At 41.1% G+C, this 137,036-nt stretch overlaps 5 protein-coding genes and 1 long non-coding RNA gene across 14 annotated transcripts; 2 read left to right on the forward strand and 4 right to left on the reverse strand.

Moving 5' to 3' along the window:
• Positions 1-3,456: 3,456 nt before the first annotated feature.
• Positions 3,457-17,635, forward strand: mapk13 (mitogen-activated protein kinase 13). Its single transcript, XM_012861903.3, has 12 exons — positions 3,457-3,702; positions 5,853-5,982; positions 6,111-6,169; positions 7,836-7,941; positions 8,052-8,081; positions 10,244-10,291; positions 12,439-12,553; positions 13,180-13,251; positions 13,693-13,772; positions 15,852-15,930; positions 16,347-16,520; positions 17,264-17,635. Exons 1-12 carry the CDS (start codon positions 3,590-3,592, stop codon positions 17,347-17,349), a joined length of 1,092 nt encoding a protein of 363 aa, XP_012717357.2. The 5' UTR covers positions 3,457-3,589; the 3' UTR covers positions 17,350-17,635.
• A 2,070-nt stretch (positions 17,636-19,705) lies between these two features.
• On the forward strand, positions 19,706-38,843 carry brpf3b (bromodomain and PHD finger containing, 3b). 2 transcript variants are annotated; one of them, XM_012861897.3, is made up of 13 exons: positions 19,706-20,066; positions 21,842-23,400; positions 24,961-25,117; positions 25,225-25,356; positions 25,913-26,041; positions 29,016-29,328; positions 30,787-31,071; positions 32,526-33,107; positions 34,800-34,857; positions 34,944-35,032; positions 35,132-35,226; positions 35,304-35,458; positions 37,697-38,843. In XM_012861897.3, exons 2-13 carry the CDS (start codon positions 21,866-21,868, stop codon positions 37,878-37,880), a joined length of 3,714 nt encoding a protein of 1,237 aa, XP_012717351.2. In that variant the 5' UTR covers positions 19,706-20,066; positions 21,842-21,865; the 3' UTR covers positions 37,881-38,843. The 2 variants fall into 2 exon arrangements, 1 of the variants encoding a protein (XP_012717351.2); XR_002428130.2 differs by lacking the exons at positions 35,304-35,458; positions 37,697-38,843 and having other exon boundaries at positions 34,800-34,868; positions 35,132-35,148.
• A 2,075-nt stretch (positions 38,844-40,918) lies between these two features.
• On the reverse strand, positions 40,919-57,585 carry nr1h5 (nuclear receptor subfamily 1, group H, member 5). 2 transcript variants are annotated; one of them, XM_012861902.3, is made up of 10 exons: positions 57,069-57,400; positions 47,217-47,615; positions 46,996-47,136; positions 45,870-45,994; positions 44,424-44,522; positions 44,258-44,354; positions 43,047-43,163; positions 42,852-42,941; positions 42,657-42,770; positions 40,922-41,333 (listed from the first exon to the last, which is right to left on the reverse strand). In XM_012861902.3, the coding sequence occupies exons 1-10, from the start codon at positions 57,163-57,165 to the stop codon at positions 41,128-41,130; spliced, it is 1,485 nt and encodes a 494-aa protein (XP_012717356.2). In that variant the 5' UTR covers positions 57,166-57,400; the 3' UTR covers positions 40,922-41,127. The 2 variants fall into 2 exon arrangements, with proteins under 2 accessions (XP_012717354.2, XP_012717356.2); XM_012861900.3 differs by having other exon boundaries at positions 40,919-41,333; positions 44,258-44,522; positions 57,069-57,585.
• Positions 57,586-68,303: 10,718 nt separating this feature from the next.
• Positions 68,304-77,503, reverse strand: slc66a1 (solute carrier family 66 member 1). The gene is made up of 8 exons (XM_012861904.3): positions 77,372-77,503; positions 74,827-75,020; positions 74,619-74,748; positions 74,210-74,297; positions 72,901-73,055; positions 72,696-72,788; positions 71,386-71,571; positions 68,304-69,150 (listed from the first exon to the last, which is right to left on the reverse strand). The coding sequence occupies exons 2-8, from the start codon at positions 75,015-75,017 to the stop codon at positions 69,055-69,057; spliced, it is 939 nt and encodes a 312-aa protein (XP_012717358.2). The 5' UTR covers positions 75,018-75,020; positions 77,372-77,503; the 3' UTR covers positions 68,304-69,054.
• A 1,160-nt stretch (positions 77,504-78,663) lies between these two features.
• On the reverse strand, positions 78,664-118,512 carry trim33 (tripartite motif containing 33). Of its 7 annotated transcripts, none has more exons than XM_036129590.1 (21): positions 117,839-118,512; positions 112,121-112,239; positions 111,660-111,813; positions 110,466-110,598; positions 108,010-108,126; positions 107,773-107,887; positions 104,206-104,352; positions 103,702-103,819; positions 103,162-103,472; positions 96,981-97,172; positions 95,462-95,518; positions 94,999-95,199; positions 94,314-94,443; positions 94,146-94,209; positions 91,190-91,343; positions 90,596-90,978; positions 90,314-90,425; positions 90,159-90,233; positions 88,040-88,192; positions 81,576-81,626; positions 78,664-79,400 (listed from the first exon to the last, which is right to left on the reverse strand). In XM_036129590.1, exons 1-21 carry the CDS (start codon positions 118,467-118,469, stop codon positions 79,179-79,181), a joined length of 3,639 nt encoding a protein of 1,212 aa, XP_035985483.1. In that variant the 5' UTR covers positions 118,470-118,512; the 3' UTR covers positions 78,664-79,178. The 7 variants fall into 7 exon arrangements, with proteins under 7 accessions (XP_035985483.1, XP_035985531.1, XP_012717398.2 ...); XM_036129638.1 differs by having other exon boundaries at positions 91,190-91,337; positions 110,466-110,601; XM_012861944.3 differs by having other exon boundaries at positions 110,466-110,601.
• Positions 118,513-130,531: 12,019 nt separating this feature from the next.
• LOC118562897 lies at positions 130,532-131,741 on the reverse strand. The gene is made up of 3 exons (XR_004930871.1): positions 131,690-131,741; positions 131,259-131,527; positions 130,532-130,969 (listed from the first exon to the last, which is right to left on the reverse strand). It is a non-coding gene; the product is annotated as an uncharacterized LOC118562897 (long non-coding RNA).
• Between the last annotated feature and the right edge of the window lie 5,295 nt (positions 131,742-137,036).

Genomic DNA, 137,036 nt, shown 5'->3' on the forward strand with positions numbered 1-137,036 from the left:
TACTCTGTTTGCCTGAGGGAAATGTATAACCTTATTACGTTTTTCTCATTGCAATATTAGTTAGGTGAAAATAAACATGTCAACAGATCAAATAAAAATATTACAATCTAAATGTTTGCTTAAGAATGTGTACAATAGTTTTTACTACAGAACTTTGAGCTCACTGCTGCTGTAATCACAAAATTAGTATTCGCTAATTTAGCATGAAAGAACAAAGCGTGAATGGGCTGTGTCTTGTGCGAGGATCATCACTTCCACTGCTTATAGCAGGCGTGGCCAGCTCCTGTCCTCCAGGATAAATAAAATGAATTTCAGCCACGTAGGACACCAGCTTTTCAGGACTGACTTTGGACGCCACTGGTTTAAACAAACACAGAACCAAGCTCCAGAGGAGCCGCTGTCTACCATGAGTACGAGCAACAGCCTTAGCTCTGTCAGTGTAGTGATACCAGATCATTTCTTTACAAACACAATGATATGCACGGGGGAATCACTAGTCTTATTATATATATTTCAATGGCAGGAAATCAAAAGCAGAACATTATTTTAGACGATGGGTGACTCGTGACACTCTGGTATGACTAAATCTCGTTGTTGCCCAGGCAACACCTTGTCAAAGCTGAGTCTGATTAGCATAACGAGAGTATAACTATAAACTGATATATTCAAAATTAAATATTGCAGTGTTTTACGACTGGCTTTCTCTGGTACAAAGTGTCGAAAGGGCTGAGGAAGTTTATATTTGCAACATTCACCACGTTTTATGTGTGGAGGAGACCATAGATTGGATAGACGGCTGAGCTACCTTTGACTTTCCCAGTTATGGGCCTGACTTTAGAGGTCTTCTTTACACAGTACGAATACACAGTACCACTGGGTAAACGTTAAATGTTTTATGTGGGCTGCAACAAAACTGGATCTGAACTTGGAGCTGGGTCGGGTCCTCCAAGCTGAAATGGGGCGTACGTTTTAATGTTTCTGACTCTGTTAACATGGGCCGGTGCCGCTGTAGAACTGGTCCTAGCCCCTGTTATGGCCCGTGTACTGAAGACATAATACTAAATCAACTTCTAATGATGAGATGCGCTGGCACAGAAACTGTAACTGATTGCTTCCTCGGACCAGTTTTATTTTTTACCTTTACAGTTTTACTTTAAGGATGATTTAAAAATTAAGGAGCTGCACCTTTAGCTTCAGTTGTAGTGAGATAGGATGACAGTTTTCATCAGCAAGATCAGGGAACCTGCAGTTCCAGAGCCACAAGTGTCTCTTTGGCTCTGTGGCTCACATAAACGTGACACATCATGCTTTTTAAACCTTCCTTTTCACATTTAAACCATTCAGCTGTGGTCTATATAAAGTGGAACTGCCATGCTTTAGTCTGAATCCCTCGTCATTGTTGCCCCGCAGTCCTCCTTTTCCCCCCGTTTAAAGGTGTGAGTCTGAGAGCAACTTGTTTTGGTGCTGTCTCTTTAAAACTGCAGCAGGGCGTTTTGACAGAACTGTGGACATATTCTGAAGGTTTGAACAAGCACACCTTACAGGTCCCTCCTGCTCGCTCTCTCCTGCTACATTCAGTCCTCCCTCCACAGCTCCTCCCCCACGGCAGAGCCCGCTGTGTTGCTTCAGTGTTTACCCTGGTTTTATTTCGGGCTCTCTCTAATTCTTTCTTTTTAGCTGGCTGTTCGTTGTCGTCTCCTTCTGTTTGCCTGTCTTTGTTTTCTAAGCAAGTGCAGCTAGAAATCGGCCCTTTTCCTGTTGCGTCTCGCTGCCATTTCTCCGCACAACACACTAACCTGATTTTTGCCAGATGGATGTACTGTAGTTCCACCGAGCTCCACGCGGCTCCACACGCAGTGGATGTGTTGCGTGTGGAGCTCGGCAAAACTACATCCATCTGGCTAGAGTCAGGTTAGCAGTACACCAGCAATCTTGAGTTTGAACGATGGTACCACCTGTGCGGAGGAGGGATGTAACACTGCTGACAACCAATCAGAGGTAGAGAGTCCTCCTGGCTGTGATTGGTTGTTTCTGACCGGGAGCGGTGTATTTCTGCAAATGACAGTAGGAAGGAGCCAGAGGAGCTCGATTTTTTTCCCCCACCACAGATTATCTGTCTCATATTTTATGGTCATGACAAATATGTAATAAATATATTTTTTACAAAGGTTACCTACTGCTAACTTGGCAAGTCAGATTGATAATGTGTAGCACTCTAAGTTTAGTTCTACACATGATCAACCTGGGACTACTCCCATGAAATCCACTTGGGGAAAGGAGGGTCATTCAGCAGAACTTTCTGAGCTGATTGAGCGAAGCGACACCTAGTGCCCACCTACCCAAGGTTGGTTTTAGCCAATCAAGGTATCAAATGAAAATGTCATAAGCAGCAGGCAACATGAGAAAGTTATGCTGGTCAAGGTGCTTCTTGCTGTTCTTTGTTTATAGAAGAATGGATTCTGACAAAACAGGTGTGACAGCAGCAGGTATTGTGTGGGTTTATACTAGTGTTGCACCGATACCAGTATCTGACGGGGCCCCGATCCTGCACTAAAATGGTGGTATCGGTATCGGCGAGTACCAACAAATAGGGCACCGATTCCATTTTGATGTTTGTATGTCACTTGAATGCAGCATTTTCTCTCCCGACTACTATTATACATGTTATATGTTCATGAAAGTTGCACTATTCTGGCATTTGAGCAAAGTTAGCAGTATTGTACACCAATCCAGGTAGGCAATAAAAAGTTATATTACCCTAAGTAGTATGCAGTTCTTCATATATACACACACATCAGTATCAAACAGATGGTATCGGTATCGGCCGATACTGCACAGCCAGGTATCGGGTATCGGTATCGGGGCCAAAAAATGGCATCGGCGCAACACTAGTTTATACACCCTACAACAAAACATTTTCCCTTTGGCATCTTTGAGCTTGGACTACAAAATCACGGCAAAAATAAAAGATGTTCAAAAAGAAGTCAAAGAGAATAGAGAAAATTGAGCGGCTTGACTATGACCCAAACAGAATGTAAGGATATCTAAGCAGCAGCCGAATTAGACTAAATTCCAAGTCTAAGACTCCAAGTAAAAAAAAAAATTATATGTCCCATTTAATATATTTAAGGGTTAAATTTTGCCCTGTTTTGATTTTGTTTCATTCTTTAGTTCTGTGCGCCCATGAAAAAAAAACACTGGTCCCACCCTGGAGCCCCTAGTAAATTAGGTATAGCAGCCACAACAAGTGTGGCATAAAAACCACAGTTGTTGTTTTGTTTATTGTTTTGTTTTCAGGTTTCATTTAGAAAGAACCAGAACCCTTCGGTGAAGTTTCTAAACAGTTTCAGACAGTTTGGAAAAGCACAACTAGCACGTTTTCGCAGCACCCCCGCGTGTCCTCGCCTACTTGGAGGAGACTCTTATTTTGAAAGACCGCCACCGGAACCAGCTGGCGACACCTCCCACTTGCCTGGTGTTGTTGTTTTTTTGCTTCCCCCCTTCTGAGCAAAGTGACAGGCGAAACGACTAGAGGTGGCAGGGAGCAGAAGTTTCCCCCCTCCAGCTTCGTCCGCTCCTCTTCTCCATCATGGAGGACAAGGGACATTTCTCCCGAGAGGAGATCAACAGCACGGTGTGGGAAGTCCCGGAGAAATACACGCGGCTCAAGCAGATCGGAACCGGGGCGTACGGCGTGGTGTGGTGAGTGACTTCTGGAGGTGTGCTGGTGGTGTGTGTACCCGATGTTCAGTATGTTTTTGTTTTTTTGAGTGCAGCAGCTGCATGCAGCCTGTGGTGGGCTTGGGTGGGTGTTATCCTTCGGATCACTAACATGTCTTTCAACACTGAGGACTCACGTTAGCAGCTTCTGCCACTTCCTATCAATAAAATGGGTCATGTTCTTCTAACACACCAACACTTACCTCCCAGGCCCGTGTGTGCGTCGGTGCACAGTGGCACAGGAGGTTATGGCTAGTATCTGTAATAAAGATGGCCTCCTCCTCCTCCTTGCATTAATGTGCAGGTGTCAGATTGTGCATGTTGTCTCATGTTGCTACGTTGTTCAAGCATTGAGTAACCTTCATGGGAAAAGTGTGCAGAAGCAGAGGCCTCAGTGGATTCAGTGGGCATCACTCCTCTGCTCTGACTAGTTGGTCCACATGTTGATGTTCAGCGTTCATGTGCTCTGATGCTTCACATTTATGCTCTGATAGGTTTGAAAAAGGTGTTGGGTTGTATTGTTGCCATATATATATATATATATATATATATATATATATATATATATATATATATATATATATATATATATATATAATAACCCATATTATTGTTTAGAATAATAATTTACTCGAGTTTTGTTTATAATACAGTTTAAAACACATGATCGCTTTTTTGTTAGGAGACAAGAGCCATGTCTGTTCCTGCTGCCGGTAAATTTACGTCACATATAGGTTATTACAGTTATATAGAGGTCATTTATAATGCTTTTTTTTTTTATGATTTTTTGGATTTTGGTAGACTTGAGCAAATTTATAGCCAAAGTTTTAAAGTTTTTATTGTGCAGAATATTATAACCTTTTACCGTTCTGACACAGGTATAACAGGCTAATTGTACTGTAGTTGGATTTATAGGGCTCGGACCAACCATCCATCTATTTTCTTCAGCTGCTGAATCCATGTAAAAGATGTGCAGTCTGGAAGCAGTTGATTGTTTTAATATTTATTGGAAATGTTTCATGTGCTATAATTTAGAAAGGTTTTGAGATTTAAAAAAAAAAGACCCTTTAATGCAGCTCTCACACGTTTCCATTTAATAACAAAATAGGCCGTGAGTCAAGATCGTAGGAATGTGTCTAGCTCTTTTCCTCCAGAACCCCATGGATGAGAATTATTTACTTGTCACTTTTTTTTTTAGTCTAAACAATCACCCGTCCAAACTATGGTCAAATCAACCGTGTAGCCCCTTTATAAAAATATGTCGACTCTATTCAGAATAGATTTAGAGAACAGCGCTAAAAAAAAGAAGAAAATTAGAAAAGGCATGCTGCTGTTTTGTGTCTTTTTCTTGCGACGAATACACATTAACCTCCTCAGAAAATCCAGTTAATGCAGTTCTGGCCAGCTGAGAGTCAAATTGCAGCCTAATAGTTTGTATTTTCAGTGCGATCCTTCTGCTGTGTACACTGAGGAGCGAGGCTTTATGTGTGAGGAAAAATAAACTAAAAATGCGCATCGGGCAGGCTAAACGGCACAGCGTGGGAGTTAAAAGGGCTGAACTTTAAAAGAAACAACATGTCAGGAAGTCATTCGCCGTTACCTGTAATTTCCCCAGACAGTACGTAAAACTCTCATCAAGGAAGCAGAGAAGCAATGAGATGGTAGACAGGATAAACGGCATGGAAAAATGGAACAGCTTCGTCTACTGTACCTCCTGCAGACGTATGGTGACGAGCATTAGCTGCTGCAAGCACAAGTGACTGTGCGGTCCTGCAGTGGTGCGGCGAGGCTGTAAACAGCGACTTGCATGATGTGCGTTGGTGGATGCGGCTCCAAATAGTCTAACAAGCCTCTCCTCCCACATATCGGTGGCCTGCAGATCACTGCAAGCGTGCACATCAAAAAGTTGCCACGCTGAGCCGCGAATAAATCGGCGGACCACCGCTCATTCTTTGTATTTCGATGCGGATCTCTTCAGGAGCAAAACCTCAGGGCCGCTCATCCTTTCATTTCCCCCTCCGCTCTGACTTCACAGGGGTGCCTTCATAGTGAAACTTGTGCAGACTGAGCACTAAGCTAATGATGTGTTACTGTGCATTTCCTCTTCTCCCCCCCCCCCCCGTTCCCCACAGCTCGGCAATAAACGAGAAGACTAAAGAGAAAGTGGCCATCAAGAAGCTCCACAGGCCCTTTCAGTCGGAGATCTTCGCTAAGAGGGCTTACCGGGAGCTCCGGCTGCTCAAACACATGAAGCACGAGAATGTAAGGAGATGGAGTCAAGCGCAACAGGCTGCAGATGTGTTCACTGTGCCACCTTTTCTTGTAGCTTTTAAAATGAAAGCCGTTCTGTAAATGAATCGCTGGTTTCACGTGTCTCTCATTCCACGCAGGTGATAGGACTCCAGGATGTGTTTACACCTGCCTCCAGCTTGGATGATTTTCAAGACTTGTGAGTGTTTTTTCGCCCGTGGCGACGTGGACCTGCAACTTATGAGGATCTGCGAGTTTAGCACACACCTGAGGCCCTGGGAACAGGCTCTGTTGTCTGTTAAGGGAACTAGATACAGGCCTTTTTTTTTTTTTTCTCCAAAGTAAAAACAGTGACGGCCCGTTTTGCTGTGGATAAATCCTTATCTCCCCCTCTGTTGCTGGACTATTTCAGACTGGTTTCAGTGGCTTGATCAGACATGTTTCTGTGACAGTTAAGGAGTCTAGGAAAGCTTACAACATGTACTTTGGGTTTTAGCGATACTTTTCAGGAAGGCTATGGTCATGCAGGGGAAAGTGGGTCTCTACGCTCTAAAACCACATCTTTGTCTTAAATATCACTTTGTGTTGTCATGTTATATTCCTTCAGGGGAATTATTGCTACAATAATTTCCTTAAAGAAAAGAGTAAAGGGAAGGACACACAAAATACTTTCTCGTGTGTATTAGCTTTTGCATTATGATTCAAAGCCCTTTACTCTGATACCCTTGGGGGGTGGGGGGGGGGGGGGGGTCTAGCGCAACTAATAATATTCAGATGTCACCTAATTGGTAAACAGCTTCCACTTTGGTGTAATTTGATCCCAGTATAAATTCAGCTATTCTTTGAACGCCTCAAAATGTTAGAGGCTCATGGAGACCAAGGAACACAGCAGACTGGCTGGGGAGAAACCTGTGGAGAAGATTTAAGCAGAGTTGGATAATAAGCGATATTAAAGTCAGCATTAAATCAGAGAAGCAGCCGCGAGGCTCACGGTGACTCTGGATGAGCTGCAGAGATCCACAGCTCAGGTGGGAGAATCTGTCAAAGGCTGTTAATATGACTAATAGCCAACTATGTGTCATGCACTTGGAGTTTGGCCTAGTTTATGCAAGAGTGGCAGGAGGATCTAGATCAAACTAGATCCAGGGTAGTTCTGGAAGAAAATGTGATAGTAGTTGCAAAGGATATGAGGCTGGGGCAGATTTTCACCTCGCAGGTCAACAACAACCCCAAGCATACAGCCAAGCCTGCAGCCAGAGCTCCGATGGAAGGTTTAGATCAATGAATTTTTATGCGGTAGAAATGGTGCATTCAGTTTAGACCTAAATTCACCTGAGAATCTGGGATGTTACCAGTTTAATTTCTGATCATTTTATTTACATTTATTTTATTCAATCACCAGGGGTCTTCCAAGGGTAAAAAGTTCCACTGGAGTTTTTTTTTATTGGTATCAGAGGAAATGAGGCCGAACATAAAAGGATGCAACACTTTTTTTTAAAACCATGCATCCTTTTAACCCGTCTTCACAGCTATTTTGTGATGGTCTATTACATAAAATGTCTGTAAAATACTTTTGGCTGTAATGTGACACTGAAAAGGTTTGAGTTGTATGGATATTATTTAATTGCTCGAATCAATAATATGATAAAATATTATTAGACGACTAAAGAGGGCGATTATTTTCTTTTCTATCTAGTTTTCTGAAGAATGCCTGAAATTTTAGCTCTACTAGAGGTTGAATATCATCTATTAAAACCTAGTTAAATGTACATAAACATCCTTAGCTCCTCGTGGAAAGCCTAGCAGCAGAGCTTTAACAGGGTGTGGAATGCTGCCAGATATTAACACCTTCCTCTTTTTCTCAGCTATCTGGTGATGCCTTACATGTACACCGACCTGTCAAAGGTGAGGGGTCATCTCTCAGAAGACAAGGTCCAGTTTCTGGTTTACCAGATGCTCTGTGGACTGAGGGTGAGACTTTTCCCAAAATGTTAAGGATCTGAAAAGAAAAAGAACCAAAAAAAATGGCCTAAACTTTTGATGCATAATAAAAACTGCCGGCTCTCCTTCTCCCTCTGCAGTACATTCACAAGGCAGGAATCATCCACAGGGTAAGCAATCAATTCAACTTCTATTGTGGTGTTGTTAAAGAATTATAGCCTGTCTCAGCACACGTTTGGGATCAGATTGCAAACGTTTGTTGCTTCGTCCACTTTGCCTGTATTTATTTTAGTAATTGCTATTAATGACTCAGCTAAAAGCTGTCCCAACTGGTAGGATGGGTCGGCTCCTTTGACGGTTGTCTGCATGTCTAGGGTTGTTTGGCCACACCCAGAGCATGTACTTTCTGTGGGGAGAAGGGAAAGTACATTCTGGTTCCTTTCAGATTTATGTCATTCTTTACTGCTTCAGCCTCCCCGGTTCTTTGTGTCCTCCATCTCTAAGTGGCATCCAAAAGCACTCTAGTGATCTCAGAGCACTCCTGGCTCTGAGGGGCGAAGAGGGATGTTTAAGAAGGCAAAGAGGAGAAAACCGCAAAACTGTGCATGACAAAGGCTTACGCCTGCATAGCACTCTGATAATTGTAGTTATTTTTAGAAAAATATCTGGGTTTCAAGAAGCTGAAATAATAAATTCATTAATTATGTTTCTGATTAATCTAGTCTTTGTTGTTACATTGTGCCTGTCGTCTGCATTTTTTTATTTTTACTAATAAGTGTTCATGTCTCATTGCTTGAACAATATTGTGTACATCAGTTGAAAATTGTTCTCTTTTCTGTCATTGACAGAATCACCATGTTAAACAAACCCAATAACAGCTTCGCCCGCTGTTCCCAGCACTCCTGGTAAAGATGTGAACAAAGGCCTTGAGATAGTTTATTATTCTAGAGACGTGGTTCTCACAAGATGTTCGCTAAAGTTCTTAAAGAGTCAGTTTTATGGTTGTATTTTTTTTTTCAGAGGAACCCTGCTAATCATTCTACTGACTGTTTGTGAAGAAGATTTTGAAGGGTGTGATACAGAGGCCGAGAAATGGGCCTCAGTATCACATCACACTTATATACTGTGGAAACAGGAAGCAATGAATTACTAATTAAAGTTTTATAGAAATTATGATCAGCCCAGTTTGGTTACATTTATCTTTTAGGAATCATTAGGGTAATTAGGTAATTATTGAGACACTGGGGATTTGTTTTTTCAAAAAATAAATAGCAGTTTTTTTCCCCCCAATTAGTAGCCAAGTGTCTCTATGCTACGTTCCATTTGTCCTCTGAAGTTGTAATTTCCGACCTCCGAGTGGGAAATTTAAACTGGAATGCCTCCTATATTCGGAATTACGAAAGTCTGTGCAACAGAACCGTCTTCTGTGTTCAAGATGGCTGCGACTTGCAGCAAAGTTGAGAATTCTTCATACTTTGACTGTTCTCTATTGTTTATGTAACATTTTAGACAGTCGTACATGTACCACATTTCAGTGTTCGTAAGACGCAGCGTTCACAAAATACAGCAAAGGTCATTGTTACTGTTCTAACAGTAGTGGCTAAACGAGCAAAGAAAAATCACCACCGATTGATGTTTAATGTTTAACGGCTTAAAAAATATGCAATTAAATGTGACTTTAAAATGCTTACTGAGACCCAGGTTGGCTGTATTTGTACATTTAAAAATGGCTTTGGTGTGGGCGTCCATGTTTTTTTTTTCTTTTCCCGCTGTCAGACAAGTAGGAAACTGGAACACATTAAGTCGGAGATTTCCCAGTTTCAAGTTCCGACATAAATGGCATAGCACCAAAGAAGGTCTCATTGCTGTGGTGTTAATGGTACAAAACTAGATCAGTTATTTAGCAGCAGAAAATAAGACAGTAGCATACTATAGATATATATTGTATAGAGTTTCCTCTCCAGACAGAATCTACGTGTAAAAGGTCCTTCTAGTGGGCCGAAATGAGCAGCTGGTGCAACATGGCAACCACAGCGATATTCACTCTCCAAAGTGTACAAACTGGTGCTACCCTGCTATCACTCTGTTAATTCCCAAAGCTGTTCAGGTGTTAACGACACTCACTGACAGCCTATCACATTTTGTCATAGTAATAAAATGCTTCGCAATATTTTGTGTTTCGCCTGTGATTGAATCACACGATGAGGCTGGTGTTGAATGAGAAAAGCACACATTAAGATAATTTTCCTTGAGTGTGGAGTCCAATCACCATAATTTCTTGTTAATCACCTTGTGCCCCAGTTAACCATCACTCACCTCATTTCTTTTGCAGGATCTTAAGCCTGGAAACCTGGCTGTTAATCAAGACTGCGAACTCAAGGTACAAGCTTTAAATTCTGAAATGACTATATTGCCTTGCACTATAGTATTCATAAGCCTTTAAAGTATTTTATCGGGATTGTTTGTGACAAACCAACACAAAGTAGCGCATATTTTTCAAGAGGTAGGAGGATACATGGTTTTCAAATGTTTTGCTACTAAAAATGGACAAAGTGGTGTGTTTATTTATCACTATTCAGACATCTTGACTCTGATACCCCAGAAGAAAATCCTGTGTGAAATGTAAAATGAGTATGAATACAGAATTCCTGTTAGATTTAGGTCTGAATTTTGACAGGGCCATTCCTCTGTAGCACTTACTTACTTACTGGATGCTTAGGATCAGTCTCTTACTATTATATGCTTTGATGTGAGCGTAAAAAAACGAACAAAAAGAGGTAACACAGACCAGCTGAATGCAGTGCAAAAATAATTCAGGGACCTGCAGTCGAGCTCAGTTGCTTCTCTCTAGCGAGTTCAGAAAATAGTGGTTGTTTTTCTGCTATTCGTACGGTTGACCATGCCCATGGCTGAACAGCAGTCTGTTTGCATCACATGTAGCCCCTACTCAGCTCCGGTCATACCTGCTCCATAGCAGGCATGAAAAAAGTAGGTACCAGGAGCAATTGCTAAGTGGGCTGAGTGGAGTAGAGTCATCCTAAGTAGAGCCTGTGGAAAAGGAGCATAACTGGATGTCCCATATTTGGCTCTACCCATCCTCCCATCAACTCTGACCAGTTTGCTTGCCTGTGCTGAAGGAAAGGCTTCCTACGACATGATGCTGCCAACGGCGTGTTTCATTGTGGGGATGGTGCGTTCAGCTCAAATGCAGTGTGAGTTTAGGTATGTTGACCAAAATGTTCAGTTACGGGCTAAACGTTTAGAGTGCACCAGTAATAGTTGTCAAGTCGACAGATTCTCCCACCTGAGCTGGCTATTTCTGTAGCTCTTCCAGAGTCACCGTGGGCTTCTTGGTTGCTACACTGACTAACTCTCTGCTTGATCGACCTGTCAGCTTAGGTGGATGCTATAAAGTTGACGCATAAATGATTCACAGTCTCTGATGAATTTATGTTTAAAATTAGTATTAAACCAAAAAGTTTGTTTCTGATAGAAAATGAGACATACATCTCTCAAAAGATAATAAAACCTCCACCTAATCTTTAGTCCCCTCTACAGAGTCTCTATCGGATTCAAGTCAGTCCTCTTGATGGGCCACTTCAAATGTTACTGTTGCTTCCAGTCTGAAGAAATGTGTTGCTGTAAGATTACTGAAAATCTAAATTTGTCAGGGATATGAATAATCCTCGGCTTAGCTGTAAATTTGCAGTTTCAGTTTTAGATGTGAGAAGTGAAAAGCTTTGGAAATCGTTTTGTAACACACACCTGATTTAAACTGTTACGCAACTTTCTCCCTGATACGCAGACCTTTGTGTTGGTGCGTCAGATTAAATCCCATTAAAAATATCAAAGATGGTTGTGAACTGACAAAATGTTATAAGATTCCAGGTGTATTAATAGTTTTGAGTAATGAACGAACAAGCCCTGCAAGGTTGGGCTGTTCCCATGCACCCAGCCAAGCAGGGAAACCTGTTATAGTTGTGCTGTGTTCTCATTACTGTTAATATAATCCGCTCAAAGTTGTCGGGTGGAAATACAGAAATCGCTGGAAAAGATTGGAAATAGCGGTCTTTTAGAAAAATAGGTGACCGCTACTCAGTTACTGAAATTCGGACTGCTCAATAACTAGGGGGCGCTGTTACGAAGGATAACACATTTTGCCTTTTAACCCCTAAACCAAAAGTCCCAGAAAACCCTTGGTTCTTCAGTCATTCTGCATAATTTGATCGTTTTACTACGTTGCAACAAAGACTAAACCTGTTCTCGACAGCTCCCCCTACATTTTAAGCTTGATCGACATTAAATGTTTTGCAAGCCGCTATAGCTAACAGTGCAATTTTAGTTTAGTTTTAAAACGGCATTATGTTTGTATAAAAGCCCTAATATCAACACAGGTAACGCATTTTTTATAACATGAGACATATATGTACCCATGTAAAACTGAGTACCTTTTTGAACTATGCATGTATATTTTGCCCGTGGTGCTCCTGGTGCAGATGGTTATCAGTTTCTCTGGCACCCATACAGATCCTGGACTTCGGGCTGGCTCGCAGTACCGACGCGGAGATGACCGGCTACGTGGTGACCCGTTGGTACCGGGCGCCTGAGGTCATTCTGAACTGGATGCACTACACCCAGACTGGCAAGACAATTGTAGCTGTTACATACTATTCATGTACTCCTGTTCTCGCCTCTCCGTGCTGTAACTCTAGCTGTGTGCTTGTCACGTGGAAACATCCTGTTTTACATGAAGCTTTTGGACGTTTGTGTTTTTTTTTTTTTTTTTTTTCTCAGTGTCAGCAGCTTTTAAAATCCTCTTATTCGTGTACTTTCCAGATCGAGTTTCGTTCTGAAACATCATCCTTGTCCTTGTTTTCCCATTAGCTGTTCTCGCAGAGTGGTACGGCAACAGCCTGATTGAACTGCGACGACGGTCTATCTGTCATTGCAGTGGGACTGTCTGTCTCAAGATTTATGTTTCTGTAGGAGGAGATGGGTTTTCGTTTTGGGAGCAAATTGTGCAAAATGAGATGTGGCACAGAGAGCGGGTTTCCACCCTCCCTAGGATAGGATTACTCACCAGATGTTCCCCAATGTCAGCGCCACAACAGATTCAGCTCTGTTGTGAATAAGAACTGAGCTGTGCCGTATAAACGCCATCTTCCTCATTTCTATTCCACCCTGCTAGATTTTCTGTAGCATCTGACACAGATATATTCTGCTTTGCTTGTTGCTAATCTTTCTTTTCGCTCTTGCTTTTTCTTTTAGTGGATATTTGGTCTGTGGGCTGCATCATGGCTGAAATGATCAATGGGAAAACCCTATTCAAAGGAAAAGACTGTATCCTTTCACGTTCCTCGTCATTTGTCGGTTTTTATCTGCTTTTTATGATGTTTTAATAAGCACATGGTAATGAAGAAGTCTGATAGCCTCTCCACTAAACAGGAACTTGTTAATTGAGAGCTATAATTCAAGTAGTAAATGAATCACGAAGGGTAATTACCATAAATTACTTGTTTGAGCAACATATCTCCTAAGGGGGAACCCTATCACACGTTTACTTTAACGTAATATAGTTAATATATGTAGCTTCTTGTGCATCATACAGATTTAGGGCTTATTGGAAAATAAATTTTGCTCTGTTTTATCAAGTGGTTTTTCATGTTTTTAATTAGTCTGTTTATGGGCTGTTTTTCTTTTACAAACCACATCTTCCCAGTGCTTGTTTGCAACCATTACTGATTGTGGCAAGTTTGTTTACTGTAACCATTTAATAACCAGACATGGACCAGCTGTCTCAGATATTGAAAGTCTGTGGAGTGCCTGGACAAGAGTTTATACAGAAGCTTGAAAGTCCAGAGGTAAGATAAGTCTCAATATAATAATGTGACACAAACAGAAGATGTCTGACAATATTGATAAATACTGTCTTAAAGTTATGCCTTTAAGTTTTCTTCATCAGTTGCAAAAGTGCAGTGTTATTGAAAATAAGCCTGATTTTTTTTTTATAGTTTATATAATTCAACTACAAAGCTACATTTTTAGGAGTGGAGGGGGATAAAAAGATTAACTTCTATTTAACCCTCAAGACACACTAGCGAACAAAAGTACATTCTGCAAACCATTTTAAATTTAAAGGCTTTTTGCATGAAGTTTAACCAGGATGAGTTTGTTGCTTTTTCTTTTAAAATCCCATGATCATCACCTGTATTGTGTTTCAGTTTATAGAATAGGGGATTTTCATACATGCCTCCCTGTTGACATAGTTAAATCCTCACATATTATGATGTATTTTCCGTCAATGCCTAGTCAAATGTTATGGAGGGTTAAAGGATACAACATTAAACAAATAAATATATCGTGAAATAAATAAATTTAAAGTTGTCTAGTCTTGCTTAGTGTAAAGCAGCCAATCAGGCGGCAGTGTCTCCAGTTTAAATGATTTCATGATGAGTCGGCTGCGCGACACTATGAAATAAATAAATAAATACTGAGTGAAATAATGAAATATATGTTAAAATGATATATATTTATGTCATAAATTAAAATGTAGATTTAATGCAACATTTAATTTTATGTTTCATAATTGAATTGTACATTTAATTGTTTGATAATTTATTAAATAAAGAACCTGTGCATTTAACCGTTCAATGGAGCATTTTCCCAACACATATTCCCTAGTTACTGGGGGAAAATAGGGAGTACCAATATGGCGGCTGGTGGCTTCAAAGCAACTTGTTCTAACAGTGGGCTATTAGCACTCCAGTGTATAATATAGCTCAGTGGCTAAGTCAAATCGGGTTCAAATGCCATCTGTGCCAGGAAGGGCATACTGCGTGGAATAATTAAAATGATCTTTTGATATGGATAAACAAAAACGATGTATGAATGTGGTTAGGAATATAATTTATTTTGTCTCTCCATGTGTTTAAGGAAAATTTGTCAAAGGCAGAAGGCGAAAAACATGATATTTGGTTAGCAGTGAAGGTGTTGAAATGTTTTGATGAAAAAAAATAAAAATTTTATCACACTTTTATAAGAGCAACCCTTTTGTGTACTATGAGCATTCGGTATATGTTTATAAAGGGCAAAATACAATAAGGAATCAGAATAAATGCTGTTGCCAGTTATTGACCTAATCAGCGCTTCAAGAACCTCCTGCCAAATAAGTCCACTTGGCACCACATTTTTGAAAGATAAAACATATTGTGTTCTTATGATACAAAGGGCACATAAACATAACATTATTAATAAATTATTATTTTTGAGAGTATGAGGTTAACTTGCTATGAGGGTCATCCACTTTTATATCAGCAATAGCAGGAGCCTGCTGTGGGACCTTTGATGGCATTTTTGTTTTTTGGATGCTTCTTTTAGCATCTTGCAGTCTGCTTTCTGGGGCAACCCGCTGAAACAGCCTGACCTGGGCAAGTTGCAGAACAATTTATTTAAGATTCTTTTAAGACTTCTTTAAATCCCTTCCTAGACTTACAATAAGCTACGGTGTTCTTTCTCAAGGCCTCAGACAGCTTTTTGGATCTGCCAACGATCAGAAGCACAACACACAAAGTGTCTCAGGTTTAAACAGAACAAAGCTTCTTCCAAAGGCTGGGTGACACGGTGTACATGATGTGTATGGGAATAAAAGTGGGGATTTCCTGATGTATTCTCCACCACAAATTGCCTTTTCATTAAATTTTGCAGGCCTTCATAAGGGTCTTTTTTTCAGTTTTTATATAATTTGAATTCCAATTGTGTTCAAATTGATGACAAATATACTAACGCACAATTACATTAGAAAAACACACAGGCAATCTTTAAAAATCCTAATCCAATGGTTATACGTTGTTTAGTGGACCGTGACTCTGATAATCGAATGAAGTGGAATATTAATCCTTCTGTTACTTAACTTTTACATTTTGATTTAATCTCTAAAACAGGCCAGAAGTTACATTAAGAACCTCCCTCGCCATCCTAGAAAAGACTTCTCAACATTGTTTCCCAGAGCCAGTGAAACGGGTGAGTTGAATAGTATTTGTCCAGTACGGTTTATTTAAATATCTATTTTTAAAATGATATAAAGACAGAGGGTGCTCCGGGTGAAAGCACTACTTTGAGAAAGCAGACGGCAGTTTTTCATCTGGCTATTCTGGAAATGTAATGGTGATTTTCTTGTTTTCTGACTTGTAAAAACTGAGAGCTTCCTCATGTTTTAAATAGTAATACAGATGTTACTGTTTGTATCATATAACACTACTGACATAAGTGTGTGAAATATGTGTGTGAATTCATAGCATAGTGTAACTTTAACATGCACAGTTCAATCTTGTGTGCAAATATAGGTACAGGAACCTGGACCTCTGTTGACGATCCTCTGAAGTTTCCAATGACCCTTTAACTTGGACCCTTTTTTTCTGCGTGTTTGTGCATGGCAGGTATCGACCTCCTCGAAAAGATGCTGGTTCTGGATGGAGACGAGAGGCCCACCGCTGAACTTGCCCTGGAGCACCCGTACTTTGATGGTTTACGGGAGCCGGAGGACTTTCCTGAGCCCACGCCTTATGATGACAGCCATGACAACGCAACATTGTCCCTAGATGAGTGGAAGCGTAAGTGGGGGGGGGGGGAAACTAAGCAGACACTGGTCTTTAAATGAATCTTATGAGATATTGCATACCACCTATTGCTAGATGGCATTTGTCACAAAAGAAGTCCCCAAATGGACAACAATTCAACCCCAAAATAGAAGCTGTTTCTGATACTCTAATGCCTCCATTGTTAATATGATGCTGATGGATATAAACACGTATAGTTAGACACCCCTGATGAAGAGGTGTGAAATGGATTAAAATCATAAAACATTTTATTGCAATGGCATAGTCTCGCACTGGATATTTTTCCTGTAATAATTGTTCTCCTTTTACAATATTACAAAGGCACACTTATTGGCACCTGTGATGTAAATACTTTGTTCAACCCTCCAAAGCAGTTATTCTATTCAATTCAGTTTATTCGTGTAGTGCTGATGCACATTCATTCCAGTTTGATCCGACTTATAAAATAGTGCAGTCAAGTTCAGTTTGTTGTGCCAATTGCTTGTTAGGAGTAGAGATCTGGGAACCCGGCATTCAAGCCGGACACAGAGTTTATGTTTTTAAAAGTTGCACAGTTGCACCTGTATTGTAAGTTATCTAGAAGATCAGTCTCGGAAAATTATTTTGTCACATTTACTCACCCCTACCGTCATTATGTGTGCAAGCTGCTGCTTGGATTTAACTTTTTTCATTTTTTTTTTCTTCCTGTAAACAAAAATGTGGTTGTAAACCATAAATGTCTTCCTTACCTCTCACAGGGTTGTGTTACAAAGAGGTGAAAAGCTTCGTACCATTTCCACGGCGGGACTCCAAGAGAAAAAACACTCTTACGATGTCTCCATGACGCCCCAAAAGATACAGCACGCAGCCAATGGTGCCCATGTATATGCCTGACCCGAAATCACACTATTTCTTTTACTTTGGAGGAATTAAGATCCAGTGTTGATAGTGATTTATTTAAATACAAATGTTCCTTTTTTTTTCTTCTTTTTTTTTTCGAAATGTGTTCCTAAAACTAAATTGTTACATGTCAGTGAATGGTGTTGCAAGTTCATTGTGATAAAATGTTGCAGGTTTTCCTGTAAGATTTACTGTAACACTGCTTTCCAATTAAACAATAAGACAAGATCTACATGTGGTATTTTTGCTGTATCAGGACGTACTTTACCATAACACAGTGTAAATCTTCGTTGAATAGGATTTTAACAAACCAAGAATACAAATGCTGAGCTTACAGAAGGATTTGAGGGTAAGCAGCTACTGTGTAATTGTCACCAGTGCTTGCTGGAATGTATGCATGACATGAGACAGTGTGCCTAATAACTGTCATTATTGTCTGAGGCATATGATGGTAAACTAAATATCAATTACATTGTGTTATTATGAATGTGCTGCATTTTCTAAATGCTGTTTTCAGTCTTTTATTGGAAAGGTTTAATATAAAGTGATTTCAAAACAATCCTATAAGACATGTTTAAACATTGCACTGCACTTTTTACACCTAAGTAACACAAAGCAGGTAAAGGATTAATCTAGTACTGCTTCTTGCTTCACTGGGCTATTTTAATCTGCCTTTTTGAGAATTTATGTCATTGCAGTGATATTTAAGCAGGTGTTTTGATACACATCTTTACCTAAAAATATATGCTACAGTGTTTTAATGTCCCATTTATTCCAGAGGCCATTGGGTGCAAGAAGGAATTTGACACATTTCACATTGATTGTATTCTCATTTATAGCTTCTCAGGCAAGTGTTGCATGTCCTCTATGTGAATTTTATCATAGGGACCAAACTATTTTACTAAGATTATTCCTTAGGTCCCAGAGAGAGCAACAGCAGAGGGAGATCATCAGAAGGCGCACATTATGGATAAACGAGATGAGACTCCTATGAAGTGGCTTGCCCGCGAAAATCATGGCCTGATGACGTAAAAGGGGCAGGTTCTGAGCAGCGCAAACTTTTACCAGCCAGCTGGTGTCAACATATCCTGTTAAGTTACCACCTACCGGAAGCAGTGTCTTGCTTTCAAAATAAAGGCAGAGAGGTTTACCGTTAAAGTGGTGGGAACTCCTTTGATTGCATTAAATGACTGTTTCAGCATCAATTCATAACTTTATTTATTGCAACACAGACTATTAAATAGTGTCCGTGAATTGTATCGGATATGAAATAATAGAACAAACATTTACAGCAAGAGTAAAAAAAAATTTCATGGTAAATAGGCTTTCAATTAGTTTAATTATGTATTTGATATTTTACAAAAAAAAAAAAAATACTGTTCATCGCTAACATCAAGTTACGTTTTGCTTACTGTAGTCTTAAAAAAAACAATGGTTACTTGTTTCTACTAGTATTATCAGATTATCACAATAAAACTAGAATCAAAATTTAATTTTTTATATATTCACTTCCAAAGGCTCTGCTGTATGGACTGTGGATATGTTGCTATAGCAGATCCTTGAAATGGAGGTCTGCCAAAAATTACAACCTAATAGTTTGTTAGGTTGTGTTTTTATGTCGCCATGATAACAAAACTCGGCCGATTTCATAGGTAAGCAGCGCATACATTTTGGCTCTCACGGTTTTAGATGTCTGTAATTTTAAAAATGCGGTGACTCTCTTACTTTTATCTAGGGTTGCACAATATAAGTAGAACATGATCATCAAGCTGTCCATTGCATTTTTATGGTGATTCGGTACGTTCTGCAGCCAAATGTCTAACCTAGATGCTGCATAATTTCAAAAATGGTTGCTTAAGTTCCTTCAACACTGACTTAAACTCTTTTAATAATTTTGGTTAATAATAACTGTAGTTCCCAACCGTTTTGGCCTTCGACCCATAAAACAAAATCATGAAAGACTTGTGATCCGGATCCTAATATGTTAGTCAACATCAAGACCTGAAGTGTAATTAATAATGTCCAAAGGCTGTAGAGTTTTTACACTTGTAACACCTACTGTAATAGACCATACTCTTAAATGTTATATAGTACCGACACCAGCTATGGCAACCGCCTGGTATTGCAGTTGAACTCTTTGAAAAAAATATGCTCCACCTAAAATACATCATTAATAGATTTGCTCTTATTTTCATTAAGTGTTGAAACTGTTAACGTCTTTAAGAGGTACATTATTGTGAAATCTTTACCCGGAAGTTCTGTGCTTTTACTTTGACTTGCTTTTTTCTTTCTCAGTTTTTCTATAGCAGAAACTCAGCTCCAAACAGCTAGCCAACTAGCCGAAAGAGGCTAGCATTCCTCTTCACAATATTTGATCGACAACAAGGTGTCGCCCTATTTATTGGTGTCTCTCTAGCCTGTTTGTTTTTAGTGCGGCTTTAGAATGAACTGTTTACATTTTAGAGGCCGGTTTGGGGATACATGGGGAGGTTATGAGATGGTCAAATATACCGGCTGTGTTAGCAAACTGTGACAGGCTAACCGTAGCTGTTAGCTTAGGAAGTGTAGCAAGCCGTCCGCCTAACTGAGCGACCATTACTGGAAAAGCGGCTTCAAACCACCGGTTATTGAGCCGCCCCCGTCAATCAGCTGGCATTTTAGGTAAGACTTGCCTGATTAGCTATGATATCGCGCTTTTTCACTTGCTGACTGGTTTGGGAAGTTTTGCTCCTGTTTTATTTAGAAAACCTCAACATAGAGCCGGCTAACCTCTTTAAAAGTTAGCCGGCTAGGCGTATCATACACATATAGACTCGTAACAATACTCTATGCCAGAGAAGCGGCACATGACAGTGCCATTTTTGTTCTGACTTGACAAATGTAACATTGTATCTGGTTCACGGAACTGACGGCAATATGTTAAGCACATACAAGCTTTTGACAGCGTTTTAAAACTGTAAATATGGCTGACATTTTACTCCTGGACCGGGAGTGCTCATATCTGTTGAGTGCAAGATGTTCTTAAAGCTGATTGGCCGTTGAACAGATCAATCAGGTGTTGTTGAAAGCTGATTGGATATGACTTCTGTGTTGTGTTATAGCTGCATTTAACGAGGTGTTTGTAAGATTAAGTCGAGAAAGACCTACTGATAACTCAACCTCGTTATATTCTGTTGTTTCACAAGATTTTCCCCATTATTATTTTAATATCACTTTCATTTGGAAAGTCTATCTATAATTTTTACATACATTTTATCAGCTTAATCTTTGATATACGGTCTTGTTATTCAATTATGAATCTGTATGCTGAATCACACATCTGGAACAGGAAGTAACTCTGAAAGATTCAACTTTTCATTATGTTTATCTTGTCTAAAATGCGTATTCCGGTTAGATTTTGCTGGATTTGTCAATTGTACATACCAAAAAAAGGTAAAAAACAACTCAATTGTACATAACATTTATTTTCTGAGGCAATGGGACCTGGGTAAAGGAAGGCAAAAAATAAATAAAACATAGACGAACACAGCAGGATAATAAAATTTTTTCCTATCACATTTGTAGCTTATGCTACAGTGGCTCTATTAAACTAGACAGACTTTTCTGTAAAACTGATCAAACTCACCTTAGATATATACTCTGGCTCCATTAGATCAGTAAGTCAGGGTGAGTTTCTTCGATATTGTGTTACTAATCAACCTTAAAAAACACACACACACACACAACACAATCTTCTACATTAACATGCTTCTAGTGACATCGCACAAGGTATACCTCAGCTGGTTTCTCTTAAGGGTGTCCATTTTAATTCAAACAAACACAAGTGTGTGTGTCAAACTGCAGGCAGTGCTACTGTGCAGGCAAATGATCATGATAATGAGAATAATAATCAATAATAAAAGGAATAATAATCCATAATAAAAGGAATAATAGTAATCAATAATAATAGGAATAATCAACAATACGTATGTACTGATCGGACTGAAAAATTCAAACTGGAATATTAAAAAATGTATTTGTTTTTTAAATATTGTGCTGTGACCTGTGTATCTATCCGTGTAAATCAGGGGTCACCAACCTTTTCTTAAAACTAAGCTACTTCATTGGTATTTGAACTAGAGGAGTCAGAGTTTCCCTTAAAATGAGTTTTTAATGCGTTGTTATTGATATTGTCATATTTAAATCTATATAAATGCAAGTGTGATTAATAGTAACGCACTTAAAATAAAGTTTTGGTGGTGGATTGTTTGTTTTGTTTTTTTAGAACAGGCTCTTGGGCACCACATGTGGTCCTCGAGGACGACTTGGTGCCTGCGGGCACCATGATGGTGTAAATCTATTAATAAAATTTGCTACTCTGTATAATTAACATTTTATACAAAGCATCAGACTCTACTGTTCCCTAATTTTCTTCTCTCTTTTTTTTTTACTTACAGGAGGGAAAGTGTGAGCAGTGGCCTATGAGGAAGCCACGTCGAACGGGACAGGCGGCCGGAGGAGGCGGAGCAGATGCCAAAAAACCCAACGGGACGGTTGGCGGGCGTGGGGGTGCCCGCCAGCGATCTCCCTCCCCTTACAGCCTTAAAGCGTCTCCGAGTCGCGAAACCCTCTCCTATTCTCAGGCTCAGAAGGTGGTGGAGGTGGAACTGGATGGAAGGCTTCACCGCATCTCCGTCCTGGAACCCTTGGAAGTCATCACGGACGACGAGACGGTGGCTCAGGACATCAGCGAGTGCAACAGCAACAAGGAGAACAGCGAGCAGTCCGCGTCGCCCACCAGCAGCGGGCACACGCCCCGTAAAGTCCCCACGCCCAGAAGCCACAGAAAAGACTCCAGGTACTCCTCTGTCAGGTCAGCCCAGCCTTCTAAGAACCAGTGCCACAACTCCCAACCTCAGACGCCGGAGAAGCCTAGCGCATCAAACCACACCCAGATGACTCTCCCCGAACCCAAGTTTCACGTGGTGGAACCCTTCACCCCGGCGGAGGCGCCTCCTCTGCCGGCAGCTTACTACCGCTACATCGAGTGCTCCCCCGAGGATCAGCAGGCGAAGGCCGAGTACGACATGGACGAGGAGGACGCCGCCTGGCTGGAGATGGTCAACGCCGGCCGGCTCTCTGACGGCCTCTCGGCTGTTTCGCCGGACAACTTTGAGCTGCTGGTGGACCGCTTGGAGGAGGAGGCGTACCGGGAAGCCCGCATCCGGGCGCCCTCGCAAAGCGCCATCGACGACGACGCCTTCTGCTGCGTGTGCTTGGATGACGAATGCCTCAACAGCAACGTCATCCTCTTCTGTGACTCCTGCAACCTGGCCGTGCACCAGGAGTGTTACGGCGTGCCCTACGTCCCTGAGGGACAGTGGCTGTGCCGCTGCTGCCTCCAGTCCCCCCAGAAGCCTTTCGACTGCGTGCTGTGCCCCAACCGGGGAGGCGCCTTCAAGCAAACCAGCGATGGCCGCTGGGCGCACGTGGTGTGCGCTATTTGGATTCCCGAGGTTTGCTTCGCCAACACGGTGTTCCTAGAACCGGTGGAAGGCGTCGGTAACATTCCTCCAGCCCGCTGGAAACTCACCTGCTACCTCTGCAAGCAGAAGGGCCGCGGGGCCTGCATTCAGTGCCACAAGGCCAACTGTTACACGGCTTTTCACGTCACGTGTGCCCAGCGGGCCGGCCTCTTCATGAAGATCGACCCCGTCAGGGAGACGGGCGTCAACGGCACAACGTTCTCTGTTAAGAAGACGGCGTTTTGCGAGACACACACGCCTCCGGGCCAGGAGGCGGAGTCCGACGGGGAAGGCGAAGGGCGGATCGTGGGCAGCAGGGGGCGGGCCAGCAGGGGGCGCAGCGCCTACACGGACGGTCCCGCTTTGCCCAAGAAAGGTAGAAAACTTAAAGATGAGCCAGCGGATGAAAAGAAAGGGAAGAAGAACCCAGAGTCTGAATCCCAGCAGGCGGCGTCTCCACAGGTCACAGTGCCTCAGATTCCCCCAAGCAGGTTTGGTTCTTTCTGTGTCGACCATTGTTTTATCATCATTGATAAGATGTTGCGTTTTTGGGGCGTATTCACTAAATCGTCATGTAGACTTTGGCTGACATTAAGCGGCCGACATTAAGCCTCGTCGGCTCTGACCGGGGATTGAGACGCCAGGAGCTGAAAAGGTTTTTCCCGGTTAGTTAATGGAAAATATGTAGGTGCATCGGGTCGCTGGGACTAAAACTATCTTTCCTGTGGAATCCGTTACTCAGTGAAGAAGACTCAGAGTTAGTGATGTTTAGTATTAGTCTGGAACAATGAGAGGCTACGCAAATATAGACTGAATGAATGAATGAATACATTTGTACATCTCTGTGCTTCCTAAGACTTCATTTTGTTTATGTCTTCATTACTTCAGTTTTAAACCCCTCGCTGATACAAAGCATAACTAAATCTGAGTCCAAACTATTTGTCAAAAGTGGTCGAGTCAAAAGCCCCCGAGTGACCAAGAAACCTGAGATTACCAAACAAATTTTATAGCAAATTATTTTTTTTACCTGCTCCACAAAATATGAGCATATAGTATTTTAATTAAACAAATGAGTCAGATTTTCTGTAGGAACATGATGTGTAAACCATTGTAGATGCAAAACCTATAGGGGCTTTGCATGTTTGCCTTAGAAAAAGATGAACCTCCAGTTTGCAATATTTCTTTGTGCTCGACTAAAATCCTTTTCTCAGCAGAAATAATTTTAAGAAGGATTTTATTTTTATTTAAAAAATCCCGTTTTCATAAATGAATTAATTTATGCAGACCAAAGTCTGCATTTGAGTAAAAGTCCCTGGACAGATGTGGTCCTATTTACTATGAACTAAAAGAGAATATAAAAATTGTGGCTATTAAAAGATGAATACTTTGTGTCGTACCTAACATTTTATATTGCAAGAAGGTTTTAACTTTGTCATAAATTTAGCCAAATTAAGCACAAAAAGTCTCCATCTTCATGAGCCTCCTGTGCTGTTGGGTCAAATCATTCTTGAAGTGTAAAGTTGGAGGCCACACAGCATCAATGAAGGGGCCACAAATGGCCCCCAGGGGACACGTTGGCCACCTCTGTATTCAAGCAAAGTTGTCTTTCCATTTAGAGCGTTCAGCCGCTGAATGTGTTGAAAATATTGGTTCGTTTTTTTCTAAAAATCTTTCAAGTTACAGTAGATGTCTACATTCTTTAAGGGAACACACACAGAGGCTGCTGGTTTAATAATGCTGGCCTGTAGAAGATGTTAAAGACCGTTTAACATCTCAACTACTGTCTCTGTTTAAAGATATTAGTAAAAAACTTTTTCACTAACGTCTGCGCCTGGTTTAAATAATGACTTTTAGATGGACGGAGGATTGAAAACGGCCCAGGATTTCTGATCAGCACATTTCTGTCATGTTGGTTCAAGTCTAAGCCACGATGAGCATCTGCCTTTGGTGGCTGGTTTTGATTTATTAGCCAATTTAGATATGGAGAATTGTAGAGACATAGCAGTTGTGTCAACAGTAAGATAACTGTGCTTATTTCTCATCTTTTACAGGTTGACAATAATCTCCAAAGGAATCCTCATGCAAAGGAAGAACCAGTTTATGCACAGGCTGCATAGCTACTGGTTGCTGAAACGCCACTCGAGAAACGGCGTGGCCCTGGTTCGCCGGTTGCACTCCAACTTCCAGTCCCAAAGGAATACAGAGCAGGTGTTTTGTTTTTTTTTTGTTTTTTTTTCTACATTAGTTGTTAAAATTCAATACTCTACTTCTGACTTGGTGTCTATATAGGCTCTAAAACGAGTTATTTTGTGTAGCCTGAAGTGGACGAGAAGATTTGTGCAGCGAGAGAAGCGCTGAGGTACTGGCAGAAACTTCGGCACGATCTGGAAAAAGCCAGATTGCTGGTGGAGCTCATACGAAAGAGAGAGAAGCTCAAACGAGAACAGGTACGTTTGGAGTAGGCTGGGTATTAACTATCAGGAAAAGCCCAGTTTTCTAATCATGCTTATATATACAAATAAAAAGGACATAAGAGTTTTTGGGCTCCGGAGCTGACATCGTCCAAACATCTGGTGGCGTAGTTTCACCAGGGTGTTTTAGATAAACACAGGAGAAGAAATTAACTGAGTTCATGCAATAAATAAAGTCACAGGCTGAAATTCTAGTGTTCTATGTAAATGTTTGTACACTTTAAGAAAACTGTATTTTTCTTTCTAAAGGGTCAGTAATTAAATGTACTTTAATGCAATTGGATGTCTTTGCAGTTATGGTTTATCTCTCTATTATCGTATTGCAGTTATTCTAATGTTTCCATACAAATTCATCTCTTGACTACGAGGAGCTGAATGAACGCACTGAAGAATAGACTGATAAACCCGATCAATCAAAGATTGTTATATGTAGACTTTGTCTGAATCTGCCAAATAACATCCTTATTTTTGTGTGGTTATCAGTAAATGTGCGATTAAAGCCCGACGCGTCTGTATTTGTTGTCATCTGCAGGTCAAAGTTCACCAGTCAGCTTTGGAGATGCAGCTAACTCCTATGTTGATGCTGCTTCGCTCCGCTTTGGACCAACTCCAGGAGAAGGACACAGCCCAGATTTTTGCCCAGCCAGTCGACTTAAAGGAGGTCAGACTTCTTGTCATCCGTGCAGGCTCCAGGAGCAACTTTTCAACTTGATTTCATCAACTGGAAACTCAGAAACGTTCAAGCGGAACGCTGCCTGAAGTTAGTTTACAACTTAGAAAGCTGGAAAGCCCAAAATGAAACACAATTCACAAAACAGGCACTGATAGCTGCAGGGATGACCTACGGTCCGTGACGTTACCTGGACGGCTCCTATGAAACCAAACAGAGCTATTAAAGTCTGACAATGCTGCTGGGTCATTTAAAATGATTAATTGGCTAGAAGGATGTCAGGGTTTCTCTCCGAACCTGTTGCTCCCACAACATGATCTCTCATAAGCAGAAGACGATCCATGTTGGAATTCTCCGTAATTGGAAAATACGGTTTGCCATAAGTCGAGGTTAATTGATCAGAGGACCCTGGTAGACGGGTGTTGTCTCTGGAGGATGGTGTTTGTTTTGTGGCGTGAGCTCATTTCCGCTTCGGTCCCATTTACAGCGTAATGTCACAAGCACTAGCTCTCAACAGCCCCGATAAAATGCTGAAACGTCGTCTAGGGCAATCTAGCGTTCATTTGTTTGCTTAATTATAAGCAAGCCCTACCCTAAAGCAGTAGTGTTGGTTATGTAACCTTCATAAGTGCCGACCTGGAACCCGCAGCCCCCCTGCAGTCCACACAGCTGGGCTGCAAAGTGAAGCAGTCCCCTGATCAGAGCGTGTGGAGTAGATTATGGGCACAAACTGCAATGGAGTTACATCATAAAGGGTTGTCAAAATGATCAACACACTGACATCATTGATTTTTAAGAAAATAAATTGTATAAAGATGCTAATTTTGGTCAAAATAGATAAAAACTCACCACTTTTTTACCCAAATTGTCGCCGACAGCGCTGCAATAACAGACACTCAGCATCTACCGTCCCCGCAGCCGCTCACCTAATTTGCATATTTGTTTACACGTTCGTGACCCAGGCTGTTGCAGAGCTTTTGCCTAGACAAAAAAAAAAAAGTTCTCAAAATAGTGATTAAATGTGTTTGGAACTAAAAATGACCTTTACAAAATGATTTGTGAATGTTAGTCAGTCAATTATTTTAGCGCAACAGTTTCAGAGATAAAAGATTATTTTAAAAAGGAGCAGGCTGTGTTGGTTTTTCTAAATAAAAAAGCACATTTTAATGTTTCATCAGATTTAAATTCATTTTAAACGTGGATTATAGTTAGTATACGTGCGCAAATATAAACTATACATAATATGGAGTATATCTATCGCATACGCTTTACATCGTTTTACCACATGTTGGGGGAAAAAAAACTTCATTTTGAAGGTGTGGCGGCTTTTATTTTGCCGTGGCAGTGCGCCACGATCAATTACATCTGGCAGAAACCCCGAACAGAGCCGTAGGAAACCTTCCAGACAACATAAGCTAACGCTGCCTGTCTAAATATTAGCTTTACGGACACAGGCAGCCCAGTGGCAGAGATCTGTCGATGGGGACTTCCCCGTCAGGATGTGCTGCCCAGCGCTTCGTTCTCCTGTGGTACGAGTCGAGGCAGGAACGTGTTAACCGGCTGACAGCTCAGCTGGCTGCTAAACGGTAAACCCTCCTCCATTACTTCACCGTTTGGTTATGAAGCTGCTGGGGGTGAATGTAGCTAATGATAACACGGGTTGTGCTGGAACCACACTGAAGCTGACAATTAGAGCTGAAAGAGGTATAAACCCATTAGGCACCTACCCTGCTGCTGTTTATCGCCAAATAAAACGTTATGCAAAATGACCAGAAAGACAGAAATCGTATAGGGCTGCTGCTGAGTACATTTACATGAACAAGATCCTTGTTTACACCAGATTCAAGTTTGTGTTTAGAAACACCGTTTTTGTATAGATTCATCTTTGATTTTTTTTTTTTTCCCTCAAAAGTAAAAGTTTATTTGGAATAATATACAATTGACAGGTAAATTGACGCACACAGTGGCACACTTAAGCGATTATAATAAAATAAACTAACCGCTTGAATGAAGCAAATGTACGTACGTAAGTGTAATCTTATCTACTGTTTTGCCAAACAGGAAGTGACACATTAAAATATTTTGGTAAGGACTATTTTACTCAGCACTGGTGTCCAGGTTTAAAGTTTTTCGCTGAGTGGCAGCCCTAACGTCATGTAATCTCTCTGCAGGACAGAGCCGACGTCCGCTCACTTATAAGCTGCGCGGCCTGGGAAATAGACCGATGAGCTCAAGAGTTTTGTGGGAAACGTCTCCCTAAAATGTGGCTTAAACAAAGATGAACTGTAATGATGTTAAAATAAACTTCAACGATTGATCGTATCTGTGAGGCTAGAAGTTTGTCGCTCCGCTGACGGCCCACTGAGCGATGCGGCTGCTTTATTTGCATTCGAGGCGAGCAGCTGATCGCTCAGGGGAGGATTTTACTGCTCAGTGTGAACGAGCTTAATGAGGTCCTTCTCCACCTGATCTATCCAGGATATTGGGTTTAATACCGGCTTTGCAAAGGCCTTCGATACAGAGTAATTTCCATCTCGGTGTTCTGCGACAGCATCACATCCGCCTTTAAATCTGTGGGAAGCTCAAGGAGGCGTATCTTCCCAAATGTGATGCAGTCGGATTAAAAAGATGTTAATAGTTGTTCAAGTGTAGATTCAAAGTTCCCCTGCTAGTGTTGAAGCTGCTTTGAGTCAGACCCAGCACTAGCTTTTAGCTGAGTTTATGCTGCCGTTGCTGTTTGATCTACGTGTTGTTTTTCATCAGAAACTTCATTGTTGTCAGGGATTTTCTTTTATCCAGTTTTGACGTCTTAACCGACTATAAACACTGAACGAAGGTAGAAAATATAATGCTGATTTTTGAAGGATGGTCTAAAAAAAACCCAAAGCATTTAGCTCTGTTATGATTTTAGATTTATTTAGAGTGCGTTCATGTTTTTTAAGGAACGCTTCTGCTCTGTTGTCAGGTTCCAGACTACCTGGAGTTCATCAGCCATCCAATGGACTTCTCTACTATGCGCTCCAAGCTTGAAAGTCATGCTTACCGCTCAGTGGCTGACCTAGAGGCGGACTTCAATCTGATGGTGTCAAACTGCCTCCTCTACAATGCCAAAGACACGGTCTTCTACAAAACGGCGCTGCGTCTCCGTGACTTGGGCGGCGCCGTGTTGCGGCACGCCCAAAGGCAAGCCACGAACGCCGGCCTCGACCTGGAGTCCGGGATGCACCTCCCTCAGTCACCCCAGAAGAGAGACTTCTACAGCTGCACCTGGGAGGACGGTAAGTTCCTGTAGTCTCAGAGGCAACGTTTGAGTATGCGTCTGTAGATGTTGATCTCTCTCTTTTTTTTTGCCGGTGAGGGGTTTGTTTTAAAGGACGTACCATATGTTTAAAGCATAAGTTTAGGTACTTGTTTCTTATATCTTTGCTTATTTTCTTTTAAAATGTATCTTCTGTCTGTGTTGTATTTAGTTTTCACTGAAGAGTAGGGATGGGTATGGTTAAGGATTTATCGATACTCATCCCGACTTTTTTTTTGAAGGGGAAAAAAACTTAAAAACAAATCATGGTCACTGACTGGTTTAATTTTAAACATTTGGAACAAAAAGTACAAATATTTATTTTATAGAAATATAGCGATAAAATCATTATATAAATAAGTTTATATATTTAAAGAAAATGTTAAAACACTACATCTTGAATAAAAAAGTATGTTGTAGAAAAAATATAGCTACATTGACAAGACAAAAAAAATAATTAAAAACACTCTAAATATGCTCCAAACAAAAAGTACTCCATAAGATAATTTAAAAATATAAAAAAATTTTTTTTACCTGAATCCAAACTGCATTTATACATTTGGTTTAGTGTCAATTTTAACCAAAATATAGCAGAGACACCCACAGCGCATGAGCTGAATAAATAAGAGGCTTTAAGTGCAACAGTTTCAGAGGAAAAAAAAAATCCCATTAGCCATTAAAGATTTATAATATATTTGCATCCCGCTTTGTAATCTAGTGGAAGCTTTGCTCGTTTCCAATGGGAAAACAGACTTCATGCTGAGTTTGCTGCGGCAGCACGGCGGCTCAGACTGACTGACCGCCTGACTGAGCTTTCAAAGCGGGAGCGGCTCACAGCTGATGGTTTGCTGACTGTAAACTCTGAGCGATCGGTGCGTTTACTTGTTGCTAAAGTCTCAAACAACACGGAAAAAGACGCTAGACCGATACCTTGTCTCCTTGAATAAAATAGTCTTTAGAGCGTTCTGAAAAGTTGCTAAATAGTTGGCAACAGTGTTGATGAACGTAAGCGAGGCGAACATGTGAGAGCGGAGCGTTAGCCCCTCCTACCAGTCCCCTCAGCGTGAAGATCAGCAAAACAATGTTGTCTTAGTTGGTGTCTCTGAAAAATTGAGTACAACCTTATAAATCCCGTTAGGAGGACAGATGAGGCTGAAGCTTGTCCAACGTGGCCCCACGATCGTTTTGGTACCCACCCCTGCTGAAGAGTGATATTGTGCGAGGTCTTGTGATGCAGCTCTTGGTTTTTTTTTTTGTGTGATAACATTTAAGTACGTCTTTGCACTGAACTGTGACACACGGCTAACTGTTCAGTCGGTCACCTTGATCAAGATTTGTAACTATTGTTGTAAACAGGCGTGAACACTGAAGTTGTCATTAGGGATATCATCAACTATGTTCCACCTTTTAATCCAAGTAAAAACATGACTGTGCTCAGTTGACAGCGTTCTGGATCCGGACAACCGTCTCCACATGACCGTGGAAGAACAGCTGAAGGAGCTTCTAGAGAAACTAGACTTTGTCTCCTCCATGCGGTGCAGCGGCGCCCGTACCAAGCGCATCCGCCTGCTGCGGCGCGAGATCAACAAGCTGCGACACAGACAGGGTCAGCCCACGGCCCACGGCATTCACAACGGGCATTTCAAAGAAGAAGGAGAAGATGACGAGGAAGACGACGACGAGGACGCCAAGGCGGACGGTAGCCTTTCGTGCTCAGACAAAGGTGCGTGGTGAAATGCTCTGAATGATCCGCAGCATGCAATTGGCAGTGCATGAACCTGTTTGAAAGACTAATTTGTTTCAGTGAGATCGGTTGTGAACATGAGCTAACAGAACATTGTCCTCAGGTAATTGAGCCAGGGTCCCCCCCACGCACCAACCCCAACCACCCCACTGTCTGCAGTCTAGTAAGTAGGGGCCCAGAGAGTCTCGTTAGCCATGGCTGCTTTACAACTCCTCTCTTCTAGTGCACTCTGTGTTTGCACCTCCTTTTTATACATCACCCTCATGGATTCACTACTCTCCTCGGGCCACTTTCAGTCATGCCATATCATCTCACCTCCGACTACAGCCTGGTCCGGTCAGACACTCATCGCTGAGGACGACTTCAAAACACGATCGAATTGACCCGTGTAAAATTAGAGATGCACTGATCGGGGTTTAATGCCCAACCTCTGATCTCCAGTTTGTCCCGCCAAAAAGCAAAAACTACAATATAAGAAGATGTGAGAACGGCATTCAAAATATTTCTTCTAGCCTTCCTGCTTCCAGCGGTTGTTGTTATTTATAAGAGCCAGAGGCGACGTCACACTGTGTGTGAGAACAGCTGCTGTTAAAAGAAGGGGGTTTGTAATTTAAAAAAAACAAACAAGAAAATGAAGGCGTTTACCATTTAAACTAAATAAATGTTAGACATTGGAACAGCTTGCATTATAGAAGGTATGGGTATACTTTTCAAATGGCTGCCGATGTTCCCAGAAAGCTGCAGGTTCATGACAGAGAGATGGAGCTCAAAAGGATAAAACAGAGCAACTTGGTTTGCTGTCTTCTGTTCAGCCTGTTTGACCCATTTATTGAAGGTCTAAATCCAGACATTTCTGGATCATTGTTTACAAAATAGTAATATTTAAAAAAATGTTTACATCTTGTAGTTCCCCCCAGCTTCATTTTAAATGTCTCACCGATAATGGAAATGATCTGAGTCTTCTTCGCTCAGTAACAACTTCCACACCAATGAGTGTTTTTTGTGGCCTTGACCTGGTTAGGCTTCAATTTGATTCAGTGCATTGATTGGAAAAATCCACAGGATTATAATGTCTTTCTTTTAAATTCCCGGCCATGTGATGTCAGGTCCTGGCCACTCAAGCTAAAAGTCGTCTGATTCTGGTCCCCGTCTGATTTTTCTCGGTGCATCTCTGTGTGAAAACGTTGGCTTGTTGCTGGTGTACAGTGGTGAGAGCAATGCTCTTTAGTCACTCGTCTTGATCGACCATTTTTACTGGAACACCTTCTGGGCTGTGGTTAATGTGTAAGGACTAAAACCTACTCATCGGATAAAGACACCATCTTCTTGTGTGACACCACCACGTCATACTGCGTACTACATAACCCTCATTGATCATGAATGCTGAGTGAGATTTAAATTGTCTTTGCATGTACTTTATTTATTTTTTTTAGATGACATCAAATCCACTTCGCCCCCAAGACTGGAACCTAGAGGACCGTCTCCTCCCCCACGACAAGGGGACGCCCCTCTGGAGCCCCCCACGCTGCGGCCGATGACGGGGGAGGCCCGATCCCTCACGGTGGGCTGCAAGCGCCTTAGAATGAACAGCGACCTCCCAAGCAGCGCCTCGGAGAACATTATTTGCACTAAAGCACAAGAGCGTCGTACGACCCCACCCCCCGCTTTGCACAGTGAGGGGCAGGTTGTGGCCAACGGCCTGCCGGTGCCCTGCACCTCTCTGCGGCCTGCCGCCGGGGGGGTCGGACGACGGACCTCCGTGTTGTTCAAGAAGGCAAAGAACGGAGCTAAGCTTTGCAGGGAAAGGGACAACCCTGTGTTGAACGGGAAGGGGCCGCAGGACGAGAGTACGAGTCGCAACCCCACGGCTCCCAGTTCAGCTGCCAGCTCCCCCTCTTCCACCCCGGTGTCCAGGACCCCCCAGAAAAGCCCAGGTCCTCCCACGCTTCACGAAGTATGGACCGGATCGTCAGACACCGAGCTGGAGAGGACGGTGAATCATGCACTGGAAAGCGGTAAAAAAGCTCAACCACTTTATTGGCTCCTACTTAAAGTTGATTAAAAATGTTAGCTCACCTCTCCTGGTGGCTTATAATTGCTTCAGTCGTTTAGCTCTGGAAATAGCTCCACGTCTTAGCTGCATTGCAATCAGTCTCAATATTGGAACCCGCCGGTGTTGTGCAGCAATGACAGAATAAATGTGTCGGTCTGTTTTTCAGTAGAGAAACAAATTTGCAACGACTTTGCAATTTATTTGTTTAGAAGGGTTGCTGGGGTGAATGTGGCCCAAAGACAGGAGCCGATGAACAGAAGGTCGGTTTGTTTTAACCAAACACGCTGGGTGTCAGCTTAGTAAATCCCTACCAGGCGGAGGTCAGTCCGACTTAGTTTGGTTTGATCATCATAGTTCAAAAAAGGCAGCTGGTCCAAACCAGAATAAATGACAATCTGGGGTAAAATAACACTTTCACACATGGATTTAGTTCATATCAGTGTTGTAGTAAAGTCACTATGCCTCGAGTCCGAGTCCAGGTTCGAGTCTCCAGTGTTCAAGTCCGAGTCAAGTCCAAGCCATTAAAAAAAAATCTGAGTCGAGTCCGAGTCGAGTCCTTATTGATCAAGTCGAGTCCAAGTTCCGCACTAAAGTAAGCATAGCCTACATGTTTTTAAACTAAAAAAAAATCCACACTCCACCACATTGCACTAATAATTTAGATATTAAAATCATACACCAAATAATATTATAATGACATATTAAAACTATAGCCCAATGATATTAAAAAAAAAGTCGAGTCTTTTTCTCAATTTCCGAGTCAGAATGATCTGAATGTAGGAGCCGAGTCCAAGTTCGAGTCATGAGTCTCTAAATTTAGCTAATGACTCGAGTTCGAGTCTCTGACTTGAGTACTACAACACTGGTTCATATCACAATATATGTGAGATTTGAGCCTTGTTGTGGCCATTTATCTCCACAGTGGGACTTAAATATAACAAACGTTAACCTGACACACACTGGTTTAAGAACATGGATTTAAAATGACATGGGCTGACGGGTAAACAGACTATTGGTACGCAACGCAGGGGGTGAGATGACATGGACGTCAGTACTTCTGCAGTAAATGTAAATATGCTTGAATCAGTAAATAGTCGATGGACATTGATTCCTTCACCAGGGGAGAAGCTTGAAGACACGCATGTGATCAGATCTCCTGACGCTAATCGAACCTTTCTGACAAAACTTTTAACGTCAAGGCTCCGTCCAGCAAAACCATCCTCTGAAGTGTTGTAGGAGAAAGTTGGACTGATGGTGAATTCTCCATTTGTGAAACTAGTTCTGTTTTATTCATGGGTCCTTAGTTCATTCCTCAAGGCTGAGTGCATATGTCTCCATTTAAGCCGTTATAATTGGTCATATTAATGCACTTCTACTTAATTCAGCTTTAATTTTTTTCTATTTCTTTCAGGAAATAAAACGCCTTTTAATGATCTCTCTTTTTTTTTTTCCCTCTGGTCTGTATCAGGAGGCAGCCTCAGCGTTTTCACCCAGGATGAACGGTTCTGTTAGACTTTCATTCGGGGGTTTCCTGATTTGTGTTTTAAGCGTTTTGTGCTTTTTAACCAGCAGCGGCGTCCCCCATTGTAGCGTTTCGCTGTGACCTAGACGGGGCTGTAGGTAACGCATTCTCATTTCTCTGCTCCGGTTTCAGCGCTGACCAACGGCTTTGACTCCGAGTCCAGATCCTGTCCCGTCCTTCACAAAGAAATGTAAGATGAAGGTGATTATCTCCTCTGACCGGCGTTGGTGCCGGCTGACCGGTCTGCTAACACAAACCGTGCGTTTGTTCTTCCAGCAACTCGCTGCCCAAACGGAGCCTCGGAAAGCCGTCTCTTTCCAAAGTTCCTCTTCTGGACATGGTCAACGGAGATGCGGATTACACCGGTACTTCATTTTATACCCTGCTGCCATAATAATGTGTTGTTTCCGTTTGATATGTGTAAATTATTATAAATGATGCGAATGTGCTCTGCTGCGTTTTAGGCAATGGGAGTCAGTCAACAGAGGAGGAGACAGAGCTGGAGCCCTTAGCCCTGGTGTGGGCGAAGTGCCGAGGATATCCCTCCTATCCCGCCCTGGTGAGCTTCTCACATTCCCCGTCATCTCGTACGTAGACATAGTAGCTCTAAGTTGCCTTTGGGTCTGTTTGCCTTAGATAATTGACCCAGAGATGCCAGAGGAGGGCCTGCTGCTCAACGGGATTCCTATCCCTGTGCCACCCAAAGACGTGCTCAGCCTGGGCGAGCAGCGGCAGGAGGAGACCAACGAGAGGCTCTACCTGGTGCTGTTCTTCGATAATAAGAGGACGTGGTGAGTTTCCAGGATAATCAGACGCAAAGACAAAGTTTTTGTTTGTCGGGTTCCAAGCACAAACTTTATTTTATCAGGATTTTAAGGGACAGATCAGTGCTTCTCAAATAGTGGTGTGTGAAGGTACTGCAAGGGGGGGGGGGGTGCAAGACAAGCCTTGTCTTTATTTGTCCAGAAAATACAGGCCTGCTAAATGTAACAATAGCACCCCCTGCTGTTTGGTTTGTCCCCACAGTCAATATTATGCATACTATTATTAAACTCCTACAAATGTACAAAACTTAATGTAACTGAAGTTTGTCTTTAATATTTACAGGTTGATATTATTTTTGCCATAGCTAGTTAAAAGTTGACTGCAGGTACAAGTCGGGCTAGAAGCCATTTATATTGTTGTTAATATTGTATAAAGTGTGGCAGTGTTGAAACATTCTAGTTGTTAGAAACCATTATGTTATAAAGGGACCCATATATATAGGCAAGGCAAATTTATTTATATAGCACAATTCAGTACAAAGACAATGCAAAGTGCTTTACATGATTAAAATATAGCAAAAATAAAACAGAATAAAAGCAAGTAGGAATAAAATGTAGATAGAAAATAGAACATTAAAAAAAATATATGTAATAAACTTTAAAAGGGATTCTGGGTAATCTTCAGAGCAACAGCTTTAATGCATTAAAGCAGAAAACAATAAAAGTAAAACTTTTCACCCATTTTGTGGGGGTGAGGGTCCGTGAAAAATGTTCCTACCTGTAAAGGGGGGGGGGGGGGGGCTTTGAGAACCACTGCTCTAGATCAGCACTAAGCGGTGCCTCTTTGTGAAGCGTCAATGACTGATGGGTTTTCAGAATATTTTAGACATGAAAATCTAAAAATCGTTCATGTGGATTTACCCACATTTGCTCTGATGAAACCCGTCCCAACCAGTTTGCTTCAGCAGGAAGACTGCCATTCATTTTCTGCTGCTGTTTCGTTCATTTACACTAATGATGGAGTACATTTTAAAATTATACTCTTTTATATGCACACGCGCTCACCTGTATTGTAAAAACCACTCCTGGTTAAACCAGCGAAACGCTTCAAACGTTCTGCTGCAGTTAAGTGCAAAGTGAAGCAGCAGGGCGACATTGGTGTTGTGATCCAAGGTCCCTCAGTGTTTTGATTCACTGCGCCTCAGGAAGTGTGACATAAGCGTTGCACCCTTGGGATCATGTGGCCAACTTGAGTCATTTTCATCTAATTTAAATACAGCTGTTCTTTAAAGGTCTCAGAGGTTTTTAAAGAGACCCTCTGTGAACTAATGGCACCATGAACTCACCAGACAGGTCAAAAGCAAAGTTGTAGGGAAGTTTACCGTAAACTCAACTTCCCAAAACCGAGGATCCGGCCCAACAGCAACCCTACCAACACATCAGGTGAGACCACAAGTCTACGTGCTGATCGGTGTGTGTGAGGGGGAAAAAAAAACACTTCCCATCATCTCTACCCTTACACATGGTGGTGACAGCATCACGCTGTGGGAATAACTTCTGTAGCAGGGATGGGGAAGCAGCTTAGAAGGTAGACGGAGCTAAATACGGAGCAGTCCTGGAAGAAAATCACTAAAAGGCTGCACAAGACTAGGGAGGAGGTTCACCTTCCAGCAGGGCAGCACAAAGAAGAACGTCTGAAGAAATTCAGCCTCCACATGTGCTACGCTGCTGGAGGCGTCCTCCAGAAGACTCGCTGCTGCTGTTGTAGCAAAAGGCGATGCTGGGAAGTTTAGAGTCCAGAGGATGGGCGCAAGTTCACGCCACACTGTTTCCATTTTTAACTGAAAACCATTGAAGGCTTATCTTCCGCTTTCACTATTTTGTGTGTCTGTGTGTTGGTTCATCTGATGAAATCCCAGCAGAATACATTTAACATCCAATGGGACTCTATGTAATTGATGTTAAATCTGTCTCTGACTGGATGTTAGGGGCCTTAACATTACATTTGTTGTGAATTGGTGCTGTGGACATGAGTTGATTTAACGTTTGTGTTGTAATTTGAAAAAGATCATAGGGAGTGAATACTTAACAACATGATTCCCAGAACTGGATTTAAGTCAGTATAGTATAAAATACACAACTAGACCACTGGTATCATGACCAAATAAAGGTGAAGGTCACTTTGATTTCATGAGACGTATCACACAGTAATTATAAAAAAAAAAAAGCACCCGTAATAACATAATTCTGTCTCCGGGATTGTAGGCAGTGGCTCCCTCGTGACAAGCTGACCCCTCTGGGCGTGGACGACACCGCTGACAAGTTACGCATAATGGAGGGCCGCAAGTCCAGCATCCGCAAGTCCGTACAGGTGGCCTACGACCGCGCCATGATCCACCAGAGCCGGGTCACCCACAACCACTGCTTCGTGACCTCCAACTACCTGTAGAGGGCAGCGGTGAGCTGGGACGGTGCAGGTTGTCCTCCCTAGCTGACCCACTGGTGTGTAAATGAAGAGACGTTAAGCCCCACGTTGCTGCAGTAAGCGTTAACTTCCCCCGTTCAGGGATGTATGGAGGCGTCTGCTTACTCCCACCTGGATGTTATGAAATCTGTGAGTCTGATCCAACGTAAAAGATCTCATATCGATCCTGCTGCCAAGGGATCAAGCCGGTCAGAGAAGAGATTAGACGTTTCAAACGAACTGCAGGAGACTGATGAATGCATCACTGCCTTCTTTTATACAACAGCTTTTCTAGGTTTTAAACTTTTTACAGAAGACTCGTGTATATTTTACTGGCATAGTTTTTTTTTTTTTGTTTTTTTTTTTACATATGTCTGTGTGTCATTCTAATTTAATGTTTCAAACGCGTATTTCAATCAGCCTTTTAAAGGGGCGAACCAGGCTCTGTGTGACGATGAAATCATTCCTGCAGTTTTTGTCTTTAAATGTAAATCTATTGTAGTCTGTGGGTTTGCATCGTGTGCAATCGTGGCGTTGGACACAACGAGCCGAGCCGCAATTTCTTTCTGAAATCTCTTCTTTTGATACAGAGAAATAATTTATTTATGGAAGACAATCTATAGAAATAAAGTTATATTGGTTAAATTGAGTTCTTATTTAAGAAGGAAAAAAAATGGAGTGAGGTTTTTAAAAGAAAGTGCCGTCAGCGTTTGAACAGGCGGCTTCATGTTTTTGCAGATTTTCACTGAACGCCAAGCACCAGCTTTCGCTGTTACCCACCCAATGATTCTATTTATTCCCAGGAGCCCAATTTTATCCAATGAAAAGTACACCCTGATAAGCTTATTGCTACTGTTATATTTTACCAGTTAACCAAACTTCTTTAACCAGTTGTTTCCACATTTTGGGAAATATCCTATTAAAGAAAAAAACTGATGTATGTGTCTGGAGTTCTGTGGTGTTTTTTTTTTTTTCCTTTAACCCTTTATCACAACATTATATATAACTGCATTGCATTTCAGCGACAGGTTTTAAAAAAGAAAGTATAATTTCCAGGGTTATTTAAAGTTTTATCTTTAATTCAAGATCTAAATACACTGATATTCCCATAGTATGTCTTAAATCACGTTGGGTTGTGTTCCTTTATTCCTACTTCATTTTTATTTTGATTGAAATCTGTACTAAGTTTACTGTATACTGTAGGAAGGCAATGTCGGTGAGCCATGGTGTTAAAAATGCTTGAGGTATTTGCCAGAGCTAAACAAAAGGAACGTTAAATGGCTTTAGCGATCAAGGTACATATTAGGTATTAAAATCATTAAGTTATTTTTCAGAATTGATTTAGACTAAATATGAAACCGTAATTCTCTTCAAATTTACTGAAACCACTTTCTGTTCATCTGATTCAGTAGTTCTACACATTTGGATGACTAGGTAAGCCAGGGTGCCACGCCTTCAGGGAGGATCAGACCTCTAAATATTCCTGTTTTAGCGATGCTACACATCATGTCTGCATATATATGGCAAGGCTTTAGGATGGACAAATATTGATACCCAGAAGCTCTGCACTGAAGGAGATTCACTCACCTCTGCATCCTGAATGCTTGAATTGGCACATCCTAACAAATTTTTCATTAGGTTGGCGAATAATGGACTGTCTGGGGATGTTTGGAGCCTTGGATTTTGAGCCACAGGTGATTAGTGGCTCCTAAAGATGTAAAGACAAGTAGGGCTAGACTGTCTGTATGCCGCTTAACTCTCTCAGAGCCTTTTTCTACATATCATCTGAATCAAAAACTGTGGATGTGGTCAGCTGGTTGCTCAACACAATTGATAAAATTTTCTCAACGAGAAGACCAGGCGCAGGGAGCCGAGCTGTCCTGTAGAGACACATGCAGCTGGATACACCCTGGATGATGTGTCTATTTGGTCCATGGAGGATGTGGAAGATGTGTACATCAATCAGATTTATGATAATATGATTTCTGCTTATTGTTGCCGGCGGTTACCTGGTATATCAGCAAATACAGAAGATCTCAGCAGCGGTTCTATCCTTGGTAAGGCTGCCGGGGGTGTGTGAGGGTTTAAACCGAGCTGCGATCACCCAGACTCAAATGCTTTGTGAGCAAAACCGCATGCTGGATATGATCATTGCACAGCATCACAGGCCGACAGTGGGCTGAACTCAATGGAAAAGACCTCGGGGAAGTTCTAGCTCGATTTACGGCAGAAGGACCAACAAATTCGGCTGTTTGGGACTCATCACTGAGATCCACCAGCAAAGACTTTCATAGTCAGCCTGAGACAAAACAATCTGCTTGTTACTGAATTCAGCTCGCGATGCTGACCTTGGAGGCTGGTTTATCTCCAACTCTCCTGGATGTTATACAAACAGGACGCTTTACCCCCCGCCCACCCATTCATGACTCCTGTGACCTGCAACAGTGATCTACTGAACTGCTGATAACACGCATGAACATGGCAATAAATACACCCTCCTATGACTCACTGCCTTCACTGTGTACATTATGCTTTAATGATGTTGTGTATGTTCCTTTTTTTGTGCTGAGGGTTTTTTTATCTGCATCCTCCTACTGTCCCCCCTAAGAGGCAGTGACGGATATGCACCTTTTTTTTCTCAACCATCATAATTTATTCCTTTTCTATACCCTGGAAAAGGCAGCGTGGCCTCAGTGAAACGGTCTCCCATGTGTGTCTTTCCCTTCTTGGGTTGTACTGAAACGTAATTTCCTCCACGAGGGACAATAAAGTGATTCAATTCAGTTCACAGCAGAAATAACTTACCCCATCCTGATTTTACACTTCAAAGTTATGATAGAACCTGATTTTCCTCGTGTTTGGACCCTCGTGTCCTATCTTACCAACGTATTTGGTAAGGTGTGACAGCAGCTCTTTGAAACAGTCTGCAAGTCATTTACACAAAAAACCTTGAAAGAGGTCATTTGCATGATTGTCATTTGATGGATAAATCTTTACCGATGTAGAGGCAACACTTTATGTTAAAATAGTTCAACAAAATAAACAGTCCTGGTAGTGTTTGTTATAACAGTTCATGATAAGTATAAAAAAAAAACAATTGTTTGCCATTTACAACAATCTAAAACCGCTGAAGCCGAGTGACGTGAGAACAAGTCTGTTGAGAAAAAGATTGTCATTTGTTGGTCCAGCTCTTTCTGATCTTCACGCGCCGAAGAAGCAAATCTCCTCTTCATCAGTGTGCTGGCTGTTGCTCCATCAGGAGGAGGTAGTTGTGATGGAGGGTGCGTAGCTCCGTCAGTCTGCCCAGTAGGCGGCCGAAACGCTGCGGCCCTCCTCGCGCTGCTGCACCGGCCTGGGCCCCGCACGCCCTGGACAGCAGGTCCAGGATCAGCTCCTGCATCTTCTCCACGCAGCTGACCGCCTGCAGGGACGCCCGATCTGCACACGATGGCACAGAAAGTCACTTCTTCACACGATGCATCACAAGAGTCTGCCTGCCTCTTAAACTGATAAAACTCCAGACTTCCATGTGATTAATAGGCCAATGCACAGTGACTGATGTATGGTAAAAGGAAAATAAAAATAAATGGCTCTTTACAAGTTAAAATCTGAAAAGTGTGGGGTGGATTTATTACTTATCTAACTCTCATTTAAACTCAAGTTTGTTCATGCAGCATTAAAAGAAAAAACATCTTAAGTGTTGGCCAAAGAGCTGTAAATAAATCGGCCGAATGACAAAAAACAGGAAACATAACTGACAATACAATAAAATACAGCAAATTAACTATAGATTAAGACAAAACGAGAAAAAGATATATAAAAGCCATTGAGAGCAGATGTTTCAAGATAAAACTTATAATCACTGAGAGTCGGAGCCTTTCTGGTTTGTAGGTCCGCTTGTTCTGTAGTTTAGGAGCTACAACCTAACTACAGGAAGTAGCAACCTCCCTGCAGGAAGTGGCCTAATTAATTAGTGGAGTCCACTTGTGTCTCATTTAATCTCATTGCAAAACTGTGAGCTATGTTGTGGAACAAATTTGCAAGCGTTGTTCAGCCCAACGTCTGAAAATAAAAAGAGAGGAACTGCAAGTAGCCAAGAACCCCAGGGTAACTCTGGAGGAGCTGCAGAGATCCACAGCTCAAGTGGTTGGATCTGTAGAAAGGACACGTCGTAGTCGTTCACTCAATTTTGCTCTCCGGCCCGCATGCGAAACATTATGTGTGGCGGAAAACTAAAACCAGGCTTCATCCTGAACACACAATGGTGGCAGGATCATGCTTGTCTTCAACGGAGACCAGGAAGCTAGTCCGAGTTGATGGAAAGATGCATGAAACTAAACCTGGAGCAATCCAGGAAGGAGATCTAACACTGGTTCAGAGGTTCCCCTTCCAGCAGGACAGCCACCCTAAACATATAGTCAGAGCTACAATCTATTAGGATTAAAACATGTCCATGTGTTAGAGTGACCCAATCTTGGTCCACGTTTGAAAATCTGACCAATTCTGAAAAACTTTTCTTACCATGATGGGTTCTAGATGTGCAAAGCTGATGGAAGCCTACCCCAAAAGACTAGCTTTACAAACCATTGACCAGGCAGGGGAAACAGATTTGTGTATCCTAGAACAAGAGGATACTATTTGACACAGTAAGAGGCTCATTCAGAGACTTAGTGTTATAACCTGATAAAGAGCCCCTGATCATTTAGGCTGAACTAACTGGAACATTTGCGAGCAAGCCTTTACTAACGGGAGATGTCTGACCTGAGCAGAGCAGGGCGGTGGCAGTAAGCAGGGTGTATTCAGCCTCCGTCACGCGCAGCACCACCATGCTGTGGAGGAAGTTTAGCACCGAGCCGAGGAGATCCTCACTGCTTCCTGTCCACACCAGGAAACAGATCCGTACACTGAACCCGCCATGGCCACGGCGTGGAGACTAGAGAGTTTCAATGAGCTCACCTGAACTGATGGGCGCCTTGATCTGGAAGTTTTCTTTGGAGTCCAGATTTCTGAGCCAACCGTGAGTGGAGGTGCTGAAAAGCTGCAAGACTGATCACACAGTTACAGATTTATCGGTAGATATTCTTGAATCTTTGTATTTTTTTTTTTTGTGTCTGTGTGGGTCATCTTATATCTTTTTATTCCTTCCTTTACCTGGAGTGGGGCTTGCTGGGTTGTTGGAGAACTGCTGGGCGGAGAGCAGGAACATGACCTCCAGCGAAGATACAGACAGGAGGGACATCTGGTCTGAGAAATCCAGGAGGTCAAAACCTGCGATGGAGAAAATAACTGCTCTTATTTCACCGGCATGCTCACAGTTCAACTTCAGGTAAATGTTGATTTTCTCTGATATTTAACTGAATAATCTGAAAAAGAAATAGGAAAAACAACCGCAAATGTGGACTTTTCTCTTCAGATAAAAAAAAAAATGCTACCCACATATGAAGGCAATTGCTCCTCTGACTATGCATTGTACAGATAGCCTTCTCACACCAAGCACAGTCAAAATAAATCAATTAGGAATCCCTCAAGTTAGCTACTCGTTACTAAAAACAGTACTTTCACATAGAAATACTATGAAGCCATTTAATGGTGGGCCCGGTAAAGTCGATTACAAGTTCTTCAAGTAAATTAAAGTCAAGTTAATGTCATGATGCAATCTCAAACAAAAACCTTCAAAGAATCAGCCCTTTAAATCCAGCATATTTACACTCAAACTAAAACACAGTTTCTGTGTTGAATTTTAAGGGATCGTTCTGTTGAAAGTCCAATAGATGACCCATAGTTGTTTTACTGCCAGCATCAGTGCAGCATTAGAAAGCTGAGTGAATTAGCACCGTATCAACACTACTGTAATTAGCACAGGTTCGTCCAGCCGCACTGAAAAGGTTCCCGTGACCTCTGAAAGACCAACAGGCCCGCAGCGGAACAGATCCTCCATGTTTACACTTCCACCTTTTCATCCGTTTCACGTCAAACCCCATCAGTCCTTGATCTGTGATTTGCTTCTACAGCAGCACCGGGTTCTAAGATTTCTTTGCCACAAGACACAATTAAAACCTGTGTCAGCGGCATTAAGAAGGGAACCTATGTTCAACCCAATTAACAGTGGGGCACATACAGCAGGAAGATAAATCACAGACGAACCCTGGCCTGAAGGTAAGTCTAATAACCTCATTAGGAGCAGGGATTCTGAACAGCTTCATGACATTTGCAAAACGGATTAGTTTCACCGACAAAATGTAAAAAAAGAACAATGCAGATTTATCCTTTGCAAAGTTGCTGTGAAACTTTAAGCATTTAAGAAAAATGTGCAAATAGAGAAATCGTACATCTGAATGAGTAAAGCTTCTCATCCATCTTACCTGGCACTGTTCTGGCAAACTGCAGCAGTCGGTGTAGGTGTGGGGACAGAACGTCAGACAGGCCCTCCCCTTCCAGGGCACACTGCCACTCAAAGAGCTGCCAACGCAAGAAGGAGGTGAGCACGTCATAACACCTGCTAAACACAAAGTCTGGACACGTACCCACCCTGTGGCTGCTGCTGTCTAGATCCCTGAACTGGCGATGAGCCTCCACCATCCTGTCCACAATGTATTTCTGTTCCCTGGTCAACATGGCCGCCTGAGCCTGGGGCAGATAGAAAGTAACGTATTACATGGTTTTAAATACGTCTCTGAGGAAAATCGCCTCTCCGTGACATAAGAAAACAGAGGAGAACAGTTTTACGGTGGGTGTTTATTTTACAAAAACAGCTTTTATCTATCTATCTATCTATCTATCTATCTATCTATCTATCTATCTATCTATCTATCTATCTATCTATCTAGAGTCATATTCAATAAATTAGAATATGCATTGTTTGTCAGAGGGTTTTGAAATCAACAACAACTGTTAAGCAGGTATTGAACCTATTTTTCATTAAACCCCTATTAATTCCTGAAAAATTAGCTTTTTTTTTGGTCTTGTGCAATATTCTAATCTCAAATGTTGGGTCTTAATAGCTGGACGCGAAAAAAACGTAAGTAACAGAAATTAAGGCTTTAAAACATCCCCAGTCTGTGTTAATGTATGGCAGGAGTAGACAGTACTGAGTTGGGAGAACTCATTGGCACAAACCCAGCTCTGACGCTTGGTCCAAGCATTTTTGATGGGATTGAGGTTGGAGCCACCAAAGGTGCCCAAAGTTCGCCTACTTCATCCATTTTAAAACCAGCTACATGTGTGTTTGGTATCACTGCCCTGTTGGAAAACCCAACTGTGTCCATGTTTCAAATGTCTAGCTTTTCATTTGAGGTCATGTTAGAACCTGACAACTCTAAAGACTTTCTCCCAGAAGGCCTTTAGCTTGTCCCTGATTTTAACTGCTACTTGAGAAGCTCAAGAGGAAACGCTGCGGTGTGAACAAAGCTGTATCAAAAACCTGGTAGGAGTGTTTTTTTTTAAATTATTTGAGCCCATATGTAAAACTTGCAACCTTGGTGGATAGTAGGGAGAAATCTACGATAGGTTCAAACGTGTGCATCCAACCCACCAGTGTGTCGTCAAGTTCTCAAAAACTAAAAATGGAAAATAAATCTGTAAGCTCAATTATTGGCCAAGATCAATCAATCCGTGGCCAGAATTAACGACATTCATGGCCATAATGAGTTTATGTAGACTTCTGACCGACACCACATGTTTCTAACAGGACTCGTTGCAATGAGTAATACCACTAATGCTATTGATCGTTAAAGAGAAAGGTTGAAATGTGTCGACCCTCCCACCTGAGCCTCACTTCCCTTCCTGTATGGTTTTCTTCTGTTTAGATTTACCTCAGCTCCACGCTGAAACCACAGCTCGGCACCAGAAAACTCTGTGCATCATTTCCTTAATTTATCACCCCTGGCGGGCTCTGCCGACTGTTCTTTGTTGGCGTTTCTGTCCCCAGAACCACGCAGGCTGGACTGGTTGAGTACAGGATGGGTGCTGTGGTACCTGTCCAGGTAGCCGGGAGGTAGAGCTGACTCTCAGGCTGTCTGTGTTCTCCTCCTCCTCTTGCCCTCTGCTTTTACCTCCTTTCCTCAGGCGTTTGGATTGGCACTGAACTTCTGTCAGAAGGCCTTGAAAAAGAATTAATGACAAAATGAACAACAGAGCCTCGCTAAAGTACTCATGCCCTTTGAAACTTTCGCGTTCTGTCATGTGACAACCACAAACTTCAATGCATTTTTCTATCTTCCAAACCGACTCTGACCAACTTCCCTGTCCTCGCTGAATCAAACCATCCCCACGGCGTGACGCTGCCACCACCATGTCTCATTGTGGGGATGACGTGATGCAGGGTGCTGTGCAGAGGTTGTTTTTATCTTAAAATAGACCAAAAGGTTAAATTTTTAGTCTCATCCGACCAGAGCATGTTTGCTAAGTCTCCTGCACGGTTGTGGCAACCTGCAAACAGAACTTCCTGTAGCTTTCTATCAGTAGCTGCTTTCCTCTTGCCACTCTTTCATGAGGGTCAGATTAGTGGAGTGCAGGACTAATAGTTGTCCTGTCAACAGACCCTCCCACCTGAGCCGTGGATCTCTGACGCTCCTCCAGAGCTACCACTGGCCTCTTGGCTGCTTCTTCTTTGATAAAGGCTCATTTTACCTGACCTGTAAGTTTGGGCGGACAGCCATGTCTTTGGCTGGTAGCCTTTACAGAACAGCCCAATTCATACAGAAACACAGAACTCTAATTACTAGTTTTATGACTTCAGCTTGCGCTGAATTTTATCCAAGAGTATCATTGTATGGAGGACCGAATGGAAAAGCATGCCACACTTTTCAGATTTTTTTTCTCCCACTTCAAAGGTATGCACAACTTCGTCTTGCTCTATCACATAAATCACAAATAAAATACATTAAGGTTCGTGGCTAAAGTGGGAAACAATGTGAAAATGTTATAAATACTTTTTAAAGGCACTATTGGAAGACAAGTGATGGTGGTTTGTGCTGTTGTGCACCTTGGCTGTCAAGAAAATTAGCAAACTCAAGTGAAGTGAACATTATATTTAGGATGACTACTAGTGGTGTCATTGTGTTGAACTGGTAATTTCCTGCATTGGAATCAGTTTCCTCACACTCAGCCAGCATTCCCACCGCTCGGCACTTCCTCAGCCGGCAGTCCTGGCACTTCCTTCTCATGTACATATCCATCTCACAGCCGCCGCCGCTCTTGCAGTGATACACTGCCTTTTTAGTCACGCTGCGCCTAAAGAAACCTGCAGTCGAAGCACAAACAACGGCCAGCTTTAGCTTTGAGATCCACTGGCAGATTTAAAAACGGCGTTCGGAGGAGTACCTTTGCACCCTTCGCAGGTGAGAGCGTTGTAGTGATACCCTGATGCTTTATCCCCACACACCACGCACAGCTCATCCTGACCTTTGTTCTTCACTCCCGACCCCATGCGAGACCTCCGCCCGGGGCACAGCCCTGCCGGCCCAAGTCCCTGAGCCGTGTCCGCAGAGAGGGCCTCGGGGCTGGGATCACAGGGGCCCTCCAGGCAGTGAGGGCTGTACTGGTAGGGAGGATGGCAGAGCTGAGAGGGTGACGCCAAAGACGAAGGCGAAGGAGCGGAAGAGGGCGGGGAGCCATAGAAGGGGAAAGGCAGGCTGGCAGGGAGGTACTGCTGCTGGCTGTAAGGGAGCAGCTGGAGGTCGGGGTCCTGCAGGGGACAGCCGAGAGGCTCGGCCAGCATGTCTGCAAGGAGAGATGATGGAGAAGATCTGGACACAGAACCTTCAAATTGAAAAAACTAATCCTGAGCGTGCACTGGTTGGATTGAAAACCGAATTATTTTCTCTCCTGATACCAAAGTATGTGTACTGCTCTCCCACTTCACAACTCGTTAGGAAGAACAGCTTATTTAAGCGCAATGAGGGTGTAAGCAGTTATCAAGATGTCAAAAAAACAGATCCAAGAAAGTTACCCTAACTTGTCAGTAAATGTTACAATATGGTCACGGTATGGTTGGAGGCTGAACAGCAACAACTAGCATAACACTGGCGGGTGTCTGGGTACCCATCGACAAGAACAAATAAATTAAACATTTGTTAAAAATAAACACACGAGAAACAAAAAATCTTTAAAAACACAGGAGTGAGGAAAATATAACAAAATGTCAGATAGTACCACAACTGTGAAAACACACAAAACAAAATCAGAAACCATAAAATACACAAGGTCAAAAAGTTGCCCAATAGAACTTTAAGGTAAACATTAATGTAGTTCAGTATCAATAAAAACACTAAATACATGACAAAAAATAGACTGAAATATGGCGTTAACATGCTGGAAATGAGCCCAGCACTGAAGAATAAATAACTCATAAAATGGTGCATTTCATTAAAGCACTGTGTAAAAGAGGGCTCAGTATATTGCTAATAGTATTCACCCACTCCTCCGAATAAATGAATTCAGGTCTTCTGATCACCGGGCCATCCACACAAAGCCTGGTTCTGCCAGAGGTTTCTTCCTGTTAAAGAGCAGTTTTCCTCTCCACTGTTGCGACATGCATGCTCGGTATGAGGAATTGCTGCAAAGTCAACCCCACAATGCAAGCGACTGTCCACTGTGGCTCTATGCTCATTCACGAGGAGTGAATGTCTCCATGGAATCTGCAGGAGTTTCTCAGGCTGAAAACATTTTAACCACTTTGAATAATAAACTGAACTTGGCTGCAGTGTTTGAAAACTAGGATCAATCGTAGTGTGCTTGGAATCCATCTGTAGGGTTGGACTGAATCAAATCTTTTTTTGTTTGTGAAGACGAAATTTGTTTTGAAATGGCGCTATATAAAGGAACTAAATAGGAAGTGAAAGTGAAACTTCCACGGCTATAGGTGTGCAAAATATCCTGCACCTACGTAGTCCTGCAGACTGCTTCTACAAACATTTGTGAAAGAATACATCGCACAACTCTGCCATGAAGTGGTAGGCCTGCGTAAAACTAGAGATATACCTGGATGCACAAGTTGCAGAGGTCACCACCTTTCTGCAGAAACAATAGCTACAGATCTCCAAACATCATCTGCTCTTCAGATCAGCACAGGGACAGAGCATGGAGAGTTTCATGGAAGGGGTTCCCATGGCGGAGCAGCTGCATCTGAACCTCACATCACCAGCCATGTTCTGTTCAAAGTGGTGAAATCCGATGTTCCAGTTAAAGCAACTCTTAATTCTTCAGCACACCAAGACATTTTTCACTATCTCATAATTCCAATTTATGAAATAGTTGGGATTATGATATGTTGGAACAGTTTGGAGAGGGTGTTTCCACACCAGTGCACAAAGCAAGGTCCAGAAGGACATGGAGAAGCAAGCTTGATGTGGAAGAACTTGGCTGGAAGACTTTGAATCTGATACAAACCCTTTGTGGTGACTTACATCAGGATCAAGCCTTCTCCTTCAACACTACTGTCTGACTTCACAAATGGCCTTGTCAAATAATGGTATTGTGGTCCCAAAAGACACACTCCTAATTCTTCCAGAAGAGTTGAAACTATTAAGGCTGCATGGGTGTGCTTAGATCATATTAAAAGGCAAGTCACCTGCATTTTTTAGATGTTACTCTTGTTTAACACATCTGAATTGGTCATTAGCAGGCTCTAGCAGAACCTGATCACACAATGAACAGCCATTTGACACATCTAAAACATGCAGGACACCCACGCCCGAGGGCTGCAGTTGTGTACCAATGTATTTATTTCAATATAGAAAGTACTCCTGGATCAGTGCTTCTGTGTGTTTTTTGTGTATGCCCCGTCTTCTTAATCCCTACTGGGTCGTGGCAGGTGGCCGTTCACACTGAGCCCGGTTCTGCTGCAGTATTCCTCCTGTTAAAAGGAAGTTTTCAACTCCTGGTTGTCTATGCTTCGGCATTATGCACCTAATATTCTGAATATCACAGCTTATAACTAGAAACGCACAAAGTAAACAAATAAAGTAATAAGTAAGTAATTTAACTTTATTGATCTCACAATGGAGAAATTCACTTCAGCATCTTAACCCATCCCCTTGGGGAGCAGTGGGCTGCCACTGTGCGGCGCCTGGGGAGCAATTGGGGGTTAAGGGTCTTGCTCAGGGACCCAGAATGGCAGCTTGTGGGAGTTGAAGTCAGAACCTCTGGGACCGAGCTCTGTGCTCTAACCATTAGGCTACCACTCCCTCAAATAAATGAGCTAACAATATCATTTTATAATTGAATGTATGGTTGATCCTTTGTTGGTTGGATCTCATGAGTCACTTCACTTTATGTTTATACTGGTTACACTTAAGATAATGTGTATTGTTACTTGTTTGAAAATATTAAAATATTAAAATCTGTATTTTCTAGGTTTTGTTCTTAGTTTTTAACCCGGTTGTGGCTTCCCTGAGCTCAGAAACAGATACGGAATAAAGAGAGGGTAAAAGTCTTCAAACAGAATGCTCTTTTTGTGCGTATGGTACTCACACGTTTGTAAACCTGACTTTTCTTTGACAAATTTGAGGCTCTTGGCTGCCCCCTGTTGGTGTGGGGGTCTCAAGAAGCTGCTTAGATTGCTTGTACCTCGGCCTGCCTCTCCTTTCAACAGGACAACTCAGACTTTCCAACATGGTTGGTTAGAGTATTAATCCTGCTTCATAGTAAAGCGTACTGACTTGTGACTCATTAACAGACATGATTGATTGCTCTGCACAGAAAGCCGAATAAAATTCATCCTGTAAAGTTAAAGTTTAGATTTTGCAAATCTTCAACTAAAGGAAAGTATTTACCTCATCAGCGCTAGCATGTAGGGCATTTTGTCAGGAATAATTTACTTAAAGGGTAATATACAATAAAACAAATGCTTAGATTAATGATTATAGTGTTAAGTGCCGTTTAGCCATACATTGTTTTGCATTATTCTAACTAAGCTGTTTTTCTTTTGTTGGCTTATGTTTAGTGATAAGTTTTGCCAATTAGAGTCAAAGTACTGAACTGTAAAAGGTTTTACTTTCCAATTGAACATCAAGTAAAACAAACATGGCTGAAATCTGACTGAACGTTTCAAGATGACGCTGGTCAAAGCCAAAGAGCATCGCAGCGCTGTGACTTTACGTGACTCATGTGAGTTCACCGTTTGGATTGCTCCCGCGGGACACAATAAAAAGCCGAGAGTGAGACCTTGTGAACTTGTGCGTACTGCCGAAACAGGATGCAGCTGAGATCCCTGCGTGCCACGTAGGATTTTTCTGGGGGCTTTGAGATGGTCTCTGATGAACGTTTAATGAGTTTGTGTCTCTGCAGAGGAAACATGTGGGGCCACTGGCAACGAATGAAAGCACAGCTGGACAAATGAGGTCGCCGTGGGACCTGTTAGCCGTTATACGCTGATCAAATGTAGAGCCCACCCTACAGCCACGCTGTCAGGAGTCTCTGCTGGTCATGGAAATACAAGAGTGAATAGGGTCAACATGATGAATGAAGTATAACGATGGCAGCAAACGCTTTGTGGACTGTTAAAATGTTTACCTACATGTCAGGTGAAACAGTTCAGACACCTGATGACAGCCGGCTGTGAGTTGTTCTGATGTATTCTAGACGTTAAATATTTATTATGAATTTTGACAACAGTCAGACATTGAAGTGATGAAAACAATTAAAGCCGAAAGTGACATGACATGACTTTAGATCTAAAGAGCTGTCCGGGGTCTTCGGAAAGAAGGCCGTTGCCGTTTATGAGTCTGGTAAGGGATTTAAAAAAAAATATGAAATCTTTCCACTGTACAGAAAGTTGCCCACAAGTGGAGGACATTCAAACCACCTGCCAACATGTCCAGGTCCGGCCGTCCAAGCACCCTGAAAACACACCGCAAGACACAACAAGAAGTCTCCGACAGCCCTGAGAAGTTAACCCGGGACCTACATCAGGGGTTTCCTTCTGTTCATGTGAAAGTTCATGCCTAAACAGTCAGAGATGGTTGTCACTTATCGTCAGTTCACTACCTGAGAGGTTCTGAACTCAAGGGATGGATTCAAGGCAAGGCAAGGCAAGGCAAGGCAAGGCAAGGCAAGGCAAGGCAAGGCAAGGCAAGGCAAGGCAAGGCAAGGCAAGGCAAATTTATTTATATAGCACAATTCAGTACAGGGACAATGCAAAGTGCTTTACATGGTTAAAATATAGCAAATTAAAACAGAATAAAAGCAAGTAGGAATAAAATGTAGATAGAAATTAGAACAAAGAAGTGGTGATTCAGTTAACTAGAACAGTTGAAGGCAATCCTAAACAAATGTGTATTCAGGGTTGTTTCTACACATAATGGACACATTTGTAGAGAAACAGCTTTAAATAGGATCTGTGGGCGCTGTCTTACCAGCAGCCTGTCACAAAGATAAAAATAGCTTAAATGTATGTTATGGACTAAATGAAAAATAAAAAAAATAGCATGTTAGCACCAACAGTGCGATTCCCTGTTGGCCATTGGCTGAAACTTGGTTTCATGCAGAGGATCAGCTGAAGGATGAGGAATGTCTCAGGTCCTGTGTCAGGTCTTAGTTGAATTACTCCTGTTTTCATAAAGCTTCAGATAAAGTTCATCTGCTCTATATTGTTCCTGTAGACATTCTATTATTTTTTTTCCTATTTCCCATCCTTCATGTAAAAACACAGAGGGACCCCCAGGATGTGACATTTTTTACCCATTTTAGGTCATATCGTCCCCGCAGTAAATCACGTTTTACATCAGAATAACTGTGACTTCTCTTCTCAGACTAGAACCAGGAGGAGACAGATTGTTCTTTCCTCCTAGCCGGCAAGGATGAGAAATCATTACTTTTATCGCAAGTTGAAACTGTGAAGCCTTAAATGTGAAGCTTTATTTATGGATGCGGCTCTGAACTGAGAGATTGTGTTAAATCTTCATGTCACAATATTTCGTAGCTATGACAATTTCCATGTTTGAATGTGCAGTGGTGGGAAGGCTAAAGACTGAGTCTGAGTGGGGGACGTCCCTTGGTTTGATAGTGGGACATTTTGAACTCTGACCCCCTACGGCACACACAGTACGCACTATTTGTCAGATTTGATCTGATTTTGCAGACATTTCTTTCTGGCTGAGAAGCTAGAGACATTTGGTCGTGCTGTCAGAGCTCCCAACTTCAACAAGAACCTAATTAACGGTTCCCATGTAATTACACGGTGAAAGTACGTTTGTGTTTCTCAGTCCCGTTTATTCCTGCAGTTCTCGAAAAAGATACTTTCTGCATTTTGCATTCTCTCAAAATGCAAAGGTTCTCTCAACTTTGTGAACCTTGAGAGACATAAGTGAGGCACTGGAGCGAGCTGCCAGAGGGTGGCCCATGGATAAGAGAGACTGAAGTCTTCCGGCACACATGTATTTTCTGTCCTGCCATTAAAAACTTAACCGTACGGAGCTTGTTTAACTTTCCAGGACTTTACTTGTTTCAGTTGATCAGATGAGACTGGGACTGGCACCAAACACCCCAACTGGATTTAAGTTTGAAACAGTGAACGAAATTTTAAAAACAAGCACCTTAATGCCCTGAGTACGGAGGAGGACCTGTGATACTGTGGGCTTGTTTCTATTCCAAGGGCCCTGGGAACCTTGTCAGAGTGCCTGACATCAAGAACTCTGTAAAATAGCAGGACATTTCAAATAAACATCTAACGGAGTCGATCAGTAATCAAAACATGAGTCATCACCGACACAATCAACAGAGAAATGGTCCACTGGACACAAAATCAAGACCTAAATCTTACAGAAACATGTGGATGGAGCTGAGGAGAAGAGAGAACCCAGGACTCTGGATGATCATGGATGATCATGGATGATCATGGATGATCGTGGTCATAGTTTCCTCACTCTGTGCGCTCCAACCTTGCACAATGTTAAAGGAGACGTCCAAGCGCTGTCTTGTTGCAAAAGGGGAACGTACAAAGCAACAACAGCAGGGGTGCCGCTAATGGTTTGGTAGGAAAAAAAAACAATTATTTCTCAACATGCGACGTTTCCCCTTCCGAAATAAATTCACCTAAATCAACAGCTGAGTTTTTCTTCTCTAAATGGACGAGTGTGACATATTTGCTGCTGCAATAAAACATGACTTTGTTTGAGCCTTTCCACTCCTCTTTACCAGGACTGCTCATATACGCCACCGGCAAAGTAACTGAGGTTTTCCTTTTGTCGTTTCTGAGCCTTTAACTCTGATTTATTCATACCAGGCTGGCTGGACATGTGGAAGTTTTAATGATTCAAATACCCGTCTTTGTAAAAGTCTCAGATTTTAGGGGACAGATGAGTCTAAAAGCTCTTCTTAACCCTCATCAGGCGCCGTCTTTACGCTCCTCTCTTTCCCTCCGCGTTCCAGATGTTTTCTGTCTTTATCAGACGATGCTGGAGCTGGGTTAGGGGGTCCTTGCTTTCTCGGCGTGTGACAGAGGCCGCGCTTCGTTCTGTTTGTAAACCATTTGAGCGCTGTCTAAACACCCTTCAGCCTCCCCCTCCATCCCACACACGCTAGGGAGCTAAACGACAGCAGCAAACAATCTCCCCCCCCCCCCCCCCCCTCCAATGGCTCCCCTCTCCACTAACAGGGGGGATTTGACAGGACGCATCAGTATAAATAGATGCTGTGACGCGGGGCCAATGCAGCCGGCTGAACCGCCTCAAGTCATTGGATTCTCAGAGGCGGTAAATTAAAGCTCAGCTCTCATTGGTCGACTGTCGCAGAGAATGAGGCGCGGCTGTGTTGCACGGAGCAGGTACGCTCATGGTTTGGGGTTAAATAATGCGTAACTGACCCTATCCGTTGACCTTTGACCTTTCGGAGAACCGTACGTTCTGGTCAAAAAGTGAAGTCGGAGCTGGTGCTCACTTCACAGCAGCGAACTTCAGTTCTTCTCAGAAGATGTTATTAATTACATTAAAAGGTTTGAAGAAGGCAGGAGGGTCGGCGGTCGGCCTGAGCTGCTTTTTGATATTAAAGCTGCATTTAAAAGTCGCTGGCTTATTAGTCCTACTGATGTGTTAGTTCTTCAGCACATCTTCTTCTAGAAACCCCTTACTAACACTGCCAGCATGGGACTTTTCAAGACGCACCATTTCAAAAACGCAGCAGCAGTAACTCTCTGCAATAATTACAGTTAAGAACAAAACTATTCACACCTCTACCAGATTTAGGTAATAATCTCATTTTGCTAGCATGTTTCTTCTGACTCTGAGCAATATTGACGTTTTGGAGCAGCTCAGCCAGATTGCTGACTTGAATTTGATAGAGAATCAGTGGAAGCAGCTAAAGATTAAGGTGATGGCAAACAGGCCTTCCAACCACAAAATACCAGATGTTGCTTATTGAAAAGAGCATGAATAATTTTTAACAAGCTGTTTTAATAAAATGTAAATAATAGGGCTCCTAAATATTTATTTAGGTCAAAATGGCCTACCTTTCTGGACTTATATTTATTTTCTTGCGTTTTTCTGGAGTTTTTAAAGCATTCTGAACACCTGAGTAGAAAATATTCATTGTTAACTGTTTGAATTGTTATCGGGTCTTAACATGTGTGGGTCCCTCTGGTACTGAAACAATACAACCCTGAACTCGGCATGTGGGTTTCAACATTTCCCCACTGCTTTGGCACCTGAAGTGAGATGGATCAGCAGAATTTCTAAAAGAATCCGAGTTATCATTTAAAGGGCCGTTGTATCCTACACTAAATGCAGAAACTTTAAAAACCCCAGTCCATGAACACTGATACATTGATCTCATTTGTACAATTTCAAACAAATAGCTGGTTTAGATCTTTCAGCTGCTATTTTAACTGGAGCTAGAATAAGAAGCAACGGTTCGGTCCAACCAGAATTTAAGATTGTTGGGAATCCAGCGAAGCAGCAACTGGTCATGTCCCTTTAATCCAAGTCGATGTAAAATCCACTGAAATTATGAGGCATCATTGTGTTTCTGTCCTTTAGAAAATGGCTAAAGGAAAAAAGTCTGAAAACCTAAATGGTTTTCCAAGCTTTACTTTCTAGACCTGAAAATGATAATAGCAAATTTCCTACTTTCCCAGATTATACAATACCGTGTTATTTATCTTAAAATAGGCATTTATGTTTTATCATATTGTTTTATTGATATTGTTTTATCATCCATTGATAATGTCCCATCATGGTTGATTGAAAACAACTTTAAATCTAAATCTGCTGGAGGTATGGGGCATTTTGGGCTCAACTGCATTGACATAACGTGTCCCGCAGGTCAACATTAATACCCAACAAACCAACAACAAGTGTTAGCATCACTTTGGATGAAAAGGTTCTTTTGAGTTTTAAACTGAAATTAGAAGAGATTCTGTTTCAAGTTTGCTATTTTTATTTATGTTTTATGTCAATTTTACATTTATAAGAACTGTAAACGTAAAGTATAGGGTGGGGGTTAGTCCCAGTTTTCACTATTGTTCATCGCTGAAACACACTGGAGATTGTAATTCAGCTGGAAAAGAACACTTCTTGCTGTCAGAAAGTTTTGGGTTTGATTCCGGCTTCCCCCAAGCCAAATGTCAACCTGCACTTGGGCAAGGCACCTGAGCTCCATGACGGAGAAAAAATGTGTTTTTATCTGTTTGTTTCCCCTAATTACTGTGAAATAATGCAATCGTCCAACCTGCCATACAGCTCGAGCAATAGAGAACACCATCAGGATATTCTTGCAGGTGGGTTTGGCACTTTCTGGGAGGAGCGCTACCCACATGTTTTTCAGGTGGGACCTTTAGAAGTTGTACCTCCTTGTAGAGAGGCGTCACTCGGCCTGACATGTGTGTAAGTGTAAGACATCTATCTGTTTTATCAGCCTTTAACAGTTTAAATACAAAAAGCAGTGAAAAATAAAAGTAAGACACCAACGCCGTCCTGGGCTTCCTCAGTGTGTCCCTGTCTTCATCTTGCGGTATGAACGGCACGCCGCAGCTGTTTTGGTAAAACCTCTGCGTATAAATTCTGACTTCGGATGTCAGTCGTTGTCCGTTTTGTCCATTAAGGTCTGAGCACATCTGGGACGGTGAAGCATTGTTTAAAGGAGCAAAGACAACAAAGCTGGAGCAGAAAACAAATGAAAAGCACCTGAGGAAGGTAGCGGAGCTGGAAGAAGCAGAAGCCAGGGGCGTGATGGAGGACTCACCGTAGTACTGGAGCGGCTCCGTGGAGCAGTAACCCTCCGAGGTGGGGAGGTACCCCCCTGCTGAAAAGCTCATCTCAGCCTCCGTCCACTCTCTCATCTAGGCAGAAAACCTTCCCTCCAGTCTGTGTTCCTGAATCTATCCTCTCCTTCCCACACCAAGCAAACACGAAAACGGCCCGAGTTACTCAGACGATATTCACGCAGAATGTGACGGCTCTGGGAAATGAGGAGACATTCCTCAATCCCCACGATGTGTTCAGGTCTTCTCCGCCTGATGTAAAAAAAAAAAAAAGTAAAACGCAGACAGGAAGAGTGCAGCTGAGGCTCTTCGTCAGTGGGTGATGAAGTGCTGGAGGAGGGCCCGTGTGTCCCTCGGGGGCAGACGAAAGGGAAAGTAGGGACACCCAGGAAGGACAGGGCTGGAAGTGCAGTCCAAACAGCTGGACCTGACTGGGACTCCATAAATCAGATGAGACCTCAGAGATGTTCAACACTTACTGGACGTCAGAATATGTGAATGGGAAATAGTTTGTTTCCCAGAGCTTAAGACAGTAAATATGTCAAAGTTTTTTTGTTTTTTTTAAATGAGCCTTGATGTTATTTTTGATTTTTAAAACAACTTTAATCCAGATGAACAGAAGCAAAAAAGTTTCCTGTTCATCTCTGTCCATTTCTGTTTGTCCTCCAGGCCCTCGGGAGTCTGTTTACGCTGCCTTTTGTTTGCTGCTGGTTTGTTTGTCCTGCAGTTAATATTAGACAGCAGTTCATATCGAAAGGTCTCATCTCGGGGGACCTCTGGCTCCCCCCACAGACGTTTTAGCCAAAGCAACAGGGTGTCGAGACCTGACCTGCTTGAAAAAGACAGAGGAGCGACCCCAACCCGGGCCTGTAAATCCCTCGGAGGAGCTGTTAGACGTACAGCGTGCTTACGGAGGATTGATGGCGTCCTCCCAGTCTGTTATCGTCCCCTCTTACTGACTCAATCTGGGAGCTAACCGGGACCGACTGGAGGATGGCAGAGGGTTAGAGGGAGAGACTATCCGTCTTCCTGAAAGTTAAGCCTTCACTGGTACCACTGCGATTAGTCTCAGTGAGAAACGAAACAGGAATGCGGCTGCATGTTACACTCCGTCTTTCCTTACAGGAGAATGTAAGATAAAATGGAAAATGGCACAGCATTCACAGCACAGCGCATTGCAAACGTATTCCTACGCATTTAACTTTTTTTTATATTACAACCACCGACTTTAGTGTATTTAGTTGGGATTCTGTGTGACAGACGATTGCAGAGTAGAGCCGTTTTAATAGGAAGTGCATGCAAAATGATTGATGTTCAGCCTCAATGAGTCAACACTGTGCAGAACAACCTTTGTTGCAATCATCATGATGCTTACACCACCATGTGTGGATGGCGTTTCTTTACTAAGGTTCTCTAACAAACCTGAGATTAAAATACAAGCAGGTGGACCACTTCTGCATTCACTGGGCTGTGATGGTTTTTACTTATCAAAATAAAGAGAGCTGAATAAAAATACACATCACATTGTTCAGATTTGTATTTATAAAATGAATTAAAAAAACATGAATAGTTATACTTCCACTTTACACATATCCACTACTCTATAATGGCCTAACCACATCAAATAGGTATAGAAATACGGAGGGAAACATCTAAAATTACTTTGAGCCTGTAAGCCTCTCCAGCACGTTCTGGGGGATCCAGAGGCATTCCCATACCAAAAAAAAAAATAGACCGCATCTGAAAGGGTCTAAATGGTGAGGGCTTTTCAGCCCAAGCAGAAGTACGTCAGCGGTCGCCATGGTAAGTGCTGTCTGAAAAGTGAGGAAGGAGGTAGGACAAGGAGCCTGTATGCTTCCTATCACAGATGCTTTAGCACAGGGAGCTTGTGATGTCCCTAGCCAATGCTAAGTAGCTATAAGGAATCCCACAATCCTTTGCATGACATGACGTATCAGCACAGGCCCAACACGGAAATTAACGAATGTTTGGAGAGAAGAGAGCGCACACTTTGTAGTCCATTTTCGGAAGGCTGTAGATTTGACTAGAATCGTTCACGTGTGTTTCCATCCATGTAATGACGTCGGAGTTAAAGTCTGTCCAAATTCAGCACTTTAGTCCAAAGATCCTTTCCTCTCCACGATAGTGTTCTTACTGTCGACCCTGTGGAAGGTCAAGGAACCGGAGCAAGGACCAGGAGCCAGGAGCTATAATTAGAACATTCTGGATGCAGACACAGACTTTCCAATGGTGGCCTCCCCATCGGATGCCTGAACTGCCTCCACTGACTTCTTTCAACACAGGGAACTTCAGCTCTACTCTGAGCTCCCTGCAGATGATGGCTCTCCTGATCATATTTTTGACCCTCTGGAGTAAGTTCTCTTCAGCTGCTTGAGTCCAGGGTCTCACTATTTTACTTAAGAAGACATCAATCCACTTCTGCCTTGGAGGAAGAAATTCAACAATCCCTTTTTTTCTTGCCTTCCAGGGAAAAAAATCATAGGTGTTTGTGACTTCAGAAAGTCATATCAAAGATATCCTAAGTGATATCATACGCATCATTCTACTGTGTAGAAAATGCTGTACAATAGTGTTTAAAGGTTTCCAACCTTCTAAAGCGTTTGTACCTCTGTGTAAAAACAATATAACGTTTCAGAAACGTTTAGGCTTGTAAATAAATCAGTGCAAACAGTAGAGCAAAGAAAGAGGTAATCATTGATAGTTTAACTTTGGGAACACTGTGACCTGACCCTTCACCTCGTTGGTTTTAAATGGAGAATCATGCAGGGCTGGAAGATAATGTTAGGACATATGAAAATAAATGGTGTGTAAATTATGAAAACGTATTGTCGTTGTGCTTTTATTCATATATCTCACCTTTGTCTGAAAGCAATATTTTACAGATTAACTTTTTGATTCTGTAGCTCAGAACACCAATATTAAGCTGCAACACATATACCTGTGTATGGGTGAGATATTCTGTGGTATTCTGTGTTTTTAAATGACAACAAACATTTTACGTGAGCAACTTTTCAGATTGTTTTTTCAAATTGACACAATGGGCCTTGCAGTCATGCTAAGAAGCTGTAACTGGACAGCATTTGTATTAAAATGCACGTTTAAATCGGTATGATAGCCCAATAGGACATTATGCACCCAGATGTTCTCACTCGTGGTCAGTGAGTTTGGTATCTTTCCTTGTGCTGCTGTAGACTCTCCTAGAGAACATGCTGATCATACAAGTTGTGTCAAACTTCATACGAACCCTTTGTTTTTCAACAGCGTCTTCTAAGACCTTAATTTTACTTCAAAACTTTGCATCTGAATTGAGAATTTTCCTTTGATGAGATTCAAAACATTTGCAGGAATCTAAAAAGAAGCCCAGTTGTCTTTGACTCAAGCTTCAGGATTGAAAAAGTTTTAAAAAACTCAGACCAGCAACTGAAAACTTTGATTTTCTCATTTTTTCTCATAAAAATCTGGCTGCTTATACACATACGCGTACTTTATCTTATTTCCTCTAAAGTTTTCATATTTATACACAATGTCAGGACGCTGTGAGCGCCTGGTGTGTGCGCACAAACCCAGCCGATAAATCTGGTTCTGATTCTGATAAAGAGTAAACACCTGCAGCTTTCACAAAATATCATGTGTGGCGGCCATATTGGATACTGCGAGGAATGGTACATTTGAATTTATATGGAGCTTTTCTGATCATACTGACCACTCAAAATGCTTTAGACTATAGCCAGATCCAGCCAGTCACACTCATAAACACACATTCATACACCGATACACAGATTGGTAGACAAACTGCTGTTTAAGTGCCTTGCCCAGGGGGACTTTGACATATGAAAAAGGGAGCTTAAAAACAAATTACAAAGTAAAGTACAAAGTACAAGGAAAACACACCGTATGCTAACTGTTGTGTTCAGAGACCAGGCTAGCTAAGATTACCAGGACAAGCAAATGACGTGTTTCTCTCTGTTCACAGATTTCTATTACACATCTGGTCAGAAGAGCAATCAAACACTTTGACTTCAACTTTTACAATGTTTTATATGCGCAAAAGCTATGTTACCTCTCTAAACCATCCACCTCAGACTGGAGTGTAGCGTGAAAGCGACCAGAGGCAGAATCTGGGTTATTAATTGTTCTTTCCCCATAAAAGGAGATACGGTATCTCATCCCACAAATCTGTGACAAGTCCCAGCAATGATAAAGGATCCGCCTAGCAGTCTCCGACCTCTGACGGGCGGCCAGAGAGCAGGCAGCGGGGCGAAGAAAGGCTCTAAATGATGGGGGCAACATCTGACAGTGCAGATGTCACCATGGATCTTCTGGAGGTGTCACGCCGTTGGACACATTGTTGAACGCCGGCCTAAGTGCGAGGGCCTGTCCCATGGGAGAGGAGTGTCAAAGAGAGAAGAAGAGGAGGCAGGGAAGGAAGGGGGGGGGGGCACTTTTAGTGGACATTAAGAACATAATTGCATCAAGATATCCCAAAAATGTGCAGAGAAAAACAGAGGACGTGAAAGGATAAGACAAACCCCGCAGACTTAATCAGGAATTTCTAAACACGCTGATCCAAAACTGGTCGGAGTGTTCAAACCTTCAGGCTCATTAGTCCCACATAACTCACAACACAAGCCGTTAGAGATAAATCCAGCACTTCATAAATCCCATCCTGGACGTCGTGTCTTTATCAGACGGCTGCTCTGTGCTGGCCGGTAGCTGCAGCTCGATAATGGCCTGCTCTGTTTACTGACACCCTCACAGGAGCCGGGCCTCACATTAAAGTGGCCCCTGGATTTAATGAGCAAAGTCCATGGCTTGAGTCTGACTGAGCGGGGAGGAGGGTGGGTTTTGGGAGGAATGTCCACGTCACTTAAAGCTTTTGTTTGAAAGCATTCCCCCCTGTATTCTATAGAGGTTATGGAACATTTTATTGTTTACCTACTTTCTTCTCCCGTCGGGTTTAATAGACTTAGAGTTTATAATGAGCTTTGAAAGGCATTTAAATTCCTTATAGCATCAGTCATGGACTTGCACCAAAATATCACATACCACAATCATCAGTTCAAAAAGACCCATTGTGTGCACGAATTTAGTGCTTTAAAATATATTAATGAAAGCTTTATGGTTTTAGAGTGGGCTGATGATACAAAGTATTTACTAGAATGATTTTTTTAAAGAAAATTTGGATGCACTAGTTTGATTTAATTTTTGATCTTTTCTAAACCACACAGGATCAAAAAAAAAAGCTGTACAGGCTCAAACATACACATCGACCCCTACTAATAACAGTCTCATTGGAATCCAGGCATAAACTAACCAAGCCGCTGCTTAGGGCCCCCAAATCATCAGGGCCCCCTATAACTGCTTACATTTTAACACAGACCATAGATCAATAACTTTTTTTATATTTAATGAGAATAAGAAAATTAAATGAATAAATGAAATGCATGAATGAAAGAAAACGAAAATGAAGGAACAATAGTTAAAGGAATTGTAAAAGTATAATTAGTGCTTGATAATTGTGTAAACCTAATAACATTCGGCTGCTGCGAGTTTTGTCGTTTCTCAGGATTTGAGCTCAGTTTGTTCACAGATTTATCTCAGCAAATCATGATCAATTATCCTTGACAGCAGCACAGCCTGTTAAACTTGGCCCCCTCTCCTAGAGTCCACCACGTATTGAAACGCTGTTAGTGGTGGGGATGTTCCTAACAGGAGGGGCCAAAGACATTCAAGAGACAAGGGACGTCTTTGAAAGAGGCAAAATTGGGTTTTTCAAACCCAGGAACTATACAAAATCTCTCAAGCACAGTGGTGGTGGGAGCATCATGCTAAGGGTCTCTTCCCCTGCAAGCAATATTAGACCACTCAAAGTGAATGTAAAATAAGGGGGACATTTTCCTCAAATGTTTTTTAAAATCTCAAATCTCAGTTATGTAGATTGTTTAAACTCGTTCTTACTTCAAACTTGAACTTCCTGCTGTTGGGAACTGTTCCCTCACTTGAGATTTTTGGAGCTTTCTGTGATGAGCAGTCTGTGTTTTAGCATCTCATCATCTCACCCAGTTTTCACATTTTTGGGCACTTTGGCAGCAGGATGTCCTCAGTTCCTTCTCTCTACCGCACACACATTCTTGTTTTTGTGACGCATCCAAGGCCTCCAAAAACTGTGAACCTTTTTAGGGACACCCTTTCCAGACATTTAAAATAAAAAAATAAAAATAAAACAATAAAATATATATATATATATATATATATATATATATATATATATATATATATATATATATATATATATATATATATATATGAACTTCATCCATCCATCCATTTTCCAAACCGCTTAATCCATCATGGGGTCGCGGGGTTGCTGGTGCTTATATATATATATATGAAAAATATTTCTGTCTTTTGCTTATATCACATTAAGGTTGCTTAAAAAATGTAAAACTAAAATATTGTAAAATCAGAGCAAAATTGCAACATTCTTTATAGGACCTTGCAATGCAGTGGGTGAAAAGCCATTTTCTCTATACTGCCATTCCCCTCCTTATTGGGACCAATATTTTGGTCCTTAGTTTTCTAAGGCAGTGGTCTTCAAACCGGGGCCCCAGACCCACGGGGGTCCACAAACCACAGGTTGGGGGTCCGTGAGACGCATGTTGTGGGGCCTGAGGAGGCACTGCTGAAGATGTGTGGGGTTGTGCTAAGTAATACAATGGACAAATATTTAACTCCGTCCATTTCAAGTAAGGTAAAAGCCAAATCAGCTAAAATTAGGAAGTAGGACAACAGTTACATCAAGTTTGGCTTTATTGAGAATGAAGATCTAATGTCCACCAAATCTCTAATATGAGGTGTATTTATTTACATACACATATATATATATATATTTATATTTATATTTTTTTTAAACATAGATCATTCCTTATGTATTTAACGGTGCAAACGGCTTTTTAAAAAAAGACTATCAGCATGAGGAATCTGAAGGGGTCCTTGGAAATCTTTTTACCACTGATAAGGGCCACAGAAAATTTGAGAACCCCCGTTCTTCGATGTTTTTTACTGGTTATGGCCCTAATATGAGAAGGAAAATGAGAAGCACACACACACACAGAGTGTAAACAAACCCTTTTGAGTGAGAGCACATTTATGAGAAATGTGATTACCAATTTTAAAAGTGTAAATGAAAGAATAAAGAGTTTTAAGCTGTAATGTACGGGGACTTTTTTGGTTGAACTATCTGGGAGCCAGGGTGAAAACCGTGCCTCATAGCTTACAGGAACTGGAAGCATCTCATTAAGAAATTCCCAGCATATACTGTTTATAAACAGGCTCTTGTTCATCCCTGGTGATGGATGGACGCGTCCTATCGCTGACCCCCTCCTGCAAACCTCCTCAACTCTCCCCTTTTACAATCTTTCTGCCACTCTTTCACAACAAACACACTAGCTAAAGCCCTGATATTTTCTGTTTCAATATTACCTCCTAGCTGGGTGGGCTCTTACTCTTTCCAGGGTGTTTGATTTCACTATGTTTGATGGAGAGGGTAAAATGTGTGTCCATGTGTTACGCGAAAGGAGGGTGCGTCGGACGAGCCAGCGTGATTCTGCTAATGAAGAAAAACAGCGTGGCTGTCAGGGCCTCCCAGGAGCAGGTCAACCCGAGCCACTGCGCGTTGGTGTCAGCGACGGCGGGAGGTCAACGTTAAGGCCGAGCTCAGACCTTGACTTGTTCCGGGCCGAGAGAAATGAGCTCGAAAATAGCTTTAAACTGAAAGGTTATTGTGCTAGTAACTGTGTAGCTGGAGAAAAATGACGAAGGAACCCGGCAGGTTTAGGTTAGAAAACAACATTCAAAATTTAAACCTCTCACAGAGAAGTATTCTATGTGAAAATGTAAAGAGTATGGCACATCTGTAAACCTACCTAAGACATGGCTGTTCACCAAATGTGACAGCCCATTAGCCCCTTTTCCATTGCCACTCAAAAGCCTGGGGCCTGGGTAGCATTTCGGGTAGAATAGAATTCAACTCTATTGTCATTGCACTGTCACAAGTACAAAGCAACGAAATTTGTGCTCTCTGGTTTTAACCCATCACCCTTGGGGAGCAGTGGGCTGCCACTGTGTGGCGCCTGGGGAGCAATCTGGGGCTAAGGGTCTTGCTCAGGGACCCAGAGAGCCGGCACCGGGGATTGAACCAGGTACTTGCATCCTTCTCTGAGTACAAGCGCGCTGCTCTAATCTCTCGGCCACGACCTCCCCAGTAGCGACTAATTTCACTTTCCTGGGGCTTTGGTCCCTCAAGCGACCCATTACTTTGCTCTGCTTTCTCAGGGCTTGTTGAGAGCAGCAAGAAAAACTGTTCGCCACAATGGTGGAGCAAGGAGAACTAAGGACATGATGAGTTTATAAACCTATCGATTTCATAACCTTCATTTATCACAAAAAGTTATTTTGAGATGTGTTTAGGCGAGAAAGTACACCACCATACTTCATCTGTGCAGTCATTTCATCAGGATTATGAGCCAGTTTTAATTCTGCTCGGAGTTGTCTGGAGCGGCAGAGACCCGCTGACAGGCTGGCCTTACTGGGGGAGACTGAAGTTTTAAACCCCGCTGCCGCAGCGTTTAGTCGGTCAGACCATCGGTGATTTTCTCGCAGACTGGATCCGTTCGTTGCGACTGACAAATCAATATACTACGTTTGTGGGGAATATCTGTACATAGCAGATATCTAATGTGAAAATCTTGGCTGGATGTTTTCAGCGTTTTGAGTAAATTATAAACTTTTTTTACCACGGTGTGTGCCTGCATGGGTGTGTGCGTAACAGGACCGCTTTCCATGGCAGAGAAAGAGGAGACCTTTGAAAAATTATACATATATAATTATATATATATAATATATATTATGAAGCTCTAAAGACCAATCTCATCCTCCCTCCACTTCTGTCACACTACCACGGCCAGAAATAAGATGAGCTTTATTTTTATTTATTTATACCAACAGGAGTAGAATAGAGGGGCCCTGTGGTGAGAAGTAGGGTTAGGGCCGGTGTAAAAGGGGCTAAGGAGATGTAACGCCATCAATTACAGATTGTCCCCCTGTTTCTTAGAATCTGGATGAGTGGCAGCATGAGCGGCAGGATTTGGTTGCAACTTCTCTGCCTTTGCCTGTTAGCCGCTGTCTTCTTGCCGGAGCGGTACTGCAGTTTTTCCTCGTCCCATACGTCATCCTAGATATTGGAAACACAAAAACCCAAAAGCCACAGACTTTGGTTTACCATGGGAAAGCAAACCTGGGGATTTAAGTCTTGGGGCTTTTAATGGAAAAGGGGCTATATTAACTCTGAAAGAGCTGCAGAGATCCATAGCTCAGGGGGAGAAACTGTTGACAAGGGCGACTATTAGCCAAGCTCTCCAAAACCTGGCCTTTTATGGATGATCGGCATGCAGAAAGCCAATTATGAAAGAAATCCTTGAGAAATCATCTTTGCAGTATGCAACAGATAATGTAGAGAAGGTACAGCAAACACATGGAAGGTGCTCCAATCAAATGAGATGAAAATTTTACTTTTTGGCCTGCATGCAAAAAGCTATGCATGGCATGAACATAAAATCCCAAATAGAAAGGAAGGTTTGGTTGAAGATGATGGGAAGATGGATACAGGCCAATACTGGAAATGAGGCCATTAGAGGCTGCAAACCCCAGAGACTGGGTTCATCTTCTATCAGAACAACCCAAACATGCATGGATTGGTTTAGATTAGAGCATGTTCATGTATTTCAGTGACCTTAGTCCATGCTCGCAAAGACAAAGTGTCTTTCCAATCTGTAGTGATATGTCCAGGTGTTGACAACTTTTGTGAAGCGCGTACGGAGGCTCGTGTAGCTTACGTAGGTGGTGACGTTGGAAGCCTTGACGGCCAACGGCACGTGATTGGTTCAGGAACTGGTTCACCGGTTTGCCATTTTCCCTTGGATCCAGTCATTGTATCATAAAGATAAATTAAGATCATACCATTTTCAGGATTTCTTTATTGGCATCACACAAACACCATTCAATTTAGAGCTTTAGACAATAAAAAATAAATCATGTCATTATAATCACGCCTGTTTTACATTTATCGTCCACTTGATGGCACCACAAAGCAAATAAACCTCAGGGGTTCAAGGGGCTTCGTCTGGCCATCAACACCAGAGGTTGGTAGTGACTAGTTACATTTACTTGAGTACGTTTTTGAGCAAAATGTACTTTTAGGAGTAGTTTTACTGCACTATACATTTTACTTTTACTTGAGTTATAATCAAGTATCCCTACTATTAAAGTTTCTGGCTATTCTAGCTGCTGCGAGTAAAGAACAGACTTGTTTTAACAAAAAACGCTCCGGATGGACAAAAACCTAGAGTTTGCTTTAAAGTGAGAATTCTTATTTGTACACGAGCTTTGTTGTTTTAATGTTATTTTCTGACTGCTGAGGTCAAGTAGGCATTTGGAGGTCAAATGAATATACACTAAACAGTAGATGTCATTGGAAGTACTTGGCACTGTTCTAACATGCAGTATAGACATTAGCTGCTGTAAGTATTGCTTTCAACTTTAATGCTGAAAAAAAATATTTAGAAACGTGTATCTTTTGTCTTTAAAACACTGTAATTTGGACTTAAGCTTGTATTTTTGTCTGCAGTATTAAATCATCAGCTGTTATTAGTTACTCAGTACTTGAGTAGCCTTCTTACTGAATACCCTCTTACTCTTGAGTAATTTGTTGGCCGACAACTTTTTACTTTTACTTGAGGAAAAATATGTTGAAGTAGTGCTACTCTAACCACCTCTGATCACTACCAATCTGACTAAGCTTCTACTGATGTGGAAAGAAGTATGAGCAAATATTTCTGCTTCTGTACGTGTAGAAGACATGCCCTGAAAGACTTCAAGATGTAACTCTGGGAAAAGACACCTCCTCAAAGTGTTGAACAATTGCATTCCACACTTTTTCATTTGTGAGATATTCTTAAAATCTTTTCTAAATCACTTCCTGTATATGTGCTACTGTGTATCAGGCTAACAAAATTTAAATAATAAAATTTGCAATTGCAACGTGACAAATGTGAAGACGTTCAGTGGTTGTAAAACCTGTAAAAGATGCTGCACTATAAAATTTATCAAACCAAGGAGCAAAAACAAACACACACCAGTAAGAATTCTTGTGCAATATCGCACAGAGAAAATATTGCCTTCAATTTATTTCTTTACAATACACTGACCAACCAGATATGTTTAACATTTCTGATACAAAACCTACTTTTACATCAAAATGTGCAAAACCAGACAATAAAACGTGCAAATCAAAGAAAAAAATAATTTTTTTTTAATATAAAACATGAGCTCTTAGCATGAAAGATCTACTTTCTTTCCCCAGTATTTTGGCACATGGCTATTATGGAAGTTAAAAGGGAGTCGGCATGGACTAATGGTTTACATCTTCTAAAGCCTTAAAAACACAGATTCCAGGTAGTTGGAGTTATTCTGACCCACTTTACAGAGAGCAGGGCCGTGCGGTGGTGGTTAGCCCACCTGTCCAACGGTTCAAAAACTAAAAGCACCAAAGTTACTTCAGAGAAAACCTCTGTGGAATGGTCAAGGCTGCCAGAAATCACTGGCCTCTCACAGAATGCTTGACGCTAAACTCAGAGCTCAATGTCCAACGTCTGAAACCATCAACCGTCGCTGTAGACCACAAACTTAAGAGCTAAAACATCAGCTAATCTTAGGACATGCATTTAACCTGTACATGTGTTTTGGAGATTAAAAGAAAATCTGTAAACATTCAAGAATGAGATCCTAATAAATAAAACCAGTAATGAGCTACAGATTACAGTTTGTGTGTGTTGACCAAGTGAGTTTGATTGGAGGCGAGCTGCTCCAGAACGTTGTCCGTCTGTTCGCTCAGCTCCTGAGCAGAGGCGCCGTCTCTTCATTAGCGAGGCTCCCGTTCACGTTCTGAACCGGAGCCTTGCGGTAAATGAGGAACTGTACTGAGATCTGAGCGGCAAGGTTAAGGAAATGAGAAATTAAATAACAACGTGTAATATTTGAGCTCACCGCGTCAGAAAAACAAAGGCTTTCAAAACCAAACCACCCAGCTGACTTCTTCAGTGAGTGGACAGAGCAGCTGAAGATCGCGACCTCAGCTGGTTATAAACTTGGTAAGTCAATGCAGATTTACTAATTCAGGATTTTTGCACGCTCTTGTAAAACAGGCAGAGCTGCAATAAAGGCACCAATCACAGAAGAGCAATTAAGAAAGCTGACAACTTAAAAAGTCGCAATATAATCCTCTTCTCAATATTGTAGCCTTAATATTATGAAAGCAAGAATCAAACATTTTGTCATTAGTAATGTTCAACAGTATTGACTATCTTAAATGCACTAATTAATATATATATATATATATATATATATATATATATATATATATATATATATATATATATATATATATATATATATATATATATATATATATATATATATATATGCTCTGCACATTTCTCAGGTCCAAATTGCATTTGTTCCACTCTCAAGTCAGCAGAGGTTCAAGTACAAAGGCTAAACATGAATTATGTGTATTGATCTCAAACCTTATATACAGCTTTTCAATACATGTAAACACCACAGGAGAGAAAGGTGAAAGGAAAACCGGAAGGAAGAAAGCAGAGGGAGGGAAGGAAATAATCCAGTGAAAGAAGGAAGGGAGGGAAGGAAGAAAAAAAGTGAGAGAAAGAAGGATTTCTTTGCCATACTTATCCTGATCTGGGAAGCATTTAAACTCTAGACCTTTGTGGGTTGGGTTATGAACCCTGAGCACCGGGTTTATAAATTGCAATCAGCCATGCGTATACGGTGCAGTCAAACATCACCCTGTTGCAACTGATGGCAGCCTAAAAAGCCACAAGGGGAGGAAATGTCAGTCGTACCACTGCTAAAAGGCAGAGGCAGTAAAAGCAACACTCCAGATCCAAACCAGACACCATCCAACTGCAGCCACTGTAGGAAAGACCGATAAATTCACCTCACCCACCTGCAGTCAGAGGAAAGGAAAGGAATCCAGCTCAAGGTGGTTTTAATGAGAAGTAGAAATCAGAATACAGTGAAAATGTTCATTACTGGAAACTCATGGTGTCACACCTAACAGAAATCATGGCATGAAAAGAGGTGTGCCAGCAACAGGGAGAATCACAGCCTTGAGGAGATTGTCAAGCAAAACTCATTCAAGCATTTGGGAGCATTTCCCAAGGAGTGGACTGTAACTGGAGTCGCTGCCTCAAGATCCACGACGAATCCTACACACGGATACGAGCATCTTACCTGGGCTACGGAGAAAAGGACCGAGACTTTTGCTAAGTGATCCAAAGTCCTGTTTTCAGATGAAAGTAGATTCAGTGTTTTATTTAGAAATCAAGGTCCCAGATTCTGGAGGAAGACTGGAGAGGCACAGAGTCTACATTGCTTAAAGTCCAGTGTGAAGTTTTCACAGTCAGTTCTGGTCTGGGCTACCATGTCGTCTGCTGGTTCTGGTCCACTGGGTTTTCTAAAGTCTACAGTCAACGCAGCCGTCCAGCAGGTAATTCTAGAGCGCTTCCTGCTCCCCTCTGCAGACAAGCTGTATGGATTAAAGCAATCTGGGCTTCCTGAACACCTACACAGAGACACAGGCTGATCGCCTCTACACCACAGAGCATCAATGCAGTAATTCGTGCGAGATTTGAGTGCATAGAAATGGAAATACTTTTCAGAAGCCGGATATTTGTGCTTAAAACATTGTTTTTTGATTGGTCCAATGCAAATTTAAAGTAATACTGATATAATTTACTGATTTTAGTGTGTGTGAAAAGGAATAAAAAGCTTAACAGTACAAAATGGTGAAATCTAATTTCCTGGCTCTATTCAGAACAAGTCTAGGTGCTACATGTGGGCATACAAGTAGCTGAAAAAGATTTTTCTGGTCCAAAAATCACACGTCAATAAAGTCATACTCTCGTACTCTGAGAACCTTTGCAGCAAAGAAACAAAGCAGCCAACAGGGGGCGCCAAGGTAAACCTTTTACTCTTTTTGACCACAGATTATATTTCCTGCAAGTGTCACTTCACTACAGAAGATTGTTTCCCACACCACTGGTGGAATAACCCAGAGGTTGTCAGCCATCATCTGTAGCACCACAGCATCACCTAAAGTGAGGCGTGATTTACAGCAGGAGCTGCTCCATGGAAGGATACGATCAGGTCCAAGGTGAGCGTTCCCAGGCTTCCGATGAGCCAGGGGAGGTGATGGACCAGGTAGCTCGTCTCGCCTTGGCCCTCCTCCGGGTTCTTCAGTAAGACACTCAGACCGTACAAAGTGTTCCCCAGGATGACGAGAGCAAACAAGAAGTAAGACACTCCCTCTGTCGACTTCCTCTTGAACTGCGATGAGAAACGAGACGGCCGCAGGGGAAATGATCGTTTTCACAAGGAATGGGGAACTGTCACGTTTGTGTATGCACACTGCAGAGACTGTTTTATAATGGATTATTTTCACTTCTAGTTTCGCTTGTGTAGTTCACCTAATCTTTCCCATTTCACTTTAACGGTTTCTCTAACTTCATCTCCTGCATACCTACGCAGACCTATTCAGTAATCACAGACACAAGATCCACTACGTTCTTCTCAAAACACGGTTTCCAACACTTCAATGTAATGAAATCTGGGTTCATGCTTAAGATTCTAGTTGACACTGAAATCTTTCAGAAACTATTTTACCCTTTAATTAAAAAAATGTATTGAACACTGATATATTAACAGGAAAATAAAGTGCATTTGGTTCAATGCATTTAACGTATCACAGAAACCAAAAATGTGTCCAAATGTCTGATTTTAGGGATGAAGGCGCTTCTAAGATCCTGTGGGCCGTTCCGCAAATTCGTCTCACTTGCACTTCCTCGCTGTGAACAGTGATGGGGGTGCTGTAATACCGCCCCCTAGAGGTTGGGAGGTATATCGATATTGAAAGCCAGAATATCAATATTGTTTTTAAAAACATCAATATTAATCTTTGTATCGATTTTTATGCACAGCCCTAGTGTTTGAGTGTTTTTTTTATTGCAGTTCAATATTTTCATACATTGAGGAGATAAATTGTCATAAAAATGCTGAACTCTCATTTAACCTAATTATATATCCTTATTTGAAACCTTGGATTGCTCCATTCCCAGCGATTATGAATCTTTTCTCCATAATCTGACAGATTAGGACCCCTGATGAAAGAACTCTAAACCACCTACTGCTGTTTGATATTATTCATCAAATCCATAAAAACACATTTCCTTACAGTAGACAATGGGTAACTACATCGTTTGGGTATGAAACGTCCCCCTGGCGCAATCGAACTGACACATGGTCGGTCCAAAACCTCCCACAATTACTTTGCACCTTTTCGGTCCAGGAAAACGTCGGGCACCAAACAGCCCAAACCACAAAGGAGTGAAATGTCAACGGAGCAAAATGACCAGCGCTTGAGGTTGTGCTGTAAACCAGATGGTCATACTCACATTTGTGTACATTTGTGGCAGCCGAGAGCAGAGGTAGAGGACTGATGACACTGACCCAATGGAGAAACCAACAATCTCTTTAGGAGTAAAAGGCTGGGGTAACAGAGAGGTAGATTTAACATTACCAACACCAAAAACAGCCAGACACAATTAGTTTGCTTCCTTCAGATAAAAAGGCTTAAAAAAAAACTTTAAGAGGTCTGACCTTGATGGCGCTAAAATCAGTGGTTGAGAGCAAAGAGCGGCTTGTGAACCCAGAGGAAATCCTTTGGGGTTGGGGGCCAACCACAGGCAGCTGGGTGAGACCTGCAGTGAGGCCCAGAACGCAGGAAACACCCACGGCGTTCAAAACTCTTCTGCCTGGTGAAGATGCAGCAACAAGGGGTTAACACGATTACAGAGATCTGGCTGCTTGTTCATCAGCACAGAGATTCTGTTTAGCACAGAGGTATATCAACTAAAGCAGATCTAAGTATTACAGCCAATATCTAATGCTGATTTTAAAAATGTTTATGAAGTTACTGAGTTTACATTTACCCACTTATAAAACGATACAGGTCTGGAAATAAAGCATCAGAATAAAAAGTTGATTTGAATAGGGAAATATTTCCTAATACCAAAGGATCATATGCAGTAAAATGAATGCTGTTTATTTTTCGGTGGTTTGGGAACCACTGATCTACGATGTTTTAAGTTAAGGGTTTATGTTCCGATCCATTTAAAGCTGGAGGCAGAGCTCGGACCTGGGTGTGACTCTGCACACATCGTAACCGTATTCCAGCTAGCTGTCAGAAGATCAGTGGAGTTTGCTAATTGTTGTGCTCAGCAACAACAGGCTCGTTCCACCTCCAGGAACCAATTCCAGAAAGCAGGTTCTTTTTTTACCTCTGCCTTTTGTGCCGATCTGCTCGCTTAATTCAATATTTATTACAGTCTCAGAGTTTCACCAAGTTTGACTGTTTTACCTCGTGTTTTAGACTGTGCCTGCTGTCATACAATCTGAGCTGAATGGTTTGTTGGTCTGACTTTAGTCTTTTCTGCCCCATTCTGGGCCAGCAGGCGCGTCTAACCATCTAGTTGGAGTTAATGGACAACCATTAACTGTTGGGTTTGCAAAATATGACAAGTTTGTTACAGACTAGACAGGACTTATAGTGGTTCTAATGCATCTTTAGACATTATATTTCTCTGTTTGAAGCTGCGGAAAACATGGCAGTTCTGTGAGGTGGTGGAAAAGACCACAAAAAAAACCTGCCTTATGTCGTTGGATGTATTTTAAGGACCCAGAGACTCAGGGATCACATTGTTAACTATCATCTTCTGATTTAATGAGATACAACCCGTAAGAAGTGTATTTAAAGAATATATTTTAGCAACCTCTACGATGTGATTTTTCTGACTTATAACTGGGAAATTTGGAGTTATTACTGCAAATGAAGGGTACCATATCTGGGCAGGCTATCAAATAAGCAACAAATAAAACTCTAACTAAAACAGGAATAAAATAAACTCACTTTGAGCCATTTTGTGTCTCATCTTGTAGTACATGTACATGGACAGCATCACCAGGTCAGCCAAGACGTAATAAATTGCTGTATAGGTCTAGATGACAAAAACATACAGATATACAAGTCTGAAGTAAACAAAATACTTTGGTTTACGGGAGTTTAAATACTTGAATGTGGCTGTAGCTATGCTGAAATAATTGCTGATACAAGCAAAATCGATAATGTAATTTCAGAAATTAGAGCACAAAATATGAAAATTATTATCAGTGTGGTATAGTTATTTTTGATAATTTCAAGAGCACAATCATAAAATATCTTTTTAAACATGTATTTCATGCGTATTGGTCATTGCTTTTTAAATTTCTGGGTTATTTGAAAGACTTGACATAACATATCTAATTTATATGAAAATCACCTGAAGTGGAAGCTGGTCAGCCAGGAAGGAGCCCACCAGATTACAGGAATCGCCTCCCAACCACAGCAGCAGAAACCAAATGGACAGGGCACTGTCCATATTCCCCTTTTTACAGGAGCTGTAATACTGTCTGTGTTCAGAGAGTGAGCACAATGAATTTTACACAGACCACAAAAAACAGCAGCAAGCGCTAAAACAACAGACTTACGGGAGAGACGACACCATAAAACAGACGATGGACAGGAGGCCCAGGTAGACGCTGGCCATGTCCCTCCCGTCCTGGGCACATTCCCCGAGTCCATCCCAGATCCACTGGGAGCCGTTGGGACACAGGGACGTAAAGTTTCCTGAATCGGTCAAGCCAAACGAGCTCGGTGTGAAGACTCCGCCCTTCCCCATAGTCTGCCGCTAAAGAGAAACATCTGTTAGTGAATTTATTATACATTCCTATTTTAGAGATGCATCAATCAATCAACCACAGATAGCAATATAAGACTTTTCATCAGTCTGCTCTGATGAGTGATCCACAGGTCAAATATGTAAAAAAAAAAAAAAAAAAAAAAAAAAATCGGAGCCTTAGATTTGCCAAACAAAACATTAGGGTTAGGGTTCTATGGACCTGTGTGTCCTCTTCCACCTGGTGTAAAAGGGAAACAGCATCTCAAAGGAAAAACATCATCCTACGGTCAAACACGGTGGTGGCAGTGTAAGGGTCCGGGGTGCCGCTTCGGGGCCTGCAGGACTAGCTGTAAGTTTTCTCCCTACCAGCGCAACTTCAAGAATATTTGGGCCTCAGGTTGTGACCTTCACCTTACACATGCCCGGGTTACGCAGCAGAACAAGAAATGAGCAATAACATACCAGCTAGTCCACATCTGCATGGCTCTCAAAAAATATGTATAAAATTAAATACGATCATGTTATTTTTTTATGTTTTGGCCTAGTCAAAGTCTGTGCTTGATCTGATTGAGAAGCTGTGGCATCACCTTGAACAGGCTGTTCAGGCTCAAAAGCCCTCCAGTGTGGCTGTGTTATGATACTTCTGAAAGACGTCTAAACTGTTTCAGCACGATGTTAAAGAATCATTGCCACATGATGGCTGCTGTCCTTAAGCGTGGCCCGACCAATTATCAGGTTTAGGGGGTAATTACTTTCTTCACATCGTGGCAGGTTGCTTCTGATAGCTTTTTATTCATTAATAAGGGAAATTAGAATTTCAAAACAGCTTTTTGTAATTACTCAGGTTATCTCTGTCTGTTATTAAACTTCAATGATCTGAAACATTTAAGTGTGACAAAAGAGCAAAGACCGAATAAATCCATAAGGAAGTGAATAGTGTTTGAGGCACGATGTTACTCCTTCCTTTTCTGCTGAATTCAAACCTACTCACTCTAATAAAGAATATGCAGCACTTTTCTCTTTTATGTGTTAAAGAACTTTATTTCTATTTCACTTAAGTGAAAATTCACAGCGTTCAGAGCTCAAAGAAAACCAGAAATTGACAGTGTCCAGAAATGCCTGATAGCTGCTTACTTCCTTGTAACATTTGTGCCATCAATCTTTATAAAAAGCTTAGCAAAAACAGATATTAAAGTAAAAGGAAATAAGCCCCTAGTTCTCAACATGGCTACAGTATAAACAAAGTTGACCCTCGTCTTAAAAGAGAACCCGAAGCAGACAGCTTGTCTATGTTGTGTTTCAACCATATGGTTGCAATAGTTCTCAGGATTGCCACTTATACTGATATAACACACGAACAACAACAACAACAAAACACCTAAACCCCATCAGGGTGAGCTCAGGTTTCCCGGTAAGGAACTGGTGAAGGATCAAAGGTCATCAAACATCTAAAACAGACAGAGAAAACAAGCTGCTGCTGATTAGATCAACGACACAATGCGTTGATAATACGGTGAATGAAGCGGCCAGGGGGTGTAAATGTGACCCATGGAAATCTATAATTAAAAAGTCATTAATCAATAGAAAACAAACCCAAAAAAAATCAGCTAGTTTGTTTTTTTAGCAACAATGGCTACCCACTTTCCGGACAACTGCGGCTCGTAACCTGACCGCTTCGCTAAAATTGACAGAAACGCTGTTAAAATGGTTAATTTCTGGTATTTCTCTTGCCTGTGTGGCCGCCGACGCGGAGTCCTTTCTACGCAGAACAACAACACCGTCCCTGGGCTTGGGGACATACCATGGGAACAAGAAATAAACAAGTCGGGCCGGTGTTCTGCGGAGCTCCGCTCCCGCAGATACATCCGCCACCTGCGCGCTGATTGGCTGATTTTAATAAAAGCCTTGTCACGTGACCTCTGGTTTCTTTTGGAGCTAGGAGCAAAACTTCAAAATAAAGGTTTGCAGGTTGTTTATATTCTACCTCAATACTTCTAATGGGTCCTGGAGAAGACGCTTATTAAACCTTACGTCTTAAAGTAAAGTGTGTGCAGGAATAACGCGTGTATAAGCAGAAATGAGCATATTTCTCAGCAGATAACCAGGCATTGTTAAACCGCATCATGTCATATAATTATATTAATTATAGATTCCATGGCCTTCATTTTGTGCCGAAGCTACCAGACTTTTAAAGCTACAGGATCAACTTCTACCAGCATTCACTCTATAAGCTTTCCAGTGGAACACTTTGTTTTTAAATAATCTAGCAGGCGGTGTGCAAAATTAAATCTGGCAAAGAACGTCACGTCAAGTCGCGTTAGAGCCGAGGCGAACAGAGACGAGAGCTCACGTACCTGGCCAGCTGCTTCAATCCGCCGCTGAATACGGAGTAAAAAGCGGCTCCCACTTGGTATTTTGTAAGTGTGCGGTGTGATGCGCCGGTGTCAGCTGACCCGCTGCCAGACTGACGAGTCAGCACCAAGTTCACTGATGTCAGCACGTGTAGTTTTATTTCCAGGGTTCCGGGAAAAATCACGTGACGTTCTGAGACGAGTAGGGACCTGAATCCCCCAAAGACAACAGCGGCGACCCCCTCAGAACAAAATGTGATCTTATTGGGGAATCCTGAAGCAGCAGATTTCCAGGCTGATTGTCCACCAAGGGGACGTCTGAGGTGTTCAGTCCAGGCTTTTGGTTAAAGGGCTAAAAATGCAGCGGAGATAGAAACTGGTGGCAACAAAGGCTGAAATCACAGCGGGTTTAGTCACAACTACAAATGTATTTATGGGATTTTATGACAGACCCAGACAAAGTAGATACTTTAGTTTTGGGAATAAGGATGCACAGCATTCCAAACGCTTTCTGAATAAAAATTCTTAAAAAAGGGTGAAGTCCGCTTGTATTTGGACCCCTTTTACTCTGACAACCGCAATTAAAATCCAGTGACGTTAATTAGTATTTTTAAATATCCTATGTATAAATGTAACCTCAGTATAACTCCAGCTGTTATGTAAAGGCCTCTAAGGTTTGTTAGACAACATTAGTGAGAGAAAAATCATGAACGCAGCAGACAGGTCAGGAATAAATAAAGTTGTGAAGTTCAAAGCAGGATGAGGTTAGACAATCATATTGCAAGTTTAAAAAACACAGTGTACCTTTAAACTCAAAATCAAAAAATAAAGAGCATGGAATATCCTTAAACATGGCTGTCCACCTGAACATTTAACAATGCACATTCCCCTGAACACACCATCATGCCCATGATTAAACATGGTGGTGGCAGCATCATGCTGTGGGGATGCACCCATAGGAATCCATGGGAGGGTGCGAATACTTTTGCAAGGCAGTGCACATAACGGTGTCCATAACCTCATTAACCTCTAAATCACAGGAAAATCCGATTCCTTTTTATTAGTAATACTTCTGCTTTTTATCAGCGGTGCTACAAAAACGTCTAGTTTATCCACAGTAGATTGCATTAATTGAACACACGTCGGCGTTAAACATTTCTATATTTTTGTTACAGCTGTACAGCCTTAGCAGCGGACCTGTGGGTCGAATCTCTGTGTAAAACCCTTTAGCAGTTAAAGAAACATCAGGAAGACTTAAGGAAAATGCAAACCTACCGTACAAATATTTTCTCCGGTCATACTTCAACAACAGGTTTTATTGACGCACCAAAACACCTATACTGTAGACTCTCTTATTTACACAACATTTCCACAGTCTTACAAATACTTGGTAGGCTCAGTGTCGAAGTATAGATAATATACATCAAACAGAGTAGTTCAAGTTAAATGTGGGGTTTTTTTTATAAAGAAATTGTTACAACTCTACAAATGCAAAAGGATGATAGAAAAAAAAAAAAAAAGAAAAAAAATCAATAGGTGACTACAACAGAACAAGAAGTCCTACTTCAAAATCTGTCCTAGCAGGTAAATGTCCATGAAATACAGAGCAAATGGAGTTCATGTATGTTTACACCCGTAGGGAGTTCACAGAATTAAACATAAAAGAAAACTTGCAAATACTTTAAAAGGCAACAATCTGATGAGGGTGACTTCATACTTATCATTTGTCGCTCCAAAAGAAAAAAGAAACTAGGAAGAGGGGGATGAGAGGAAGACAGTCTTTTTACTTCTCGTTTCTTCACGTTGGGATTCATTTGATGTGAACAGCCTTGTCGTCCGTTTTCAACCGTTTACGTCTGGGCTGAATGAAGTCCTCCTCAGAGTCCTCTGTGTCAACGTCCTCTCGTTCCTTCTCGTCGGAGGACTCGGGATCCGGCGAGTCGGGGAAGTTTTGATCCGGGAAGATCTCCTGCAGCTTCTCCTCGAAGTACAGGCTCACCGCCTTACCAGATATCGCCATCTCTGATCCCGCCTGTCGGGAGGAGGAAGAGGAGGAAGAGGCCGAAGAAGAACAGCGTGAGGAATGATATAGAGAAGGAAGGTGCGAGTACCGTTGAGCGGGGGGAAACATGAGTGGGTTGAGACAGGAAGGAGGAAGAGGAGAAGGAGGAGACAAATTAGATTTGGTTAAGACCCATGGTGGCAGAGCGGCCCCAGCTCAACCTTGCTGTACAGAGCAGGGATTGTCCTGCCGTCCTGTCCCACTGTGGCTCCATGAAGCAATGCACTTACAGCTCAAAAGGCCCGGTTATACTTATACCACCAAATAAAAAAAATAATCATAATACGTTGGATCAACAATGAACATTTTTGTACCCGTTTACAGGCAAAAAAAATTTAAAATCTAACCTATATCAACCAGTGGGAATAAATGCTTTATGTTTGAAAGCCTCAAACCTGTTTTATTTCTAATTTACTTCAGAATTCAGCCGCAGAAGATAAAATCTGAAATAACAAAAACTTCCCCACTGAAGTTCAAACAATAAACTTGAAATGTATGTTGTTTAAAAAGTCAGTTTGAAATATAAGAAAGTGACAAACTGTATCAAACATTTTGTATTTAAATCACATGCATTTAATTTGCTACTCTCAGAAGATACATAAGCACTACATGAACCACTTAGCTTTTATTTTAATTATACAGTCATTTAAGTGTGTGAAACTTTTCAAGTGTTCATGTATTTTGTATTTCCTTTTACTCTTATACGAGGGGCATCACATAGCGGCTAACAATGAAGCCGCTATGTGAATGAACTGTTTCATAATTCTTCCCACAGATTTGTAGAGCTGAACCAAGAAATCAGCTCTGAACCAGGACCAGGCTATTCTTAGCTTGACCAGCACCAATAGGTTACTTAGCGGTGGTAAAATTCAAAATTCCAATTATTTCATGATCAGTGAACGCACCATATGCATGTGCTCCTTTGCCACAGCGACAAACCTCCTTAGTGTGAATAGTATCAAGCCCCTAAAGGGACGTTGAAGGGAAATAAAAAATAATTACTTTCTGGTATGCACGACTAAGTACTTTTTTTAAAATGTCCCTTCAATGTACCTTTAGGGGCTTACGTAGAATTGGTGTTACTGAAAAAAAAAAAGGCTCAAATGATTAATAAATCATTTTCAGTATTAGGATGGTGATTAAAAAAATAAAGTCAGAGAAAGCGTTTTTAAAAGGGAGCTATTTCGTATGACTTGTTGGAGGTTCATTCAGGTTGATGAAGAGAGCGAGAGAGAGCAAGCCTTCAGCAGATAACAGGAAGGCTAAACGTTACGCAGCGAGGTTGCTCTGTTCCATCTTTAGAGCTTTCAGCCTCTCTGGGGTGGAAAATACCTGATTTTGCTGAAAATCTCACTGTTATGGTGAAGCTCTAGGGGAGCCGGAGATAACAGAACATTTCCTCCATTTTTGGCTCTCTACAATGGTTCTGTTTAGAGGTTGAGGTCCTGAACTGAAGTTAACAGGAAACATGTCAAACAAATACAACAAATAGTGTCAAAACTGACAGAACCTGCATGATTACCCTAACCTGACAAAATAATATTGCCATGTTCCCATTATTATGACACTAATTTGAATATACAGCACACCATTTTAACGTCTCCTCATGTCTTTGGTAAAACTTTAACCTTTTTTTTATACGTATTGCATATTTAAATGGTTTTGTCTTGTTATCTTTAGATCCTTTAAATACGACCACACATCCACACTGCTTCAGTCGGTGGATTATTCCATTAATTGCTGGTTTTAGTTTTATTATGAGTTGGTGCATGTGGCTGACAGTATTTCCCCAGCGAGCTTTGGAAAAGCGTCTTGAGACACAGTGACATCTCCTCATGTTACACTCACACTCCTCATCATTTAAAAGCTTCAAAACTATGAAGCGAAAGTCTGAATATGAAAACAGTGGCAGAAAATAAAGTGAAAGGAAAACAAATGTACTGAGATGATCAGAATTTAGGGTCATCTCGTGACCCATTTCCCCACTTCAGAGCGTGTCAACCAATTTCAACCCTTTTTTAAAAAGGTTTATATAATTTAAAAGGCAAGGCAGCTGCTTAGAGCTTTGCTCAGTCGTTTCCAAAGATTTCTTGGAGCCTCAGTGGGAAGGAACAGGACATCGGTGCTCTTTTTGAAACGGCTTACCTGGGTATTAATCTCTTTCTCCTCATCATAAACTCGGATTATTCGAGACATCTGAAGGGGGTAATAACATTACAACAAAGACAGTGAAGCAGAAGAGGAGGAGAGAAGAATTCATAGCACAGGCAGTTTAGGTCATAACAGATCGGAAGTCTGTTTCTTTTAAACTGTGCTTAGTTATAAAGGTGTGCATCATCACCCGAGTCAATAAAGGCATCAATTAACAGCAAGTAAAGGCCACAAACGACACAAAGAAATTAGGTTCGTTTGTGGCGCTATTCCCTCTCTTTATATGTTTCACCATGTTTTGCTGGTCCATATAATATACATCCAATCATCTCTTCAGCTTTACAAGATGATGACCTTGTAAAAAGTTATTACTTGTTATAAACAGCTATGACCGCCATCGACACGTGACAAATGAGCTACAGGAAATGTCCGACAGAGCAATGTGCATAAGTCTTCTGCCACACAAAAAAAAGTGATCAAATCAATCTTGTTAAGCAACTCTGTGGTTTACTAATGGGAAGCTGTGTTAGAGCAGAGTTAGTGGTGAGAGACAGCAAATGTGAAGAGAAATATGATGCCTTTAAGGTCTGTTCGACAACTCAGCGCAGGGGCACAAAACTGCAAGCGGACTGCAGTCGCCAAGCATCACCACCAACGGGCCAGCTTTTAAGTGTGGTTTGAGGAGCGTGCATACGACTGCATCTCATTTGAAAATTTCATCAAAAAGTTGCTTTGTTTTAACGACTACCCCCTGTAAAGATTTAATACAAATTGGGATTTAGTAGTTTCTGTTAATTTTGATGATTATTGCTGAGAGATCATAAAACCAGAAAATTTTGTGTCTAAAAAACTAGATTACTACATATGACTATTAAAAAAGCATTAATACAGAAATGTTAGGTTAGTGCCATTTCACAGCATAATAATGTAGAAATTGTGTGGAAGGACAAAGTATGGTTAGAAAAAAAAAGGTGCACAAGCAAAAGCGAGAGCTGCAGAGGATTATGAAGAAAATCATGAGTTTGGGGGAAATTCACAATGTGTAGCCTGTGGCTGGAGTCAGAGCATCAAGAACCACCGCGGACGTATTGAGTTGGACCAGAACTGTCCATGCTCTGAAGCAGAGATGTTGCCACCACGGTATTATCTGGGCTAAGGATACGCTCAGTGGTGAAAAGTCCTCTTTTTGGATGACAGCAAACTCTGCATCTCATTTAAAAGTTGTTGCTGGAAGCTTGGAGGAAGACACAATCCAGGTTGCTTAAAGTCCAGTGCTACCTTTCTGTAACCAGAGATCCTTTTGGGAGCCATGTCATCTGGAGGCGTTGGTTCCATGTGTTTTATCAAGTCCTATTTCAGTACAGCTGGCTACCAGGACACTAGAGCACTTCATACTTCTTTCTGCTGACGAGCTTTAGATCCTGATTTCATTTACCAGCACGACTTGGTACACACCCACACTGCCAACGGTACCAAAAGCTGATGCAGTGACCATGGGGGTACTGTGCTCGCCTGTCCAGAAAACTGTCCAGTTTGCCCAGACCTAACAATGCAGATGGGCTGAACGTTGCTAATAAACTAATGGGGCTTCCTTAGCAAAGCATCACCACCAGACTCCACATCCTCCGTGATTGCTGTTCCGTTCACGTCCGACCGACGGAGCAACTGCGTTGTCATTTTAATTATTGAGAACGGTTCCACATTTTCCGTGACTTCTCCGTCGATCACTGTCAAATCACCTAGCAAGTCCAACTTTCTGCTCTGTTCCGGCTCATTGCAATCGTAGCAAACGGGAAAAAGAACGTCAACACCATCCGGTTTGTTAAAGTTAAATGGTGTAAATAGAGATTGTCAACCACAAGTTGTTTAAAATATCACAATAAAGTTAACCGTTTTCTTTAAAATATTGAATGCAAACCACTCTTTTTGCACCAAATATTGAAGCAGATTTGTCATTTCAACTTTTAATTTGAAAGCTGGTAATCTTCTCCAAATAGATTTCCATTCTGCTTGTATTGACTATGATCACACATGCTCTCCTCAGGCTCCAAGAAACTTCAGAGAGGAGCTAGACGGAGTAACGGTGGATGGAGTAGACTCTGCGTTTCACGGAGGAGGTCTGGAATGGAGCGGACAGGTACAGGAGCGAAGGATGTGGAATTACAGGGTGAGGCTGATCTCCTCAATGCCACACTACACTTAATTAGTAATTCATGAAAAATAAGATGAATGACTATTAACACACTGCTTTAAAATATTAAAGCAACAATTTTTAATCAGCGTATAAAATTAAGTCTGTAAAACTTGTAAAATATTGATGTGGTCAGGTCAGCAGTAGAGGGGGTTGTTAATTAGTGTTAGACGTTGTGGTGTTAATGAAATTAACAACAGGAGCACTAAAGACGAGCCTAAAAACAGGAATGGCTTCTGCAGCTGGAGGCCACATTTTTTTCCCTCCCCATTTTCTTTTGACTGCTTTTCTATTTGACCAGGATCAGTGTCACTACTGGTTCAATTCCCAGATCAGTGCACGTTCACTCTTTACTACTGTGCCAAGATGTGAAAGGGGGAGGCACATTATACTGCCTGCAACATTGTTCTGCAAGATTGGGTTGGTGGTGGTCTGGGGGGCATGTACAGCATAGATGATGGCACCCTGACTGCCATTAGGTATCTTAGACCCGTTTGTAGAGCCTGTTCCAGTTCCTGGAGGATGAAGGAATTGATAGCATCATAAGAAGCACGTCCCGACGTCATCAGGCATGGATACAAGTACCTGGGGGTGATCTAAACTACTGAGGGCCATTTTGAATTGCTGCAACGACATCTCAGCCAATTGGACCAGCCTGCAGCATCAGTTTCTCAGTTTCTGCGGGTCTCATCCACTGATGTAGCATCCTTTAGTTTCTAACACATTACTCGTTCTTTAATCGGTCAGGAGATCCAGCAAGAGGTTTTTACCGCTGAGATCAGATGGGCTTTTTCAGAGCAGTGAATATTGTTTTCATTAGCTTTAAACTATCATTACAATTAATACAAGTAAATGCTTGAAAAATATCAGTTTGTGCAATGAATTTCTAGTTTCACTTCCGTAATAAATTATGCATTTAGCTTTTTGACAATATAAAATTTTTACTGAGATGCAGAAGTATGGCCTTTAATGGCTTCTCAACAGAACGGCTCAAATAGACAAAAAATACTGAACGACAAGAGGAAAAAATGTGGAATCACTACTCTTGGATGTATTATAACAAATGAAGCTGCTGTTACTCATTGGCTCATAAAAATAGAGAATTACTACTTACGTAGTACTTATTTGAGAAATTTGTGGAAAAAAATTAACAGGAACTTAAGCCTTATTGCTGAACCATCCCATAAAAAGCCATTAGGTTGCTTCTCTGTAGCCCAACTTTAATTTGGTCGTTTTTTAATTCAATTGTTAATGTTAAGCTTTCTTCTATGCAATTAAATGCTCTTCAAAAGTTTAAGCGAATTCAATTGTTTAAATAATCTTTACTAGGCATTTTCACTGATTACTTCTGTTGGGTATATCCTATTTTTTATTGACGTTTTATTTAGCTGATTTAGCTATTTCTGATCTGTTGAACATCCTCTGAAGCCTACTTTTACGTTCATCATTCGTTCCTGCTTCATACTAAGAAAACAGAACGTAGGCTAAGGCTTACTATTTTGTCACTCATTTCAGAAAGTGAAAAAAAATCTATTAAATAATGATTCATTACCCATAAAGTGAAATATTTCGAGCCATAATTATGGTTTACAGACGATTAAAATCCAAATTTCAATGTCTCCGAAAATTTTAACATTACATAAGAAAAAAAAACAGAAACATCAGGCTTCTGATAACGATTCCATCAGTACTTGTCTGGGCCACGTTTTGAACAAATTACTGCATCAATGCAGCGTAGCATGGAGGCAATCAGCCTGTGGTTCTGCTGAGGTGTTCAGGAAGCCCAGACTGCTTTCACAGCTGCCTTTAGGTCTGTTGAGTCTGGTTTCTCTCATCTTCGTCTTGACAAAACTGAGTCTCTGTGGGGTTCTGGTCAGGCCAGATCGCTGGCCAATCAGGAACAGTACCAGCACGGTCATTGGATCAGCTTTTGGTAACTTTGCTAGTGTGGGTAGGTACCAAGTACTGCCGCAAAATGAAATCAGCGTCTGCATGCAGCTTGTTGCAGCAGGGAGCATGAAGCCCTCTAAAATTTCCTGATAGACGGCTGCGTTGACTGGACTTAAGAAAACACAGTGGATCAACACCAGTAGATGACATGGTACTCCAAATCATCACTGATTGTGGGAAACTTCACACTGGACTTATACAAGGTCGGGTTGCAAAGGCAACAGGTCCAAGAGGGAACCCCAGATATCTCTCTCTGGGGACATCCTCCAGCTCATTCAGGGGAACCTTGAGGAGGTCCCAGGCCAGACGGGATATCTAGTCCTGCTTGTGAGTTCTAGGGCTTCCCTTCCAGCGGGCCGTCCTAGCAAAACCCCCAAAGGGAGGCACCCAGCGGGTAACCTGATCAGATGACCTTACCACTTCAACAGACTCCTTTCAATGCAGAGAAGCAGCGGCTCTACCTTGAGCCCCCCCAGGATAACAGAACCCATCACCCTAACCCTAAGGCTGAGTCAGGTGAGGGTTGGAACGTAGACAGGCTAGTAAATCGAGAGCTTGGCTTTTTGGCCGAGGTCTTTTGTCACCAGAACAAACTGGAGCAACACCCGCATTAATGCAGACAAAGCTCCAGTCTCTTTGTCCATCTCTCGCTCTATCCTACTATCACTTGTGAAAAAGGCACCAAGATACTCAAATTCCTCCACTTGAGGCAGAGACTGACCCCCAACCCAAAGGGGGCAATCCACCTTTTTCTGGTTGAGGACCGTGGCCTCAGACTTAGAGGAGCTGACTCTCATCCCAGCCTCTTTACACTCTGCAGCGAACCGCTCCAGTGCACGCTGGAAATCATGGTCCGAAGAAGCAAACAGGACCATCATCCACACAAAGCACAGATAAGATGCTGAAAATTGAAACAGACACTCTCCTCTCCATCTCTCCGCCTTGAGATCCTCTGCATGACCACCACAAACAGGATCGGTGACGAGGGGCAGCCCTGGCAGAGTCCAACACACACTGGGAAGACGCTCAACTTTGCACCGAGAAGGCAGACTCAGCTCTTGCTTTGGGCACAAAAGGATTGTACGCCTCTTAAAAGCTGCCCAGAGCCCCCCTACTCCTGCAGCTCCCCCGTCAATACCCTGGGGGATACAGTCATAAACTTACTCCAGATCCACAAAAGCCACATAGACCAGAGAAGCATACTCCCCTCACGCCCTCAGAGAGTAAAGACCTGGTCCACTGTTCCAAGGCCAGGATGGAAGCAGCGTTGCTCCTCCTGGATCTGAGCTTCAACAATCAGTCAGAGCCTCCTCTCCAACACCCAGAGTGATCTTTCCCAGGGAGGCTGAGAGGTGTGATCCCTCAATAAATGAACACATTTTCCAGTCCCCTTTCTTAAAAATCAGGACCACCACCTCAGTCTGCTACTCCAGCAGTGTTGTCTCAGTCCTCCATGTGACATTGGAGAGGTGCGTCGACCATGACTGACCAACAATGTCCAGAGCCTTCAGAAACTCAGGCTGAATGTCCTTCTCACATGTCACCCTGCTGCCTGGAAGCTTTTCAACTACCTCAGCCACTGCTGGGTGGAAGGACACTTCAGAGACTAAACTTAACAGAGAACGCCTCGATAAATCCACCGATCTGATACAGCGCGTCTGGTTGTAGAAAGCTGAAGTGTCTGTTTTTTAACCCTTCGGGCATGGTTCATGGTTTGACAATAATAAAATCATATTTCAATTTGACGCACTCAGTTCATAGTGGTCCTTACTATTAATATTGTCGCTCTTCAGTTTTTCTAGACTTCCTCAAAGAAAACCTTCTCATTTCTCCTCACCCCGTGGGAGAAATGAGCCTGTGGAACCATCCCTTTATATACAAATTTTTGAGACACTGAATTTTGGGTTTTCATTATCAGCAACGGTCATAATCATTATAATTACAAGAAATACGAGTTTGACCTTCTTAAATAAATGATACATTTTTTTTTACATTTTTCAGATGTACCTGTATTTTAAACACTACTGCCTCATGGAAACAGTTCTTTGTTTTGGGTCATATATATATATATATATATATATATATATATATATATATATATATATATATATATATATATATATATATATATATATATATATATATATATATATGACAAAAGTGTAAGAGTAACACTAAGAACATCCTCCAAGAGTGTTGATTCTATATTTTTCCATGAGATTGTCTAATTTCAATATACATCCGTGTAACTTGTGTCTGCATGCACAATTTTAGTAGCTGCCATTCTCCAAGCAGGTTGAAAACACATGCTGCTCACCTCATTGTATTTTGCACAATTTTTGAAGATAAGGCGCATGTCATCCACAAACTCCTGTATGGACTTGTAATATTGGGAGCTTCGCAGCTGCAGCTTCTTCTTCACCTTCTTTAGGTCCATGGGCTGCTTAATAATCTTGTAGTAGTTGGGCACCTAGGTTCAAAGACAGTGGGAATATTACAATTTGAAATATTTCAAACAAAAACAAAAAAAGAGGCCATATACATAGCTAGGATTATAAAACTGAGGAGCAGGCTTTGAGAAGCTTGGGAAATGGTGGAAATGTTAGTTTCCTGTGACTGGCACCACCTCAGTCACTGAAAATATGTGCATGGTGTGTGGCAGGGGCAGTCAGAGACAATCCAACTGGCTAGATGCATTACTGACATGCAGAGTGTGAATGCATGGCACTCTAAACTTGATACCAAACCAAGTATTGCATCCAAGCAGTCCCAAGCAATTTCAAAGCCAAATTTGCAGAAATTGGTATTGAATGACAACTACAATTTAAAATACTCTGCAGCTCTTGTTCTGTGTGAGTCTTCTGAGAATAAGCCACTCGCCGAACAGGTCTCCAGTCACTAGTATTAATCATCGTCACCATACACAATTTATGGCATGATTTAAAACAGTCAGGCATCGCATAAACATCATTTAGGGATGTCCTGCCTTCCAGTTGCATGTCCAAGAGGCTTGAAGCCATTATGATCAATTCAAAGTCCTCAATACTCAAAACTGAAAATGTTCAGTTTCTCTCTGTAGTGTGTTATTTCTCATTGGAGTCTCCTCTGGCCTGGAGAAGAATTAAGCAGGTATCAATTAAACTCCTTATAAACTCCATGGATCTTAAAAAAAATGTGAAGACAACATGGAAACAGTTTCTAAAAAAAATATATTTGGTGACAATGCATGAAAACTTTCAAGGACATCCTTTCGATCTTGCAAGACAGACAGTTCAGAGTAGACTATGTGTTGAAAATCTGCAGACAAAGGTTTGCTTTATCTGAACATCTTCACATGAATGGTAGTTTCCTTACATTTGATGACTTGTCTCAGGAAGCATATTTAACACAATCACTCGAGACTGCAAAAATAATAGTGGTCGTTTAAACTGAACTGTATGTGTTTGCAGTTAATGTGGCTTGTTTACCTGAAGCTCTGCTGTAGAGGAAAAGCGAGGAAGTATGTGGATAAGAGAGATATAACCAGAGGATTAGCCTAACTTTTATTTTATCTCCAACATCTTAGCTTTGTTTATATCTTTACATTTCCGTAACATTATTTTCTAAATACAGTATAGATATAGAAGATTGTGATTTGCTTATTAGCAAGAGTATGAAAACGGGAATATTTTAAATAGTTATATTTATCATAGCCTCCTGAATAATAATAATGCAATAAAAACTTTGAATTTATGCCAATTGACATATTTATGTTTTTGCTAAAATGGAAACAGCTCGTCATCAAAACATTATCTAAAACATAGAAGTCATAAAAATGATCCTGGCCACTGATAATCAGTATTTAATCACTGAGAAACATCACAGGAAGCAGTGAAACAAGTGTACATGTTGGGACTGTGGGTGATCTGTGTGTTTTAATTAACAGTGTTTAAATAGGAGAGCCAATGTCTAACTAAAAACTCTGGACCCATGGCCTGGTTTTCTGTAAACGGCTTGAATCTAAACTGAAAAAACCTCATATGGACACAATGATAAATCTGGAAATATGTCCTCCTCCTCCTGCCATGCTGATTTTATGCGTCGGTCCTTTTATTGGTGCTGCAGAACAAAACCACTACACCAGAATCAGAAAATACCATTGCATTGATTGAACCAGTGCTTTGCTTCCTTATTACTGTTGCCTCTCAGTATTCACCCCGTTAAGAGCTGCAAAGCCTCAGGCGAGGTTTTATTCCTGGACACATCTGGCATCTGTTTCTCACCACAGGGAGACATTAGCATGTGACATGAGCATGTCTCACGCTCCAGCCTTATTAAAGCACTAACTCATTAACGATCAATTAAAGTGGTGACTGCTAGGATTAGTAAAACATTTTTACGTAGCTCACTTCATGCAACGGGGTTGAATGGTGTGTGTGAAATGTGGAAACACTTACGGTGCTTGCGACAGGTTCCCTAAAGCCCATGCTGAGCTCGTGACAGAAAATATACAGAAGGATGCGTTCACATCTCTGCAGACGGAAAAAGATGGAGTTACGCGTCTAGTTCGCATTATAAAGAAGTTCTCTATGGAGGTCGTGACAGTACTGACCCGCTGGTCTTCAGGACTCAGGTTCAGGTCTCCTTTGACCCTCTTGCTTTCATCACAGTACTCGATCTCAGGGCTGGCTATGCTCCGGCAGAATGTGCAAAGGAAGTCGCCCCTAAGATACAAAAATCACACAAAGCAGAACCTTTAGATTCATCTAGGGTCCATAAATATGGGCACAAAGTTGAGTATCTACATACGCAAGTATTCTTTTTTTTTTTTTTAAAGTTATTTAAATAACCTTAACAAGCCTGGCCAACATACCAACCCACAAAGTGCACTTACTGTGGGAAGATTTTTATGGTGGGTACATGGCATTTCATGTGGAATACTTTAGGACAGCGATCACAGCATAGAAGGTCGCCACCATTGATGCAAACAGCACACCAGTCCTCGTTAGGGTCGTCGTCTTTCAGGCCAGCACCCTGCGCTGCATCGTTTGTGACAACCCTCTTGTCTACGTTTCCATTGGTGAGTGAAGCGCCTGTCTGATTAGGGGGGGATGACAAGGTCGAGGGGGTCGTAGTGTTAGTCGAAGAAGGTGTGCCGTTCAGTCCAGAACAAGATGTCTCAGATGTTAGTTCTGTTTTGATGCGTTCTCCGACACCCCTGAGAGGATCTGGGCCTACGGATGTAACTCCCAGTGGGCTGTTCTCTGGACTGCTCATCTAGAGCAAAAAAAACAAAGATGCACTTTTTCTAAATAGATTTTTGTGATGCTAAACCAAAACATGTCACTTCAAAACACACGACTCTCCAACACAACATATATGACTTAAAACTGAAATATATCCAAAGAATTTAGAGACATTTACTGCATTAGTAACCGTGTTTGAACCTATGCTTCAGTCAGAGCTAACGTGAAAATAGTGTCCGTACCATACAGGCGCTCCTCCCGGCATCTTTGCCTCGTTCAGACTTCACAGAGGAAGAAGGACAATTGTAGTCGTCGTCAGTACCGGGTTCCTTCTTTACCTTCACCTGCTCTCCAGTGGCTCCACCGCCAGTCCCCGCTCTGCCAGCAGAGCTACAGCTTAAACAAAAACAACCGATCCATCAAAATAACGCAACTGATAAACACCAGCTACGTGAAAATATCATCAAACCTAACCCTACTCTACCCTTAATGCTGAGATATTTTCACTTCACTAAGGCCCGTGCTAGACTACTTCAGATATGTTTTAAACAGATGTTTTGATTCTCCCCTGGAACTGTTGCCCCCGCTGGCCGATTCTGGATAAGCAGAAGACAACGGCTGGGTGGATGGATTGTTTCCCTCTAGTCAGAAACTCTAATATATTCAGCGCCAGCAGGTGGCTGTAACACCAACTACATTAACATGTAAACAAGGAAGAGCCTGTGCCAGATTGAAGTCATAGGTTCTTTTGACACTTTTTATTGCATCCTCTCACTCTTTAATTTAATCAGGTTTTGATTAGAAGCTCAATGAAAACAAATCGAAACAGGAAATAACCCATTAAGCTTCCTCTGCTGCAGCTGTAGTTTCTACAGGGGCTCCGAAACAGCAGGAAAACAGGTGACATGCGATGATAGAGGTGAATATGTAATAACAACATAACCAACTATAAACAAGCATTTAAAAAAGCCTTTAATGGGCGCGCTTGTGGCGCAGCAGGTAGCGCGGCCCATATACGGAGGCCTTGGTCCTCGACGCGGTTGACCTGGGTTTGAATCTGACCCGCGGTTCTTTGCCGCATGTCTCTCCCCCTCTTCCACCCCCCCTTCCTGTCAGCCTACTTTCAGAAAAAGCGAGCCACTAGAGCCGCAAAAAAATCCCAAAAAGCCTTTAATTTTCTGCTTTGAGTTTACAGTAAACATAAACTCAAAATAATGAGCAGTCATTCCAAAAACTGGAAAAAGAAATTATGTTTTCATTTCAGCAGCAAGGTTTAATTAACAAAGAATTGCTTCTGGCTGAGGTCTATCATTTTGGTATTGAAACAACATGGTGTTATTTTTTTTTTTGAACGACTTCACCAACTAACCATTTTTTTTTACCTTGTATTTTTTTTATATGGGCTTGAATGGCAGGTATCACCAAATATATTAAAGGAATAAACAGTCTAAATGCATGGTACTTAAATAATTACATAACATTTATTGCAGTCCAGGCAGTTCTATGCAACGTCTCTGTGCATGAAAGCATACCTGGTGATAGTGGTAGTAATATCCCAGTTTCTACCACTAAAAGCCAAGGTTGGCCTCTATGTCATAGATTTTAATTGTGCTGCATAATATATGAAATCCCCAACGTGGCTGAAATACTAATTTGTGCAATTGACAGTTTTGACACTGCATACCAAAAACGTATTAAGACAGCTGGATAACAGTGATGGCCCTTGATGTCAACATCAGATCTGAGATTTGGTGTCTGAGCTGCTAACGCTCATGAGGAAAGGGGGAGACATCAGGGAGAAAAATTAAAAAAAGAGGAAAATGTAGCGTAATATTCAAAATATTAGGATTTGTGATCTGATGAAGAAAAAACCCTTTAGGCAGCAGGTTTCAAACTCAGATTTCTGGATGAAAAATGGCTGATGTAATATTCTAATCTTAGATGCTGTGGTGGAAAATGACCAACAGAAATAAAGACATCAGTTTGTCTATAATTATTTATTTTTCACCTAGTGGATGGATTGTGGAAATAAACTACATTTTAAATAATATTGTAATTAAATTTCACTGTATATTGCATGTTTTCTAAATATTGTCCTAAAAGGTAGATGATTAAACTTCCTTTCATAATAATGCAAAATAAATAATGTATCTTTTGTGTGGCTTAGGCTCTCTTAAGAAATGAATAACGGTAATTACGTCAAAAGGCCCACAGTTTGTTTGAATTTTTAGGGCCACAAACACAATTTGGCAGGATATCAAGAAACTTTTCTCCTTGCACAAACAAAACTTCAGATGTGAAAAATAATTAACACCAAGTCTGAGCAAAATGTTTCATCTTTACTTTAAAAGCTCTTCGGCTTTTCCTGGATCCATGCTGACGTTCATCATTCTGCTAAAATGCTCTCCCCAATCTGACTAAGTGCACATGAGCGTACCTCACCCAGCTTGTTACCTCCATCAGGAGTAGAACCATCAATAAAGGGAAGTGCGGCAGCTCTACAAGCAGCCGTGCTGAAAAGGCGTTGGTCATAACCCAAACACTGCCACGCTTGATGGATGGGGAGATTTTCTAGCTGAGGTGTTGTTCCCTTTTCAGCATGTCATAGTGTTTTCTTTGGGGTTTTTGTTTTTTGCTTCAACAGTCCATTTAGTTCTCTAATTCTGGCAGTTTCCTCTTGCAACAAGAAACATTGCTTTGCACTTTAGTTTCCTCTGTAGCGGTGAGGTCTTTTCGTCTCCATGCAAGTTGCTTCATTGCTTGTCATTCATGAGCCCAATTCCCTTTCAGACTGTAAAATGATTTTTCATGCATCTCTAATAGAATGTGTGCTAGAGCTTCTTTATTTTCTTCACATAATCATATCAACAATCATCTCCTCCCTTAGCTCAAACAACAGATTTATCCTCCTAACCACACTTTTCATAGAATGGACAGAATATTAAAGTTGGATTCAGGTTTCAGATTAAAACATTTACTAAATTTCTCAGACCAAACTTAAACCACAGCTCAAGTTTATTTCCCCATCTATTGATATCAAATACTGTAATGAAGCTAATAAGCCCATCTACATGAGACTCATATCAAAGATGAAGTTAACAGGTACTTTTGTTATATTTGAAGACTGAATAGTTGAGGTTTTCTCCATGTTTTTTTGAGATTTCGTTTTGTTGATCACAAAGCCTCTCGTTGTCTCACCTGCCTCTGCTTCCTGTACTTGAAGTGCTGGAAGGTCGTGCTGGAGTGTGAGCATTGGACAGACCTGCAGAGAAGAATACAGACTGTGATAAAGCTGCAGAATTTACCTTTTCTGCTTAAATAGTTGAGAAAAGCTGATGAAGGTCGACGCTCTGAAGATGCGAGTACCTGACGATCCAGGAGAAAGGGTCGACAGTCCGGGTGAGGGGTTCATGTCTGTGCAGCTGAGCTGATGTTGGCTGGCTGAGATGTACCGAGAAAGGAGGTGCCCAAGATTGCTGGAACCTGCATCTTCCAACTGGCAATAAAAGTCACAGAGGTTAGGGATGGATCAAGAGTCATAGGGATTTCTCAGTTTTAGGGTGAATAATATGGTAATATGTGGGTATTAGTAAGTGTTTGTGGATGCAAAGAGTCTTGTTAATGCATCAATTATGGTGGAGACTCAAAGTAACAAGGTGAACGAGAGCGTGCAGCTTGTCACACCCATGACGAGCTGACTTGTTTGCAGCATTAAAATGAAAGAAATATAGAAAATAAAATTTGGATAATGATCTAATGTGCTCTAAGTAGATGATTTTTCCTAATAATGAAAAAGGGCTAAAATTAACTAAAAAGTCCAATCTAAGAGTTTTAAATAAGAATCATGTTGTGGCAAACAGTGAGGCCTTCAAGCTGCAGAGTAAACACTAAAAAATACTTTCCAATGATTATTCCTGGACTCTGCAGTCTAAATACCATGCAGATTAAAGAATAAAGCTGTTAAATAGCTATCCATTGCTGCACAGGTGGTTTACTAAATCTAACTCTTAAGGGAGTTTGAAGAGAAGCCTAAAATATTCCATTTGCACACCTGGATGGGCGGGATCTCAGGTAGGCAGGGCAGGTTCTCAGGATTAGTGACAGAGGGGATGAGCTCGATGGGACCAATTATGGGGCTGGCAGGACCACGGTGAGCATGGGCCCCAGCCATGCTGGCACTGGTTGGACTCGTGGGACTGGCGTTATGCAGGGACGCCACCGGAAAGGGGCCAGCGTGTCCAGGATTGGAATGCTGCACAGAGATAGAGAGAGAAAATGGAGGGCAAGGACAAAACAAAAAGAGTAGAAAGGAAGGAGTAAAGACAAAAAAATGAAAAACAAATGGGAAGAGAAGAAGGGTGGGGGCATTACAAAGAAGGTCACTCTACAACCTTAAAAAAAAACAACTGAAAAAATGTGTCTTAGAAACAACAGGATTTTTCTATCATGCAGGTGATTGACCACGCATGCTGCACAGAGACACATAAATGACAAAGAAGGAAAAGGTGCCAAACCCCTGATTGGAGTAAGAAACGAAACCTTTGGTGGCTCATCTCAGATTCTAAAGACATCTGGACACAGAAAAAAAGGGGCTGGATATAGTGGAGCTTTCTCTTACCTAGTCCCATATGCACACAACAAAAAGCACATTTCCAGGTCTGCACAGCGGTCAACAGCTTAGCAAACAGTTTAAAAAGCATTGGTACATCGGTGAGCATTGCTATGCAGACCTAACAGACACGGCCATTATTTCTAGCAAAATGTTATTCTGAGGAAGGCCAGCATGTACCCTACATAGATTACAATTCTGCCTACATACGCAATCTAAAAATGCAAATAGGAATTTGCATTTATTCTTACATTTTTAGTATTTACTTAAGACTTTGCATTTTACATTATCATCAGCCTGTAGTCCTTTTTCGTTATAGTTTACGCAAATTCCTGAAGTTATCCATTAAACTTTATGATTGAAGCAGAAATCCTTTTGAGTTACACTGGTCCCCACTGTCGTCGGCTTGTCTCCGAGTATTTTCTGTATAAGTATGTCCGTTGAGACCAGGCAGCCACAAGTTTAACATTACAGAGAAAAGACGAGGAGACATCAAGTCAAAAACACCTGTTAGCCTGGACACAGCTTTGGTAAATTTTTAACCTGAACAACATATTTTCAAATTAAATTTGATTTCAACATATAATGACGAAAAGCAAATAACCGAGAGTAATCTTAACACGTTATGTTTGCTGATTGTGAATTCAAGTAAATAAATAGTTACATCTAAATTTCCTCTGTTCTTTTTAATTGTTGCTCGTTGTGCACAACATTTCTGTGACGTAGCTGACCGCAGGCTCACTGAGATCAGCCCGGTAACTAATATCCAATGTTTTATTTTAGTCGCCCCAAAAAGGAATAACTGCTGCCTTTCTTTCTTACCGGCCCCATTACTGCCACAGATAGAATGATTTTATTAGGGGTCAGAGATTAAAATCAACCTAACTTCATTTTAACATTTACTGCATAGTCTGCTGCTGATCAGTAAGATACATTAATCAATGAAGTTGTACATTGATAGTTAGAAACTTGGAAAAACAATCTTAGATAAAGACTTCTGTTTTGTAACTTTTTACTTTTCATGCAAAAAAAAAAAAAACATTAAAGATGTTGGATGTTTAATTTCATCCCTTCTTTAGCTGAACTTGAATTATTATTTTAGTTTTTTTAATGCTAAGTTAAATAATCAGCCAAGCCTTGCTGAAGAATCTATGCAGCGATAAAACACTCTAACGTCTAAAAGACCCACATGGCAAGTAGAAAACACAAAAATAACCACATTTTTGTGTCCCTACATATTCCAAAATTACATTTATTTAAACTGAAGTCATACACAGCAAAGAATAAAAAACTTAAACAAACGGAAAATACTGCATACTGAACTCTTTGCTGCTTTAAGCCAGCCTCCTCGGTCATATATATTTAAAGTAACTGCGAACGTGTCAGGACTGAAAATCTAACAGCTTTCATATGTGTGTACTGACCTGTCTCTGTAACTGAGGCTGCATCATTGGCCCATACTGCTGTCCGTTATGTCTGGGCTGAGCCGTGGGCATTCGGCCCTGTGGTGGACCAGCCAGGCGCATATGATGGGAGGAGGCATACATAGAGGGATTGGGCCCACCGTTGATTGTCCCCGCTCTTTGTAGCTGCTGCATACTGATGAGCCTCGGAGGCTAGTCAAAACACAAACATATATATATATAAATATAGCTGCCATATGGCCAATTATGTTATGTGCAAATATGAAACGATTAGTAAATTAATTAATCATCGATCTGTGGAAAATATCCCAAAGACAAAAAAATATCAACGGATCACTTTAGGTTGGATCAACGCATAAGAACTCAACTCATTGCAGCTTTTTAAGCTTGATCTGATCTTGTTGGAAAAAAAAGAGACTAAATGGCTTAAGACATAATTTTGTTGGAAAACAAAAGAGTCTGATCACCAAATGTTTTTGTAACGTCCCGACATGGCCATACATTTATTGAAGTGTTGTATTTAGAGTCTGGCATAATAATCTGTAGGTTTCACAGATAAAATTAAAGTTTAAAACCTTAGCAGCAAAGATGTTAAGATTAACTGATTCCCTTCAGTACACGGCCAAGGTGCGAGCAGGAAGGTCCTCGGCTCAAATCCCAGCCTGCCTGTGCATGTGTGGGTTCTCTCAGGATACTTCGGCTCCGGACAGGGTGCAGCCTGCTAGCGACCTTCTGAAACAGCAATGCTAATGTGTTTTGGGTTGTGTTTTAAGGTTATGACAGACATTATTTCCATGAGAATTTTTAAACACTGGGGAAACTTTATTGTTTGTGTTTTCAGGTCAGCTCATTACACGAAATATGACTAAAAAGTCCCGTTTAAGCAGCTTTTAATATCTGCTAGCATTACCTGCTATTAGCTTGCTACTAAGACGTTAAACATAACCACGGTTTGTTGAAAAATAAATCTTATTTTCATTTCGCTCTGCTATTGTCTAATAGAGCCACAAGTGTTCACACAGCAATAATAAAGAACATTAAGTTGATTAGTTGTATTTTGTGTAACTTAAGAGAAAACTATCAGGCTAATTGCCTTGCTGTTAGGTACGTGACTCGGATGTGATCCCGATATAACATCCAAAGAGAACTTTGGTTCTCCAACTTAAGGATCCTCACTAAACCCTAACATCACAATCATTTTTATGGTGAAGGTTTCAGACGTTTTTAATTTGTCCTTTTGCTGTTTGTGTATACATAGTACTTTAGCTTCTTTCATCTTAATTTTGCTTAGTAGTTTTAGTTCACTTTCACCAAACTACTAAAGAAGAGTTGTGGAGTGACAGATTGTTAATAAATTTTTTAAAGGTTTTTTTTATTTAATATTGGACAAACATTCATTTTTATTAATACATTTTTGTTTTTGAAGAGATGTTGCTGCTCATTTATTCTATAAGTGTGCAGAGTTTGATGTAGAAGAATGCTAATGCATGAATCACTTTTTGTCACCTGTTGTCCTAATATCAAGCCAATTGGGCCGGCATTCACCGGACAATACCTAACAGACCGAGGGGTATTTGACTGATCATTAAATAAATTAAAAGTAAATTAAATGTAATTGCACAACAGATAGATGCATCGACATTCATGCCCTTGCACTGATTAAAGTCGGTCAACAATGAGATCCTCTTTGCTTTTACTTAGAAATATCTCCAACCCAAACAATTCATTCTGAGGTTTTTCGTCTTGCAGACATGTACTCTTTATTAGAAAAAGTTTCAAAACATCTGATTTCAGGAGTTACTTCTCTTTGACATACTGTTTTAGAACTCTGACGACATCAACAACCTTGAGTTAAAGATATCGAAGGCCTGAGAAATGCAAGGACCACCTAACTATAAATGACCTGAACTAACTCCATTTCTTGTAACCACAACGTGCTGTGTACGCGCAGGTCCACCTTTTACCCAACTTTGCCTTTCTTTAAAACTTTAAAATTATCTAGCCCTACAGTGTTACCCAGTGTTCCAGAGCCTAGGGACAAACTTTAAGCACAGCTAAGGTGTCCCTTTCATTATGATACTAACACTAGGTTGAAGCAGGATTGAATGTTTAAGAAATCATAATGAAACTAGAAAAAGCTGTTCCTGCGTAACAGCGAGTGAGAATGCTAATCTGCAGAATGATTTGAACAGAAGATGCAGAAGTTCCCTGCAGAAGAGAAAAAAATAGCTTAAAACATTGAAATCAAAGAAGAACCAATTTGAACATGAAAGGACAAAAGCTGAAGGATTGTCTCTGTTATGTAAGAGCTAAACCAGTTAAACAGTAGTAATAGTAGTAGTAGAGGTAGTGGTAGTACTATCAGTAGTAGTAGTATTAGTGGTAGTAGTAGTATCAGTAGTAGTAGTATCTGTAGTACTAGTAGCATCACTAGTAGTAGTAGTAGTAGTATCAGTAGTAGTACTACTAGTATCAGTAGTAGTAGTAGTAGTAGTGGTAGTAACAGTAGCAGTAGTAGTATTAGTAGTAGTAGTGGTAGTAACAGTAGTAGTAGTAGTATTAGTAACAGTAGTAGTAGTATTAGTAACAGTAGTAGTAGTAGAATTAGTAATAGTAATAGTAGTAGTATTATCAGTAGTAGTATTATCAATACTACTACTAGTAGTAGTAGTAGTAGTAGTAGTAGTAGTATCAGTAGTATCAATAATAGTAGTAGCAGTAGTATCAGTAGTAGTATCAGTATCAGTAGTATCAGTAGTAGTAGTAGTAGTTACAACAGTAGTAGTAGTAGTTGTAGTATCAGTATCAGTAGTAGTAGTAGTAGTAGTAGTAGTAGTAGTAGTAGTAGTAGTAGTAGTATCAGTAGTAGTATTAGAAGTACTAGTTGTAGTAGTAGCAGTACCAGTAGTAATAGTATCAGTAGTAATATTAGTAGTACTAGTAGTAGTAGTAGTTGCAGTAACTGTAGTAGTAGTAGTAGTAGTAGTACTAGTAGTAGTAGTAGCAGTATCAGTAGTAGTAGTATCTGTAGTAGCAGTAGTTGTAGTATCAGTAGTATTAGTAGTACTAGTAGTAGTAGTATCAGTAGTAGCAGTAGTATTAGTAGTATCAGTAGTACTAGTAGTAGCAGGATCAGAATCAGTAGTAGTAGTAGTAGCAGTATCAGTAGTAGTAATAGTATCAGTAGTAGTACTAGTAGTAGTAGTAGCAGCAGCAGTATCATTAGTAGTAGTATCAGTAGTAGTAGTAGTAGTAGTATCAGTAGTAGTAGTATCAGTAGTACTAGTAGTAGCAGTAGTAGTACTAGTAGTAGTAGTAGCAGCAGCAGTATCATTAGTAGTAGTATCAGTAGTAGTAGTAGTAGTAGTATCAGTAGTAGTAGTATCAGTAGTAGTAGTATCAGTAGTACTAGTAGTAGCAGTAGTAGTAGTAGTATCAGTAGTACTAGTAGTAGTAGTAGTAGTAGTAGAATTATCAGTAGTAGTAGTGGTAGTAGTAGTAGCAGTATCAGTAGTAGTAGTATCAGTATCAGTAGTAGTAGTATAAGTAGTACCATCTGAAGAATTCGAACAATTAGAAAAATTTGAAAAATTAGAAACATTTGACGAATTTGAAGAATGTGAATAATGCGAAGAATTTGAAGGAATATGAAGAATTTGAAGTAATTTGCATTCATTTAAATGGGAGCAAAAACACACAAAAAGTACAAATATTTTAAAAAGTATAAAAGTTAGCTTAACCATGAGATATAGCAGTAATGTCGCAAACGAGCCGAACGTTTTGATATGAAAATCGTTGAAATCGGTTGAAGTATGCAGGAGTAGTTAGACGCTGAAAAACATACTGAAGAATAATAAAGAAAAACAGGAAAACAATCAGTGAGAATTAGGGCTGTGCATAAAAATCGATATAAAGATTAATATCGATATTTTTAAAAACGATTTAATATCGATATTCTGGCTTTCAATATCGATATACCTCCCAACCTCTAGGGGGCGTTATTACAGCGCAACCATTACAGTTCACAGCGAAGGAGAGCAAGTGAGACGAATTTGTGGAACGGCCGACAGGATTTTAGAAGCTCCTTTGTCCCTAAAATCAGATGTTTGGGCACATTTTTGGTTTCTGTGACACGTTAAATGCATTGAAGCAAATGCACTTTATTTTCCTGTTAATATGTCTGTGATCAATAAATAGAACATAAACATAATATTTGGCTGATTTTGGTGATTGAATCACTGAACATTAATTCAAAGTAATAAATATCGATATTGGAATCAAAGCAAGCTGAGCTATGTATCGAGAATCGTATCGTATCGTGAGCTGTGTATCGAGAATCGTATCGAATCGGCTCATCCTAGATGATACCCAGCCCTAGTGAGAATGCTGTATAAGCATTCTCACTGATTAGAGAAAACTCTTTGATCAGGGTCAGGGTTTTTGTTCATTTGAACTGGTAGACAGGAGTCATTTGTGAAAGGCTGTTATTTTATTAAGATGATTAATTTGTAGTTACAACTTTATATAATTTCTTTGCTTGATTGAGTTGTGTTTAATCAAACCAATTTTGTTTGCCTTAAAATCAGTGAGTTTTTGTGCATCCTAATATAGGCTGTTTTGTATTATGTTGTATTGCTTTTTTCCATTTTGCCTCCTATCATCTACCAACCACAGATGCACAACCGTACTAATCAGATCTTAAAGTGTAGAGATGTGAATTTCTAGAATTTGTTGACTGAGATGAAACAAGAGATTCAGGCCACAAATTCACCAAAGGAGATCAGCAGTCAGTTACCCAACACCACTGTACACAATCTTATACCTTGAACTGTAGGAGACTTTATCTGTATTTATCTATTTATCTGTAGGTAACTTTTAGTGCATAAAAGTTTCATGGCAAGTGAGAAAGACAGCCTGGCATTGGAAGGTCTCAAAGGAGACTGAGCCTGAGGCAGGCTGGCAGGAAGGTTTGACTTTGAGCAGGGCGAACACTAAAGAACCAGATAGGCTATAAAACACACACAGACACATCCAAAAGCTAAGATCCTTGGGGGCTTGGAGGGTATTATGCCTAAACAGGTACACAGTATTAGCAAGAAAAAAAGAAAAAAAGAAAAAAAGAGAAAGAGGAGTGGGTAGTTACATTTTGGAAAAAATGTTTTCATTGGGTTTTATTTTGAAAAGCACAAGAATTTAGCCAGGATTCTATGCATAAGTAATGTTCTCCAGATCCCTCGTGGTTTTATATCTAAAAAAAAAAATAAACAATAGTCTGAGACTCTGCTCACCTCAAGGGTTGCTTCAGTTTTCAGTCTTACTTTTAAGATGTTTTGACTGAATGCTGGAAAGCTGGTTTCAGAGTCTCAGGGTGTTTTTAGTCCGTTTAAATATACACTACAATCTTGAGCCATACGCCATCTGTAGCCAGGCTTGCATTGCATTGTGGGATGCGGTAGAGTAAATAGATCAATAAAACAATGATGATGTTGTGACTTTTTCTTATAAATACCTTCTAAGATATTTCTGCATGAAAATGTACATAAAAAACCCCACCAATAGGATGAAACCCTCCATTTTTACCCCTACTCGCTCAGAAGACAACACTGCCTGTGTTTACATGTGGTTCTCCTGCCGCGGACTTATCCGATCAATAGACAGACTGATCGTTCTTTCATGGTTTGTTGTGACAGGTTTTGATCCGCTTGGAGTTCTCACTGTGAAAAGGAACCACCTGAAAAAGTTACAACTATAATCTCATCAACTGATTCGGACCAAAGTAAACAAACTATAGGTGTGAAAACACCCCAGTTTGGTCCAAAACCACACTTTCACAACGCATCTAGCAGGTCACTATTTTTGGTAACAAAACCTTATTGGTTTTGCTTTATTCTTGTTGATCTGTCTGCAGGCCAGTGATTATCAACACTTTTACCAACATTCACTATAGAGAGAAAGCTGAAAAGGTTTCTTATGGATCATATTCAATTTCTGTTTAGACATGATCTCTGTATTGATAAATGATCAGAAATCCCAGTCCCCTAAAAACTGGGGACGAACTGCTGAAACACTATGTAAAATAAACACAAAACTCAAATTTGTAAAACAAAAAACAACAACAACAAAAAAAACACACTTTCTAGTTAACAATGCAACCATAACTAGGAAGTAGTGTTCACCATACCTGCTGCTGCATAGACGGGCCACCCGACCTGGCATGCTGCTGGGACATTTGAGAGGCAATCCGCATTTGCTGCTGAATCTGCTGCTGCTGCTGCTGTTGTTGTTGTTGCTGCTGCTGTTGCTGCTGATGCTGATGATGATGCTTTTGCTGTGCATAAGCAGCCTGTTGCATGTGTTGCAGCCTGAGCTGAGCAAGGTTGATCTGTCCTGGATGTTTGCCGGGGTGACCCTGGCCGGGTGAAATGGGCGGTCCGCCTAACATCACACCGGGAGGTTGTGCCGGTGGAGGGGGTTTCTCAATGACCAAATTACCTACAGTTACAATAAAATGAGTGTCAATGATCATCATTTAAAAATAGGACACACAAAGACATATGAAATATATTTTATTAATTTGAAATTGTCATAAATATTGTAGATATTTCATAATTTATTTAACCCTCATCTAAAAAAGACAACAAAGAAATACCAACAAATTAAAAACAGCTCTAAGTATTAAAATAATCAACTAAGAAGGGAAATCTACATAATTTCTTCTCACCTAAATTCACAACATTTTTGGCCCAGAAGGTTGGATCACAGAAGAACCGTACGACTCCATTGGACTGTGGAGCTGGCTCCAGTCTCGCCTTGAAGAGCTGGCGGAGCTGGTACATGATCTACATTAGTTTGTACAACCAGAATAAGGTTATTGAATTATTAAGTATAGCCATATGAGACCATCTTAATCTGTCATGTTTATTGGGGACACAATAGAAAAATACGATTTCAATGCACGGATGGAAATAGTCTCTTGTGTTAAAACAATAAATCCAACCCAGATCTTAAAAAAGAAAAAGCTAAACAAATGTTGTAATCCTAGCATGTTACTTTATACACTTAGGAGCTACAGACCGTTAAGACATGCTGGTTGCCGCCCTGTGTCCACTTCAGTTTTCTTTAAAACAAGTAATTTCTAACCAAGTCTGGGATCTTCAAGAAAGATTCACTTTTATTAAAAACCTGCTCAGTATTATCTACCATGAGTCAATCATTACTGACGTACCGGCCTCTTGCTGTAGAGCAACGCTGTGCTGCTGCCAGAAGTGATGGCCCAGTTGCAAAAGTTGAGCACATGGTGGATCTGTTGAGCCAGCTGGGTGGTGTCCTTATGCTGAGCCATAAGCCGTATGCTCCTCTCTTTGTTCACACTCTGAATAAAGAGGGGGATCTTATTAGGAGTTTTAGAAAAGAATCACTGAATCAAAATGCTCCACGTCCCTTCCTAAATTAGTCCTGACTAAACCAAATGTAAACTGTCACCAAATTATGGAGGCCAATAGGCGTTATTGTAACAAGGAGAAACAGAATGGATTTGATCTAAAAATATGAAAAAGGAAATATAGCTGCTTAGGTTGAAAACGTGAAAGGAATTCAATGACAAACTATTTATACATACCTTTATATATAGTAGTTACTTTTTTTAAGAGTTGTGTATAGGAATGTGTTCAGACACACAAAAGTCGTATATTTTGTTTTGTATAATTTGGGTGATTTTGGCCCTGGCGTCAAGCTTGAAATTACAAAGTTAGAGTCTACTTAAAGCTATAGCGGATGATCTTTTTTCGGCTTTGAGTTCTAGGGATCACCTTATCTATTGGTTGTCCCACACGCCAATCATTGTGACTCGCTCACGTAGCACTAGTGTGGGTGCTCGTTCCTTGTTAGTTTCCACTTGCTGGCTGCGCATGCGCACTTCTGTTTATGTATCCGGTTAGCTTCGTTGTTAGCCGTTCATTGTAGCGCCGCTGCTCTCACAGTATACTTTTAACATGGCTGGGAGTCACAAGAAGCAAACTGACAAGTTTATGAGAAAAAGAGGACAGCCTCAGTGGAAAGAAATAAGACCAGGTATGAGACTGAAAATAAGAGCAGGTATGAAGGTCTTGCCCATGCACATTGGACTTGGGTGTTTCTTATATACATATCTGGGAAAAACCGTCCACTATACCTTTAAAGTGTAAAAACAAGAACCTGTTGATTTTAGATTAATGATGCTACGGAGTCAAAAGAGTATGCCAATCACCGGTATAAAGGTTCAGCAAGGTTTTGAAAACTGCTAAGATTTAATGTTATACTGTTTAAGGTTCTTTTAATGAGATGCCAGAGAAAACTCTGAAGCGACCAAAGATTTCTGCCGCTGTTTGGAGTGAAGGCTAACGCAGCCCTGTTCCCATGTGCTGCTGCACACAGCTCGCTGCAGGAAGTTGAGCCAAGTAATTTTGGAAAGATTCCAGAGTGGAGTTTAGAGGAAAAACTGGAAAGTTTTGGTCATTTACGTCAACAGTTTCAAAGATATAAACACTGCTTTGTCATAGACAGATAGCCGTGCAAAATACACTGAGCGTTACATTAGAAAATTGCATTTCAACAAAAATATCTGTAAGAAATGCTTCATCAATTTTTGATTATTGAACAGTGAATTATTTTCTTGAACAGAACCATATTGTTGAATAAAATATTCCTCATTAATCCAACGCATCTGTAAATTATACAAAAGACAGCATTTAAAATGAACAGAGCCTCCATTCTCTCTAAAAGTAAATCAGATGTAAATGAAAGATTAACAATAAAGATGTAAATCAAAAAGCATCGTCCTTCAAACTTCTCAAGCTAAACCTTTGCATTTTTGGCCAAACCATGTCAAGACAATGGCCTCATCAAAATCTTCTATGTTCACTTCCTGGACATCCAAGCCCTACTCCTGCTAATCAGTGTCCCTGTCCAGCTTTGTTAAGGACGGTTCTGTGTCAGGCTCAGGTGTGGGCCAGATACCGCTCTGAAGGTCTACCACGGATTTAAAAAGCCACCGTTTCAAAATCATTACAATTGTCCACCCTACCTTTGCTAAAATGCCAGAGGAAATTGCTGGAGTGACTGAGTTCTTAGAGTTGAGCCACATGAAAAGTTTACAACTTTGAAAATTCCCAGAATTTTGCAACTCTAACACCGTGAAACTCCAAACCAAACTTGTATTGTAAGAACCCGCTAGAGTCAGGTCTGTTCCAATCTATTTAGCTCTCGGTATTTAGCATTAGCGATTCTTCAGTTTATGCTATTACGACGTGACGAACTGCAACTCCCAGCATGCAACACAGTTGGCACGGCCCTGAAGGAGAGCTTATCTCGTCACCATGTAGATGAGACCATGGTTCTTCCTTCTTTCGTGCAGCACCGCTGTGTTAAGAAGATGTTCAGCTGCATTTTTGCGTGCCGCACGCACGTGGCCCATGATTCGATCCTTGGCTGGCCCAAGCTTCGCACGTCATTTTCCCTTGCACTTAATCAGGGAAGTCTTGACTTTAAAATTAATGTCAATTAATTTTTGATCCAACTAGAAGCTCCATTATCTTCCAAAGATCGACAAGATCAGCTCGTTTTTGTTTTGGCCAAACAAATGGTCGGAGAAGAGCCCAGTGAACGTGGTGTTTCCTGCTCCTCAGTGAACTCTGCCTGAGACTCCGTTTAAGAGCAATGGACACGGGATCATGCAGCATCTCCTCTGCTGGAGCAACACAGGTAAAGGATTTTCCCCTTTTTCCACCCATAGGGTGTTGTTTTGTGCCTGGGCAGAACCTATTAGGAATAGTTTTAATGCTTAAGTACTCCAGAGGTAGCCTCGTGAGACCATCCTGATCTCGCGAGCTTTCAAGGTTTCACTCGCAGATCAGTCTGGATACTCTCCGTTAAAGAAAATTTGGAGCCGTTCACCAAACGAACGTCCAATCAGCGTTGGCTTTGAGGCGGGTTGAGGTGTGACGCAACGAGAAGCGCGACAGTTCAGTCTAAAGAACGTGGCGGCTTCAGCCGATGAAGCTAGCGTTAGCGTGGCTATAGAGCAAGTTTTATTGGAATTACAGAGTATTTCTCTGCTGAGCTAACGAGCCTTTACCTGCAGCAGCAAGAGTAGCTTGGCTTGTGGTTGTGTTTTCGTCGTTGCTCGTAACAGAGCGACGACGAATCTGATTGGTTCATTTGGCCCATCTATCACCAACATAGGCCAATCAGCTTAACTAGTATTTTCGCCCCTTCCCAAAATTACTTCAACGAAAGGTTTCCAGATGGATATGCGGAGCAAATCTATCTGGCGGAGTCAGGTAACTCCAGAGGGAGTTTAACTGTGAATATAGTTCTGATAAACGGGCCTCTCTCTCTCTCCCTCTCGCTCTCTCTCTCTAAGTTACCGAATTATCTGCTTTTGAGTTAATAACTGAATAAACAGACATTTTTCTTGGCTTGTGATGATGAAGTACAGATTAAATTCAATTGCAATTTTAATTAAAGTTATCAACGTTTGCTGGACAAGTCTAACCAGTCAACAGCTGGTTAGATAACCCTTTTCCGGTATAAATGAGTTCATAACTGCAAATTAATAAAACCAATTGTTAGTGCTAATCATTACAGGTTCATAGACTTGATCACAACCATTTGAAAGAATTTTCGTTATAGCTATCCTTTGATTTTGAATGATATATTATTAAATTATAATTGCCAATTATAATAAATAATAATCTTCATAGTCAAACAGGTGTAATTGCTTAACATCAGCTCAAATAACTTTTGATAGTCTTACCTCCAACTGCTGAAGTAACGCCTTGCCCTTTTTGTTGATTTCATTTATGAGTGTAAATACTGCAATCTTGATCTCATGTTCCACTTTTCTATGAGTCTCACCCAGCTCTTTTAACCTAGATTAATAAAAAAAAACAAAAAACAGACATTAATGAATTCCTTAGAAATACAAGCCAACTCCTAAATTACACAGAGAAAGTGTGTCCCGTAGAAGAACAAATGAGACATCTGAACACACCTGTTTTGCAACTGAGAGACAGAGTAATGGACATAGTTCTTTTTTTCCTGCAGCTTGGCCATGTTGGCCTCGATGATTCCTTTATGGTTCTGAAAGGCTTCTTCCAGAAACTGGTATCTGAGAAAAGACAGAAACAATCGGGTTCAATGAACTAAATTCATTTTCAAAGGCCTGGACATGCTCTGCAAGAACTGCCTTTTTCTTCTCTCTTCAAGGGTTTAGAGCAGAGGGATGGCATCGTGTTCTCACCAAGAGGGACTTCCTAGCAGTTCTGTACATGTTTTTTTTTTGTTTTTTTTGTAATACATGAAATATTGCGGCAGAATAAATGTTGTCTTTTTCCACCTTAAGTAAAGAAACTTTTAGAAGCCTTAAAGGTTGCAAGTAACCAGGGCTAGGGCTGGACGATAATTCAATAATATATATCGATCGATAGACGTGTGGCGCGATAGAAAAAAATAGGGTCGATAAAAGTTCGATAGAAACGGTTTTCCTTCCTTCCTTCCTTTCAGCCTATCTTATTGGTTGATGCTACAGTCACTACTTCCTCTCGACCAATCGTAATCGCGGACCCAGGCACGCCGTCACAAAGCCCCGCCCTCTCAAACCACAACACAGAGCACATGAATATGTCGCAGCAAGTAGCAGCGGAGGAAACGGTCCCAAAACGGGGTTTTACTGCCAGTCTGACAGAAATAAACCACAGTGATTTGTAAAACTTGCAAGGAACCGGTAAAAACAAAGTCTGGTAACGCAACAAACTTGTTTCATCATGTAAGGCGCTCACTTCGCACGCGCGTGACACCACGGACATGCTGCTGTTGTCTGCAGTTAAAAAACCTGGCTTCAAACAATTACTCGCCACTCCGCGAGTTATAAAGTTTGTGATATAAAGTTCCGGGACGCAAGTTTTTCTCTAACAGCGCTCCCTAAATTGTGCAACGAGTGCCGGGAATCAGTGCAAAATGAGCTGCAGTCTGTGTCCTTACACGCCACAACCTCGGACCTGCGTCAGCCTCTCAATTATGAAACCTGAGAAGTAACTAGTGTACTATTCCCACCTAAATAGGCTATTTTATTTATTTATTTGGTATATTTATTTTGGTCTTTATTCAATAATAAAGTCTTTATTTAATAATCTCTTAAGTTATTTTTCTTAAAAAGAATTCTGTTATGGTTAAAAAAAGTTGGTTAAATAAATATTTAATTGGAATTCTGTGTTTGTGTTCTTTATTAAAATTAAATAATTTAGCAATAACATAAAATGTCCAGGCAGAGCTTCACATAAAATATGGTTTTAAATATTTTCAATAATTATCGATATCGATCAATATGCATTTTTTTTTTAATCGATAAGCTTTTTTTCTATATCGTCCAGCCCTAACCAGGGCCTTACTCCAGCCAACCTCATACTTGAAAAGTGTGCCGAGAAGAGGCGGTGGCTGGTGGACAAGGAAAAATGCAAAGTGGTGAGGGCTGAGCGTGGTCTGGACTACTAGTAAGACCTAAATAACTAACTGAATACTAAGCAAGTATATCACTAACCTGAAAAATCTATAGGACCACAGCATGACCTGCTTTCAGGTTATTCCAGCTAACAATCATCTGACCATTAGGGGGTACTGCAAGCTCCACAAATTGAACACCGTGACAGCATTGCCCTTTCCTGAAACAGCAACACCCAAAACCAAACCACTGACCTCCGTACTAACAGAACAGGAATGCATCAAAAGCGAAAGCCATATTTTAAAGACGTGACAGGACATGAGTTTCCAATAAATACTCATCAAATAAATTTCTTCAGGTTCAGGCTTACCCATGTTATATGTCATCTTCAATTCACCATCAGACTGTAAAATTGGAAGCAATTTAAGATGCTTTTTCCATATCTGGTTGACAATTCCAAACTTTGAGTGTGAATAGTACTGGGATATTTATTAAGAAACTGAGCATAAAAATAAACTTTATTGGCAACATGAGATGACTGTGGGAATAAATGGATAGATGAGTATTTATGTAATTTAATTACTGGTGACAGACAAGAGTAATGGCACAGTCAGCCTGTCTATCTGTTTCACTCACTGCTTGAAACTCGCTCAAGTGTAATGCACTTTGGCAGCCATTACTAGTACGAGCACCACATACTGTACCAAGTTTTCGGAACAGCTTTTCATGGTGTCATTAAATAATGACCTGTAGCTGCCTGCAGAGCTGTCATCTGAACTTTATTTGCTTGCTGTAGGAATTAGTCACTAGTGTTTTTAAGGAAATGCAAATTGTAGGTCATGAAGTGTAATATTTCAAATCAGCAAACACTTAATGCACACGTTTGCCCTAGAATACTTGTGCAAAATACGGCTTCTGTCTCATACAAGTCATTTCCCTATTAAAGAAATTGGGAAAAGATTTGTTTAATTAGCCAAAGATAAGAGCAGTGTGCACAAATGCTGCTGTACCTGTGCTCCTTGTGCTCCAGCAGTTGGCAGTCCCGACATGTTAGGGTGTCACATGTCTCACAGAAAAGTTTCAGAGGTTCCTGCTTGTGGACGGGACAGAAAACGGGCCTCTGCCCCGTCGTGTTGACAGACTCTGCTGAAAAACGGAAGGGAATAAATTTTAAAAACTCTGAGAATACAAGAAATTACCAGGCAACTAAACTTCAGAATGAGACGACAGTTTACCGAGATAATGATGAAAAAGACATATCAAAGAATAACATTTATAAGATTCTGCCAAGCCTGCCAAAAATATGCCACAATGAGAGCAATTATTGAGGTGCAGCCTTTGTCTGCTGTTGTTGTGTACTTCAAAACAGGAGTCATTCTCACAGTTGGACCTGTTGGACAGTCGCCTGAGGGGACCATACCAGACGTAGGATGGAACCCGAAGAAAAAGAACAGAGAAGTATTTGCGTTGTTTGCTGTGTCTTTTTCAGCATCTTTATCTCACAATAATGACATGGCTGGGTTGGGAGATAGGGTGGCATTGCAAAACTTCTTTCTTCTGATGCCTCCACTTAGACTGACTACCATTCATCATCAATATTACCTCCATAGAGAAGAAAAATGTTGGTCAAAAGGAAAAGATTTGATTTAAATCTCAATCAGCCAGGGGAGTTAATCATTTCAAGGATAATTGTTTACAAGAATATTCTGAGCTACAATGATTTTAAGTTATTTTTCTTTTTTTGTGCTGAGTCAAAGTTGCAAAAGCTCCAACCATTCAACGTTTTTTTAAACAATCATTAAAGAGTACTACCACATTATGTTATATTTGTACATTGAATACAAAATATAGGCTCTTAAACAAAAACATCCATCAAAAAAAGGAAATTACGGTACAACCCTTGAGGGTTTCTTGATGTATATGGCTTCTAATTAAAGGTACACTCTCAACAGCATAATCTGCTCTCTAACAATCATGATGATTATTAAGGGGTTGCCACAGCAAGTCATTCCAACTGGCACACAGACTTGGAGTTTTTATGCCAAATGTCCTTCCTGACGCAACCCGTATTAAAGTCAAAGACTTAAACCACTTCACCACGAAGGGACTATGACAACACTATCAGTACTGCCCATTAGATGCTACCCCAAGGATTTCCTGTTTCAGGACTTTAGCTTCTAAACCATGGCTGCAAGTAGTCTTACCAGAATCAGCATCAGCATCTTCCTTTGTGCGGATTTTGTGGTCCTTGGTAATTTTCACTCTCTGATGGGCCTCCACGCAGGTCTTACACAGCCACTCTCCACACTCCACACAAAAGCCTACAGTCCCAGCGTTGTCTTCACAGCTTGTGCACACCTTAGAAAGACAGAAGCAAGGCCATCATAGAAACACGGTTAGTTTAGCCTGTTTAGAAGAGAGCCGACCAGAACTGAAGCCTTTCCAACTGTACTTCACTTCAAAACTGTTAACGACAGCCTAACAATATTTTGTGTGACATTTTTTTACAAAGCCTGTCTCTACAACATAGACTGACAGTGGATCTTGCTGACAACTTATTAGAAAACATATCAAAAAACCTAACGATAGGCAGACAGATGTGCAGAAGCAGTCATGCAGACACACTTTTAGAAAGCTTTATAGCAACAACGTCCATTTAAAATACCTGCGCAGCTTTTTCGTCAGATGTGCTGGTAGCTTCCGATGTGTCTTTGACAAAGTAATTGTCAATAATGTCGCTTTGTTTGTAGTCCTGGTGGCAAACTGAACACCGCATAACATTCACTAGAGACAGAGAAAACCAAAGGTTAAAGTCAAAGGTCTGGTCCTTAGATCCAGTCATTAGGATTTATTGATGACTATTTTTTAAAGCAAAGCAGCAGACAGAACTGCATGTAAACTAATTACCAGAGCTAATTAAAATGGTGCTACTTCAAAAAAAAAAAAAAAAAGAAATCCCTCAGCTGACTTTCTCCAAATGTGCAATTTCTTTTTGTTAAACTGCTTTTAATGAAAACTCTCAGCTCAGTGAGAAATGGCCACCCATTCATGGGAGCTAATCGATTTAACTTTGATTTCCCGAAAATTCAATCTCATCATCCTTGGCATTTTTATTAGAATATTAAATCTCGCAGCCCAAGAAAAACAATGCCTGCTCGACTTAATCCCTTTATTCGACTTCCACAATGAAATTACAAGAATCGGTGCCACAATGACCGGCGCCAACGAATAATTAGTTTAGAGTTTTAACTTTGTCACTTAATTCCAATTAAGTCACAAGGTAAACTTCAGGCATTTTTTAATTAAAGGAAATATTTTACCCCTACTATACCTCATAAATCAATAAATCCCCACACCCCAACCCTCATGGGAAAAAAAAAAAAGAAAGAAAAGAAAAGAAAGGAAAAAAAAAGACAAGCCAGCCATCTGTGGTAAGAACTAGTTCTGGCCGGTTTGAACTGGCTTACACTGACTTGATCAGCACACAGCCGGTTTGTGTGAGCTCCAGCTGCATCGGTCCCCATGCTTGGTTAGTGGTGGAAGCAGCTGGGTTTAGGCTTAATACCCCCCCCCCCCCCAACACACACACACACACACACACACACACACACACACGTGCCACCCATATGTGTCACTGATGTGAAGCTCTCCATCTTCTGCCTTATGTTTGTAAATTATGGATATGAGCGCAAATAAAACCCTTTGCTTTAAACAGAATAAGGGTTGCTTTTACCTTTAATTCATAAAAAAAAAAGGTATGCATCCACTAGAAATAGTTTGTTGAGTTAAATCTGGGAACTGGTTGCCCGTTTGTGTGTGTGTGTGTGTGTGTGTGTGTGTGTGTGTGTGTGTTAGATGCCACAACTAGCAGATGAGGAAAAAGCTGCAAACACCTCCAAAACTGAGATAAGATCGCTCTCATCTTCCAGAGGTTACACGTATTACAGCTCAGCACTGTTTGGTATTTGTGGTCACTTTCATTTAACTATGACAAGGTGGTAACTGCCGACTGTAGTTTCGCCTTTTGTCATCCTTTCCATTTTAAACAATATTTGATAAAGCTACACGCAAACTGTCAAGGTTTTAATATATTCACCAAAGCAACTTTTGACATAAGGTGGACAGCAGAAGCAGCTTTTTCTTTTTACAAAATACAGATGTGAAGAAAAAAGAAACTGAACGACAACACTACCACTAGCAAGTACTAGCAATTGATTTGACCAACTTTATTCAGTTGTTTTTATTCTCGTAACATTTCTCAGGATTTCCAATGGGAATGGGATCCAAGAATCAGAAATGGGAACCCTTGCTTATTCAACCGTACTGCCGGGATTCTTGATGGAAACGTTGGATTTAAAAAAAAAAAAAAGAAAAAAGAAATGTTTGAGCAGATGAAACTTTTCTTTACGTTAGGTAAACATAGCATCAAAGTGTTTGTCCTCACCTTACAGATATTCATATTAAATTTACCTGAAAATGATAATGGTAGCTGCCTAACAGATTCACAACCAGATCAAACAGGAACGATCTCTGGCTCCTTTCTGCCTAAACCGTAGAGGACGGAAAGACAATTATTGATCCAGGTCGTTTGTGTAAATGAAGAACAATCTTACTACCTCAAAACACACAACTTTGTCAAAGTGTTTTGTAGTCACAAACTATTCTGTTAATGTATTAACCGGATGTTTTAGAAGTTAAAGCGCACGGCTTAATGTAATTAATAAGTAGCTGAGCTAAATGCACTGACCCATCAAAGGATAAAACAATCTGTCATCCATTATGTCAAGTCGTGTTAATAAATGCTTTAAAACTGGTTATTCAAAATGGATCATTCTGCGATACTGGAGAAAATGGTCAATTTATGATTTTCTGTTATTACTTTTAAAAGAATGTGCAATCAATGCCGTTATTAAACAAAAATGTAATATTTGAAATTCTATCTTGGATGTGACGATTAAAAAGAAACGTCTGTCGCGTTTTCCCCTAGAATCAATCAAAACTCAGCATGCTCAAGCATTGTTTTTCTCAATAGATGAATGCATTTTACCAATAAAGATAAGGATGGACAGTTTTTGTAATTCCAAGTAGCAGCTCGCCCAAAAACAATGCCAATTAAAATCATAAAAACTAATTGCAGTCCAGAAACTAAGAACTATTAGCAGTTTGTCTTTTTGGTTGTCTTTTTTGCCAGACCCGACATGCAGATCTAAGGAGCCCCTAAAGGGACATTGACGAGAAATAAAATAAAAAGAGTACTTTCTCGTGGGCACAAGAAAGGAAATGGCGCACCAGAAAGTAATTATTTTTCATTTTCCTTCAACGTCCCTTTAGGGGCTCAGTACAGCTCTATGCCACTGACAAGTTGTACAAACCTTAGCATTTGTTCATTTCAGGTATCAGCAATGACATTTAGCTGCATGACAATGTGAAAACCTAAAACACACTGAAGTTAAGTTGGTGCAGTGTTATGTAACCTGGAAAAATAACTAATTTTACTCTTGGTGGAAAAATGTATCTCTTTGGTAGAAGTGACCAACATATATTTCTGCTGACCGGCTCCATGGACTTTAAGCCAACTAACTACCGATCATGCTTTCCAAAAGTGCACCAGCACCACAGGCAAAGCTGACAGTTCGATCCGTGCATCTTTTTAAAAGAGGTGGGCATCTGTCAAATCTGTTAAACACTGTATCCAGGGTCCTCAGCAGGATTTTCTTTATGCATAGCGGTGGACGGCTGGCAGGGATTAGCATTGGCTCAAAGATATTGTGACGTAACCCAGAAAAACTGATATCAGTAGCCCTGCCGCTGTAGGGTACAAAAGCGGCTGAGTTAGCATTTAAGTTACATCGTTCTAGTACCCCAGACCACGGCCTGCCCTCTGCCAGCGCACCTTCCTGGTCTGCTGTACACCGTCTGTTTTTAAATTAGATGTGGGCGGAGTAAGGCTGTGGTATAGCGGTAATTACCGTTTAAAATCTGAACCGCCCATTTCAATTACATTTCTCTAAGGAATAAAATTTAGAAGGAAAAGAAAAAAACATGTTGCGGGTTACTTGATAAAGATGGTTCTTTCAAACGCAACAGAAAATAAAGGAATTACAAAGTCATCCCCATTTCCGCATGAAAGCATATGATCCTAACCTTTGTCTTATATAGAAGAAACAATCAGAGCGCATGCTGTTAGTAGATGCGTTTACAAACCACTGGTGGCTCAAGTGCGAGCTACCAGAACAGACAAACACTCCTGGATAGGTGTCAAATCGTTTTCAGAAAGAACTGAACGAAAGTCCGGGTTGCCTCTGATTTAAGCCCGTTTGCTGTGGCGAGGACAAACTGCCTCCGATATCTTACTATGGTCGTTAACTTATTACTTAGTGAGCTTGAAGCGTGCCTACACAGTGGATGAGCTTCAGGCCTGAAATCCATGGACACAGTCAGTGTTTTAACGGCTTCATAAAAGGACATCCAAGCTCTTCATGTGAATAACGGGGTTCTGCTGACAGGCAGATTAATTACAACAACATACACATTCACGTCTCTCCTAGCTAGCATATATAGGCTACATTAGCTAAGCTAATTTGGCCAGTGCTGCAGTAAATATCACTGATATTTCTCTCAGTGTAGAATAATCACTGTGGATATAAACTCGTAGATAGAACCCAGGAGCTTGTTGTGAGGCGACAGTGTAAACCACTTAGCCATCATGATGCCTGTAGCTCATTATTAACAATGATGACTAGGACATTTTTGAAGCCATTCTGTAGCGCCAATAAATGTTTTACCTGCTCAACAAAATATGATCATTATAAATAAACAAGTCAGATTTTTTGCAGGAGATGAAAATGTAAATCATTGTAGATCTAAAAGTTAAAAAAAGGGTTTTGCTCATTTGTTGTGTTAAAAGATGGTTATCCAGTTTGCAAATTATTTTGAATTATTTAATTTGACTCTAACGATAATAAATTGAACCCCTTTTGGTGTAGCAATAAAAGAACAGTATTTGGGTCAGTTGCTCTTTGAAAACACTTGCTGTAATTGGCCAATTTTAATAATTGAAGTCAAAGCAGATTTTTAATGCACCAAAGTCTGCATTTGACTAATTAAACATACTCGGTTAGATGTTACTATGAAATTAAAGAGAATGTCTAAAGTGAGTTTGTTAAAAGTCGAATACTTTGTGTTGTACTTAACATCTTGAATTGTAGGACTTTAACTTTTCTGTAATAATTTTGCCCTATTTAAAAACAAAACTATTCCATCTGCATCAGCCACCTGTGCTGGTTGACCAAATCTTTCTTGAAATGCAGTTGGGGGTGGGAACAGGGCTGGGAACCCACCCAAAATCAGTACAGGGGCCACAAAAGGCCCCCGGGACGCACTTTGGACATGCCTTGACATAAGAGGGTGTGCCAAAAACATGGCTGAATGTTGAGATGGGATCACATCTAGAATAAATAAATAAATAAATAAATAAGGGTTAAAGTATTTCTGATTTGAGTTGACGGCAAACACAAGACTCCAAACAATTATTATTAAAATCAAACGTTGGCAAAAAATAAACAAATATATACTATTTCCATCGCAACATAAATAGGGTTTTAATGGGGGGAAAAAAAGTTGAGTCTGGCTGAAATTGGCTATTGTGGCATTGAAACAAGTTAGTTGTGACCTCGCAATGGCTAGAACACCGTAATCCAACCACATTAAAAAAAACATTTCATCCTGGATTACATAAAAAGTGTGACAACGTGTAATACTGGCATAACGAGACTGAATGTACTGTAGTTAAGTAATTACACATTTATTACAGTCTAGGTAGTTCAAATATAGATAGATAGATAGATAGATAGATAGATAGATAGATAGATAGATAGATAGATAGAATATTAAATCTGACATTTATATGTATATGCATCATCAGTAAACCATATTATGGGTTGTTTGGATGTTTTGCTTTGCATTAAAGTATGTCTTTACAGAAAACTACAGTCTTGCCACATGGTGTTATGGTCTAACAGACTACATCCCAAGTCACTGCAGCATTGCAAGGAGGGGGGCGGGAGACACAAACCTGACCATAATATTTGTTACTGTTCATTACGGTGCAATCAATCTAAATTAGCTCCATGACATAACTTTGACTACACCTCGCTGGATAGGTTTGATTCACTGTGACTACACAGATCAGTCACGGTGAGAGAAGTTATTAATCGTTGTGTGGGGTGATAGTAAATTAGGATGAAACGCAATATACAAAAAAAAAAAACAAAAAACATGGCCAACTCCACACGCCAACAGCTCATTCTCCTAACCCCCCACAGACAATGCTGCCCTGCAGGCCTGGCGTACGGTCGGACACTTCCGTAGCAGCACAACTCACCTATATGCGTATCCGTCTGGCCGTGTGGGCCGGGCACCTGTACGCTTATCTGTCTGTCCGGCTGCGGGATACATTTCAGGCAAAAGGAGTGCAGGCAGGGCAGAAGTTTTGGTTCACAGTCTCGAGCCTGAAGGCTCTGCTTACACACGGCGCACGTATCCAGCAGATTCAGGGGAACGGATACCGGCGTGGCCGCCGCCGCCGGGGCAGCCGGAGCCGGGGAGCTCTCAGTAGGGTTTCCGCTAACTGGACCATCGGCGGCGGGGACAGTGTCACTTGCCGGCGGTTCTTCTGGGGTGGTGCTGATGGCCTCAGCCGGGCTGGTAGCGTTGCTATCGCTACCGGCTTCCCCTGCCGCAACAACAACAGGAGCGGCGGCGGCGGCAGGAGCAGTAGGAGTAGCCTCAGTTGCCCCGCCACTGCTTTCGTCCACTCCTTCGCTGCTGGCGGCGTTGGGCTCCTCGTTGGCGCCGTTAGAGGTCTCCGTTTCTGCGTCTGGCTTCGACTCCGCTTCTGTGACGACTCCCTTGTCGTCGCTTTTCGCGTTCGGCTGCTCTTCGGCTTGCACTGGAGGCACCGAGTCTGCATTAGCGGACGGTTCCATAACCTCCTCGCCTTTGTTATCCGCCATCTTCCTTCCCCCTTACAACCGCTGCACGTCCTGCGTAAGTTCTCGAACCAGGAGCACGCACGGACGCGTTGGTTGTGACGTCAAAAGAGACTGCTCGAGAGAAGCAAAAACATAAATAAATAAATAAATAAATAAATAAATAAATAAATAAATAAATAAATAAATAAATAAATAAATAAATAAATAAATAAATAAATAAATAAATAAATAACTGATAATAAAATATTAATAATAAATCACTTTTAAGTCGGGTGTTGTAAAAATAAAATTATTTAAATTATAGTAAAATAAATGGACTTGCTGGTGATTACAGAAACTCAATGTATCTGTTACAGCAAAATAATACCATTGTTTGCGGCTCAGCTCTCTCCAGTTAATTAAGAGTCTCATTAAGAGCAGAGAAGTTACATTTAACAAGATGGTTTCGTTGGACTTCTAAACAGCAGTGCAGGATACCTTTCAGTACTTTCTGGAAACTTCCCAAGTACTTTCCTGGTACTTCCCAGGTACTTTTGTGGTACTTACCAGGACTCTTTATGAAAGGCGCCCAACTTCCGAGAGAAACAATTCTACTGTTAAAAAATAATTGGAAAATACTTTTTTTCAGTGAGACTCACATTGGAAGAAAAACTCGAGCTTCACTCCAGAAGGGTGAGTGTTGGTGTTCAGTCTTGCTTTGGGGGTACCAACAAGTTTGCAACCAGGACTTCCCTCAGTAACATGAGATGAAGTAATCATTTTCACTCTAATCCATTGCCACTGCATGAATAGCTGAGGAACGCAGTTGAATTATGGCCTAAACTCGTTCAGTAATTGGTATTTCTAAGTTTTAACTTATTAAAACTAACAAAAAGGTCCCTAGAGATGAAATCAAATCAAAGTTGGGTTAGAGGTCACACAAGTGATAAATAAAATGTTTGTTTTAGAATCATGATTTTTAGGTATTTGTGGGGTAGTCATACAGTACTTTGGGGCACCTCATAGGTAACAAGACAAGTACCATAAAAGTACTTGAAAACCAGACTATACGGACTGATCTGTGAGCACCTGCAGAGGCAACTGATTATTGGTAATATGCACTAACCATGCACTAAAAACATAAAAAAAAATACAAGCAGCTCTTGAGAGAAATACACACAGAACAGAAGGGAGATACTTGTACAGAATTCATAATAGTTTCTGGAGCAGAAAAGCTCAGAGTGAGGGAGAGAAAGGAAGAGCTTGTGTACAGGGTGTTTTTTGTAAAGTTACACAGTCAAAAGGGGGAAACATAGGGGTTATATATATATATATATGGTTATAAATGTCACAGTTCTTCCTCTGCCCCCATTCGCATTTAGACATTGAGGGTTCTTGGTAGGGTACATGAAGGTACTTATAGATTCTTATAGGTACTTATAGATTCACTCCTGTAGTGAAAACCCCTATTTTATCTTTAGCTGTCATTTTATACATTTCCTATTAAATAATACTGTATATTCTTCAGTGATGGTATCAAGGCTTTGGTTGTTTGTACCTGTAATACTGAATTAGTTGGTTTTACTGTTCCTTTTATATCTCTCTTTGCAGGTGTTAAAGCAGACTCTGAGGATATTTTATTGCTCTCCCCATTTTCTCTCCTTTTTCTATTTCACCTTTTCTCCCTTTCAGCATTTTGTCTCATCTGTTTCTCTCCTTTTTTCTCTTCTACCTTCTCATTTCTGTGTCCATTGAACATGAAATACTCCCAGCATAAAATCTAATAAAACTTCTTTCATATATAAATGAAGGGGAGCACTATGGCGAAAGTAGTAAGGCTCCACATGTGAAAGTAAAATCTGTTGGGCTCCTTTTGGCATCAAGGCAACAATTCTTGTTGCCACATTGCCAGACAAGTATGGAGAACCAATCCTGCCATAATTAAAAAATACATGCAGAAATAAATGAAGGACTTAATAATATAAAATTGCTTGAAAAAGTAGCTAATGATATGAATTTGTGTGCCGTTAAATGTAGCAAAATAATGAAAAGAAGACATTTCTTCAACAATTGATCAATTATTTATTTAAAAATATATATTTTAATTTCCACTTTTATTTTTACTTTTATGCTAACTTGTTTTTAACCCACTTATTTTCTTTTATACATTTTTCTTGAAGTCTTTATTTTGTGTTTGTGTATTTATTGCCAGTGGGGGTTTTTTGTTCCGTATTTCCACTGCAACCTTTTTTATTGTTTCATATCTATTCAGGCCAACATTTTTAAAAGATGTTTTAAAGCATATTTTTACTCCACCATAAATATTTATTTTTATTTTATTTTAACATCTTTCTATTTCTGAAACAATGATTTATTTCTGCTTCTAACTTTTCAGTTTTTTTACCCAAAGGATTTTCGCCTGCCCTTTTTTTTCCTTCTCCTCTTTTTCCACTTCGTGTATTTCTACTTTGCATTTTTTTACTTCCTCTTTTTCCACTTTGTGTATTTCTACGTTGTGTTTTTTTTTACTTGTTTTTCCACTTCGTGTATTTCTACTTTGTGTTTCTTTACTTCCTCTTTTTCCACTTCGTGCATTTCTACTTCGTGTTTTTTTACTTCCTCTTTTTCTACTTGGTCCTTCTTGGTCCGTCTGGCAAGTGCAATGGAGTAGAAAAAAGACCTCAGGTGGGTATAAAGCATTTTTGTACAACGGAGAGTGCCGCAGTACCAGTGAGTCATGGACAGAGCAGACATTGTTGATGTAAACATTCAAAATCTTTCCCCGTGTGTCACACACACCCTGCAGGATGATTGAGGGGAAGAGTTTTCTGTTTAAATAACATTTCCTTTGTGGGTCTACAGGTGGAACAATTCGCACATGGCACCCATCTTTGGCACCGACTGCTGCTTTGAAGGCCTCGTTCCCGGCAAGGCAGGACTCTCTGTGCACCACCTAGCACACAAGGGCATGTCGGCTGTTGCCCTATAGGATGCACCGCAGGCCAGCCAGCAGAGGGTCACCAGCACCTCTATCTCCCGTAGCCATCCATGAGCCTTCTTGATGGGCAGCAGCTGGATGAGGTGGACGATGGTGGCCCTGTTTAGCCTGAAGGCTGGTTTCAGGTCCCCTTCATTAAAAAATATTTGAAGGACTGGCACAGAGGTGTTTATCCTCACATATTTTGTTGGTGTTTCTTCCTGTAAATAAAGAATGCCAAATGTTACCATAATAGTTTTTTCAGTTCTCACCTTTTCGCAGCATAAAACTATACCTGGTTAACATGCAGATTAATATAGTTCTCAATAAAGAAAAAGTAGAATGTATAGTACTGTAAAACTAGTCAAGTATAGTAAATGTAACAAATGGCTTCCCTTCTCTGGTATTAACTATAGTGTTTTTATAATGTAAAGATTCTAACTGTAAGTGTCAGGATGCAGCTTGTAGGCTGCAGTCTGAGCCTCTCTGCCTCTCTCCCTTCCCTGCGCAGAATGATTGATTTCACCTGTTAGGCTGCAATCAACCTCCAACTGTTCCCTTATGTTTCCACCTCTATTTATACTCACCTCAGTCTGTTCTTGCTCGCCGGTCCGTAGTGTTCTTCTCCCGCTCAGTCTCTGCCAGAACCCTGTGTCAGCTCAGTTTCCTGTTTTGGTCCGCCAGAAGACTTTTACTTCAGCTTTGTTTTTGTTCAAGTCACTGCCAAAGACTCTGCTCAGCTCTGTTCCAACTCAAGTTCTCAACTCCTGTTCACGACTCCTGGGTTCCGTTCTGCTCTCAAGTTCCTGTCTCTATGTTCTCTATGTTCCTGAGTTTCATCTACGTTCTCAAGTTCCTGTGTACCCTGCGTTCTCAAGTTCCGCAGCTGTTCCACGGTCTCAAGTTCCACGGTCTCAAGTCCTCGGCTCCAGAGTTCCTTCCTGGTCCGTCACCCCACACTCCTCCTGTCGGCCAGCTTCTGCACCCTTCATCTCCGTCCGTAAAAAGACTCTGGTTCCTCTCGTCATCAATCTTCCATCCTGTTCAATAAACTCACTTTAAGAACTAGCTCTGTGTGTGCGTGCTGTGTCCGGGTTCATCCTAAGAGAAATCATGACATTACGGACCGCCCAAAAGGATGAACCCGAGCACACACAGAGCTTGGTGCAGAAGCTGGCAGGATCTGCTCCGCCTGTGCTCGGGAACTTCATGGATGCCCCGCTTCCGGTTCGTCTTGCCCGGGTCGCTGTGTTGTGACGCCCTGCCTCTGCCTGTGTTTCCCGGGATCGCTCTCTGCGAGGCCCGCCCCTGACGCTGCCCAGCATTTTAAGACTGCGCTTCCAGTCGTCGCTGCCCAGCATGTTTAGACGATGCTGCCCAGCGCTTTCTAGTTTTTGTTTTGAGTTATTTGGGTCCTTGTGTTTTGAGTTACAGGACATTTCTTGTTCTTGAGTGTGTTGTCGCTTCTTAGATTTCTCAGAATTCTTAGTGTTGGTCTAGTTTTTGCGTTCTAGCTCTGCCTGGCTTTAGTTCCACTTTGGAGTATTTGAATCTCTATTTAGCTTTGGTTTTTGTTTTTTAGCTCTCTTCTAGGTTAGCTTTAGTCTTCCGAGTTTTGCTTTGAGTTCCAGTTTTCTTTTTACCCTTAGACTTCCTGTTTGCTTTGAGTTCTTATTTCTTAAGTTATCTAGGTTTTCATTAGTCTGGTTGAACCTGCCCTCGTTTCCCTGTTTTTTTCCCCCTTTATTTTCTAGTTTGCTTGACTGTTAGGCTCCCTTCCTAGTTTTCTGGTTTTGTTTTTATTTTCTAGTCTAGCCCTGTAGTTCCTGTGTGGCCCAGTAGTTTCTGTTTTAGCCCTGTAGTACCTGTCTGGCCCTGTAGTTCCTGTGTGGCCCAGTAGTTTCTGTTTTAGCCCTGTAGTACCTGTCTGGCCCTGTGGTTCCTGTCTAGTCCTGTATTAGTATTTTAGTCCCTGTCAAGTTTGGTAGTTCTGGGGTCCGTTCTTCGTACGTTGCTTAAAACATCCGAGATCAAATGAGACATCCAAGATGATTTCATCCGGCTAATCCTGATCCAGCTAATCGGCTTCTTCGAACACACCTGTTTATGATTAGTATGGCTGGATTGAATTATCTGAGACAACTGCGCGTTCCTGCGTTTGTTTAAAAGGGGAAATGTATCGATAGTAGAAACAATGATCAGCAGCGCTGCTATTGGCTGTTCAGCATGTCAAAAGAATAGAACGCCCACAGTTTTTCTCCCAAGCAGAACACGAGCTTCTAATGGAAGGTTATGCCGAATTTGAGTCATTAATTAAAACGACAGGGAACACCTCAAAGTCTGCTAAAGCCAGGAGAGAGGGCTGGCAAAAAGTAGACAAATTAAATGCGCAAATACTGTCCATGGTAGACGTTTCTATCACTTTCTACAGTATGAATTTTAATATTTTAATAATTTCATATTTATTTTGTTCTTTTATGTCAGAGCCTCCACGGGAGCCACTGGAACATGGGGAAAAAAGTGAAGTACAAGAATATTCTACAAAATGGTAGCCTTTAATTATTATACTGAATTTTAAAAAGCAACTTCTTCCTCTTTTTTTAAAAAGCCACTGTTGAATGCTGTGTTTGTTTGTTTATAACAGCCACCAATAAGAAGGCTGGGGGAAAAAACTGGTTATTTTTATCTTTGTTGCATGAGGCATGTTTCACCCTTTTATTTATTTTTTATTTATTTTTTTACAAAATGACACATAGTGCCACCCATTTCCTATATAAACGGCTTCTTCAACAAAAATAGTATTTTGAACTAAAAAAAACACAAATTAAGTAAAGAAACTGAACTCCACAACGTGAAAAAGAGAAACATTGCACTAGAGATCGAGTTGCTTCAAAAGGACGTTCAGAGTAAATTCTAATACACCATTTGACAGTAGTATTGCTGACTTTACATAACTATCTCTTATTGCAGACAAAAGATGACTTGCTGGCTTTTCTTTATAAATAATTGTTTAAATAAAATGACAGGAACTAAGCATTATTTGTTTCGTCTTTTATTAAACATTAAAAAATGGTGTTCCACAATTCTGTTCCGTGCTCTGCCTCTAGGTGGTCCAAGTGCACTGGCTGGATAGGCTTCCTATCTCCTCCGCTTCTAAAGCTGTGATCTAATCCTGTTTACATGAAATAAGCATGCTCGCGAGCAGGTTCAAGCTTGCGCACATGTTGCTATGACAACAAGTGCAGGATGAGTTTCGAAGAACCAAATGATCCAAGATCATGCCAAATTGTCAACAATCAAATCCAGCTAACTGAGTTAACGACGTACGAAAAACGGACCCCTGGTCTTAGTTCTGTATTTGTTTTTCTAAGTTTTGTTGTTTTATCCCCTTAATGTCTGTGTGTCTGGGTTCATGTGCTCTTAAAGGTCCCTGTGTTTTCAAGGTCCCTATGCTTTTACTTCTCCTGTTTTCTTATCTTAGTTTTGCCCTGTTAGGTTAGTCTAGACCTCTTTAGCCTTCCGTAGTTTTCATTTTGCTTGTTTCCCCTGGTTTCTCTGTTCTGTTCCCCTGTTTCATGTCTTTCCCTGTTGTGTAGTCGCCAGAGTTCTCTGGCACTTGGGCCGCTGTCTGTGCCCTCTGGCGCGCCTGGCCTGCTGCTGCCTAGCCCTTTGTTCTAGTACCCTGGCGTGTTAGGATGCCCTCTGACCCCTGTAGATTTCTTGTTCCCGGCGTGTTAGGACGCCCTCTGATTCCTGATATTTTAGAACTTCCCCTCACGCCCCGGCGATTTCTTCCCTTGCGCCCTGGCGTTTCCCTCACGCCCTGGCGATCTTTTTCCTTGCGCTCCGGCGTTTTCCTCACGCCCCGGCGAACTTCTCCCTTGCACCCCGGCATTTCCCTCACGCCCCGGCGAACTTCTCCCTTACGCCTCGGCGTTTCCCTCACGCCCTGGCGATCTCGTCCCTTGGGCCCCAGCGTTTCCCTCACGCCCTGGCGGTGTTTTCCCTGGCGTCTCTGTTTTCACTAGTAGTGCTCCAGCGTCTCCGTACGCTGTTGAGCCCTAGTGTTTCAGTACGCCCGGTCCTTTCCTTTGGCGTTTCCGTACGCCCGGTCCTTTCCCTTGACGTTTCCGTACGCCCGGTCCTGTGCTGTTCCACGGTCTCAAGTTCCGCAGCTGTTCCACGGTCTCAAGTCCTCAGCTCCAGAGTTCCTTCCTGGTCAGTGACCCCACACTCCTCATGTCAGCCAGCTTCTGCACCCTTCATCTCCGTCCGTAAAAAGACTCTGGTTCCTCTCGTCATCAATCTTCCATCATGTTCAATAAACTCACTTTAAGAACTAGCTCTGTGTGTGCGTGCTGTGTCCGGGTTCATCCTAAGACAAATCATGACAGTAAGATAGTCATAATTTCAACCTTATCACTTGTTTAATACCATCCTCAATGTTTTTTTTAAGATAAAAGTAGGAAATAGGTTATCAATCTTAAAATGCCTACCAGTTGGCACAGATGGGCTAGCAAAGCAACACAAGTCAGTCAGACAAACACTAAACAATTATGCCGAATTAAAACAACAACAAAAAACGCCAACAGAACCAGCGGTATTTCACACACGACTAGGCTGAGAGAAGGGGTTCGTGTACGATCCCCTTGCCAGCATAATTTTAACATTAACAGCTGCAGTCAGACGGACCAAGTGGAAAAAGAAGAAATAAAAAAACACGAAGTAGAAATACACAAAGTGAAAGAAGAGGAAGTAAAAAAACACGAAGTAGAAATACACAAAGTGGAAAATCAGGAAGTAAAAAAACATGATGTAGAAATACACGAAGTGGAAAAAGAGGAGAAGGAAAAAAAGGGCAGGCGAAAATCCTTTGGGTAAAACAAATCCTTTCTAACAGTTAGAAAAGTTAGAGGCTGAAATAAATAATTGTTTCAGAAATAGAAGGATAATAAAATAAAAATAAATATTTATGGTGGAGTAAAAAGATGCTTTAAAATGCTATGGTGCAAATCAGTATGAAACAAAATAAAAACAGAACCCGACTGGCAATAAATACACAAACACACTAGAATTTAAGAAAAATGTATAAAAGAAAATAAGTGGGTTAAAAATAAGTCAGCGTAAAAGCAAGAAGAAGAGTAAAAATAAAAGTGGAAGTTAAAACATATATTTTTAGACGAGTAATTGATCAATTGTTGAAGAAATATCTTTTTATAATTTTGTCACATTTAATGGCACACAAATTCATATTATTAGCTACCTTTTCAAGCAATTTTATATTATTAAGTCCTTCATTTATTTCTGTATTTATTTTTAATTATAGCAGGATAGACAGGACACACACAAAAAATGTCACAGTTCCACACTAAATATTTAATTTGAAAACTAGTTTGCAAACTAAATATTGAGTTTGGAACTAAATATTTAGCTTGCTGACTAAATATTTAAGTTGCAAGCTGAATATTTCATTTGTAAACTAAATATTTAGTTTGCTAAATAAATATTTAGTTCGGAATACGACATTTATAAATGTATGAGTGGCAGGGTGAAATTATGACTTTGAAAATTTAACCCCCATTTTCTTTCCCTCCAATGACAAGCCAAGCAATGATAAGCCAAAATATAGCTGTTAATTAGGGGCCTGCCCCTGCAATTGCACTGCCTCCTCAGAGCGCCACCTATTACTGCAGAGCGCCACCTATTACTGCATAGTAATAGGTGGCATGGAGCCACCTATTACTATGCATCTCTAAACGGGTTTCTTTATTATAATTATTTATTTTTTCACCGTTTTTACAGCCCTAACCGTAGGGTCTACCCCCACAAAGTATATATCAATGTAGCGAATGTGCAAAATCCTGAAAACGCTTTGGACCTGCATCCTTCCACATGATCCACTTTTTTACATCGTCCCCATGCCTACACTGATTTTTGTACAAACATAAAAATAAGCACAGTTGTCCTCCAAAGCCTGCTGATACAGGTGAAAGAATTATTTTGATATCTCTTATACTTTTTCAGCTATAGCGGTTTGTTCGGGACAATATTGTCCCGAACAAACCGCTATAGCTGAAAACGTTTTGGGCATTGTTGCATTGTTGTCAAAATTCCCCCTTATTTCATGATTCTTTGCACCTACAATAAAATATTTCCAGCAAAAACAGATAGTTTGTCTTGTTCCCCTATTCGTTCCGAATTAAACACAGAAAGGATTACATATCTAGCCCTTACGGTTCTCAAAATATGGAGTGTTGTGCGAGGCAAAGTTTTGTCATTGTATTCCAATTACACAGACGCTGAGCCAAAGTGTGTGTCAGTGAGTTTCCGTGACATCAGAATTCTGCTGGCCAGAGGTAACTAGTGTCATGGTTTAGTTTTGGTCTGGCTGTTTTCCCGGTTATTTTCCAGTACCTCCTCCTTTCACTCAGCTCACCCTCCACTCCCTCAGCAATCAGTCGCACCTGTCAGGCACTAATTAGTCAGAATTCCCTCCATCTGCCAGCCTCCCTACATAAGCCTCCCTCAGTCTTCTCTTCCTTAGTCTCTACCAACATCATGCCTGTCTAGTCCTGGTCTCATCAGTTTCCACTCACTCCACGTCTGTCAGCCTGGTTTGTTCCCTGTTCTGTTGCTGGACTGCCTTCTACCCCTGTGCTCCAGGTTTGCTCTCTGCTCTCTTGCTGGACTGCCTGCTACCCCTGTGCTCCAGGTTTGCTCTCTGCTCTGTCACTGGATTGCCTGCTACCCTGTGCTCCAGCAGTCCTACACCCCAAGAACTGTCTCGCTCTGCACCTTTGGTCTGACAGCAGCCCAGCATCTCCAAGAACTCTCTCCAGTTTCTTCCAGTCAGCCTGCTCCTGCACCCATCATCTCCAGTCTGGTCACTAACGCTGATCATCATCATCAAACTCATTACTTTCAATAAACTGCAATTGAAATGGCTCTGTGTGTGCGTGCTCTGTCCAGGTTCACGTAGACCAATCATGTCAACTAAAGGTCAGGGACATGCTCCATTGGCTTAGCATTGCAACTTTCAATGCCCACTGCAGTGGCTGTGATGAACGTAGGAATCTGAGATTTGCAAAATCACTTCCTTCCAAAAAAAGTAAAGCACCCTCTTAATTTTTTTAAATTTTCCAGTGATTATCACACGTCTCTCACTTTTTGGATTTCACATAGTTTTCCTATTGGGCCTTGGACTCCAACAGGACCTGGCAGGATGCCCAGACATGACCCACCTGGCCTATAGAGCACCACTCACCTGTGAGAAATTTATGGAGATAATTTCTTGACAAAACGTTGTAAGCAAAAAAATGTGTTGCACACAAATAAAACTTGTTTTGCACACAAAAAGATATGTTTCACACACAAAAAATTGTTTTGCAAACTGTTCGTCAACCTTGCACTCAAAATATCATTTATAAGTTTTCCTCGGGTACAAAACGGTCTGTGCTCGTACAAAACTGCCTCTGCTCGCACAAAGCAGCCTCTGCTCGAGTACGAAACAATCCCACCACCGCTGCGGTAAATTTGTGCCAAAAGTCACGTGATGCATTGAGTTGTTGTTGTTGTTGTTCAGACTTCCCGACAGCAGGGGGCGCACCCGAAAGAAACTGAAACGCGCCGGTTTGGCTGAGGAAGAAAGACGTGATATCATAGCTCAGTGCAGCTAACAGCATCAGCACCCCACAGGTAACTTTCAAAGCTTTCCCGGTGAAAAAGTATCAGCTCACTTTGCAGATAGAACATGTAAGATTTCAGTTAAAGGTACTGCTGTGTTACAGTAAGGGACCATGTTACGTTTTAGAGCAAATTACATGAAAGCTAGCCTTAGGTTGAACGCAATGCTAAAACAACTTTTGCTTTGTAATGTAACCCCACTGGTTGGCTTCTCCCTTTACTTTGTTGTCAAATAAATAGTACCTGAGTGGATACCCAGATAAATGCATTGTTAACAGATTATAATGTGTTTTTATGTTGTTTTCAACTGACTGTCTGTTGTTCTTATTGGTGTAAACCTAAATTGGTGTTTGGATATGATAATTTATCCTAAAACTGTTAAACCAATGCATGTATGCTTATGTGCAAAACGGATTCTTAAGCAATTTAAAATAATTGCAACGAGTGGATATTGATTATTTGAAAATTGGTAAGGAAATTAATTAAAAATTGCGTTTTCTAACATAAATATGAATGTTACAAGTAAAGCATATAGCAGCAGATCTAGATTATATCTCACTACCTTTCTAACTCCTTAATTTCTTCAAAGTAAAAATGAGGTCATCTGTGCCCAATTGCAAATATGTGTTGTGCACTTAATAAAATTAGTTTGGCCATGGCAAAAACCACAGCTGGAATTGGCCACATGGGCAGATATTTTCTTAAAACTTTTGTTTTCCTCTTGGTAATTTTTTTTTTTCTTTAAGAGGAGTATTATCCTTTACATATCCATAACACATATCTGTTTTCCAGCATCCACTGATGAGGTGAAGGTCATCAAAGTTCTGGGCTGGATGGAAGGCTACCAGATCATCAACCTGCTTTGAGACACGCCGACTTCCATCACAAGACTACCAAGACTTGAACAATTCAAAATTTTATGTAATCTTTAAACATACGGCAGATGATTTGAGCTTGTTTAAAAATAACTTAATATGTAACCGTTTTAGTTCCCAGTATTAACTACTTTGATCACTAACTGTTGCAGCATATCCTTCATAGCTCTTAGTGGAGCCGTTTAGGCTGGAAAAAAAAGGCCAGGTTTGAGGTTCTAAATTTCCTGACAGTCTTACATGCAGAAATTGTTTTTCATAGTCCTGTTTTTGGCTTCATCCATTTCATCAGCCAGTTTGTTTTATACAGCCCGCTTTATGGTAATACATGGATTGTTTACTGGGAAAAACCTGGAGAATTAATGGAGTTCTTTCAGTCTTGATTTCAACAATAAAAGCAATCCTTGTGGAAAGGTGTATTCACTTTGATTAATATTGGTAAGAATTGGAAATGAAGACTTTATGAAAGGGTATGTTTATTATGCAATGTGGAAAATAAAGGACTGTTTAATTTTCCCACACTGTTTGCATCCTCAGGTTTATTAACAGCTCCATGTGCCCTTTTATTCCAATAACCTCAGCATTTTCAAAATTTTTATACAGTACCATACACATTTACCATCATAATCCCAGCAGTTCTACACTTTTATTCAGTGAATGCACTAACTTAGTTACATTTCCCTGGCTAGATTTTACTACTTAAAAACCTTTTGCAACAATGGTAACCACAATAAGATTAAACCCGTAAAGTGTTGGTCATACTGGAGAGTAGCAACATATATATATATATATATATATATATATATATATATATATATATATATATATATATATATATATATATATATATATATTCTGAGCCGTGCGATTCAGAATGTCCCAGTGCATCCATGGCTGCCCTCAGTGCTACCAAGTTGTTCAGGGCTCAACACATTGCCAGTTTCAGAAATAGTGACCCCACAGTGTGGGTCATCCAGCAGTCCACTGTCAATATGAGGCAGGCAGAGTCCCTGCAAGAAAGATGGAGATATATAGAGAATAAAAAAGAGGCCATGATTCTGTTGCTACAACTTACTGAATATAATTTAATTCATGGAGCTAAGGATTGAAAAAAAGACTCCAAAATCCATTAATTATTTTAATAATAAACACATTTCAAAGAAAACAGTTTCAATGCCACCTCTCTGATGTTTTCGATGTTTTGTTGTATTGGAATGATCAGATTAATTAATTTCTGGTTTGAAATATATGCATTGTGAGAAACTGTATAATAGCACGCACAAAAAAAATCCATCTTACCTCTGTGATTTCTGGTTCTACCACAGCATGCTGGATGCTTCCCATCTCCCATAAGTGTCAGATTCCTCTCAGTTCTGAGTGAATGGTCATCTCAGCCACTGCTGATGGTGTGAAAACTTAGTTGTAGTCTTGGGATAAATAAATAGTGACAACAGAAGTTATCCAACATGTTTGACAGCTCAAGCAAACTGTTGTCCTCTCCTGAGTGCAGCACATTGTTGTATATGTTTGTTCCTGCGCACCACACGTCTCTCCAAACACGTTGAATTCTGAAAGGAGAGTTAAATCATGGTTTAAATACGTTATTTTTCAAAAGTCCGTTACACAGCATTTTTAGATCAGAGATAAAACTAAACAGTGCCTTTAACTGAAATCTTACATGATCTATCAGTGAGCTATTACTTTTTCACCGGGAAAGCTTTGAAAGTTACCTGTGGGGTGCTAATGCTGTTAGCTGTGATGTCACGTTTTTCTTCTTTAGCCAAACCGGCGCGTTTCAGTTTTTTTTGGGTGCGCCCCCTGCTGTCGGGAAGTCTGAACAACAACTCAATGCATCACGTGACTTTTGCCACAAATTTACCGCAGCGGTGGTGGGATTGTTTCGTACTCGAGCAGAGGCTGTTTTGTGCAAGCACAGACCGTTTTGTACTCGAGGAAAACTTACAAATGATATTTTGAGTGCAAGGTTGGCGAACAGTTTGCAAAACAATTTTTTGTGTGTGAGACATATCATTTTGTGTGCAAAACAGGTTTTATTTGTGTGCAACACATTTTTTTGCTTACAACGTTTTGGCAGGAAATTATCTCCATAGAAATTGCACTATACACCATTTGGGTCAAATTTTGAGTTCTGGGCCCAGATTTGGTGAGGCTGAGTTGCTAAAGGAGGCTGATCTGACCCATGACCTTTACTGACCTTTTTACTTTTAGTAATTTCTCCCTTTTTGAGACACTTCCCAGTACAGGATTTGAACCAAACTAACAGAGTACCATCGAGCGGTGATACTGAACACAGCCATGTTAGTAGCTAATGGTTAGCATGTTGCTAACTGGAAGTAGCCCAAGGAGGGTCCTGCAAACTTCTGCTTGGCAGAGTCTGTACTTCCTTTAGAGAGAAATCTCCACAATAAATCTGGGCCATGTCGGATGAAGTGTCTCCATGTTATGAGGTGTCAAATATCCATTTTTGACCCCTTTTTGCCTCTGCTACATGCTGCAGAAATACTCCAAAGACACCAAAACCACACATTCCACTCAGTCCCCCACATCATAAAGGTAATGATGAATAAGACAGAGGGCTGCAGCTATGAGTGAGTCTCCATGACAACGTAACCCTGCCAGCCAGAGGCTCCTAGGAGGTCAGGGACATGCTCTATTAGCTTAACATGGCAACTTTCGACGCCCACTGCAGTGGCTGTGATTAACGTAGGAATATGATATTCGCAAGGGTATCTCTTACGGTTAGAATGGTACGCACCCAGAGGCAGGAACTTCTTTAAATTTCTTCAGAAATGTTCTAGTTATTGACTGTGTTACTTCGCAAACGGCACCCCACACCCCATACTTGTGGTCAGGAAGACAGGTTTGAATTCAACATTATTTGGTAGACAAGAAATGTGAAGATGTGAAGGTTGACAAGAGGTGGAAACATGCATTTGTTGCTGAAGTTATTGTCAGAGTGCCAGAAGAAAGAAAAGGTTTTGTAAGAATTGAGGAAAATGAAGATTTAAATTGAAAGTCAAGTCAAATTTCTTTATATACCACATGTCAGGATGTAGCTTGTAGGCTGCAAGCTGAACCTCCCTTCCTCTCTCTCTTTCCTGCGCAGCCTGATTGGTTCCATCTGTCAGGCTGCAATTATCACTGATTCGTTTCCACCTGTTGTCACCTCTGTATATACCCACCCCAGTCTGTTCTCGATTCTGGTCCGTAGTGTTCTTCTCCTGCTCAGTTTCAGTCAGTATCCTGTGTCAGCTCAGTTTTTGTTCAGTTAGCCAGAAGACTTTTCTTCAGCTTTGTTTTTTGTTCAGTCAGCCACAAGACTTTTCTTCAGCTTTATTTTTGTTCAGTCACTGCCAGAGACTCTGCTTCAGCTCTGTTCCAGCCCAGCCTCAGCCTGAAACACTGTTCCAGCTAAGTCACAGCTAGAGACTCCGTTCCAACTCAGCCCGCAGTTTGGGTTCGCCGGTTCCGGTGCTCCGCTGTGGTCTCTGTCTTCGGCTCCTGTGCTCAGTCCTGGCTTCATGTTCTCGGCTGCTGGGTTCCGTCTTGGTCTCAAGTTCTCAACTCCTGGTGAGCCGTCCTGGTCTCAAGTTCTCAGCTCCTGGTGAGTCGTCCTGGTTTCAAGTTCTCTACTCCTGGGTTTCCGTCCTGGTCTCAAGTTCTCGGCTCCTGTGTTCGTCCTGTTCTCAAGTGTACCGTCCTGGGGTCCGTTCTTCGTACGTCGCTAACTCAGTTAGCAGGATTTCATTGTTGACGATTTGGCATGATCTTGGATCGTTTGGTTCTTCGAAAGACTTCCTGCACTTGTTGTCATAGCAACATGTGCGCCAGCTTAAACCTGCTCCAGAGCAGGCTTATTTCATGTAAACAAGATTAGATCATGGCTGTATAAGCGGAGGAGATAGGGAAGTCTGCCGTAGCCATGTCCATTTTTACGACTGCAACCTGTTGCGGAAGGTGCAAGAATAATTTGCAGAGTTTTTCGAATTAATTGCGTATTGCGCAATAGACAGGATCCTTTAGCGCAGCGGGACAGTGTAATTGTAGAGAGATTTTCTTGGTGGCTGTTATAAACAGACAAACACATCATTTAACAGTGGCTTTTAAAGAGGAAAAAGTGGTGTTAGAGCCATAAATCTAAAATTTTTAAGTTATTTGTATGATGGTTTGCTTTTTATTTTTATCATATTCAGTAAGAAGATTTGTTCGGGCCATTTTATTGTGAAGTTTAGTTTACTTTGAAAGGCTTGCTTCCTGTCGAGCCGTATATTGTATTAGAAAAAACTATGGATGGATTATCTAGCCACGGAGCAATACAGTTTTACCGTGTAAACTGTGGATGACTTGGAAAAGGAAGATTTTTATTTTTTATGGATAAAGATTTTTTTTTTTTATTAAAATTCCCAGTTTGCACGCATCCTTTACTTCCCGTGCCTAAGGAATGACACCGAAATGTGGATCTCTTGACATAACAAGTGCCTTTTTAAAATGAAGAATAATAATTAAAGGCTACCATTTTGTAGAATATTCTTGTATTTCACTTTTACTTGTTCCCATGTTCTAGTGGGTCCCGTGGAGGCTCTGATATCAAAGAACAAAGTAAATATGAAATTATTAAAATGCAAAAATTCATACTGTAGAAAGTGATAGAAACATCTACCATGGACAGTATTTAAGCATTAATTTGTCTGCTGCTTTTTGCCAGCCCTCTCTCCTGGCTTTAACAGACTTTGAGGTGTTTTAATTAATGACTCAAATTCGGCATAACCTTCCATTAAAAGCTCGTGTTCTGCTTGGGAGAAAAACTGTGGGCGTTCTTTGGCCATGCTGAACAGCCAATAGCAGCGTTGCTGATCATTGTTTCTACTATCGATACATTTCCCCTTTTAAACAAACGCATGAACGTGCAGTTGTCTCAGATAACTCAATCCAGCCATACTAATCATAAACAACAGGTGTGTTCAAAGAACCCAATTAGCCGGATCAGGATTAGCCGGATGAAATCATCTTGGATGTGTCAGTTGATCTCGGATGTTTTAAGCAACGTACGAAGAACAGACCCCTGGTCTCAAGTCATCAGCTCCAGTGTTCCTTCCTGGTCTGACTCTCCGCACTACTCCTGCCAGCCAGCTTCTCCACCCTACATCTCCGTCTGGTATAAGACTCTGGATCCCATCGTCATTCATCATCCACACTGTTCAATAAACTCACTTTTAAGAACTAGCTCTGTGTGTGCGTGCTGTGTCCAGGTTCATCCCAGAAAAATATCATGACACCACAACTAAAATACAACCACAGTTAAACAAAGTGCTTTACATAGTAAAAGAGACAATCAAACAAAAAAGCACAAAAACAAACAGCCGCAGAGGTAACCTACTTAACTAATTGAAAATATTTGTCCATTAAGCAAATACTTAAAATTATTCGCTGTTTGAGCAGCTCTGAGAGTCCTAGATGGATTGTAAGAGTGAAGCAGATCAGATTATTATCTTAGGTCCCAAAAACCATTAGGATTTTAAAAGTTAGCAGGAAAAAAAATGCATTCTGTAATAAGAAGCCATTGCAAGGATTTCAATTCGAGCCTTCTGTTTCCAGTCAGGAGGCGAACTGCTGCAAGTTGTGCAGCCTGCAGGTGCATTGGCAAGTCCTGATTAACACCATAGAGTAGAAATCCAAGCGAGATGTAATAAAAGCATGGATGACCGTCTCTAACTGGTCAGGAGGGATGCAGCCTTAATTTTATTGAGCTGACAGAGTTGGGAAAAAAAACTTGTCTTACAACATTGCTGATTGTCACATTTAAAAACATTGTCAGAAATAAAACCCGAAGGCTCTACAGATGTGTGACAATTTCAATGTAATGGCTAGCCGTAGATTCATAGCCATTTAAGGAGGTTGGATTGTACAAACAAGATGATTTCAGTTTTGCTTGTGTTTAAAAAGTTTATCTACATCCACTTTTGAAAATCTCTAAGATATCTCTGTTAGGCTTAAATGGCAGTCTGGCTGTTAGCTGGGATAGTTAAGTACATTTGGGTGTGATCAGCACAAACGCGGAAGGCCACGTTATGTTTTTTAAAAATTGGACCCGTAAAGGAGCGTGTAGAAGAGAAGAAAGCTGGACCCAGGATGGGTTCTCGAGGAACCATATAGTCAAAAGCTGAAACCATAAACACTTACCAAGATAAACAGGAAAACCCCTAAACAACGGGCATGGTGTGAACTATTCAAGGACTGTGGTCTACTGTATTGAAAGCTCCAGGTACTGTCCGAATCAGCATATAACACCAAGTGGAACACAGACGGTGGATGGGCAATGCTGGTCTGAGGAAGCTGTCTTATGAACAGGATAGAGTTTGTTGGTCATTCTCTCAGTTGGATCGCAACATCACTTACTTTACAATATAGGTAGAAGCAGGCTGGGCAGTCTTACTAGAGACAGTGGTATGGCTCAAATAGCTGTTACCATTTGTCTCCTTGGCCTGGGGGCTGCTGCTCCTATGCTTCCCTGATGTCCCACCTCTGTGCGAGGCATATGGCTACCCTGGGGTGATGCCTTGTGTCTGTCTTTCTGGGACTGCAGCGGCATTTCGGAGCTGAGTCGGCATGTCCTTTGCTGCTCCCGGGGGTTGTGTGTTGCAGGCTTTCTACCATTCTTGCCACTCTAACAACTGTGCACCTCCAGCTTACAAACATGCTCAGTTTCCATACCACATTTATTTCTAAAGTACTTAAAATGCAACACAGCAGCTGACCGAAGTGCTGCACCAATATAAAAACAAACAACGGAACAGTGAAACAAACATGCAAAAAAAATCAAAAACACAACAAATACAAGGACAAAGTGCAATATTAGGACACGGATATTAACTCACTCTGGGTTGAAAGCCAATGAGAAATAATGTGTTTTTAAACAAGTTTTAAAAATAGAAAGAGATGAGGCCTGCCTAACCATAAGCACTTACCCCATAGGAAACACAAACACTTATTTCTGCACACAAATAAGATAGATGAAGGTCAAACGAGCAAAGGTTACAAATGCAGCAATGTGGGCTG

This window comes from Fundulus heteroclitus, chromosome 1 (genome assembly GCF_011125445.2).
Source record: "Fundulus heteroclitus isolate FHET01 chromosome 1, MU-UCD_Fhet_4.1, whole genome shotgun sequence".
Classification (NCBI taxonomy): domain Eukaryota; kingdom Metazoa; phylum Chordata; class Actinopteri; order Cyprinodontiformes; family Fundulidae; genus Fundulus; species Fundulus heteroclitus.

Bases quoted from the DNA above. Each gene is read 5' to 3' on its own strand.
- mapk13 (XM_012861903.3), top strand. From the start codon at position 3,590: ATGGAGGACAAGGGACATTTCTCCCGAGAGGAGATCAACAGCACGGTG. The intron at 5,983-6,110 runs GTAAGGAGATGG...CATTCCACGCAG, and splicing joins AACACATGAAGCACGAGAAT to GTGATAGGACTCCAGGATGT. The intron at 10,292-12,438 runs GTACAAGCTTTA...GCACCCATACAG, and splicing joins ATCAAGACTGCGAACTCAAG to ATCCTGGACTTCGGGCTGGC.
- brpf3b (XM_012861897.3), top strand. From the start codon at position 21,866: ATGAGGAAGCCACGTCGAACGGGACAGGCGGCCGGAGGAGGCGGAGCA. The intron at 35,033-35,131 runs GTACTTCATTTT...GCTGCGTTTTAG, and splicing joins CGGAGATGCGGATTACACCG to GCAATGGGAGTCAGTCAACA. The intron at 35,227-35,303 runs GTGAGCTTCTCA...TGTTTGCCTTAG, and splicing joins ATCCCTCCTATCCCGCCCTG to ATAATTGACCCAGAGATGCC.
- nr1h5 (XM_012861900.3), bottom strand. From the start codon at position 57,165: ATGAGAGAGTGGACGGAGGCTGAGATGAGCTTTTCAGCAGGGGGGTAC. The intron at 47,616-57,068 runs GTGAGTCCTCCA...CTCTCCTTGCAG, and splicing joins GGAGCCGCTCCAGTACTACG to ACATGCTGGCCGAGCCTCTC. The intron at 47,137-47,216 runs GTACTCCTCCGA...CTTCGACTGCAG, and splicing joins CACCTGCGAAGGGTGCAAAG to GTTTCTTTAGGCGCAGCGTG.
- slc66a1 (XM_012861904.3), bottom strand. From the start codon at position 75,017: ATGGGGAAGGGCGGAGTCTTCACACCGAGCTCGTTTGGCTTGACCGAT. The intron at 74,749-74,826 runs GTAAGTCTGTTG...CTCTGAACACAG, and splicing joins TTTATGGTGTCGTCTCTCCC to ACAGTATTACAGCTCCTGTA. The intron at 71,572-72,695 runs GTGAGTATGACC...TTCTCATCGCAG, and splicing joins TGCCACAAATGTACACAAAT to TTCAAGAGGAAGTCGACAGA.
- trim33 (XM_012861944.3), bottom strand. From the start codon at position 118,469: ATGGCGGATAACAAAGGCGAGGAGGTTATGGAACCGTCCGCTAATGCA. The intron at 103,820-104,205 runs GTACGTCAGTAA...AAACTAATGTAG, and splicing joins TGCTCTACAGCAAGAGGCCG to ATCATGTACCAGCTCCGCCA. The intron at 94,210-94,313 runs GTACTCGCATCT...TCTTCTCTGCAG, and splicing joins CCTTTCTCCTGGATCGTCAG to GTCTGTCCAATGCTCACACT.